This window comes from Equus quagga, chromosome 7 (assembly GCF_021613505.1).
Source record: "Equus quagga isolate Etosha38 chromosome 7, UCLA_HA_Equagga_1.0, whole genome shotgun sequence".
Taxonomy (NCBI): domain Eukaryota; kingdom Metazoa; phylum Chordata; class Mammalia; order Perissodactyla; family Equidae; genus Equus; species Equus quagga.
The window spans coordinates 21,931,474-22,052,585 of NC_060273.1; the positions used below are offsets into that span (position 1 = coordinate 21,931,474).

The following is a 121,112-nucleotide window of genomic DNA, read 5'->3' on the forward strand; positions in this document are numbered from 1 at the left end:
GTCTGGGTCCAGAGCCCGTGCTGTCAGCAGCTACTCTGCTAGCTCCTTCAGTTCTTTTTCTGGGTGAGGTACCCTGCTAAGTGCTTGAAAAACACAATTTCCTTGTGTAGGGGAGGAAGCACATTTCCTCTATACTCTAGGTCCTTCTGACCAGGCTATGAAATAAATTCACATGAGACAGAATAAGAGGAGAAAATCAAACAAAGCTTTATAACATGTGTACATGGGAGAGACCCAGGAAAACTTAACAACTCGCCAGAATGGCAGAGGTTCTCATCTTAAATACCACCTTCAGCTAAAGGCAAAGGAGGACGTTGGGGGTGGGGGTGGGAAGAGTCAATTACAGGAGATTACCAGAAAAGCACAGTAAACAAGAGTAAGGTTATCATGCAGATTTAAGTCCTGCCTTCCCATTGATAAGAGTTTCTAGAGATAAGGTCATCCCCCTCTTCCTGGTGCAGAGAGGAAGACACCTTCACAGATGGAGATTTCCCTACAGAGGTAAATGTCTCTTACAAAGGGTAAGTAAATTCTACTTTTCAGAGCTTCTCTCATGTCTGCAGTTTTTAAAAGTAACCAGCCCAAAATAATCCTCATGCCAAAGAGACACATTTTGGGTGGCCAATTCTGATCCCTTACACTTGCATTCTCAAAACCATTCCAGGAGGTGAGTATATGCTTCATCTCCTGTTTACAGATGTGGAAATTAAGACGCAAGGTAATTATAACGTGTTACAGCTCACAGCCAAGTTTGCAGACAGGGCCTGGACGTAGGCCTGGGGGGCTCTAACACTGTTCCAGTCACTTTTGCTGCATAACATGTATAAGAACACAACTGGCTTTTGACCTTGTTCCTGACACAGACGTGGATGAATCTTGACAATTTGCTACTGTCTTGTTTAATTTGAGGGATGACTCCGGTCTTGAGGATTTATGAGTTTGCTTTGCAGAAGAAAGATAATGCTTTCGGGGAGGTTGTGATCACCAGATGGTCGGCCCCCAGGGCCTTATTGGGAATGACTCCTTTCTTTCTCAGAAGCTCATCCTGATGCAGGCTCGGTGAGCCGAGGAGTTGAAAGAAAGATTTCTTAGGCTCTCAAGATCTGGTAGTAGTGCTCCTTTATTCAGAGACTAGCATGGAGTAGCATGGGGACAGGACCCAGGGGCAGTGAAGAGCTGCAATGGGTTGAGAGTTAGGGCTAAATTTATAAGGCATACGTATGTGAGTTATTTCTTTACAAGACAAAGGAAAGATCATGTAAAAAAGTTGTTGAAATGGTATCAGTGCAGGTGGGGCCTGGTTATTGGGAGGTCCTGTAACTTTGGATACGAATCAGGTAGAATCAGTTCAGGACGTTCTCTGCTTCCAGGAGGGTGGTATAGATTTTCAGGTAGGGCAGAATGCCTTGGGCTTCTCTCCCTGGGGCAGCCTTAATCCTCATCACTCCTGCCAAGCCCCTTAGCTCTCTAAAACCCATCTGCTTTCTGCTCCCGGGAAGGTGGATTTGCGCAAACCCACGCTCCCACCTTTTCATCTTGGCCAACTCGAATGGGACCTTTCTCCATCTCCAAGCACCAATGTCTCAGTGTTTGGCTTGCTGTGCACCGAGCACATGAACTTGAAATTAAGAGGTTCAGTATCAAAGCCATCCCCAAATGTAGTGCTGTGAAAAGACTATTTTATTATGCTTCTGGAGTCTATGGGTCAGGAATTGGAGATGGCTTCTCTCCGCTTCACAATGTCTCTGGCTTCATCTGGGAAGACTCAGTTGCTGGAGGTGACTTGACAGCTGGGGCTGGAGCCGTCTCCAGGCTCCCATCACTCACACATCTGTAGGTTGAGGATGGCTTTCAGCTGGGACTACATCTGGGCTAAAGGCCAGAGTGACAACAACACGTGGCCTTTCCATGTTGTCTCTCCGTGTGTGTGATTTTGGGCTTCCTCACAGCAGGGTGGGTATAGTCCAAGAACTCCAGAGAGTGAGGCGGAAGAGCATGGCATTTTATGAAAGCACCACTTCTGCCGTATTCTATCCAGTCAAAGCAATCATAAAGGTCCTCCCACGTGCAAAAGGAAGGGGAACAGTCCTGTGCCACCCATTTGGTGGGAGGGCGTCAAGGCCACACCATAAGGAGAACATATGAGATGGTAAATGCAATCGGAGATGACAGCCCACTGCATCAGTGGTCCTCAAACTTCACTGCACATTAGAAACCCTTTCCAAAGTCCCAATGCCCAGGGGACTCCCTTGGCTGATGAAATCAGAATCTCTGGGCATGGAAGCTAGGCATCAGCATGTTTAACCCCTGGGTGATTACAGTGAGAACTTTGCTCGTGTATGCAAAGCACCGGGCAGTGTCTGGCTCGTGAACAACTGCTGTTTCTCCAGGTGGGAGCACCTACGACTCTTCCTACACCGTCATCTGAGGTAGTGCGCAGGTAGACTTCAAGTTATGGAAAGGTGTTTCTTTTTACAGTTATCTTCTAGTTATGACAAATGATTGTGGTTTTTCATTTTGGTGGTTATGTAGTTTCCTTTTTAAATACATTTGAGTAAAAAAGGTAAGGAGGTAATTTTTAAGGTGCTAACTAAATAATGGTATAGTATTACGTGAAAGAGGAGGCTGGGAAACCCTGAGGCAAATAATTAATCATGGAGCTGTGACTATTACTATCATTAGCATTACCTTTAGGGAGTGCTAATTGAAAGTCAACTTTGGGTGATTCAGAAATTTTAAAAGACAAACATCTGAGAGCTGGCATTTGAGAAAGGAGTGAGCCGAAGAGGACCAGATGTTTGTGACGCAAATTAAGAACCCCACAGTGAGGGGCCAGCCCCGTGGCCATGGTGGAGTGGTTAAGTTCCAGGGCTCTGCCTCGGCGGCCCTGGGTTTCACTGGTTCGAATCCTGGGTGCGGACCTGGCACTGCTCATCAGGCCATGCTGAGGCGGCATCCCACATGCCACAACTAGAAGGACCCACAACTGAAATATACAACTATGTACTGAGGGGATTTGGGGAGAAGAAGGAAAAATTAAAAAAAGAAAATAAAATCTTTTTAAGAAAAAGAACCCCATAGTGAGTTTCCCCCATTCTCTGCAAGGAGCTGGGAATCCTTTGAATCCTGGCAACCTGATGGGGAAATTTCCCCAAGCCTCTAAGGGGAAAGAGAGGTTCGTCATCACTCCAGTTCTCGGGAGGACCCCGAGAAATTGAAGAAACAGATATTAAATGCAACCAGGGGATGAAAAAGAAAGAGGGTAGGAAAAGAGAGGGTGGAACAGAAGAGACAGGTTCTGGAAGGCTTGAGTCAAGAGGGAGTTCTTGTCCTGACTGGATCCCTAGGCCTCACGGGAGTTTAAGTCAGTCCCTGACCCCTGCTCACCCCACCGCCAGGCCTTGATATCCCCTTCTGCAAAGGAGAAAGAGTGGGGCTCTAATCCCCCAGGATCCTTTCAGGGCTGGACATTCTGTAATTCCAGGAATTGTCTGGTTCGTGGAACAGCCACTTAAAGGCCTCCCAGGCAGATGCTGTGCCAGGGAAGGGCGAGGCCAGGAAAGGCCAATCAGAGGCCAGGAGTGAGGGGTAGTGTGTGGGGCCTCCTGGCAAGTGTCAAAGGACCCAGCAGCCAGGGAGTGGCCACGTCCAACTAGGGACACAACACTCCCCAGCCTGTTTTCTCCTTTGAAGTTGACAAACAAGAGGGTAGTCTCACCATTTGACAGGTGAGGAAACTGAGGTTCAGAAGGAGCAATTGACCAGAAATTAACTACCATCTAGGATTCCTCAGTGTCAGTACATGGTTCTTCTCAGGCATGTAGTGAAAAAGAGAGAAACCCAGGCTTCGAACACCAGACCGACCTGAGTTCAAAATCCCAGCTCCTGCAGGTTGTGGCGGTGTGACTTTGGGCAAATTACTTAACTTCTCTGAACTGCAGTTTTCTGGTCTGTAAAATGGGATTAATAATAGTATGCCTATTGGGTTACTATAAGGATTAAATGGGACAATGCTTATAAAAACAACACCTGTCACAGAGTAGTAGCCCAATACATAGCAGCTATTGCTATGATTTTCTGAAGCTGACACACCAAATTTGTCCTGGGCTGAGAGCTCACTGCCCAGTGCTGCTCCTGCCATTTGCCTCCTGAGTTCAAGAGCTGGCAGTGGCCCTAAGATGTGGTTCTAATCATACCTAGTTCCCATTTGGCCCTCTTGCAGTCCATGCCTTCAACCAGGCTCTGCTAATATAGTAGGCATCCAATAAACATTAGCTGAATGAATAAATAATTTGGCATGGAAAGAGGGATTCAAAGGGAAATGTGAAGAAGCTGTATGCCAAGATGACTGAGATTCTGGGCACAGGCCTGCTGTGCATGCGATCCCAGAGGAGGTGTCTCTCTGGGGTGGAGGTGAGGAGACAGGTGGTGGAGGGCAAGACGGGGAAGACTTTGAAGAGAAGGAGGCATTTGAGCTGAGACTTACAGGATGGGTCAGATTAAAGACACCTTAGACAGAGACGACCAGAAAAACAAGTCTGTTCAAGGGGCAGGTGGGAGAGTCAGTTTTCAACCCCTGTTGATGAGTTGCCCTGAGAAGGAATCAGGCAACTCAAAGGCAGCAAGTTCGCTGTCCCTATGCAAGCAGGCAGACGTGATCCCAGCATGGAGTGGGGTGGGTTGGACTTTTAACGTTCTTCCCAGGCAGCGATTCTGTGACTGTTATCAGGCTGGACTCAGGGGAGGCCGATGCACAGGGGTGCCTTAAGGTTCAAGCTAGTCTTAGTCGGCCGTGCAGCTCTTACTGCTTCAACAGGTGCCTTATGCCTTCTGTCCATATTCCTGGGTCCCTAAGAACAATTGGCTCCATGTTCTCCAGCCTAGGACTTAAACGGAAGGGACAGAAGAGGAAAAAGGCTCTGCCTAGGGCTAGACCCAGGGGTTTCCCCCCCCCCCCCCCCCCCCGCCTCGCCCCGCCACTGATGTTGAGTCTGTGGAAAATATTTCTTGCTAGTTTTTTTGAGTGTTCATTCTCCCTGTTTAATAATAAAACCCTGCCCTTCCCCAAGTTTGGGCTAGCACATGGCTAAGCAGTGAAATACTACATTTCCCAATCTCTCCTGTAGTTGGGTGTGGCCACGTGACTAAATTTTGAGCAGATGTAGTATGTTCTACTTTTAGGTTATGGCCTTAGAAATGAATTGGTGTGGGCTCCCCTGGTTCCTGTCCCGCTCTCTTTCCACAGGCTGAGATACAGATGCGATGGCAGGTACTGGACCAGCTAGCTTGAACCTCAAAGTCGAAGCCATGTTCTGAGAGTGGCAGAACAATGAGCTAGAATGAGCTGGAATCCCTGACACAATGGAGTTGCCATTTTAGGCCCAGGAGTGCTTACCCTTGGAGCTGTTATGTGACAGAGAGAGGACTTTCTATCCTGTTTTGTCTGGCTCTTCATTACAGCAGCCCAAATCTGCATCTCAATCAATATATCCTCTTAGCTTCAATCTCACCTCTTATTTGCCCTGTGTTCTTCTCCAAGTGTGGCCCCAGACTGATAACGCTAGGTAAGAACTTCCTCCTCCTGCTGACCTCCCAGAATGCTGTCCTGGTAGCCCCCTGGGCAGAGGGACCCACCTCACACTTGAGGACACCAAGAATCCTTTAATTTGAGTCCTGAGTAACTTGGGGCAAGTCCCTTAACGTTTTAAATCTGAGTTTTCTCCATTTTGCAGATGGCACCAAGAAATAACCTTCACTTCAAAAGGTGACGTTATACGAATATGACATGATCAACAAGATTGTTATCCCGAAAATGAAGAGCAGCTGGGGAGGGGGCTTGTTTCATGGGCAGCATTACCAAGAAACAGGAAATCCCCCTGCACCCCAAAAGAGACCACAGAAATGTACGCACCAAAGCACATCCATACAAAAAAAATGCATACTTAGCTCTGCACACCCCTACAAAGTCAGGAGCACATCCTCCCAGGCACATAGCCAGACACAACACTAACAAGAAAGGCTCTCACTGGCTCATGCAAATATAGACACACGCAGGCAGCAACAGAGAGAGGACGAAAACTCACACGCAGGCTGCAGCTGCTGAATTTTGTTTATTGTCACTGCCACCCTGGGGAGCTCCCAGGTCTTCAGCATCTTTCTTTTGGGGAGTAACTTCATGACTCTGCCTTTCTATTCCCTGCCTCTTGCTCCCCATCGTGTCCTTTTTCTGGGGCTTGGGGCGCTTCCTTAGTGGCCCCTGGGAGCCTCAGTCAGGTGGGGTAAGTCCTGGGGGTGGGGCGGAGGGCAAGCAGGCCTAGATCCGGTCCAGGTGCTGATTCTTCCATGGTCCTGTCTCCATTGCTGTGTAGTGTCTGTGCTTTGGCCTCATCTGGAGGAAGGAAAGCACGTGACCAAAGGGACAGAGGCCTGGGTTCTGATTCTGCCTCTCCTACTCACTTGCTGTGTGACTCCAGAGAAGGATCCTACCCTCTCTGGGTCTCAGTTTTCCTCTCTGTAAACCAAATTTCCCTCCAACTGGAAAGCTTCTATGTTTCCCCCTTTGCTCTGGTCACTAAGAAGCTCAAAGTCAAACGTATGTCTCATTTTATTCTATGTTGAAACAAGTCCTTTGATCCCTCCTCCCCACCCAATCAGCACATTCAGGCCTGCCCTTTCAGGTAGAGGGACCTCCACTGGTGCTCTGGGCTCCCCCCCAACTCCTCACCTCCAGCTCTGTTTCAGGGCCGTGCCCCTCGCTTTTTCCGCTCGGTATTCTGGAGCTTGGTCACCAGCTTCCTCTCATGCCCACCAGGGCTGGGGTGGTTGGTGTTGGCAGCAGCTTCTCTCTTGGTGCGACCTTTCCGGCCTCCCACTCCTGGGAACCCAGGCAAGAGGCCAAGGTGAGGTGGGCAGAGGCATGATGCCTCAAAGGAGAGGCAGGAGTCGGGAGTGTAGGGGTCGGGGGAAGAGCTTGGGTTGGAGTAGGGAGACTGGGGGGATCGTCAGCACATAGCTTTGGGGCAGTCATAATCCCTGTTCCCCATCTGAGGAAGGAGGGACCTCCAGAATGATCTGTTGTTGCCTCCAGTATTCTAGGAGTGTGTGAGGCCCCAGGGCCAAGTAGGACAGCGCTCAGTGGAAGTGGGGTTAGAAGGGGGTGACTCGAGGGATAAAGAACACCTTGGCTGGATAAGGGTGAAGTGTGGGGAGAAGTCCAAGGAGGGAGCCTAGTTTGGAGGTAGGGGTGGGGATCGGAAGGGGAAGGACCAGGAGGGAGGCAGGGCCAGGTCTTACCCTGGTAAGAATGAGCCAGGCCGTAAAGGTCGTGCTCATCCAGACTCAGGTCCTCATCCTCTGGGTCCGAGGGCTGCTGGGACGGGTTGGCTGCTGGTGGGAAGGTGGCCATGATGTCTGGCTCACTCTCGCTGTCTCTCTCTCGTCTTCTAAAGCTTTGTTTGTGTCTAGTTTCCTGACACCTCTCAGTTCACTGGCCCCAATTTATAAGGCCACGTCTCCTCCTCAGCCCGCAGTCTGGCTCCAGCCCCTCAGGCCCTGTCTGATGCAATCAGGCCCTTTCCCAGAACCCAGCCCACTAAACACCAGTCACGAGAGGGGAAGAGTCCTCCGTGAGTCCCAGCCCCCCTTGCCTCCTCCCTCGCACTGGGGCTCGGGGCTCGCCCAGCTGGGTGTTTTTCCACAGAGGAGATCCCCGCCCCTCAGGGAGGAGGAGGAAAGAGGCAGGGTCTGGGCATAAACAGTCCCCGGGACCACGGCCAGCAGGGAACTGAAGGCCTCACCTGGCCAACTCCTTCCTGTCTATCTCCTGCCCTCTGCCACACGCCCCTCTTGGGCTTGGGGTGAGGGCCACACATCTCACGGCCCCCCACCCCAATTCTGGCTCAGATTCAGGACTGTGGTGGCAGAACACGGAGTGAAAAAGGAGGGGGGAGAGGATATCAACACACTGTGCTAGGTCAGTAGTTCTTAGCCCTGTCACACCCAATCCCCCTTTTTTATAAGAAACATCTGGAAAGCCCCTTAATATCCTGAACTGGGCTCCCTAGGTAATTTCCTCACCTGAGAGGAAGGCTAGCAGTGTGGTTAAGAGTGCAGATTCTGGAGCCAGATGCCCTAGGTTCAAACCCCCGATTTACTACTGCCTGTGTGACCCTGGGCAAGTCACTTTCCCTCTCTGGGCCTCAGTTTTCTCCTCTGTAAAAATGAGGATGATAATAATTGTATCCACTGCATAGAGTTGGTGAGAGGATCAAAGGAGGTAATCCATGCCTGGTCCAGCGTAAGCTGCACTATCTAAGAGTTAGTCACACAGTTCCCAAACACTCCGTATGATGCCCTCACTGTAATGTAAAGAAGACACAGAAGGAAATTAATTTATAATAAAATAATACATATTTCAAAACATGGACATACTGAGGTAGAAGACATGAAGTAAACAGGCGTTTGTACCTATTTAATGTGAATTAAAGGAAGAGGTTTAGATAAGAAACATGTGAAAGTGGAATTTTCCACTCTTGCCCAAGGATCTGACCATGTGGGTCGAGTTGACCCAGAGAGGCCACACCCTTGGGTGCCCACTCCTGCTTTAGCTCAGGCTTGTTGTGCACCAGCTCCCAGCCCTGCTGTCCAGGGCAGGCAAGGGGGCAGACACAACAGTCTACCTTTTTTTTTAAACTCTGGTTCCAGCGCTGCAGGACACGCTTGGTGTTATTCTCTGCTCACACTCCCACTTTGCTGTGAGACTAGTGAAACACGTTCCAACTCAATGTTACCTAAACTCCATCCTTCCCCAAACCCTAGAATAACCCAGTCTTGTCCTCTGTTGAACAAGAAGCAACACTTCTGCTTGTGTCCTTCCCTAGCCTGAGCCAGAATTCAATTTAGCTTTTGTTTTCTAGATTTGGTTGATTTGCGAGTTCTTTAATACCCAGGAAATGAAAGTGAAGACAGGAGGACACTTGAATAAAAACAGAATTGGGATAATAATGACAGACCAGATGAGAAGAGAAAGACGAAAGTCACCTTAACTTAAACAAAGATAACACACCACGGCACATTAAGGTGGAGACAATTAGGAAATAGGATGTTCTTGCAAAGTGGTGGGCTTTATCACTACCTGTAGTAGCAAAATAATTCCCTCTATCATGAGATGGGAGGGGGTAAGGAGTAGGCTCAGATCATCGTAAATAAGTTTTTTTAGCTTCATGAATGTCTAGCAGGACAGTCAAACGTCATGCAGGACATGGGACAATTCCGTGTGCAACTGTCTGGCTCCGCCTCCCTGTCATTGTGACCACCAAGAACGCCCTCACAGATTCCCGAGCTACCCCCTAGGGGGCGGACTTTCACTCATCACGTCTGCCACCAGGACCGCGGGTTACTCGCCGCGAGATCTTGGGCTCACTTCTGAGTTTCCATCTGTTCAACTGTAAAGGGAAGACAGAGACAGCACCCGATGTGTGAAAGGGTTTTGGCTACAGCCGGGCACATGGCGCACTATTTCCCCCATTCTTCCAACAAGGAAAACTGAGGCTCAGAGAGCCACTTGCTCAAGGTCACACAGATGGGGTGAGGAGGATTCCTCCCACAGTCTACCTGACCCCAGCTCCAGGGCTGGTGCTGAGTCTGCCCAGCTGGCCAAACACTGGCAAAGGCTGGGTAGCTGCGTGTGTGGAGGCACCTGCCAGAGATTCCTCCCTCTCTCCCTCACTCCCTGTCCCCTCCTCCCTGCCTCCCAGTGAGTGCCTGCGTCAGACCAGGCTAAGCACTGAGGACACACAGAACCACACCTGGTGGCACCTCTGGATGCTCTGTGCGATGCAGGAGGCGGGTCAGGAGCAGATTAGTGCACCTCCCGCCCCAAAACACACACGCACCCCAGTTACTCTTCACCCCATCACCCTCACTTTACTTTCTCCACAGCAGTTAGTTATTGCTAATCAAACTATCTTTTTTGTTTGCTTCTCCATGATTTGTCCCCACTAGAAGGCCATCGTTGGTTAAGTTCAGTTCATGGTTAAAGGAGTAGGCTCTGCCGCCGGACTGCCTGGGTCCGAAGCTTGCTTCTACTGCTTGTTAGCTGCGTGCCCTGAGACAAGTTATTTAATCTCGCTGCGTCTCAGTTTCCTCATTTGTAAAATTGGATTAATAATAGTACCTACCTAGTGGGATTGTTGTGAGGATTAAAAGGCCAATTCTTGTAAAGGCTCAGCACAGTGCCTAGAATGGAGTAAATTTCCATAAATGTTAGCTATTATTATTATCATTATTCATGAGGGCGGGAATCCTGTGTATCTGATCATTGTTGTAGCCCCGCTGCTGGCACACGATGGGCACTCAGTAAATGACTAGTTGAAAACATGAAGCTATGCTAAGATCATACTGCTTTCTCAGCTTCCAGATGCTCTGCTGTAAGGGAAGTGAGGGAGCCAATCTTAGTCCCACAAAGGACTGTGAAGACACTGTGACCATCCTCCATGGAGCTAGGGAAGGTCTCCTTGGCCTTGATTGTGTGGGTGCTGGAAGAACAAAGCCTAGACCTTTCAGGGAGGAGTGGGCAGAGGGAGGGTGGCCAAGAGAGAAGGGACTTTTGGGAGCCCACTGGCTTGGACCTGTAGGGCCCCAAAAATGACCCAATGGGAAAAGTCAAGGTGTGTTTTCCCATCCTCTAGCCTCCGGGTGCGTGTATAATCAGCTACAAGGAAGTTAATTTTCTTTCTTTCTTTCTTTTTTTTGAGGAAGATTAGCCCTGAGCTAACTACTGCCAATCCTCCTTTTGCTGAGGAAGACTGGCCCTGAACTAACATCCATGCCCATCTTCCTCCACCCTATACGTGGAACACCTACCACAGCATGGCTTTTGCCAAGCGGTGCCATGTCCACACCCGGGATCCGAACCAGCAAACCCCGGGCTGCCAAGAAGCAGAATGTGCGAACCTAAGCGCTGCGCCACCGGGCCTGCCCCAGGAAGTTAATTTTCTTGCTGCTTATGACTATACCTTCGTGACATTCTAGATTGCCAGGCACACCTATTACAACCCAGTGTGATCAGCCTGGAGTAAACACGGGCTGGAGGAGCTCTCAGGAGGGCGCCTAATCCAGCATGGGGCCAGTGGGGGTTGGGTCGGGCAGAGGACCAGGGCAGACTTCCTGGGGGTAGTAAAGCCTGAACAAGAATGACTGTGAGGAAGACAGCAAGACATGCCCAACTCCAGGACTTAAACCATCCAGCTCAGGGAAGCCTGGACAGACTGAGGGATGTGCAGGAGTCTTTGGCTGGAAGGATCAGGAGCTTCCCAGACCACAGGCAGGATATGTAATCAAGGTGGCTGGTGACATCGCTGCTTACCAAGGAGACTCAAGAAGCCTAAATGAGGTGAACCAAGACGTATGTGCATGACCTTCTACCCCAGGACAGAGAAACCCTCAAACCTGGCGTCTGTGCTTGCAGTTCTTGGCTGTGTGACATCATCCCCGTGAATATAAATGGATGCAATCTTTCCATGAGGGATTTGGGAAAATTGCTAAGAATGTTAAATGCACATCCCCCGATGTTGCGGTTCTACTTACAAGCATCTCCTCCAGAAATGCTCTCAGTTTTGTTTGTAGCAGTGAAAAACAGAAACGACCCAAGTGTCCTTCAGTAGATGAAGTAACACCCTTCTGTGAAATAGCCTGTGGCCATTAGAAAGAATAAGCTATGTCTCTAGCTCTGAAGAGAAAGTTGTCCATAACATATAGTTGAATGAAAAGCAGCTTGCAGAACACTAGGTATACTATAATCCTAATTTTTGCATTAAACTTATTGAAATAATATAGATAACTGTAGTATGTTTTTTTCAGCATAATATAGGTGTCACATATTTCTCCTGGTAACTAAAGAAGATAGATGGCCAGATAAAACAACAGTAGAAGGATCTAGAATAATAAATTCTATTACTGAAAGTCTCCCGAGAGATCAGCAAATCCAACCCCATTTAATAGATGAGGAAATAAGGATGAGAGAGAGTAGCATTCTCCCCTCTACGAATGTTGAGGGCACTAACCACATACCAGGCACTTGCTTGGTGCTGGATATGAAAGTAAGCAGAACGCAGTACCACACTCAAGGTGTGGGTCATCGAGAGGCTGTTGGATGATGACACCCAATATGTAGGATGTTTATCACACAGTGTAACATGTGAGAAAAGCACATTCAAGCTGCAAGGTGCACCTAATTCAGGCTTGTGAGCAACTCCCAGAGAAGGTCATGTGTGAGCTGCCCTGGGAAGGATGAGCAGAAGTCAGATAGACCAGGAGGTCATGGACAGTGTCCCAGAAAGGCCAAAGTAGGGGAAAGCAGAGCTCATTTAGTTAACCAAAGGAGCTGGAGTACAAGGCAATTCTAATCCTGGGTTTAGGAGACACTAGTCTCCTGTCTCCCAGTTCAGTGCTGTTTTTAAAATGACCTGTCTCTCTAGGTCTAATGACAAATATGTGATGATTCAGCACATGTATCAATCATGGCATAGAAAAAAAGCAGCATACAATGCAGGGCTCATGCTTACCCAGCTGTAGACATTAAGATTTTCCAAACCCTGTTGCTTAAAATGTCTCTTTAGAGGAATAATCACTTCATAGTATAGACTTCCATTTAAGCTAAAATTTTTCTATCCATTGGGTCATGCCATAGAGCTCTTAAATCTGGAAGGAATTTTAAGGGGTTATTTTGTCAGTGGCAGGAGAGGGACTGGGCGCAGTCTGATACTCCGGTGCAGGCAAGAAAGGGTCATTGTCTGTCAACTGACCGAAATCACCTGCTTTCTATTATCACCATCAATTCTCAATGTCAGCAACAAAATATGCTTTCCCTGCTCCTACAGACACCTCGCCCCTTAGTACAGTAAGACACTTAGTATACACCTGCACACAAATAAAGAATAGAACCAAACAGATTTTAGAAATACCTGAAGTACCCATATTAGCCATCTATTCCGCTATTACCATATATTCTCCATTCAACTTCATTTTGTAAACATAGCTTGAGTAGTCAAAAATACATAAAGACAAAAAACTCAGAACAATGTTTATCTTCCTAAAATTATGATAGTTAGCTCCAATGAAGAGTCTCATCTCTTTAAGTCTCAACTCCATTTCTAGCTGGGGCCACTGGCGTCTGATGTCCAATGCTGTCACTTCTGTGTTCACAGGCTCATCCAGAGCAGTCCTCACTCACCCTCTCTACTGGGCAGCCTGGCACGTGCTCAGTGGAGTAAACGCCAAGAGGTCTTTACTGTCCAGCTGTATGTTGAAAAACTGGGTGGACAATATCACAGTGTAATTTTTGGTGGTTTCCTGGACAGATTAACAATCCTTGACTGTGTAAATGCCAATCCAGGTTTCATACAGGCTAGCTGATGGACCACTCCTGGATGGGATGTGCCCCTGGGGCCCCGTGTGGAGTGAGGGTCTTCAAGGTGTTGTTCTGAGGAATGTCAAGGGGATCCTGCGGGTCGGTAAGGGTGATCTTTGAGTGTTGCTTGGTGGCTTGTTCCATCTGGAACATAACTCCATCCTTACAGAGTGTTGATGAAAATAATCCATAACCAATCTATAAATGAAAATTTGGGTGAGTTTATTCTGAGCCAAAATGTAAGGGCCATAGCCCAGGGCCTTCCTTCCCCAAGGAAGGAAGGACACCAAAAATGTGGGGTGTACAGAGTGGTTATATACCCTCAAAGAGCATGTTTTATGTAGGATTGAAATGTCCCTTTTACAACAGTCACGAGACTGCTCTGTCGGCACAGCAATTGATGGACACGGCAGGTAGTAGGTCTGCTGTCTCGGTGGACACAGTGGGGTGGCAGGTTTGTTGTCTCGAGCTGGGTGGTCACAGGGTGGGTGCAGGAATCAGTTCCTAGCCTAGGGAGAGATGCTTATCCTTAAGGAAATGCCAGTGTGAGGGGAAGCTGCACGTTTATTTAAGGCCATTTGTTCTTCCCATAGTAAATGTTTAAAGCAGATATACCATGCGTGCTCAATGGCCATGTCAGGCCCTTTTGGAAAAACAAAGTCAGGCCGAATTAGGTTTACACTAAATGGCTTCCTCATAGACTCTCATATATCCTATTGCTTGTCATTTCTATTTGTCAAGAGGAAAATCTGTTCAAATAATCTCTTGCTGGGGATGACCAGTGGCTTGCAAGTTGAGGGGGTGGTGGGAGAGCGGGACCAGGCTGTGGAGCCCCCTACTCTGTGGGGGCAGAACCTAGCGCCCTGCCCACCACTGTCCCGGGGAGTCCTCCGCCCGCCGCCTCCACCCCCACAAGGAGCCTGAGCCCAAGGGGTTGCTGCGCGGCTTCAATCCTATTTCTGTACAAAAAATTATTTTAATGATTGAAAAAAAAGTGGAGGGGCAACGGGATGTGTCCCAAACTCTCCAGAGTGGTTAAATCCTAGACCTGGTTACGGAGAACTTTTCCTTTCTCCATTATAGATTCTAGACCTCTGCGATGTTTGACTTTTCAGTGTATACCTATTTTACAAAGAGGAGAAAAAAATAACTTTTAAGAGTTAATTTGTCTCATCCTCTTCCTCCATTGAGCTCCCTGCATACTATGCCACCTTCTGGCAGTGAGGTGGCTTCTTCTGCATGTGTTGGGGACAAAACCCATCAAATGTGAATAGTTACAATTTCCCTCACCTGCCTGCCTCGGGAGGTGGGAGCCTCTTTTGTTTTGCTCAGGAGGGGGATGGGTGGGCATGAAGAGGGACAAGCCCAGGGACAGGCAACTGGCTCTACACAGCAGGTGCCTGAAATCCCCACGCAAAAAGCCTGTTCTGATGGGGGAGAAAGCAAAGAGGAGGGAGAGACATGAGCACTGTCCTCAGCCGTGGAACTCCGTGTGAAGGGGGGGACTGTAAAGGGATTGAGGGGGAGGCATACTATGTCACTCCCGCCTCATGGCCTCAAGAGACCTTCAGTAAAGATCCCTGTGATTTTTTTTTTCTTTTTGGAGGAAGATTAGCCCTGAGCTAACATCTGCTGCCAACCCTCCTCTTTTCACTGAGGAGGAACGGCCCTGAGCTAACATCCATGCCCATCTTCCTCTGCTTTATACGTGGGATGCCTAACACAGCATGGCTTTTGCCAAGTGGTGCCATGTCCGCACCCGGGATCCGAACCCACGAACCCTGGGCCACCATGAAGTGGAACGTGCGAACTTAACCACTGCGCCACCGGGCTAGCCACAGTCCCTGTGATTTTTGAAGGTTCTTTGGAAAGGATTTCAGATGTGATGCTCTGAAGCGATGAAACTAAATGATAGACCAGAAAGGCCTAGATTTCTTTGCCATGCTGTGGTTTTCTCACAGGAAGGGACCATGCTGCTCAGGCAAAGGGAGTGTTCTGGTCAGTTCCACCATTCTAAATCTCCCCACATGACTCAGTGAATGCCTGGTTTATACCTCAGTCTCTTGTGAGTTGTGTCAGAGTGAGTCTATCCTGAGAGGTTGCTGACAAAATGGACTTTCTGGTGCTGCAGAACTGAGGACCAAAATCTATCACAGTCATCCCACCAAAATGCTGCCCCCTCAATGGCTCTCCCTGGGCATTTCATTTTCTCTTTTATCTAAGAAATATTTATATTATGTGCCACGTACAAGGCTAAGTGCTAAAAATACAGTGATGAGCATAAATGGATATGAACCCAGACTTCATGGAGTCTATAATCTAAAGGGTAAGGAGTAGGACAGATAGGTTACAAACAAATAGAAAATTGTGACATTTGTGTTACTATCACAATTACATCAGGTCTACACTTGCTTTGAGAGATTATAAGAGAGGGATCTGGCTCAGTCAGGGAGATGTGAAGATGAGCAGGAGATAAGGAGGGAAAGAGGGGAGGGAATGTGCTCTAGGCAGCCTTTGCAGAGGTCCTGTGGGACAGGAGACAGGACAGGTCTGAAAGATCTGAAGACTGGGCAGGCTGAAGTGGAGAGGAAGGTAGAGTGGTTTGGGAGAAGAGGCAGTGGGGCAGGAGACCAGGGGTGCCAGGACATGAACACACTTGGATTTTTTTTTCCTTTTTTGAGGAAGATTAGCCCTGAGATAACATCTGCTGCCAATCTTCCTCTTTTTACTGAGGAAGCCTGGCCCTGAGCTAAAATCTATGCCTATCTTCCTCTACTTTATATGTGGGACGCCCACCACAGCATGGCTTGCCAAGTGGTGCCATGTCCGCATCCAAGATTCGAACTGGTGAACCCCGGGCCGCCGAAGCAGGACATGTGAACTTAACCGATGAGCCACCAGGCCGGACCCATACACACTTGGATTTTAAGAAGATCATTCTGGCCAGAGCAGGTTAGGGGAGACAATTTAAGAAGCTTTGTTTACTGCCACTAGTGGATATACATCCCAGAAAAATCTTCACATAGGCCACAAGGGGACATGCATGAGTCTGTTCACTGTGGCATTGTTTGTGGTAGCCAGTAGTTAGAGGCAATTTAGAGGCCCACCATGTGGGTCCGCATAACTAAAATTTGGGTGCCCACTATGAAATATTGCATGGTTATTCTAAGTAACAGGCTAGGCATACACACAACAAGGACGGGTCTTCAAAGCATGCTGCTGAGTGGAAACTGTAAGAAAGAGAATGAGGTTTATAGGACAATACCATTTAGCTGAATTAAAGATACAGGCACACTAAACAACGCAAATGTTTTACAAAGACTCCCACACACCATTGGGGAAGACGGGAGGAATGAAGAAGAGACACAGAACGCCATAAATACATAAAACAAGAGAGAGACCATGCAGAGCCCCATGAGGACAGTGTGCTGTAAAGTGAGAAATGAGTAACGCAACCTCTGCATCCAGGATTGAAAACAATAAAATGCTTTTGTAGCTGTTTAGGCAAGAGCAGAGGCAGCTTGGACTAGCATGGAGAGTGGAGATGAAGAGTAGATGGACTCTCTTATATGAAAGAACCCATGTAAAGCATTTCAACGGTGCCTAATACATACTAAGTGCCCACCAAATGTGAGCTGTTCTTATGTTTATACTGCAAATACTTAGTGATGGACTGAAAACGGGAGGGGAGGGAAAAGGTGATGTCAAGGATAACTCCCAGGGGCTCCCTTGTTGCAGACAGGGAGGTGAGAAAATGAAATGAGAGGACAGATGATTCTTTTGAGGAATTTAGATATGAAGGGGAAGAAAGAGCTATCGCTTACACATGGGCAACTCTTGAAAACACTTTTAAAAAATTAATCAAGCAGGGGGCTGGCCCCGTGGCCGAGTGGTTAAGTTTGCGTGCTCCGCTGCAGGCGGCCCAGTGTTTCGTTGGTTCGAATCCTGGGCACGGACATGGCACTGCTCATCAAACCACACTGAGGCAGCGTCCCACATGCCACAACTAGAAGGACCCACAACGAAGAACATACAACTATGTACTGGGGGGCTTTGGGGAGAAAAAGGAAAAAAATAAAATCTTTAAAAAAAAATTAATCAAGTAATACATGTTTATTGTAGAAACATCAGAAATTAAAGAAAATTCAAACAAACCATAGCGAGCTCCAGTTTTCTCTTGTGGAATAAGTAAGGTTGATATTAGACATTCATGAGAACTAGCTCCTAAGACCTTTGCAAATGCAAAATTTGTATCCTTGCTGGCATAAGCCTCCTAAAACGCAGGATAGAGCTGAGACTGGGTGGGTGGTCATGCTCTTCACTGAGGTAGAGACCACAGAAAGAAAAGCAAGTTTGATGGAAGAAAATGATGCGTTAAGTTTTGGACTGAAACAGTTTGTGTTGAAGTCTGAGATTCTTCTAAAGAATACAAAAATACTGAGGGCCTATTATGTGGCAGACACTGTGCTATGTACTGGGAATATACAGGTGAACAAAAAAGATGATCCTGACCTCATGGAGCTGGGAAATGTACCAAATAATCAGACAAATAAATATGTAATTATAAACTTTGGTAGGGGGTATGTAAGAAATAATAAGACACTAGGATGTAAACCATTGTAGCTAAATATTTGCTCACATCCTTAATACGTTCCTGGAAAGATTCCCTAAAAGCACGATTTCTGCGTCTACAAATCTGTTGTTTTTATTTATTTAAAAATTTTTAAAAACAGTTTATTTTTTGGAACGGTTTTAGGCTCACAGCAAAATTGGGGCAGAAAGTATAGACTGCTCATATACCCACTGCTCCCCCCTCGATCAACAAGCTACTCTTCTTTAGGTTTTAAAAAAATTATTATTATTTTATTATTATTTTGAAGCGCCTTTGGGTAATGGGAGAAGAGACTGAAAACACACAGGAACCCTAGTTTGTTAAAAAACAAGGTTCAGCTGAAGAACCCGAACAGTGTGTCAAAGGAAAGACTCCATTTCCCAAAGGGCAACGCGGCACGTCACAGAGGAAGGACCGCACATGCGCAGAGTGGTCCTCCAGGACGCGACTCATAAAAGGGAAAAAGCCTATGCGGTTCTCAACGTGCCACGAATCTTTGAACGCGAGCGCGGTATTGTCCGCGGACTTTGAAAAGCATTCGAGGGACGCACCTGCTCTCACCGCCGCAGTTTCCAGCGTGAGGTGCCTGTTCCGCCCGTGGCTCGGTGGGTAGGGATGGGTCGTGGTCTGGGATCCCCAGAGAATGGCGGGAGCGGAGGACCTGAGTCCCCCACTGCGTCCCCACTTCCCGGCCTCGCTGAGGCGGCTCTGGAGGGGCGGTGCGCACGCGCCCTTGGCCGGGCGAGGCGGGGCTCGGGGAGGGAAGGCCCGCGCCGGGCTTTGAGATCTGCGCCTGCGCCGCCGGCCCTGCTAGGGTGGGAAGCGGCGGCTGGCCGAGCTTGGCGCAGAGGCGGGCAGGGACGGGCTACCCAGCTGTAGCGCGAGAAGGTGAGGGCTGAGGGTGAGCCTCGAACACTGGCGTTTTTTATTATATGCTCGAGATGTGCCCATTTTAACAAAATAACCTCATTCTCCCTCCAGATTCCTGCAGGTGCCTTCTCGTCTCTCTCCCCCGGTTTGCAGCCAAAGCTTCAGGCTCTACTCACTGGCACCTTTTCTCCTCCGAGTCTGTTCTGAACCCACTCCAGTAAGGCATTGGTCCCCACCACGCTGCTGCAACAGCTCTTTGTCAAAGTCACCAATGATCTCTAGGTCGCCAGATTCGGTATTTAGTTCCTAGTCCCACAGCAGTGTCTGATGCAGTTTATCACTGCTCCTTCTTGAAACGTGTTCTTCACTGGGCTTGCAGAACATTCTCGTCTTTAGCGTCAGCTCTTCTCTGGCCTCTCTGCTGATTCTTGCTCCTCTTCCTTATCATTAATGGTGGCACTGCCCCAAGGCCTCATCCTGGATCCGTTCTCTGTGTTCACTTGCTGGGAGTTATCCATTTCAAGGCTTTAAATATTAATACCATGTATTGTGCTAACTCTCAAATTTCCATCTTCAACCAATGCTCTGCCTTGAACTCCACAGTCTTATATTCAGCTCTTCCCCCCCCCCCCCCCCCGCCGCCTTTTTCTCCCCAAAGCACCCCCGGTACATAGTTGTATATATTTTTTTAGTTGTGGGTCCTTCTAGTTGTGGCATGTGAGATGCCGCCTCAGCATGGCTTGATCAGTGGTGCCATGTCCGCACCCAGGATCCAAAACCGTCGAAACCCTGGGCCGCCGAAGCAGAGTGCACGAACTTAACCACTCGGCCAGGGGCAAGTCTCTTATATTCTGTTCTTGCGTGACATCTCCTCTTAATGTTTAATCAGCATCTCAAACATGTCCAAAACTGAAATTTTGAGTTTTACCCGCCACACACCTCACCTTCCCCAGTCCTCCCATTCTTTCAGTTGCTTAAGCCAGGCACTTGAGTTATTCTTGGCATCTTTTGCTTCCCCCCCTTCCTTCTCCATCCTTCTGTTAGCATGTATTTATGCTTGAGGCTTTGAAGTTTCACTGCTGGGTGTCTAATTGTAAGTATTCTCTCTGGCACTTGGTGGGTCCGTTCTGCCTGAAAATTTGTTTTCAGTTTTTGGTGTTCTCTGTCATTATTTCTTTAGATTTATCCATTTATCTATTCTGTGTCTCTATTAGAGTGTTATTTCACCCACAAAAAAGTGTATGGAACTATTTGTTTAATATCTTTGTTCCTTTCTGGACTATAGCAAGGCAGAGACTGTCTCATTCACTGCTGTATATCCATCATGCCTGTCACAGAGTAGGTACTTGATAAATATTATTGAATGAGTGAATTTATAAAGGGGAAGTACCTCTTCTCCATAGATGGGAGGTAGACAATCCCTCTTAGAACGTGTTGATAGCAGCCAATTTTTTTTTTCTGTGATCGGGGAGGAGAAGATATCGAATGGTCCAGCTTCAGAATTGTTGCAGTGTTTCTAAGACAAAAGACTGTTTTAAGAGGTTACCAGGATTCAGCTCAGTTCAGCAGTCTGTTTTGAGGACTTTAAGTAGGTGCCAGGCCCTGTGCTAGTTGCTGAGAATATAAAATGCATAAAACTGTATCCCTGTCTTCTGAGAAGTTGTGGTCTGGCAGGAGAGACAAATAAATGAAACAATTAGTGTCTCGGTGTATGTGTGACAAGTGCAAGAATGGAAGTTTGTGTACAGTGTTTTGGACTTTTTTTTTAAAGATTTTTTTATTTTTCCTTTTTCTCCCCAAAGCCCCCTAGTACGTAGTTGTGTATTTTTCTTTTATTTGTGGATGACTTCTAGCTGTGGCACGTGGGACGCCGCCTCAGCATGGCTTGATGAGCGGTGCCATGTCCGCGCCCAGGACTCGAACCGGTGAAACCCTGGGCCGCTGAAGCAGAGCACACGAACTTAACCATTCGGCCATGGGGCCGGCCCCCTGCTTTGGAAGTTTTGATTGCCCTTGGCATCAGGGCAGATGAGAGGAGCCTGGGGCAGCTGGATCACCCTGCCAGGCTTTTATGGCTGTGAGCAGCTTTTCCCTTTTACCCCAGCATGCCGTACAAATATTACCGTGTTCTCTGCGTGCCGTGGTGTGAGAAAGGTTGGCGAGTACTGCTGTAAAAGCATCAACTTTGCTGCCGTTTGGTTTGGACCCTGGATGATGAGTAAATTTGAGAGACTCTGGGGGGAAGTGGAGGAAGGATGAAAGGGCATTCCAGGCAGGCATAGCAGCTTGGGCAGGCACGACAGAAGGATGAAAGTTTACCTGTTTGAGTTGGGGGCACTGGAATTGTTCGCTGGTCTTATTGGAGGGTAGGGTCCGTAGGAGAGGGCTGTTTGAGAGGCGCTGTCCAGGATGTGAAGCAGTGCCTTGAAAGTGTTTCGTAAACCAGAGTGTCCATTTTAGAAATACCTGGCCCAAGCATGAGGCCCTCTGTTCTCATTTGGTAGATCCATTAGGGTCCATAGTTTTAGCCACCAACTTTGTGGAGCTGGAAGTTGGGACATGCGGTAAGTCGCAGGCCTTTTTTTCTGAATTCTAAATTTGTATATAAAGATTCTTACAAAGGTTTTAAAAATGAATCTCGTTTAGACTTTGGATGAATCATCTGCATTGGAAAAAAATACCCAATTTATGTCACTTCAGGATATGTGGTCACTATATCAGTGGTGTGGATGGTAGTTTGGTGGACACTGAACTAATGGGAGTTGGATGTTGATGATACTAAGGGCTTTCTGAGCCCTTAAAGCTTAGGTTGTGCAGTCAGATGTATCTGGATTTGAAGCCCACCTTTGCCGCTATTCCTTTTGTAACCTTGGTGAAGTTGTTTATTTCTCCAAGATTCAAGTTTCCACAGTGCTAAATGAATAGTACTTACTTTGCAGGATTGTTAGGACTGTTAAATAGGATAATCTACATAAAAGTGCTCAGCACGAGGTAGGTACTCTGTAAGGAATAGCTGTCATTATTACCTTTATTTTCCTGCTCTATTTTTCAGATGCCATAGTGAGACACCATCTTACTGGTGACACTTTCAGGGTAATCATAATAACCTAACAGTTGATTGGCAGTTTACAGTAGACAAAATGCTTCTACTTCCATGATCTCTTTTGCTATTGAATATGCCGCAGTTGTGACAAAATTTGGAAGTTGGAGGAAGACCGTAGATTTTAGAGTTTGCAGTCTTGCAGCCCCAGCTCAGCTACTTGTATTTCTTGGGTTCCCTGGTGTAACTTAACCTGTCTGAACTTCAGTTTCGCCAGCTGTGAGGAGGGTGTGCTTTTCGGATTGCTGTAAGGTTTCCACGAGAATCACTTGTGTAAGCTTCAGTACAGAAGCATGGTAGGTACTAGGAGAAAAAAAAGAAGTCGTCGCTTCTCCTTAATTTTTTTTTAAAACAGTTGACAATTGTAGATTCTTATTTATGGTGACTGCATTGAAGGTATGGGATCTGAGTGGAGAGTCTTAGATGCCTTGCTTCCCTTTGACTCAGAACAAAGCTCTTATTGTCTTAAGCCCTGAGGGATTAATCTTAGAGTGGCTTAAATATAGGATGTTTGAATTTGCTTGTATGAGGCCTCGGCTGCTAGTAGAGGGGCCAGAGAACAGTTTTAGGCTGAATGTTTAGCAATCAATATGTGCTTCCACCTTGCAACCTGGATCCCTAAGAATTACCTATTAGTCAGACTTCTCAGTTGCAGATAACAAAAAACTAACTCAAACTAACCTAAGCAGAAAAGGAGTGTCTACTGACTCTAACTGGAGTCCTGGGTATACCAGCTTCAGGCATGGTTGTATCCAGAATCCTAAATTACGTCACCAGTATTTTCTGTCTTTCAGCTGTGCTTTCCTCCATGTTGGTTTCTCTCTCTAGCAGGCAAAAGCCTCCATCAGTTCCAGGCTTCTATGCTACTCTCTTAACAACCAACTGAAAGAGGGTATCCTTTGCAGATAGCTCCAGCAAAAGATCTGAAATTGATTTTGGCCAGACCTGGGTCACATGTCTCTGCCTGAACCAGTCGTTGTGGTCAGGGAGAATGTAATATTTTCATGGGCCCAGGTCATAGACCCATCCTTAGAATGAAAGTGGGGGATCGTTTCCCAAAGGGAAGTTGGAGTACTGTTACCAAAATGGAGAAAAGGTGCTGGGCAGTGTATTCAGAGGTTGCTTCCGGTAATGGTGGAGTAGCTCATATCAGGCCAACCTTTATGTAAATAATGATTATAAACTCTGCACAAAATATAAAAGACTGCTTGCTATCTGAAGGTACTGGAGAGCAAGCGAAAGCAGGCAGTAACTAACTGCAGACACCCAGAAGAAGGGATTGGCACTGGCGAGTCTCTCATTTGTTTGTCGTTTTTTTTAATGCCTTGTCGCATGATAAAGGCCCATCTTGGAAAGAAGATAACCACAGAGAAGGAGTTCCAAATTCTTTATATAAAAGTTATTTTATTGGGCCGGCCCGTGGCCGAGTGGTTAAGTTTGCGCGCTCCGCTGCGGCAGCCCAGGGTTTCACCAGTTCGAATCCTGGGCATGGAAATGGCACCGCGCATCAGGCCATGCTGAGGCAGCGTCCCACATGCCACAGCTAGAAGGACCCACAACTAAAAATGCACAATTATGTACCGGGGGGCTTTGGGAGAAAAAGGAAAAATAAAATCTTTTAAAAAAAAAAATTATTTTACCCAAATGTCCATCAACTGATGAATGGAAAAACAGAATGTGATATTATCTATGCAGTGGGATATTATTCAGCCATAAAAGGAATGAAGTACTGATACGTGCTACCACATGGAGGAACCTTGAAAACATTATGCTAAGTGATAGAAGCCAGTCACAGAAGGCCACATATTGTATGTTTCTGTTTATATGACATGTTCAGAATAGGCAAATCCGTAGAAACAGGAAGTAGAATAATAGTTACCAGTGGCTGAGCCGAGGAGGGAATGGGGAGTGACTGCTGATGGGTACAAGGTTTCTTTTTGGGGTGATGAAAACATTCTAAAATTACATAGTGGTGATAGTTGCACAACTTTGTCAGTACACTAAAAAGCCACTGAATTGAAAATAAAGGAAGTCAAATAAGCACTTGAGAAGGTTCTCAATGTCATTAGTCACCAGAGAGGTATAAATTAAAACCGCCGTGAAATAGCACTTCACACTGGCTAGGATGACTAAAGTTTGTTTTTTTTTGTTTTTTTTTTGAGGAAGATTAACCCTGAGCTAACTGCTGCCAGTCCTCCTCTTTTTTTTTTGCCAAGGAAGCCTGGCCCTGAGCTAACATCCGTGCCCGTCTTCCTCCACTTTATATGTGGGACGCCGACCACAGCATGGCGTGCCAAGCAGTATCATGTCTGCACCCGGGATCCTAAGCGGCGAACCCCTGGCCACCGAGAAGCGGAACGTGCGCATTTAACCGCTGCGCCGCCGGGCCAGTCCCTAGCATGACTAAAATTTTTAAAGTAAAAATGACAACACTGTATGTTGGCAAGGATATAGAGCAACTGGAACGTCCATACATTATTGGTAGGAGTGGAAACTGGGACAGCTACTCAGGAAAAGGGTCTGGTCTGGCAGTTTCCTATAAAATATCCACCTCAGACCTGAGTATTTATTCAAAAGAAATGAACATATGTCTAAAAAAAGACATATGACTGCTCAGAGCAGTTTTATTCATAATGGCCAAAACCTGGAGATAGCCCACGTGCCATCACAATAGAACTGGTTTGTTCCTATAGCAGAATGCTATTCCGCAGTAGAAAGGAACAAACTCCTGCTACACAGCAACACTGGAGAATCTCAAAAACACGTTAAGGGAAAGAATGTAAACATTAAAGAATGTGGATGGCATGATTACATTTCTGTGGAGTTCTAGAACGGGCATAACTAATCTACAGTGGAAAATACCAGAACAGTAGTTCTCTCTGTGGGTAGAAATAGAGGGTGTGGCCTTCTGCGTCAGTGGAAGGAAGAGAGTGTTGGGACCCAAAAGAGTTTAGAGTCCTGGACCTTGCCTCAAAATTCATAAGAATGCCTGAAACTTTGCAGGAATTGCTTAATTCCTAACCTAATTCCGTGGTTTGAGAATAGTGCTGAGATCAGCTGGGACCCTTGGACTCTGCTGACGGGCAGCTTGGGCTGGAAGCTGTTTTCCCCAAGCTGGGAGCTGCCTGGCCTTTGGGTCAGATATGGCTCCAGTCCCCAGTGCCTTGCTGCCACTTGCTTTGCACCAGCAGGCGTGGCGTTCTCAGAGTGGAGAGCCGCAGAAACCTTTGCCTCTGTTGGGGGTGTTTTCTGAGTAAATTCCGGTTCATGACTGGATCCAGAGATAGCAGTAGTTTGTTATGAAATCATAAAAGGAGGGAGTTCTCCTAGGCAGGGTGCTACCCAGGAGGCAAAGCTCAAACAGGAGAGCCCCCTTAAATGGCGTGGTCTTGAGACAGTCCAGCATCTCAGGGTGCTCCCCTGGCTTGGGATGCATCAGTGTTTTCTTTTGCTTGTGCTTTTGACTGCTTTGCTCAACTCACTGCAGTCCCTGTCTTCTTTCCTGGCAGTCCCCTGATCCCCATCTCAGCAGCTTGTATTCACTAAGTGTGCGCTGTGCCAGGAACTGCCTGGGACCGACCTTACGTAGCTGATCTGCGGGTGAGAGCTCTGGTTTTTATTGAGACTCAGAAAGGTTAAAGAACTCCCGCAGGGTGAGCACATGGCTTTCTGAGAACCTTACAGCTGTTCCGTCCCCATTCCCCTCCTTGGAACACTCTTAAAATACACGTGAGTTCATTTCCCTGATGGCTTTAGTGTAGGTGGCATACGTCACTTCTTTAAGTGACTTTATGCCTCTGTCGCCGCTGGGCATGCGGTCTGCCTCTTTCCCTGTTCACCAGAGTAGGTTCTGACAAATGGTTCCCAAAACCTTCCTATGTTTCAGGCTCTATTTTGGGTGCTAAGATACAAAGATGATTAAGACGTGTACTTAAGGGGCTAGAAGTCTGAGAAGTGGACTCCAACACAATGAGAAAGCAGTCTTAACAGAGCGCATACACTGTGATTGCAATTATACTGCATATACAGAAGGTGGCATCCGAAATGAAAATCATTTTAGATTGCTGAGATTTGCTTTAAGATGTTCTTTAATGTTGTACTATTTTTTCCACCTAAATTAGGAAATATTAGAAAAAGCGGGGTGGCTAGAGTGCTCTGGGGAGCCGCTGACTGCCTGGGTGGGTGCCCCAGAGAAGAGAGGGCGTTTGAGTAGTGAGACTGTGCTGCCGTTTGTTGGTTAGGTCCCGGCAGAAGGGTCATCAGAGTAGTGGAAACAGCTTGCTGGTCACTTTGAGAGTTGACCGCTGACAGGATCTGGAGATGGCAGGAGTGTGTTGTCAAATCATAAAATGAGGTTGTTCTAGGCAGGGCATTACCCAGCAGGCACAGTGATCCTCCAGAATCCTGTCAGTCATCTCAGCACTTCAAAATTATTTCACACTAGATAAAAATGAAGTGAGACAAAAGCTTTTTAAAAATCACAAGTCACCGTTTGTATGTGTGGGGATTCTGATAAGTGGTGTAGGGGCCGAGTGTCGGAGGCCTTCAACAGGTCTCTCTTCAAAAACGGGGCCCTCCTCTCCGGTTGCTGCCTGCTGGTGGCAGGAGGAGGCCCTCCCTGTTTGGTATTTGACCTACTCCTTCCCCTCCAGACCACGTGGGTCAGCTTTTTCACTTGGGTTTGCTGAAAGTCTCAACCTCCATCTCGTGTGTGTGTGTCTGTCTGTCTCTGCATCTGCCATTCGCAAAAGTTTTTATGAGATACATAACTTTTTTTCTTGTATAATCATGGGATGTCTCTGGAGAAATACCCAAGAAACAATAGTGGCTGCTTCTGGGGGTGGGAGATTTCGTTGTACTTCTTTTTTCTTTAAAGATTTTATTTTTCCTTTTTCTCCCCAAAGCTTCCTGGTACATAGTTGTATATATTTTTAGTTGTGGGTCCTTCTAGTTGTGGCATGTGGGATGCCGCCTCAGCATGGCTTGATGAGTGGTGCCATGTCTGTGCCCAGGATCCGAACCAGCGAAACCCTGGGCCATTGAAGTGGAGCTCGAGAACTTAACCACTCGGCCACGGGGCCAGCCCCTCATTGTACTTCTTGAGTCATTTGAATTCTTTTACTGTATGCATATATTATCTACTCAAAGTTAGGTTTTTTTCTCCTCAATAGAAACAGGCTTTGTGTCTAACCATAATGAGACAGAGATGGGGTGATGTTGTGGAATGTGATGGGGGCCTAAGCTAAAACAGTAACAGGTGTGGTGGAAAAGAGGGGGGCGGATTTGAGAGAAATTTCTGAGGCAAAATCAATGGAATCTGACATGAAGGTTGATCCAGGAGGTGGGGGATTGGAGATGAGCAAAAAGGAGGAATTGATGACTATAGGATTTCCAGCTTGGGAAGCTGGCTGGACAGTGACAGACTCCATTAACCAACATCTGGAAGGCAGAGCCTTGCAGGACAGAAAATGTGAGGTGTCTCAGGGGCATCTTGTTTGAGTTATTCAAGTGGCAGCTAGAAGTCTGAGTTGGGAGTCTTGGAGAGAGGTCAGGGCTGATACCGATTTGGAAGTTTCAGAATATGGGGCCTTGCAGCCAATGAGAAGATGATCCTGAGGTGATCTTCCACTGGGGTGGAGGAGGAGGGCAGCAGAAAGACCATGCGAGGTGGTTAGAGAAATAGGGGAGATTGGAGGCCTGAAGCAGAGCCTTGAGAAGCAGCGTGTGGTCAGGTGTTCAGTACAGCAGAAAGGTCCAGGAGCTCACTGGGGACTCGGGGAGAGCCAGACTTCAGTGGGTTGAGGAGTGGATGGGAGTAGAAGTGAGGATGGTGAGTACTGTGTGCCAGCTCTGTGCTAGGTGCAGAGGATAAAGTGATGCCCACCCTCAAGAGATTGGACAAGCTAGGGGAGGAGACAAATGCAAAGAGAATTTGGATGTGATTGGTAGGCACAGTGGTAGAGAGATGCACAGGGTACAATGGGAACACAGAGAAAGGTAACTTAACTCGCCTAGGAGACTGGGGGTTTCTGTCTGTGATTAGTGGAGGAGCTGACTTGGTAGTAAGCCAGGTCTTAGAGAATAATCAGGCAGAGGATTGGGGGTGATCTGGTTACAGGGAGGACATCCCAGATAGAGGGAACAACATAAACATAGAGCATGGGGATAAGAAATTACCTGGTGTTTGGTCAAAAGTGGAACATTTCAGTATTGCTGGAACACAAAATGTGAGGCAGACAGTAATGAGTCAGGAGGAGGTGGAGATGGAAGCCTCTCTATGGAGTCCTGTGTCCTGTGTCAAGGGCTTGGCTTATCCTGGAGGCAGGGGGTTGAAAGCTTTGGTCGGGGAATATGACCACACTAGTCTTGTAGATGGATGGTTCTGGGGCTGTGTAGAGGGTGGATGTGATGGAGATGCGAATGCAGGAAGGAAGACCGGTTAGGACCACTGCTGCATAGGCTACAGGGAGACCAACCTAATATGGCCTGAAACAATGAGTGAAGGATAAAAAGCAGACAGATTGGGGCTGGTCTGGTGGCGCAGCAGTTAAGTTTGCATCTCTGCTTCGGCAGCCTGGGGTTCACCGGTTCGTATCCCTGGTGCGGACACACACACTGCTTGTCAAGCTATGCTCTGGCAGGCGTCTCCCATAAAATAGAGGAAGATGGACATGGATGTTAGCTCAGGGCCAGTCTTCCTCAGCAAAAAAGAGGAGGATTGGCAGCAGATGTTAGCTCAGGCTAATCTTCCTCCAAAACAAAAAAAAGTGGGCAGATTTATTGGGGCAATAAACTGACAGGAGTGGTGATGATTGGACATGGGGATTGAGGGAGAAGGGGGATTTGAAAATAACTCAGTTTCCAGCATAGGTGGCTGAATGGGTTATGGTAACATCAACAGAGAAGGAGCAGGCTCCACATAGGAGTTTTGAGGGTGGGGTGGGTAGGGAGATGATGAGTTTGGTTTTGGACATGCTGATTTTCAACATTTTTATTGAGATACAATTCACATACCATACAGTTCACCCATTCAAAGTGTATAATTCATTGGGGTGGCTTTTTTTTAGTACATTCACAGAATTGTACAACCATTGCCATAATCTAATTTTAGAATATTTTCTGGAGCATTAATTTAAAAACTTTTTTTATTATAGAAAATTTCTGGCATACGGAAGTAGAGAGACTCGTGTAAGGAATGTCTGTTGGCAGTAGTGATTTGGGGTCTTCTCTGGTCAAGATGTCCAGCTGGCATGAGAATGTAAGATTCTGAATCTTGGGGAAGCCGTCTGGATAGATTCAGGAGTCAGTACCATGTGGTTCATTGTTGATAATGTGGTAGCTTGCAGGAGCCAAGGAAAAAGCCTACACTGGAAAAAGAAGTTTGGATTAGGTGATATGGGAAATTCAGAATGGAGCTAACTTCCGGGCTGGTGGTCAGGGCAGGAGAGAGGTGGTGTGTGAAGTAGAAAAAATGACCAAGTTCTTGCCAAGTGCCTGACACTACTTATCAGTGGGTTTATTGAAGAAAGGGGATTGCTGATGAAAGCAGAGATGGCTGTTCTTGCCTGAGGAGCTTCCACTCTGGTTGGACAAGAAAAGATCTACCTACATCAACTGGCTAGAAAGCCAGTTTATAAAGGTAGGTTGGAAAGTTGAGGTACATTCCAGGAAGAGTCAAACGAGAGAAAAATTGGCTTAGTTAGGCTTACTCAGGCAAGACCAGTCTTAAACTGGTCCTTGAAAAAAGTGTAACGTTTGTATCCTTGGCAAGGAGGAGAAGGGGCATGCCATTCAGCCTCTTTGAAGAGTGGGATGGCGTGGGACAGGACATCTGTGTTTGTATGTAGGTAAGACAGGCCAGAAGGAATGTAGCAAATGAGAGATGACACTGGATGTGTCTCAGGGCTAGGTCCCATCCCTCAGCCTCCTCTCCCTTGGACTTGGCGTGCTCCCACCCCTCAGCCAACACACTCATATTTCCTCCACCTGTAAACTCCTCCAGCCACTGTGTCTCCGCCTCAAGCCTCCCCCACCTCTCTCTGGTGTCACAGCCCTGCTAACAGGAGGTAGCATCTACATTTACTCCTCGCACCACACCCCTCCTGCATGGTGGCTTCTGTCTCCCACTGAAAGTGTTTTCCCTGAGGTCCTCAGTAACGTCCTGTCAGGTTCAGGAGACAGCTCTGAGCCCTTTTCTGTGGCATTTGGTATTGCTAATCATCCCCTCGTGTACACTGTCCTGCTTTGGTGGAGATGTAATCACACAGATCGGGGGTGGGAAGGCGGTGGCTGGAGAGACCTAGGAGTGCGTGGGATGGTGGCCAACCCCGAGCCCTGAGGAGTGCCAGCATTTGGAGGACAGGCAGGAGAGAGGCCAGCCCAGGAGACTGAGGAGGAGCGCAGGGGAGGTGGGGGCAAACCCCGCAGGAGGAAGGCCCTGAAGTCCGAGGAGGAGGCAGTGGGCACCTGTGTCAAGATGCTAACAGGTCAGGTCAGATAAAGCGGGAAAGGATCTAATGCCTTGATGTGTAGGGGGTTATTTCTTCCCTTGAGAGAATTTTCACTGGACTGATGAGGACATAAGCTAAATTGAAGTGGGTTGAAAAGTAAAATGGGGGCGAGGATGTAGAGGCATATGCTTGGACAAGAAGTTTTGCCGTGAAGAAGAACAGAGATGGGTGGGGAGCTGGAGGTGAGCGTGGCTTCAGAAGTTCCTCTTCTTTTTGAAGATGGGCTCTCCTGAAGTATGCTTGTTTGTTCCTAAAGCTTAGGGAAGGAGTATCAGATGGTCCAAGAGCACAGAGGAGGGGCTGGTCTTCAGTAAGTACATAGACAGTTTTTCCCTCTGCAGGGCAAGGCACAGCTGACAGGTGCTGCTCCTTTTCATAGTAGCTCCTCATTTTGATAATGGGAATCAAGTCTCTTGGCTTCTCTTCTGAGTAAAGTAGGAACCTCAGACATCAGGTAAGGGGCCCCAGACCCAGATCCAAGGGCAGGAGCAAAGGTAGCGAGGAGAGAGAAGGTTTGAAATGTCAGACAGAATCATCAGGGAAGGGTAACTGGATCGCCCGCAGCACAGTGGGAGTGCCTGCTGTCTGTGTTGTGATGGTGCAGGATAAAGTAAAATCCAGCTGCCCAGTTGTGGGACCGCCCCCAATTTTAACATGCACAGGTGTGGGCATGGAGAAGGCAGGTGGTTCTGACCGGGATTCCTGCTTTATTTAGCGGAGAGAACAACCCTTTTCCATACTAATTCATTCCTTCCCAGGACCTTTCCCTGAGCTCTCATCTTCGGTCCCCGCCTTCACCTTTGTAGCTCAGTGGGGCTCTTTCCGCCTCCCTCTTTTCTCACTCAGCAGACAATCCCTAGCGTCATCAGTTCCCAAGACTTTAGTAATGACCTGTCTGCTGATCATTCTCAAATTTATCCACTTCCAATCTCTAAACTCCAGATCCATTATTTTGTGTGGTTCTAGTTAATGCAACTAGACTTTTTTTTTTTAGATTGGCCCTGAGCTAACATCTGTTGCCAATCTTCCTCTTTTTTTTTCTCCCCAAAGCCCCAGCACATAGTTGTATATTCATAGTTGTATATTCTAGTTCTTCTGTGGGGTTGCTGCCACAGCATGGCCTGACCAGTGGTGTGTAGCTTGGTGCCCAGGATCCAAACTGGCAAACCCCCAGCTGCCAAAGCAGAGTGCGAACTTAACCACTCAGCAACGGGGCCCCTAGACTTTTTTTTTTTTAAGGGACACATTCTTCTCTATATTAAAATGCCTTCTATAAAGCTGTGGTATAAAAATAGTGATGCACATGTGAGAAAAAAACATCAATTTCACAAGCAATCAAAAAATAGATAAATTTGGCTTCATAAAATTAGAAACATGCTTCATAAGACACAATTCAAAAAAGATAACCCAATAAAATGGGAAAAAGGGCAGTTCTCCAAAGAAGATACACAAATGGCCCATAAACACATGAAAAGATGTTCATTATCATTAACCATCAGGGAAATGGGAATCAAAACTACTGGTTACCATTTCACACCTACTAGGATGGCTGTAATCAAAAAGATAGACAATAATACATGTTGGTGCAGATGCAGAGATATCGGAACCCTCATATATTGCTGATGGGAATGTAAAAATGGCACACCCACCTTGGAAACAGTTTGACAGTTCCTCAAAAGATTAAACATAAAGTGACCATGTGATCCAGTAATTCCCATCCTAGGTATATACCCAGAGGATGAAAATATGTCCACAAAGACTTGTACACGAGTATTCGTAGCAGCATTATTCATAATAGCCAAAAAGTGAACACAACCCAAATGTCCATCAGTTGATTAATTGATGTACAAAATGTGGTCTATCCAAACAATGGAATATTATTCGGCAATAAAAAGAAATGAAGTGCAGAATAGGCAACTCTATAGAGGTAGGAAGTAGATTAGTGTTTGCCCAGGGCTGGGGGTGATGGGGATTTACATGTATTTAAAATGTACAATTCAGTGGTTTTTCGTATATTTACAGTTGTGCAGCCATCCATACAATCCAATTTCAGAACATTTTCATCACCTGGCCAGAAGGGCCCCTACTCATTAACAGTCACTCTCCTTTCTCCCTCAACGTCCTCCCTGTCCCATTTCTGTGATTTGCCTGTTGCGGCTATTTGGTATAGATGGGATCATACAGTGTGGTCCGTTGTGTCTGGCTTCTTTCACTGAGCGTAATGTTTTCAAGGTTCATCCGTGTTGTAGCATGTATCAGTACTTCATATCTTTTTATTGTCGAGTAATATACTCCATTGTATAGATAATACCATACTTTATCCATTCGTACAATTTTTCCACATCCTTGCCAAAACTAATTATGCCTCTTTGATTATAGCCGTCCTAGTGAGTGTGAAATAACTCCTCATAGTTTTGATTTGCATTTTGTTGATGGCTAATGATATTGAGCATCTTTTCATGTGCTTATTGGCCACTTGTATAACTTCTTTAGAGAAGTGTCTATTTAGATCATTTTTGCCTGGGGGCCAGCCCCGTGGCCAAGTGGTTAAGTTCACACGCTCCGCTTTAGCGGTCCAGGGTTTCGCCGGTTCGGATCCTGGGTGCAGGCATGGCACTGCTCATCAAGCCATGCTGAGGTAGCATCCCATGTGCCACAACTAGAAGGACCTACATCTAAAAATATACAACTATGTACCAGGGGGCTTTGGGGAGGAAAAAAAAAATCTTTAGATCATTTTTGTGTATGGTTTGAGGTAGGGGTCCAAATTCATTCTTTTACATGGGGATATGCAATTGTCTTAGCACTATTTATCAAAAAAACCTGTTCTTTCTCCATGAAGTTGTCTTGGCACTCTTGTTGAAAATCAATTGTCTGTAGATGTAAGGGTTTATTTCTGGTCTCTCAGTTCTGCTCCGTTGATCTTTATGTTCATCCTTATGCCAGTGCCACACCGTCTTGATTACTGTACCTTTGTAGTACACTTTGTAATTGGGAAAACTGTTTTTCATTTAAGATTGTTTTCACTGTTCTGGATCCCTTGAATTTCCATATGAATTTTCAGATGAGCTTATTAATTTCTGCGAAGAAGCCAGCTGGGATTTTGCTAGGGATTGCATTGAAACTATAGATCAGTTTGAGGAGTATTGGTATCTTAACATTGTTAAGTCTTCTGATCCATGAACGTGAGATAACTTTCCATTTATTTAGGTCTCGTTAATTTTTTTAACAGTGTTTTGTAGTTTTCAGAGTGAAAATTTTGCACCTCTCTGGTTAAATTTATTCCTGAGTATTTTATTTTTTGATGCTATTGTAAATGGAATTGTTTTCTTAATTTCTTTTTTTTTAAGATTTTTTTATTTTTCCTTTTTCTTCCCAAAGTCCCCCCGGTACACAGTTGTGTATTTTTAGTTGTGGGTCCTTCTAGTTGTGGCATGTGGGATGCCACCTCAGCATGGCTTTATGAGCGGTGCCATGTCCGCACCCAAGATGCAAACCGGCAAAAGCTGGGACACTGAAGCGGAGCGCACAAACTTAACCACTCGGCCACGGGGCTGGTCCCTAATTTCATTTGTGGATTGTTGTTCACAGCTGTATAGAAATACAGTTGACTTTTTTTTTAAAGATTGGCACCTGAGCTAACAGCTGTTGCCAATCTTCTTTTTTTTCCCCTGCTTTTTCTCCCCAAATCCCCCTAGCACATAGTTGTGTATTTTTTTAATTGTGGGTCCTTCTAGCTGTGGCATGTGGGATGCTGCTTCAGCGTGGCCTGACGAGTGGTGCCATGTCCGCGCCCAGGATCTGAACCAGTGATACCCTGGGCAGCCAAAGCAGAGCGCGCGAACTTAACTGCTTGGCCACGGGGTCAGCCCCACAATTGACTTTTGTCTGTTGATCTTGTGTCCTGTGACCTTGCAATTAGTTGTAACCTTTTTATTAGTTCTAATAGTTGTTTAGTGAATTCTTCAGGATTTTCTGTATACAGGTCATGTCAACTGCAAATAGAGATAGTTTTCCTTCTTTCTCTCCAATTTGGCTTCTTTTATTTCATTTTCATTGCCGACTTGCCCTCACTGGAACCTCCAGAACACTGTTGACTTGTTCCTGACCTTAGGAAGGAAAGCTTTCAGTCTTTAACCAGTAAGTATGATGTTAGCTGTGGATTTTCATAGATACCCTTTATCAGGTTGAGGAAGCTCCTCCACTATTCCTAGGTTGTATATTACTTTTTTGATAAACAGAAGCATAGAATTTAAGAAAATATGAATATTTAAATACATGGAGTTCACAATTTATTAGTGGGGGAAGAGTTTATTCTGTTCAGTGTGAATCTGATCTGTATAGGTATAGAGATATGTATTAATTGAACAAGCTTTCTAAAAAGGCAGGGTATCATGGAAAATTTCAGCACCCTAAAAAGTTTCCTCTTGTTTTTTTTCCAATCTACCTTTATCTTTAGGCATATGTCCATTTTTACCTAGTTAAAATAACTAGGCAAGGATAACTCCTCCTTTTATTACCTTTTATTGTCATTTATTCTTTTTCTAATTACTTTTTGTTGTATTTTATTTTCATCAGTATACATTCATCTTACCTGAAGTCAGATATTTTTTAGTAGTCAATAATTCTCCCATTTACGGTAAGAAAGTAACTGTTTTTGTCGGTGTCGCAGTCCAATGTACACATCAGGATAGATGTGGAGAGGGCTGATGGCCACTCTGAGTTTATTATAACCAGTGTTTCAATATATACATAGCTTACAGCTGTTAAACGTACACAGGTGTTCTGGATGAAGTAATTAGCGAATGCCAAGAATTCTTAGTGATTTCTCAAGGAGCCGTCCCTCGGCCTCTGTTTGATATTATCATGTTTTTGCTGTGCTCGTATATTTTTATCTCGGAGCAGGCAAGGCCTCCTAGGCAACAGCTCCTCCTGCTCCCGATATCGATATTGTGTCTCCACCTGTGCCCCCGGACGACCGATGCCTGGCTTAGGTTGCCTCCTCCTGGAGGTCTTACCCGTCATTGGCTAACCGGCCTTCTCACCTCCGGGTCACAGTTTGTTGGCAAGCCTTTTCCAGTGATTATTAACCCTTCCTGCGTCAGGGGTGGCTACAGTTTTATCACTAGGAAATTGTCTTTTGAGTCCCCATTTTGCTGGTTAAAAAAAATGGGGACCAGGGGCCGGCCTGGTGGCGCAGTGGGTAAGTTCACATGCTCTGCTTTGGTGGCCTGCGGTTCGCTATTTTGGATCCTGGATGTGGACCTACACACCGCTTGTCAAGCCATGCTGTGGCAGGCATCCCACATATAAAGTAGAGGAAGATGGGCACAGATGTTAGCTCAGGGCCAGTCTTCCTCAGCAAAAAGAGGAGGATTGGCAGTGGATGTTAGCTCAGGGTTAATTCTCAAGAAAAAAAAATGGAGACCAGAATGCTTGAATCATTGGTCAGGATAGTAGCAGCAGAGCTGGGGCCAGAGCATGCTGCTTTTTTTTTTTTTTTTTAATTGAGTTAATGATAGGTTACAATCTTGTGAAATTTCAGTTGTACATTAATGTTTGTCAGTCGTGTTGTAGGTGCACCACTTCACCCTTTGTGCCCACCCCACACCCCACCTTTCCCCTGGTATCCACTAAACTGTTCTTAGTCCATAATTTTAAATTCCTCACATGAGTGGAGTCATACACAGATTATCTTTCTCTCACTGGCTTATTTCACTTAACATAATTCTCTGAAGGTCCATCCATGTTATTGCAAATGGAATGATTTTGTTCTGTTTTGCAGCTGAGTAGTATTCCATTGTATATATGTACCACATCTTCTTTATCCATTCGTCTGTTGATGGGCACTTAGGTTTCTTCCACGTCTTGGCTATTGTAAACAGTGCTGCAATAAACATTGGGGTGCACAGGACTTTTGGAATTGCTGACTTCAGGCTCTTTGGATAAATACCCAGTAGTGGGATGGCTGGATCGTATGGTAGTTCTATTTTTAGTTTTTTGAGGACTCTCCATACTGTTTTCCATAGTGGCTGCACCAGTTTGCATTCCCACCAGCAGTATATGAGGGTTCCTTTTTCTCCACAACCTCTCCAACATTTGTTGCTGTTTTAGATATTTTTGTCATTCTAACGGGTGTAAGGTGATATCTTAGTGTAGTTTTGATTTGCATTTCCCTGATGATCAGCGATGATGAGCATCTTTTCATGTGCCTATTGGACATCAGTATATCTTCTTTGGAGAAATGTCTGTTCATGTCTCCAGCCCATTTTTTGATTGGGTTGTTTGATGTTTTGTGGTTGAGTTGCGAGAGTTCTTTATATATTATGGATATTAAGCCTTTGTCAGCTATATGACTTGCAAATATTTTTTCCCAGTTAGTGGGTTGTTTTTTTGTTTCAATCCTGTTTTCATTTGCCTTGAAGAAGCTCTTTAATCTGATGAAGTCCCATTTGTTTATTCTTTCTATTGTTTCCCTTCTCTGAGAAGGCATGGTATCCGAAAAGATCCTTTTAATACTGATGTCAAAGAGTGTACTGCCTACGTTTTCTTCCAGAAGCCTTATGGTTTCAGGTCTCACCTTTAGGTCTTTCATCCATTTTGAGTTTATTTTGGTGAATGGTGAAAAAGAATGGTCAATTTTCATTCTTTTACATATGGCTTTCCAGTTTTCCCAGCACCATTTGTTGAAAGGACTTTCTTTTCTCCATTGTATGCCCTCAGCTCCTTTGTCGAAGATTAGCTGTCCATAGATGTGTGGTTTTATTTCTGGGCTTTCAATTCTGTTCCATTGATCTGTGCACCTGTTTTTGTACCAGTACCATGCTGTTTTGATTACTGTAGCTTTGTAGTATGTTTTGAAGTCAGGGATTGTGATGCCTCCAGCTATGTTCTTTTTTCTCAGGATTGCTTTAGCAATTCGGGGTCTTTTGTTGCCCCATATGAATTTTAGGATTCTTTGTTCTAATTCTGTAAAGAATGTCATTGGGATTCTGATTGGGATGGGGTTGAATCTGTAGATTGCTTTAGGTAGAATGGACATTTTAACTATGTTTATTCTTCCAATCCATGTACATGGAATGTCTTTCCATCTCCTTATGTCGTCATCCAATTCTCTCAGCAAGGCCTTGTAATTTTCATTATATAGGTCCTTCACTTCCTTGGTTAAATTTACCCCAAGGTATTTTATTCTTTTTGTTGCGATTGTGAATGGTATTGTGTTCTTGAGTTCTTTTTCTGTTAGTTCATTATTGGAGTATAGAAATGCTACTGATTTATGCAAATTGATTTTATACCCTGCAACTTTGCTGTAGTTGTTGATTACTTCTAAAAGTTTTCCAATGGATTCTTTGGGGTTTTCTATATATAAGATCATGCTGTCTGCAAACAGCGAGAGTTTCACTTCTTCCCTCCCTATTTGGATTCCTTTTATTCCTTTTTCTTGCCTGATTGCTCTGGCCAGGACCTCCAGTACTATGTTGAATAAGAGTGGTTATAGAGGGCTTCCTTGTCTTGTTCCTGTTCTCAGGGGGATGGCGCTCAGTTTTTGCCCATTGAGTATGATGTTGCTATGGGTCTGTCATATATGGCCTTTATGATGTTGAGGTAGTTTCCTTCTATGCCCATTTTGTTCAGAGTTTTTATCATAAATGGCTGTTGGAGCTTATCAAATGCTTTCTCTGCATCTATTGAGATGATCATGTGGTTTTTATTCCTCAGTTTGTTGATGTGGTGTATCACGTTGATTGATTTGCAGATGTTGAACCATCCCTGTGTCCCTGGTGTGAATCCCACCTGATCATGATGTATGATCCTTTTGATGAATTGCTGAATTCTGGTTGCCAAAATTTTGTTGAGAATTTTTACATCTATGTTCATCAGTGATATTGGCCTTTAGTTCTCTTTTTTCGTGCTGTCCTTGTCTGGTTTTGGTATCAGCGTGATGTTGGCCTCATAGAATGTGTTAGGAAGTGTTCCATCTTCCCTAATTTTTTGGAATAGCTTGAAAAGGATAGGTCTTAAATCCTCTCTGAAAGTTTGGTAGAATTCCCCAGGAAAGCCATCTGGTCCTGGGGTTTTATTCTTTGGGATGCTTTTGATTGCTGTTTCAATCTCTTTCCTTGTGATTGGTCTGTTCAAATTGTCTGCCTCTTCTTGAGTGAGCTTTGGGAGATTGTAGCAGTCCAAGAATTTATCCATTTCCTCTAGATTATCCATTCTGTTGGCATATAGTTTTTTGTAGTATTCTCTCATAATGCCTTGTATTTCTGCAGAGTCTGTTGTTATTTCTCCTCTTTCATTTCTGATTTTGTTTATTTGAGCTTTCTCCCTTTATTTCTTTGTAAGTCTGGCTAGAGGTTTGTCAATTTTATTTATTTTCTCAAAAAAACCAGCTCTTTGTTTCATTGATCCTTTCAACTGCCTTTTTTGTTTCAATAGTATTTATTTCTGCTCTGATTTTTATTATTTCTCTCCTTCTGCTGGCTTTGGGCTTTATTTGTTCTTTTTTCTCTAGTTCAGTTAGGTGTACTTTAAGGTTGCTTATTTGGGATTTTTCTTGTTTGTTAAGATGTGCCTGTATTGCAATGAACTTTCCTCTTAATACAGCTTTTGCTGTATCCCATATGAGTTGGTATGGCATGCTATCATTTTCATTTGTTTCCAGGTATTTTTTGATCTCTTCTTTAATTTCTTCAATGATCCATTTCTTGTTCAGTAGTGTGTTGTTTAGTCTCCACATCTTTGTGCCTTTCTCAGCTTTTTTCTTGTAATTAATTTCTAGCCTTATGGCACTATGATGGGAGAAGATGCTTGTTATTATTTCAATTTTTTCAAATTTGTAGAGGCTTGCCTTGTTTCCCAACATATGGTCTATCCTTGAGAATGTTCCATGTGCACTTGAGAAGAATGTGTATTCAGCTCTTTTAGGGTGAAGTGATCTATATGTGTCTTTTAAGTCCATTTGTTTTAGTTTTTCATTTAGCTCCACTATTTCCTTGTTGATTTTCTGTCTAGATGATCTGTCCATTGATGTGAGTGGGGTGTTGAGGTCCCCTACTATTATTGTGTTGTTTTTAACATCTTCCTTTAGATCTGTTAATAGTTGCTTTATGAATCTTGGTGCTCCTGTGTTGGGTGCATAGATATTTATAAGCGTTATTTCTTCTTGATGAAGTGTCCCTTTGATCATTATATATTGTCCCTCTGTCTCTCTCATTACTTGTCTTATTTTGAAATCCACTTGGTCTGATATAAGAATTGCAACACCTGCCTTTTTTTCCTTGCTATTAGCTTGAAGTATTGTCCTCCACCCCTTCACTCTGAGCCTGTGTTTGTCCTTGGGGCTGAGGTGTGTTTCCTGGAGGCAACAAATTGTTGGATCTTGTTCTTTAATCCATTTTGCCACTCTGTGTCTTTTTATTGGAGAGTTCAATCCGTTCACATTGAGAGTGATTATTGATGCATGTGGACTTAATGCTGTCAATCTGTTGCTCATTATCTTGTTTTCCTGTGTTTCTTTTCCTGTGTGCTTTAGCCTACCCATTTAATACTGCAATTTCTTATGCTGGGTTTCTTAGATTTTTCCTTATTTTTGATTTGTGACTCTGTTCTCTACTTTATTTTAGTGTCTACCTTGAAGTTTCTATTTAGAATCTCGTGTATAATATAGTCTGTTCTCTGGTGGTCTCTTACTTACTTGACCAATACTGATTTAGACCCTTTGCTCTTCCCCTCCTAAATAATTATTTTCATTTCTTATTCCAACTCATGTTATGAATATGTAGTTAGAGTGATAAGATCGTCCTTGCTTTGGTAGTTTCCTTACCTTGACCCTAATGCTATAGTTGAATATTTGCTATCCTGTTCTGGTTCTATCCATCGGTCTCCCTAGTCTGTGGATTGTGTCCCCTTTCTCCCTTTTTTCTCTTTTCAGGTGTGAGAGCCTTCTTGAGGATTTCTTGTAGTGGAGGGCTTTTAGTTACAAATTCCCTTAACTTTTGTTTGTCTGGAAAAGATTTAATTTCTCCCTCATATCTGAAGGAAATTCTTGCTGGATAGAGTATTCTTGGCTGAAGATTTTTATCTTTTAAAGCTTTGAATATGTCACTCCATTCTCTCCTAGCCCATAAGGTTTCTGTAGACAAATCCGCTGACAGTCTGATAGGGGCTCCTTTATAGGTTATTCTCTTCTTTTTTCTTACTTCCCTGAGTATTCTTTCCTTATCTTTCCTTTTTGCCAATTTTACTACTATGTGCCTTGCAGTAGGTCTTTTTACATTGACAAATCTAGGATATCTGAAACCTTCCTCTACACACATTTCTCCGTCAATCCCTAGATTTGGGAAGTTCTCTTCAGTAATTTCGTTAAGCACACTTTCTACTCCATTTTCCTTTTCCACGTTCTCGGGAATTCCTATGATTCTTATGTTCTTACTCCTCATTGAATCCACTATGTCTCGGAGATTTTCCTCATTTTTTTAAATTCTTAGTTCTCTTTCTTCCTCTGTCTGGAGCCATTCAGCCTGTCTATCTTCAGTTATGTTAATTTGCTCTTCTATGGTGTCTACACGGGCATTCAGGGAGTCCGTATTCTCTTTTGTCTGGGCCATTGTGTTTTTCATCTCTAGTAATTCTGTTTGATTCTTCTTTATGATTTCTATCTCTTTTGTGAAATAACTCCAGAACTCGGCTTGTTTCTCTATCTTTCTACGTCATTGAGTTTTTTGATTATAGCTGCTCTGAACTCATTATCACTTAGTTTACCTAATTCCAAGTCCTCAGGACTTAATTCTGTGTTTTTATTGTTTTCCTTCTGGTCTGGGGCTTTTATAAATTGCTGGATGGTAGAGGAGCGGTTTTTTCTCACGGTGGTAGAATTCAGTTGCAGTTACAGCCTGTCACCACTAGATGGGGGTCGAGAGCGGCGTGTTAGTTCTCCGCCTTGGGGCAAGATGGCTGCGCCCACTGGCTTTGCCGGGGGGGAGGGGCTGTTACACGCGCAGGTCTGGGTTCAGATCAGTTCTGTTCTCTGGTCTCCCGAGGCCCTGGGTTTATGGGGTCCCCGTGGACGGAAGCTTTCCCCCCCGTCAGCGGGTCTCCACTGAACCAGCGGCAGGAGTCCTGGACATCCCCCGGTCGTGTGGCCCCTCCCCTGCTCCTTCCCAACCCGCACCGCAGCGATCACAGACTCTAGGGGAGGGAGCAACGTTCTCTCCTACCGTTCCAGCGCCTCCGAGGCCGTAAGTAGGGTTTATGATCTCCGCCTTCTTGGTATTGTAGGTCTCTAACATATTGGCATTACATTTAGTCTCTGAAATTCAGTTTTTCCAATCCTTTGTTGTATTTTGGAGGGGAGAGAATCCCGGGTCAGCTCACCCCGCCATTTTGCTCTGCCCCTTCTCCTAGGGCATGCTGCTTTTGAAAGGTACTGCATAAGTACTCCTTGACTTGGTTGAACACATTAAATACAGACATCCTTGGATTGGGGTAGAATTCCAGGACAACTTGCCACTGCGTTGGTTTTTCTAGGGCCGCTGTAACAAATTACCACCAACTGGGCAGCTTAAAACAACAGAAATATATTCTCTCTCAGTTCTGGAGACTGGATTCCAAAACCGAGGGGTCGACTTGGTTCCAAACCCAAGGAGGGGTTCCTTCTTGGGTGCTCAGAAGGAAAAAATGTTGCATGCCTCTCCTAGCCTCCAGCGGTTGCTTCCAACCCTTGGCATTCCTTGGCTTGCAGCTGCGTAACTCTGATTCTGCCTCTGTCACATGGCTGACCTCCCTCTGTGTGTGTCCGTCTCTCCACCTGGTGTTCTCTGTGTGTCTGTCTCTGTGTCTCTTCTCCTTTTCTCATAAGGAGCCCAGTCATATTGGATTAAGGGCCCACCCTACCCTAGTATGACCTCATCTTAACGTACATCTTTGTTACATCTGCAAAGACCCTCTTTTCAAATAAGGGCACATTCACAGGTACCAGGGGTTGGAACTTCAACGTATCTTTCTGGAGGGTACGATTTAACCTGCCAGAGTCACTAATGAAGTTCTCTTCTCTTCCTCCTCCACCCCAGGTGCCCCCATATGCCATGGCCCTTGTGTCTGCTGATTCCCGAATTGCAGAACTTCTCACAGAGCTCCATCAGCTGATCAAGCAAACCCAGGTAAAAAGCCACAGCCCTGGGGCTGGCCCTGTGGCCAAGTGTCTGGGTTCGCACCCTCTGCTTCCACAGCCCAGGGTTTCACCGGTCCAGATCCTGGGCACAGACATGGCACTGCTCATTAAGCCATGCTGAGGCGGCATCCCATATAGCACAACCAGAAGGACCTACAGCTGGAATATACAACTATGTACTGAGGGACTTTGGGGAGAAGGAACAAAAAAAAAAGCCACAGCCCTGCTCTCCTAGAGGGGAACATGGGCTGTGACCCGGAAGTGCAGAGGGGGTGGGGTGGGGGTGTTGTGTTCAGAGAGGTTAGACGTGCAGGAACCAAGATGATGTAATCTGAACTACCATTCCTGTTTGATTTTCTGTCCTGTGTAGGATTTCATGATTCTTTTTGTTTAATAACTATATTGAGGCATAATTCACATACCCACAATTCACCCATTTAAAACGTACAATTCAATGGTTTTTAGTATATTCGAAGAGTTATGCAACCATCACCATCATCAGTTTTGGAACATTTTCATCACCTCACAAAAATGCCTGGTATGCCATATCAGTCACTCCCCTTCTCCTCCCCTCCTCGGCCCAGATAAACAAAGATGCTCTTATCAGGCGAGCTATTCCAAGGGTTTAGAGCTTATCTCCCAGGAGCTGGTCAAGGGCCAAATCTTTTTTTGAAAGGTGCAGGGTTTGAAAACCCAAGCCTGCTGAGTTAATCTTTTATTGCACAGACCACGTCCCTGGCCCTCGACCTGGGCCCTCTTACAGCAAAACAATCATATTTGTCTGATTATCTACATTTAGTGTAGCATTTATATAACAGATACAGCAAGTGGATCAGTATGAAGATGCTTAACGTTTGGAGGAGCCAGTGTGGGGTAGGGGTGGATCTTCATATTTTTATACTCATTTGGTTCCTCCCTTCATCTTCTTCTATTTGTACTCTCTGGTAAATTTGTGGAGAATTGTTTAGCATAGAAATTAGTTGATGGTTAGCTAAATGCAGTTCTTCCTCAGGCTGGTCATTTTCCATCAGTATTACATTCTGAGAAGGCTTTGACTCAATCTCCTAATACATTTGGTCATCAATATCAGTATTATCATAGACTTATTTATATAAAGTAGTTGAATCTTACCAACAATGCCAGTGTTTTACACCTATGTGAAGTATAGTCATGGTAAAATTCAGTTTCATTACAAAACAAACCAGTAAGAATTATAGAGCTCTTTGTTATGCCTTCCCAACAGAATTGGCCCTAGCCACTTACCAGATGTTGTTATGGAGAGGCTTTGTTACATTGGCCATGATTCAGTTGTTTCTGGGTTCCAAGTCAGCTGGGGACACAGCCAGTCACCCTGTCTCAGCTCGCAGGCTTGTACTGAGATTGGTTTCCGTCATGTGCTGTTGTATAGCAGGACCTACCTCCCGCCTACAGGGTGAACACAGGTGGTATTCAGAGTAAAAGTCCTTTCTCTGCTAACTGTACTTCAGGATATGTCTTATTTTGGTCTATTCCTGGGTCAAGGGTGGTCATGGTGCATCAGTGTAAATTACAGGTGCCCCTAGAGGGCTTCCATAGGTTTGGAGGTCCATGAGATTCCCATAGGTGTGCCCCTTGGGGCTCAGCAACTAGGATGGAGGGCCATTGCCCCGTGGCTACTTCAGCCTCCGTCTGTATTAAAATAGTCAAGAGGCTCTGGTGGGTCAGGGTGTAAGCTGTTTCCCGACAACAGATGGGTCCTAGAATTATCAGCGTTAATTTATTGCATTGGCCTGACCCACGCTGACTCTCTTGCCTTCCTCCTGCAAGATAGCTCACTTCAGTCTATTTATTCTAATTAACAAATCCTCCCCTGGAATGCTGCTTCTCATTAAAAGTGAATTCAGCTCGTCCCACGTACATACACCAGCACCCGTCTCCCCTAAAGCCCTTTTCTCTCTGTGGGACAGTGTTGCTTACTCCGCCACACGTATTGTTGCCGTTGTGCACTCATGGCCTGGGTACAGTTCGGATACATATTTTGTACCCTAGAGTGTTCGGTGAGTGGTGGTCACACCTAGATCTAATTTAGCCTGAGTATATCATATTGCCTCTCAAAACCTTCCTCATCTTAGGGTGGAGCTATTCCCCAGGGGAATTTGGACCCACTATGTGGTACCTACCGCTTTAATCCTATTGGAGACTCATTTTTTTTCTTATTCTAAGAAATAGCTTTTTGTTCACAAAAACAAAGGTGATACGTACTTCTGCATGATTCGCCGTGGCATATTGGGCGTGTGCTGCTATATTCTGTCCATAGTAACTGGGGACCTGTCTAAGCATGCAGTTGTCCAGGTTGACAGTTCCACAGTGATCACTGGGCCGGGAGCCTTACACCACACAGCCCAATGGCCCAGGAGGGACCAGTTCTCAGAAATTCCTTCCCAAACGATATCCTTTTTAGTGGGATGTAACCTGCAAAGTAAGAGTCAAAAGATACTGGCACCCGTATTACTAAGCGAGAGACCCCAGCTGAAAGGTTATATACTGTCTGGTTCCAAGTGTATGACATTCTGGGAAAGACAAAACTGTAGAGAGAGTAAAAAGATTGTTGATGGCCGGGACTTGGGGGGCAGGGGCGGGATAAATAGGGGAGCACAGGAGAGTTTTAGGGAGGTGCGACTATTCTGTATGATGTTGTCGTGGTGGGTACGGGACATTATATATTTGTCAAAACTCATAGAATGTACAACACAAAAAGTGAACCTTAATGTAATCTGTGGACTTTAGCTAATAATAATTATCAATATTGGTTTATTAATTGTAACAAATGTACCACACTAATGCAAGATGTTAATAATAGGTGAAACTTGTGCAGGGGAAAGCAGGTGCAGTATATGGGAACTCTCTATTATCTGCTCAGTTTTTCTGTAAACTTAGAACTGCTCTAAAACTATTTTATTAATGAAATTTAAAAGATAAAGAAAAAAAGATACTGGCACATTATTCAGTCATCAACCATTAGTCTAGTTTATCAGTATACCATAACTAAAATGTCTCTCAGAGGGATGCCACTCAGGTTTGTAGGCATCTGTTTGACTTTGTCAGGTTCCAAAAGCAGGAGTGGTCTTGGCAAACGTGTGGCTTCACCCTTTTGGTCATCTGGTAGAACTGAGCCAAGAGCCAATATTATTCCCTTGCTCTGACCTCTCTTGAGATAGTAATTAATATTTAATTTCCCTCATCGCATAATCCATTTATTCATTCTTTTACCCTCAGCTACTATTTCTCCTCCTATTTGTCATTGATTTTTACCCCAACTTTTCTCCCTTTGGAAGGACGATAGGTTTGGCCATACCGTGCTGGTCCTGATGCTGGCGGCCACGCTGGTCTAGCACGTCCACTCCCAGTCAGGTAGGCTTGGGTCACACAGGTGCGGAACTGGTGGGCTCTTTTGACCACTAGGCAGTACCGCTGTGTTCACTCTTGACCCCATTTTTCCAGATGGAGTGAAGGCACAACCCGTCCCCTCAGGCACTTAGAAGTTCTGATATAAAGGTTAAAAGGTATAGTTACAATTTCTTCCTGAGGAATCATTCCTGCCTCCGGCATCTTTAGTTGCAGCCCTAGTCCCAGGACCTCTGCTGTGGGGGAACAATTGACCAGCATCCTTCCCCATTCCCTCTTCCCAAGATGGATTGATCATAGGTATGTGTGTTAAGTTCCAGACTCTCAGTTCTATTCCATTGATCTATATGCCAGTACCACACTATTTGATTACTGTAGCTTTGTAGTAAATTTTGAAATCGGGAAATGTGAGTCTTCCAACATTGCTTTTCTTTTTCAGGATTCTTTTAGCTATTCTGGGTCCCTTGGATTTCCATGTGAATTTTAGGATGCGCTTGTCAATTTCTGCAGAGAATTCAGCTGTAATTTAGGTAGAGACTGTAGATCAGTTTGCCTCTTTTTGATAAAGGAGAGTCATTAAATGTGTAACTTATGATTTAACTTTAATGCCTTCTGTAATGCTTTTGTATTACTCAGGGAACAAAATCCTTTTGAACTTATCCTGCATTTGGATTTAGAAAATGAGGGCCATATTTATGGGACCTCTGGCCTGGAATACAGGGTGTCACAGCAGGATGGAGGGCCTCCCTCATGTCCTCTTGACCTTGTCCTTGCAGGAAGAGCGTTCGCGGAGCGAACACAACTTAGTGAATATCCAGAAGACCCATGAGCGGATGCAGACAGAGAACAAGAGTGAGTAGCTGGGCTCAGGACAGAAGGGGCTAAAGGAGTGGGCCAGGCCTGGGAAGATGGCTGGCATTTCCAAAAGGGACTTTTGCATTTATCTGCGTAATCCAAAATGAACTGCTCCTTAGGCCAGAGGGACAGTTTTCTTTTAGGCTGGGTGACCTAAGGTGACCCAGGAGACAGATGACAGACTGCCTAGTACTAAGGGACCTTAGAATCCCCCAACTCAAGGGACTGGAAAGTCAATGAAATGTTATGAGGCATCCAGGAACTCTCTTGGGGTGCACGGGCGTCCCAGGTGGCTGGTGTTTTCTGGAGAGTGTTCCCTCCCGAGTGCCCTGCATGTGTCCCTAGGCCCTCAGACAGTCAGGCTCCTGGGCTGGTGCTTTCCAGCTGTGAGAAACTTTGAGAATTGTTTTCTGTTTTCTCCCATGCTGAGAAATATTTTCTGCATGTGTCATGCTGTGGCAAAGGTTAGAAAGTCCTCTCCTAGATGCAGCAAGAGCATTTGTACCCTATGTAAATATAAACTTGTTGAACTTGGAGTGTCGGCCTTGGGGAGCACTTCTGAGCCAGTAAATCTCATACCTTGGTCCATGGCCTCTCTGCGCCTCCCAAAGTCTGATTCCGGTGTCCTAGAAGCAGTGCCACATTACTGCCGGCTGCCCCTCACCCATGTCTTTCTCCCTGTCTTTACTCTGCAGTCTCTCCCTACTACCGGACAAAGCTGCGTGGTCTTTACACGACTGCCAAGGCTGATGCGGAGGCTGAGTGCAAGTGAGTACCGCCCACTGCCCTGCGGCACTTCCCCTTCCTTGCCCGGGCGCTGGGCTGCAGGAGCCTACAGACCAGAGCCCCAGCCTACCTTTCCTGCCGTGGATTAGCAGATTCCTAGCCCCCAGCCTCTCCCTTGGGGCCCACCTTCCCTAGAGCCCACTTCTAGGCCCCCTCATATCTCTAGCCCTACTATTGTATAGATGGCAGCAAGGTGGAGGTGAAATCCCAGCGCTGCCAGTTACTAGTCGTGTGGCCTTGGGCTGTCACTTCAGCTGTGACTCAGTTACTCTGTCATTAAAATAGGGATAATAATTACCTACAGAATTGTCAACATAAAATGGGATAATGCATATAAAGTGCCTAATACCAGTGTTTTTCAAATTCCTTTGACCATAACTCAATGTAGGAGCCTCATAACAATAATAATAAATAATAATAATAATAATAAAAACTCCTATGTGGCCTTACTGTGTGCCAGGTACTATTCCAAGTGCTTTATATATTTACCTCGTTGAATCCTCAGAGCAACCCTAAATGGGGGTTACCATCAAATGAGGACACTGAGACACAGAGAGGATACGTAATCTGCCAAAAGTCATGCAGCTAGTCAGTGGAGGAGCCCAATTTTAAACTCGAAGTCCATGTTCTTTTGCTTCCCACAGCATACACATTTATTTTATATGTTTATATATCACAGAATTGGAATAAGAATTACAGTTTTTACTGTTACTACGTATAGTCTATTTCCGTTGTACTTTTTAAATGACAGTTGTTACTCAAGAAATTAATTTCATGCCTCACTAATGAGTCTCAGCCTGCAGTTTAAATAATTGCCTTGCACACGTAGGTGATGGCACATGCAGAGCCCGGTGGCGGTGACAGCCATGTACCAGAGTGAACACCCTAAGCATTACTGGTGCCTCCAAGGCTCTTCTTTTCCTCGCATCTGGCTCTTCACAGCCTCTGTCCTGTGCTCATAGTCTCATATTTTCTTTGCCTGCTGTCAGCCATTGTGCAAACCTTTGCTGGTGCTTACCCTGCACCTGGCACTAGGCACTCTCCTTATAGAGCCACAAGGATAGTGAGGATCCTGCCTTTAAGGGCAAGCAGTCCAGAAAGGAGAGATACCCTAAAAAAAAAAAAACAGTTATAGGACAGTGTAGTTGGTGGGCTAGCAGAGATAGGGCTCACTGTGGCTAGGGATCTGGGACAGCCTCAGGGAGGAGGAGAGACTCAAGCTGGGGGTCAGTAAGCAAGACAGAGAGCCCAGGCAGAGGGGACAGAGTGTGCAAAAGTCATGGAGGAGTACCTGCAGGGCAGTGCATCTGGGGAGTGAGAAGTAGTCCTGTATGGCTGGGGAAGGAGAAGGCAGGACGTGGGGGCCTGGACTTTATCCTGGAGGCCCCAAGGAGCCAATGAAGGTGTAAAAGCAGGAGAGAAACCCCTGGCTGCACCATGGAGAGTACACTGGGTAAGATGCAAGGCTAGTCAGGAGACAAGAGATGGTGATGGAGTTGAGCTGAGACAGTGGCAGTGGGGATGGAGAAGCAAGGGTGCCTTCAAGGACAATTTCTGAGATCAAATTGGGGGACCAGTTGGGAATAGACAAGTTGAGGATTCCAACGTTTTTAGCTGGGACAAAGGGATCTGATGGGGCTCCCTTTGCCAGGTTGAAGAGCAGAACAAAGGGGTGGGGCTGACTCGGGGTGGGGAAAAGATGGTGAATTCCGATTGGACATGTTGCCTTCTTGGCTCTCCAGCCCACCCTTCCCCACCCCATGTTCTCCCTGATTTGCAGGTTTATCATCTGGCTATAGTTGGGCCCTTTCCCACTCAGCTGGCTGGAGTTTGGCTTGCATAAGTCAGAGTGACGCAGGCTCACTTGAGAGTAAAAAGCACTGTCCCTTCCCCGCTCATCTGCTGACAAAGCAAGGAGACTGCTTCTGAGACCAGTCTGGCCTGGGCTTTCTCTGGCATTGACGTAACCAGAGTTAAACATTTATGAGCTTGTTTCATAAGTGCAGCTCCCAGCTTCCTGCAATTCTGCTGCCATTTCACTTTTCAGACTCTTAAACATTCATTCACTAAACACTAAGTGAGGCCTCCTCACTTTCAAATGCCATGCTGGGAACAGGAGAGCAGGTGAGATGGCTAAGACGCCCCCTGCCCACAGCAAGCTCCGAGTCTAGGTGGGAAAAATACCTGTTACTGTATGTTCCTGTAGCACTGATCCAAGTGCTGTAACACGCATCAGCCCATTTTCTAAAGGGATTAATTAAAACTCTCAGGAAACTGAAGAAACGCCAAGAGCCCACTTCAGGAACTAGCCCGAGTCCTCTGAGGTGTTGCTGTGCTTTCTACTGTGTGCACCACAGCTGCCTCCCAGCTGGTTTTCCTCCTGTTTTGCAGGAACTGGAAAGTAGTCCCTGTGTCTTCATTTACCTAGAAAGTAGCCCCTGTGTCTTCATTTACCTAGAAAGTAGCCCCTATGTCTTCATTTAACTGGAAAGTAGTCCCTGTGTCTTCCTTTAACTGGAAAGTAGCCCCTGTGTCTTCATTTAACAATTGTCTCTCTTTTTTTTGTTGTTGAGGCAGATTAGCCCTGAGCTAACATCTGCTGCCAATCCTCCTCTTTTTGCTGAGGAAGATTGGCCCTGAGCTAACATCCATGCCCATTTTCTTCTACTTTATATATGGGATGCTGCCACAGCATGGCTTGCCAAGTGGTGCGTACGTCCGCAGCCAGGATCCAAACTGGCAAACCCAGGGCCACCAAAATGGAATGGGTGAACCTAACCGCTGCGCCACCGGGTTGGCCCCCAATCATCTCTTTTTTGAAAGATTTTATCTTTTTCCTTTTTCTCCCCAAAGCCTCCCAGTACCTAGTTGTATATTCTCAGTTGTGGGTCCTTCTAGTCGTGGCATGTGGGACGCTGCCTCAGCCTGGTTTGATGAGCAGTGCCATGTCCGTCCCCAGGATTCGAACCAGCGAAACACTGGGCTGCCTGCAGCGGAGCGCACCAACTTAACCACCCGGCCACGGAGCCAGCCCCTCATCTTTTTTTTTTAAAAGGCCTTGAGGTGGCACACTGGCAGCAGGGGTCAAAGGGAAACAAAGGCAAAGGTCTCCCTCTCCATATTGTAGTGGAGGATAGGCAGCCATTCGTGGGTGGGAACGAGTGATGCAGCTGTAAAAGGGCAGTGCACAGCGTAAGGGATGGTGTCCTCAGTGACACTTTGGCCACAGACAATGGGCGTCTCTCTTTGAACAGCCTCAGTCACTCAGAGTTCCAGCTAGGGAAGGTAGTTTTAGGAGTAGCTAAGCTAGTACCAGCAGAGGTACAGCTTCGCTTTCCAAGGGCCTGAATGACTCACAGGCCTGGAGGAGAGAATGAAGGCCATAGTGCCAGGACCGTCTTTCTGAGGCAGGCACTGGGGCCTGGAAGCAGACCGTCTGCTGGTGGGCACCTGCGGCATGGATATTGTTCCATGTTGCTGACCAGATGTCATGCTCTAGTCCAGACATGTCACAGGATGTGTCAGCTCGGAGGCCAGGGGAAGATATTTCTCCCTCCTCACCCGTGACACAGACCACACTCAAGCAGAGACCACTTAGAGGTGGGCAAAAAAGCCATGTGCCTGAGAAGCTACCACCTATTACCTTATCCCCCTATTGCAGCCACCTCCCCTACTGCAGTCTGGGGCCAAGGAGTGCTAAGAAGCCAGCAGTGTGGCCGCGGGTTCCTTCTGCTCTCAGTGGGAGGAAGGGAGGAGGGCTCCATCTGTCCAGCGCCCCTGTCATCAGCTGCTTTTCTTCTAAGACACTCTGCAAGCACACCTCCAACTATCTCAGCCAGGGAGAAGGCCCAAAAGGAAATATTTTTTACCTTTTTTCTTTTTTAAAAAAAATTTTAATTTTTTTTTAAAGATTTTACTTTTCCCTTTTCTCCCCCTAAAGCCCCCCGCTACATAGCTGTATATTTTTAGGTGTGGGTCCCTCTAGCTGTGGCATGTGGGATGCTGCCTCAGCATGGCCTGATGAGCAGTGCCATGTCCGCGCCCAGGATCCGAACTGGCGAAACCCTGGGCCACTGCAGCAGAGCGCGCGAACTCAACCACTCGGCCGCAGGGCCAGCCCCTACCTTTTTTCTTTTTAAAATGTTTCCCTAATCAAATGATTATGCTGTGCATTTGTATGCAGCAGTATTGGATTATTTTGAAGGGCCCACACTGTGTTAGCTGCTTGCTAATGGTCAGGGAGGAGGTGCTGGGGGTGGGGGAGAGAGGTTAGGGCTCTGGGCTCTTGGTTGCATTCGAAGGAATGTCAGCCAGAAAGAAGCCCTTCTCAGTTGTTCCAGGTGAAGTGGGACTCTTGGGGTAGCCTCATCCCCAAGGGTTGCTGCCAGGCTGGCTGGCTGCCTGTCAGAAGGTAGGGTCCCACACTTTGCCTGGGAGGTAATACTCAATGAACTGAAGCTTTTATGGTTCTGAGATGGAGAAGTTTCAGTTCCAGAAAATTGCTTTTTATGTAGTAAGTGATCTTAAAACATTGTTTCCTCGAATCTCTGCTGTGGAACGGCACTAACTTGACGAAATGGAGTATTGCATTCCTCTCCTAGAGACTCACAGCATAAATTAAGGCATTGAAGGCTCTGCCAAGCTCTGCAATAACAATTTCTTTCACTCAGTATTTCACCAAGTTGCTTGGCCCTGGAATACATTTACACACTGGCTCTCAAGTCTGGCAATGCCCCAAGCTTCTGATTTAATTGGGGTGGAGCTCAGACGTTGATACTGATTTAACCTTTTATTTTTGTGTAATTTCAGACTTACATAAATGTAATATTTTACCACATTTGCTTTATCATTCTCTATATATACACACGCTGTTTTTTTTTCCTGAATTGTTTATGTTGCAGACATGATGCCCCTTGACCTCCAAATACATCAGTCAGTATTTCCTAAAAACAATGACACTCGTATACAACCACGGTACATTTCTCAAAGTTAGGAAATTAACACTGATATAAAACTATTCACTTACAGATCTTATTCAGATTTTATCACTGTCCACTCATGTCCTTTATAGCAAAAGAAAAGAACATCTTTCTAGTACAGATCAACACAGCATTTATCATGTCTCTTTAGTTTCCTTCAATCTGGAACAGTTCCCAGGCTGTCTCTGCCTTTCATGACTTTGACATTTTGAAGATGATAGGCCAGTGATCTTGTACAATGCTCCTCAGTTGGGTTTGTCTGACGTTCCTCACGATTAGATTCAGGTTTTACACTCTCGGCAGTAATAGCACAGGAATGATGTTGTCCTTGGTGCCTCATATCAGAAGGCACAAGACACTGTCCCATGCAATAAGGCGTTCTCTTCCTGGTTTCTCCCATGTCCAGTTATTGCTCTTTTCCATCGTATACTTTGTAAGTGTCTTAAGGGAGGTACTTTGAGACTATGTAAATGTCCCATTTCACATCAGACCCACTAGATTTGGTATCTTTATGATTCTTGCTTAAAACATTTGGGATTTTTTAAAACTTTCCAGGGGATTCTGATGTCCAGCTAGAGCTGAGAACCACTGCATTAATATCTCACAGAATACAGCTTAGGACATGCTACATAAAACTGTCCTCCAAGCAGGCCCAGCAGCAATGACCAGACTTCCAAAGTCCCCTTTGGCCTCCTGGGTTTTACTCTGTCTCTGCTGTCCTGGATGCTGACAGCCCTGTGTCCCAGGGCTCACAAGCCTGTGGGCGCACTAGCTGAGCCCTCCATGCATCCTGCCCCAGCCATGGTGAACTACGACTACCTGAGCACATGGGGCAAAGTGTTCACCCTCCCTGCTTTGATTTGCCCAGTTCCCTCTGCCAAAGCTGCCCCTATTCTGGCCTCTGCCTGATGAGCTCCACACAAGTCATGCCCTCTAGGACGTGCACTGGGACACCTTCTGTGACACTGTATTGGGCTGTGTTCTTATGTGTCTCCCTCCTTATGAACAAAGGCCTCAGAACCATGGGGGCGTTTACTAAACGTTTGCTAGAGGAATGGACTGGAGAGTAAATGACACAAAGTGGAGTCTGTGCTGCTAACTGCTGTTGAACTATTCTTTGGGGGACATTCCCCGAGGTCTAGGATAAAGAAGCCTTCCTCTGGCAAGGATTTGTGTTCACATCTGCCAGGTTGCTTGGATCCCAGCCACTCTTGAGCCCCTGTAAACTAACTCCAGAGATTTTTCTGGGGATGCAGCCTTTCAGGGACACGTTCCCTCCACCTGGCCCTGCTCTGAGTCGAGACAACTCCCCATAGTCCTCTGGAGTGTCTCCTAGTACATGTCCCACCTTGGGCAGACCCCGAGTTTGAACTTCTGTCCTCCCTATCTCGGGAGCTTGTTCGAGGCTGCCAGCACTCAGCAACACTTCTTCAGGATTTGTCAAACTCAGGCAATGGCAGCTCTCTCTGCTTTGCTTATGTCTCTAGGATCCTTAGATGTTTTGGCCTGCTACTTTTTACTGTCTCATCAGTTCTTTTATACTTTTCAGATTAAAAAACAGATGTAGGGTTTCCAGTTTTTGGCAGTAGGGTTGGCCTGAGTTACCCAGCCTGCCGTAACCAGCAAAGGAAGTCTATGCTTCGTGCTTCATCCATCGCTCTTCTCTCCCTTCTCCCCAACCTCAGCATCCTCCGGAAAGCCCTAGATAAGATTGCGGAAATCAAGTCTCTGTTGGAAGAGAGGCGGATTGGTGAGTTAGAGACAAGTTTGGCGTTCCCTAACCAGGTGGAGTGCGGGTTCCTGAGAGCAGCAGTATGTCTCCCTGCAGGGGAGCCTGTAACCTCAGCCTGGTGTGATCATCCCATGGGCTTCTGACCGAGAGGCGCACCTGGGCCCTGGGGCTGGAAAGGGAATGGAGATCATGCCGAGTGCTCAGGCAGGGCCTCCCCAGTTCTCCCTCTGCAGACCAGGACGATTTGCCCCGCTCCCTCATGTTCCTCTCGCATCCTCTACTGCCGGGGGCAGTCAGCCTCCTCCTTCCCCGACTTCCATTCCTCGCAGTGGTGAGAACCTCACTGTTTTTTGAGAGCCACATCCTGGGTGTCTTGAAGCCGGCCTTTCAGGTGGAGTTTACCCAGGGTGTGGTCCAAATCCTTCCAGATGGTCGAGGCTTTCCCACTTCTCTTGCTGAAGCACGTGAGTGTATGTACAACTGAGTGACAGCGTCACTCACTGAACAAATGGACGTAACCAGCACCCAGATCAAGAGACAGAACATGACCAGCACCTCAGAAGCCCCCCTTTTACCCGCTTCTAGTTCCTTCCGCCCAAGCAAATCCACTAAGCTGACGTCTCACCATCTGTTAGTGTAGCCTGGCAGTCTCCCTCACCAGGGCATCTAGTGGAAGGGGCAGGGATCACATCTAAGCCCTCAGTGCTAACTCAGGAGGTGGGGCTCCAGGTTGAGCTCCTTTGACAGCTCAGTGCGGGCATGCTAGGGTGGGTCTGGGGACAGGCACCCTGTCCCTGTTGCCTCAGGGGCTCACTTCCTTCCCACAGCGGCCAAGATTGCGGGCCTGTATAATGACTCGGAGCCCCCTCGGAAGACCATGCGCAGGGGGGTGCTGATGACCCTGCTGCAGCAGTCAGCCATGACCCTGCCCCTGTGGATCGGGAAGCCTGGTGACAAGTGAGGGCGGGTCCATGGTGGGGGGAGCTGGCAAGGGAGGGGCTGGGACTAACACTTTATTCCACCCTCAGGCCTCCACCCCTCTGTGGGGCCATTCCGGCCTCTGGGGACTACGTGGCCAAACCTGGAGACAAGGTGGCTGCCCGAGTCAAGGCTGTGGATGGGGATGAGCAGTGGATCCTGGCCGAAGTGGTCAGTTACAGCCATGCCACCAACAAGTGAGTGGACACCCAGCCCTGTGGGCTGTTCTCCTGTCATCACACTTGCCCCTCTTTCACCCATCTGCAGGATGGGAGAATAGCTTCCCCGAGGGTGCCTGCAGGGACGGAGATGGCAGGGGAGGCAGCCGTGTCCTTGGGCTACTTCTCTTCCCCGCCCTCCTCCTTCCCCTCCTCACGGCTCCCCAACTTGGACTCTGCGTCTCCCTGCATCCACCATTTTCCTTTTGTTCACCCGTAGGTATGAGGTAGATGACATTGATGAAGAAGGCAAAGAGTGAGTGTGCTGGCCAGGGAGGGGCCGCGGAAGCCTTGGGGACAGCTGAGCTGCTGGGAAGGAGCCCCTCACCTGGCTATGGGTTGACCTAAGCTCCCCCTCCAGGAGACACACCCTGAGCCGGCGGCGTATCATCCCACTGCCCCAGTGGAAAGCCAACCCTGAGACGGACCCCGAAGCCTTATTCCAGAAGGAGCAGCTCGTGCTGGCCCTGTATCCCCAAACCACTTGCTTCTATCGTGCTCTGATCCACACACCCCCACAACGGGTAAGGCAGCCCCCATGGGAGAGACCCTGCTTGACACCAGGACGGGGCTGACCAGATGGGTCATGGGATCATCTTCTCACTGCCTTCCCCTGTTGTCCTCATCTTATGGCCTCTCTGGGCTGGGAGGGTCCTGCGAGTTGCCCTCCCTCTTCTGCTTACACTCTGCCCTGTAACTCCCCTCCTGCCCTGTCCTCCAGGGCAGCACCAGCTGACCTCTTTTGAACCTTCAGAGGCTTAGCCAGCCCTGAGTGGAGTGGACCTGGTGTGGCCTCTGAGCTAACCTCACTTTTGCACTGAGATGAGCAGCCTGAGCCCTGAAACAGGAAGCGCCATGCCCAGGGCCTGTCTTCCCACCCCTGACTCCTGCACCACTGCCCTTCCTTGGCCTGAGGCTCTCTTGTGCTCCTGTGACATTGCTGGCACCCTGGTCACCCATCACCCAATGGCAGTTCTCCCCTCTCTCCAGGATCCCTGGCTGCTACCCTCTGGGTTGTCCTTGATCCCCTTAAGCAGAGTCCCCAAAAAGCACCAGAGCCTCCAGTTATGACCCGCCCATGTAGGTAGTCTCCATTCTCCCCACTCTTTATCCCCTGCCCTTGGCCTTCTGTTGCTGAGAAAAGAGCTCTGTAGTGGCAGGGACTGGGTTCAAACATCTAGACTTCATGAGTGAAGATGAGGAAAGGCGGCTGGGAGCCCATGCACCAGAGGTTCCTGTTGGTCAAGGCCTGGGGGTGCCTCACCTGGTGGCCTCTGACCAGCCCCTCCTGTCTGCCCCCTGCCACAGCCCCAGGATGACTATTCGGTCCTGTTTGAAGACACCTCCTATGCAGATGGTTACTCCCCTCCCCTCAATGTGGCCCAGAGGTACGTGGTGGCTTGTAAGGAGCCCAAGAAAAAGTGAAGCAGGGTGGCAGATTCGCAATCTCCTGCCACCTTCAAGGGGGAATGCAACAAAAGATTTTGTGATCAAATAAATATTCTTCCCCCTTGCCCATGTCTCCTGGTTTTACTTTTCCAGACCCTTCTTCCCCTCCCCGTGTAGGGCAAGTTGGAGGCCATAGAGGAAATGGCTTCATTTGGTCCCAGTGGGCATTTACTGTTTTAGCTCAGGTTTGCTCTTAGCTTCCAACAGAGCCTCTCCGTGTGACACAAATTTATTTTATTCTTGAGGCTGTGATCGGGCTTGTTTCACACCACTCCCTTTGGAGAAGGCCTGATGAACAGCACTCACACCTCTGAGCGGAAGCTGAGTTTGCAGCCTGCCATCTTCTCAGCATAGTCGGTGTCAAAGCGCTCGTTCTGGGCCACGGTGAAGGTGTTTTTCCAGTCCCCCGCGATGCCTGTGGAAGGAAGGAAGGAGGGAAGCTGGAGGTCCCGGCCACAGAGGAGGCCCTGTGTGGTTCAGGGCTGGCTCTGGCTGCCGCCTCCACCCTCGCCTCCCCAAATGCCCATCCTGGGCGGGCATCCACCTTTCCTCATGAAGGCAGAAATGTTGTGGTCCATGATGTCACAGGAGATGGTGCTGTAGTTAGCCATGGGGTTCTTCTTCATCTCCCTGAAAGATGTGTGCTGGACAATGCGATCTAAGGTCTCCTCTGGCAGGGAACACCCCACAAACTCCAGGATCTTCTGAATCTCCCTTTTGGGGTTCTGGAGCAGCAGAAGAGCTCTTCAGTGGAGGTTTGGATTGCTCATTGAGCAAACAAAAGGGAGGCCCCTCTCTAACCTCTCTGGGATCTCCTGCTGCTGCTTAGAGACCTCTCAGACCCAGCACCTTGACTGTCTGCTCCTCTTTCCCTGGGGCAAATTTAATTGCCTTATGCCCTGTGATCTTGGAATGAGCTCTGATTCCTTAGGGGTGAGGGCAGGACAGTCCTCTTTTCCTGACTGGCCCCAGGGAGAAGCAATGGCAGTAAACGGCTGATGGAGAGTTGCACGTGTTGCTGACCCAGGCGCTAGGAGGTTAAGAGCTGTGCAAAGTGCTGCCACCAAGATGGCACTGCAGCTCTGAGTCCTGGGCAGGGAAGGCGGGGTGGGGACTGCCATAGGGAAGGGAATTTGGGGGGCTTTGGCCAGTGCCCGTGAGGTTCCTGCCTCCCCATGTGTGACATGGAGGGAAGTGGTAGCAAGTGGTCTCACCTCTTTCATGTCCTCATAGAAGAGATAGAGGACGGGGTGGGTGTGACTCAGCTCCCACCACTCCTGCACGTGCTTGTACCAAGACCCGTAGGACACTGGGGAAAAGGGCAGGGGACACAGACACAGAGGTTGGTATTAGTTTGAGCTGGCTGTCCCTCAGTTCCACCCCCTCCTTCCTCCAGAGTCAGGCCCACCTTCCCCAGCCATGAACTTCTCCAGGAAGCTGTCCCAGGTGCCAGGGTCAGGGTGCACTTTGGCCATGCGGTAGAAGTGGTAATAGGAGACGGCCACATCCTTTGCATTGCGGGCAAGGTACACCACCTGGAGGGAGTGGATGACCCCCCATCCCCCATGTCATTACCACACAGCACACCGGGCACTAGGTGTTCTACCCTTCATGGCATCCCTGTGAGGGAGGTTCTCTCCTGGTTTGGCCATGGGGGAAACAGGCTTAGAGGCTGACTTGCTCATGCTCCTGTGGTATGGGAGCAACTGAGCTGATACTTTGAACCCTGCTCTGATGCCAAAGTCCTAGCTGGTCCCTGGAACCATATTTTATACTAATCTAATCCCCTCAATGCCACCATACCCAGATTTGGAGCAAGGCGTGCCAGATGCCCACCAGCCCCCTCCTCTACGGGCCTGTGGGCACCCAGACTGCTTTTCTCAGCTCTGCACAGAGGGCGCTCACTTTCACTGGTTGTGACCCCACCAGAGTGTGAGGCAGATGGCCTCCCCTGCTTAAGGTGAGACCAGTGGAGGCAGTAAGGAGACCTTTCCAGAAGACAAGGGCAAAGCTAGAATGGCCCAAGCAGCCTCCTTCCCAGGCTTCCTTTGCCACTCACCTTGACCTTCTGATCCAGCAAGGTTTGGGGGAGCAGGGACAGGGGCAAGTGTGTCTTGAGGAGCCGTGGGGCTGGTGTATCTTTCAGAACCTCGACACCTAAGCCATGGGTAGGGAAAAGTCTGAGCTGGAGCCCTGATCTTACCTCCCTCTGCTCCACTTGCCCCCAGCACCCCACCACACACCTGAGGGAACCTCTGGGGCCTTAAACTCAAGGAAGGGCACTCGGATGAAGATAGGGGCCCTGCGACACTTTTCAAGGTCACCACCGTGGTAGATCATGTCCAGGATCTCGCTCACCCACGTGGTGCCTGGAGAGGGAGGGAAACAGGAAGTGAGCAGGGCTGAGGGCATGCCCTTGCTGGCCCAAGGTGGGGACTGCAGCCCAGGAGAGGGGTGGGTGGTAATGAGGATCACCTACCAGATTTGGGGTAGGTGCTGATGAGCAGGTCATCAGGCCGGGCTTGGAAGCTCTGCAGTGGCCCCAGTGCCTCTGCAAAGTACTTGATGAGAGGAACCCCTTTCACATACTTCAGTGGTGGGCGGGAGGTGTCCTGGATCAGCTCCATGCTGCCGTGTCAGGGACCAGAATGTGGCCTACTTCCCTCAACAATATTACAACACCACCGTCTGTTGAATTCTTGCTTTGTTTTAAGATGAGGAAATTGAGGCTGAGGCACCGTCTGTTGAATTCTTGCTTTAAGATGAGGAAATTGAGGCTGAGGGAGGCTGAGGCTGAGTGACTTGCCCATACCCACAAAGCTGGTGAGGGGCGAAGCTGGATTTAAAGCCAGCTCTAACGCTTGTGCAGTGGGTCAGCTGGCTGTACCTTTGACTTACCAGCAGAGTTTTGAAAAATCCCAGTGCCTGCCGGGACATACCCCAAGCCAATTAAATCACTCTCTGGGGATGAGACCCAGATATCAGTTTTTTTGGAATCTCTCCAGGAGATTCCAACGTGCACTAGAAAAAACTACTCCTCTAGGACCTACCAGTCCTAACTCCGTGCCAGCCAGTTTTCTTTCTTACTCCTTCCTGCCATGGCTCCTGGCCTACTCCCAAGAGGCTCCTCTCCCTGACATCCCCTCCTAGAGCCCCCGGGCCCCTCACGTATGGAAACCTCCCAAAGGCCAGCCTGGTCTGTGATCCCATGTGCACAGCCACACTCCATCTTGGCTTGGGGATAACACAGCCAGTTGAGCAGTTATACACAGTGAGGGTGTGGTATGTGAATGAGCAAAACTGTGGTAACTCAGCGGAAGAGGCCAGGTGGGGGCTGGAGCTGGCAGACTGAGATAGGCTATCCATGAGGAAACGACAGGGACGTTAGAGGCAGGGGCAGAGTGATCAAGCGATAGAATAGGAGCTAACAGTGCAGAGTGAGGGAGATCTGACCCAGCTGGTCCCCACCTTGGCACTCACCTGATCTCTCTGATCGTGGCCTTGTGACCACCTCGCTGTGCTGTGGCTTGGCGCGGGTGCAGTGTGGTGAATGCAGAACTTCTCACTGGGCTGAAGGTTTTATAGGGCCAAAGTGGGAGGGATCTGGAGTTAGCACTGGGACTTGGCTGTCCTCCAGGAAGCAAAGGGCAGAGTCTGGGATGGGAGGAACCCTCTGCGCTACCCTCCTTAACACCCCAGCTGGGGCCAAGCTTAGACTGGCTAGAAAACCCAAGATGTGGGTTTAGCATGTAGAAAACAAAAGACGGAAACTAGACAAAGGGCCCACTAGTTTTCTTTCTGGATTTTTGTGTAATCCTGGCTCCTGAGCTCCCCTCTAAACTCCACCCCTGCAGGGTAGGCCAACAGACAGCTTTTTCTTTTTTTCTTTTTTTTAAAGATTTTATTTTTTTTCCTTTTTCTCCCCAAAGCCCCTGGTACATAGTTGTATATTCTTAGTTGTGGGTCCTTCTAGTTGTGGCATGTGGGATGCTGCCTCAGCGTGGTTTGATGAGTGGTGCCATGTCCGCGCCCAGGATTCGAACTGATGAAACACTGGGCTGCCTGCACCGGAGCGTGAGAACTTAACCACTCGGCCACGGGGCCAGCCCCCAGACAGCTTTTTCTAATTGACCCGGTCTAGAGATGGCAGAGGAGTGGAGAGGAAAAGTGGACACTTCAAGGTAGGCATGAAGTGTCAAGGTAGGCTGCTGGTTCCAGGCCGGTCTTAAAGACGCCAAGGATTCAGGCCGGGGGTGGCCCACAGGCCCCCGGCAGCCCTGGTATTCCAGGAACTGCTGGCTCTGACCACAAGGCCAGTCCAGAGTGCTGTGGGTAGGCAGGGTGATGGGGCTAGGGGCAGAGCAAGGTAGGGCAAGCTGTTTCTGAGGCAGCATAGGATAGGAAAGAGCAAGAACGCTGGAATCTAACAACCCTCAGAGTGAGTCCAGCTCCACGGCTGCCATGGGACCTCCTGGAGCCTGATTCATGGTTGCTGGAAGAACAGTGGTCCCTAGAAGGTGCTTTTCTTTCCCTGGGTTTGAAGAGGGGTCCACAGACAGAGACAAGGAGCTGAGACTTAGAGAGCCACAGGTCCCCATCTGAGGGGAGCATCCCCCCTGCCCTCCTCAGCCTTTGTCCTTACTATTTGTTTTAAAGTCTAAAGTCAAGCTGGGTACTGTAAGTGGATGGGATCTGAGTCAAGGGTCCAAGTCTCCCAAGCCCTCAAAAAATGTGTGACCTCAGAAAAAGCTTGCTGGGGAAAGCTGAGGCAGGGGAACCTCCAGGCAGAGGAGAGGCTGGTCCACGCTGGGGCCAGCAGCCCCTCCCCCATCCTCTGTTCTCCTCAGACCCCAGTGACTGGCAGGGTGTCTGCTCCTAGCTCCACCCCCCAGCAAACACACTAGAAGGTACGCTTAACTCAGACTTTTTATTGTACTCAAGTAAAAACTGCCCAGACCTGCAGGGATGGCACAGAAAAGGAGTGGGTTGGGGATGCTGAGCTTCAGATCTCCAGCATGTCTGTCCAGTGCTCCTGTGGGGACAAAAGGGTTGGTCAAAGGAAGCCTAGGGGACGGAGTAGGGTAGGAGGCTGGGGCCAAAGGCACTTCTCACCTCTTCTAATTCCAAGTCGTCGTCTTCCTCCTCGGTGCCCATCCGACCCAGCCAGATCAGATCTCCCCACAGCAGTGAGTTCTTACAGCTACCAAGGCGGGCAGTTGGTAGAAGACACAGAGTCAGGCATCACAAGCTTCCAGGCTAGGCCCTGGGTGCCAAGATGAGGATTCAGCTGCCTCGGGCCTGGACCTGAACAACTGGGCACCATCTTCCTAGAGCTAAACCAGGGTAGGGTTTAGGGGAGGGGTGCTGGACTCACGCAGGGCACTGGCCCTCTAGGGGCAGAAGCTGCTCTGGCTCCTCCTGCAGGAACTCCTCTGCAAGGCAGATCACATGGGCCCTTAGGGGGCAGACAGGGTGGGGGCAACACAGAGGGTGCTCTTCATCCTGTCAGAAGTGGCAGCAGGTTAAGAGAAAAAACAAGGTAGAATGATGTCGCTAATAGTCATGAAAAGTTCTGTGGACCAGACCCTGTTCCAGGGGCTTTACATAAAACAACCATATGAGGCGCATAGTACTATTATTTGCATTTTATAGATAAGTAAACTGAGGCACGGAGAAAGAAGTTACAGTACTTGCCCACAGGGACTAAGTTGGCCAGTTTTCTCTGAGCATTAGCAGTGATTATACAACAGCATGGCCACTGCAGCCAGACCTACAGTTCCTTACAGGCTAAGTGATCTCAGGCAGGTTACTTAGTCTCTGAAGGACAAGTACTCAACTTCCTTACATTTACTGAGAGCTCAGCAGAAGTCAGGCCCATCATCTCAGTTACTTCATTAAATATTTATTGGCCACCTGCTCTGTGCCAGACCCTGTTTATGGTAGTGAACAAGAACTCCCCTTGTGGAGAGACTGATAAAGATAAATATATACTATGTCAGACAATAATAAGTGTTAAGGCTTAAAAAAAAAAAAAGGCAGGGAAGTGCACAAGAAAGAGTGGCAATTGTACATGAAGAGCCAAGGAAGACCTCACAGAGAAGGAGAGGTGACATTCTGTCCAGACTGAAGGTCTAGGGAAGAACTTTCCAGTCAAAGGTGAACGGCAAAGGCCCTTTGAGCAAGAGGGTACCGGTGTGAAGGAAGAGGGGCAGAGCGGACAAGGGGTGTCAGTAAGCTGCCTGGTCCCTCAATAAACAGTTCCATCCTCAGTCGTCTGAACCCTAGACCCGCCCATCCCTGGAGACCAGGTGAAGCGTCTCCCCTGGAGCGCCTCTCACCTGGAGTGCACGCGTGCACAGGGTGCAGCGGGCCTTGGCGTCCTGGTCCTGCGTGGGCTCGGAGTCAGCAAAGGGAACGGCGCGGTGCCTAGGGGCAGGGGCCCGCGGCGGCGGAGGCCCGAAGGCCAGCGGCACGTGCGGCGGCGGCGGCGGGCAGAGATCACGGCGGAAGTCGGCGCGCAGCCAGCGCACGGTGAGCGGGAGGCGCGCCCAGGGCGGCGCGCGCAGCATGTGCGCCAGCACGCGCAGGTGGAACGCGAAGGCCGCCTCGCCGCGCAGGCGCGGACCCACGTGTGCCAGGCGGCGCGAGGCGTGAGGGTGCTGCCAGGCCCACTCGAACTGCAGGCAGGGAGTACCCGGCTTCAGGGCCGCCCGGGGAAGGGCCCAAGCCCCAGCCCGTCCTCCCCGCATCCCCATCTCCTTCCTTACCCGAAGGGCGGCCACAGCGGAAGGGAAGCCGTGCACGATGAGCACCATCTCCCTGGGGAAGAGAACGAAGGCGCGACCTGTGAGCCCCCCACCTCACCTACCCCACCGCATCCCGAGTCAAGCTGAATCCCCTCGGCAGGCTTAGCCTCTAGTCCTACCCGAGAGTGGAATCCTCACACCTGTTTTCAAGCCCAGCCCACGAGGCCCAGCCGCCTTCGGGAAGGTACGTCCCCTCGCACCTGCCAACCTCAGGCCCTGCCTCCAGCACAGGCACTCAGTTGCTATCCTCAGTTTCTCTTCCCTCCAGGCTCTCTCTATTGCAGCCCCAGCCTTGTTCACCAGCCCCCCTGTCGCTGGACCAAGCCTGGATCATCAGTCCCCTTCTACCCAACCCCCGCCTCTGTGTCCCACTGCCCTGTTTCACAGGGCTCCGCCTCTCCACCAGGCTCCTCCCCTGTGGTAGGCCGGCCCTCGTCACTAGCCTCCCCACCGCGGTCCTGTTTCTCAGCCCCACAGGGGCCCCGCCCCTCTCAGCAGGCCTCTCCTCCGCCGGGCCCTCCTCCTCCTTGAAGCCCTCCCGTTGACCATGATCCGTCCCCTCTTACCAAGGCCCGCGCCCGCTAGTGCGCCAGGCCCCGCCTTTTTTGCGGCCCCCGTTGTGCTGCTGGACCCGACGAGCAGGGTTGACTGTGAACCCGACGTAGACGCGACCCGGGTGCCGAGGGTTGAGGCAGTAGAGCAGGTAGACGCCGAAGAAGCACCCGGGCCTCGCCGTGCCCCCCGCAGGGCCCATCTAGACTTCTGGGTTGATTGCTGTGGCCAATGACCTCGGGGAGGGCTGCGTGGCCTGGGCCGCAAGATGCTTGTCTGGGAAAAAGCGCTTGGGGGCGATCCCGAGCTACCTTAGAGACCACGGTAACGCAGGTTCGTGCCCCTACCCTAGCTGGAGCTAGGTTGTTTAAACCGGCCCACACAACCGGCTGCTATGCAGGCGGCGGGCACCAATTAGCGTCCGCTCGGGCCGAGGCCGTGCTTATGCAGAGTCTGATTGGCTTACTGATGGTAAGCGCGGACACCCACGACCGTTGGAAAGCTGGGCTTGCGAGAGGGCGGAAGTGCTTGGTTTACAGACGCCTTAGTAAGGGCGGAAGTAGAGGCCTCGGCGGAAGTGGCGTCAGGAAGGGCGGAAGCAGTGTGGCCGGGGTCTGAGCTGGTCGTGCGTCCCCGCCGGGCTGCTGCCCTCGCTGGGCTGCCGCGATGGAGCTCAGCGCCGAATACCTCCGGGAGAAGCTGCAGCGGGACCTGGAGGCAGAGCACGTGGTGAGTTGAGCGGCCTGGACTCGCCCGACGAGGGGAAAAGGGCTGCTGGGGGCAGGGTTTAGCACCATCCACACCATTCTGCCCCATAGGAAGTGGAGGACACGACTCCCAACCGTTGCGCGTCCAGTTTCCGAGTCCTGGTGGTGTCGGCCAAGTTTCAGGGGAAGCCGCTGCTTCAGAGACACCGGTGAGGCCCTGGGAGCACCTCGCTCAGCGCGGTCCCAGCTCCGGGACGATACCCCGGCCACTCCCTGCAGCTTAACTCCCTCACCCGGGCCAACTCGGCCCAGCACCGTGGACCACGACCCCAAGGATCCCGCCTTCGTGGCTCCTGCTTCAAGTATTGTGACTTTGGCCCTCTCCCAGCTTGTTCCCAGCTCCCGGGGACTACGACCTGGGAGACACCTCCAGCCTCCCTGGTCACCCTACCTTCAGGGACTGTGTCCCAGGTCCCAGCCTGCATTTTCCTAACGCCGTCTCTCTCTCCAGGCTGGTGAACACGTGCTTAGCAGAAGAACTCCCGCACATCCATGCCTTTGAGCAGAAAACCCTAACCCCAGAGCAGTGGGCCCGTGAGCGGCAGAAATAAGGGACCTGGACCAGCACAGCCATTAAATTATGAATCAGGGCCAGCTTCTGTGTCAGTGTGTTGTGTTTGGGAGGGTGAGAGGGGTGCTGAGTCTAGAGCCTAGCTTCTCCCTGCCCTGCCACAGTCCATGGTTTTACCTTGGGCAAGTCCCTCTCCACAGGTAGGCCTGTGTCCCCACTTATAACAAATTGTATCCTTAAGGTCCCTTCCAGGGCAGGCCTCACAGGCCTTCTCTGTAATTTCTGGTAGACCCTTAGGGGTACTGCCACTACCCACCCTACCCATCCATTCATTGACCATTGCTGGAGATTCTTGCTCTGCCTGCCTTCAAGATGCACAGATGAGAAGGTGCTTAGAGTTTCAGGACCCTGGCCAATTTAACAAATCTCTCCCTCTCCCCAGCATCATTGCAGTGTCAGAGGCATGATACTTCCACACTTCCCCCGCAAGTTCCCCCAGCCCCTCACAGCCTCAGGGACGTAGTACTCCAGCAGCAGCTCCCCAACACCTGGAATGCTGATGTTTTCTGGCCCGCTGGAGAGGGCCCAGTGACCCGTTAGCCCTGGGCTTGATGTGGCCACAGCTGCCCCTGGGGAGACCATGAGGTTTGCAAGAATGGAGGTGTGGGCAGGGAATAGGGTTAGAGAAGGAATATAAAGCTGACCTGAGACGCAGAATTGGGGCAGGTGATGCCCCTATGATCAGTCTTAAACACAGGTGCCAGGGTTGATAAGGCCTTGTACAGATGAAGTCCCTAAGACCCAGGAGGGATAGCAAGTGACCCAGTTGGGGGCAGGGCTCTTGCGGAGTGAGAAATGGCAGGTTTCAACCATCCCACCCACCCTGTTCCCCTGTTTTCAAGGCCAGTTTCTTGGCCCCTAAGTTACCTCCACCCCCTACCTCCCTCTCGCTCCTATCAGGGAGAATGGGCTGGTAAAGCTGGAAGTCATGGTGATGACAGGTTCCTTTTGGGTCCAGGAATCGTTTCTGAACTTTTTTTTTCAGTTTCCCTGGGCCAGGAGGAGTGACTGAATCTACTCAAAAGGGCCCATTATGCCCAGAGAGGCTCAGATAAGAAACCTCACCTCTTTAAGAGGCCCAGGCTCCAGATCTTCTGATTCTGTCTTTACCACGTCCCTCATTGGATCCACCCACTGTGTTCACAGAGCTGTGGTGGTATCCCTCCCCGTTTTGTAGATGGGCAGCTGAGGCCTGGAGAGAAGTGACTTGCCCAAGGTATGTCGCTTGAATAGAGGTTGAGACCAAAATGGGCAGACAGGGATGTTTGTATGGCTGCCTTGCGCAGCTCTCTACCCAGGTAGTTCCTATAGCACACTGAAGACGGGGGAGGGGGCTGCGAATGGGGCGTTTAGTCCTCGCTGTGGTCCCTGCGTGGATGAACCAACCCTGCTGTGGCCAGGACACCCATCCCTAATGTCTCCCAGCTCAGGGGGTCACCTGCTAAGTTGGGCATCAGAAAGCGACTTCAAGCCCCGTACTGATAGCGCCTGACAGATCTATTCAAGTCCCTGTCACAAAGGCCAGGCCAGGTGGAGGCCACAGTAAGGGCTCAAGAAGCAGCAGCACTGTGGGGAAGGTTCTGAACCAGAAGGGGAGACTCAAGTCACGGCTCAGGATCTGCCCTTTGGCAAGCCCCTCTCCTGCTCTGTGCCTCAGTTTCCTCACCTGTAAACTAGAGTTGAGCCATTGCTTTGGTTTTAAGCTTTTTCCTTACAAAAGGTCCCCTTACTTTGATCCCTTGGGCCTGTAGTTTGAAAGATGTCATGTAAGTGCTACTTGTTTCATTTCTGCATAAGCAACAGTGTCGGTACAGTTGCGTGCAACCTGCTGTTTTGGTTGACTAGGAAGGACAGGTTTGGGGTAAACATAGGAGTTACTGAGACTCCATGCTAGGGCCCTGAGTATCTCAGACCTGCTCTCTCTGAGAAGGAGCTGGGAAACAGAGCAGGCTTCCAACCCACATCAGCACGGAGTGGCTCCCACCCACCAAGGCCTTTTCCTGTGGTCTAGGGCATCCCCCAGCCCCTGCCATGGAACAGTCCCATCAAGGCTACCGAGAGGGAAGCTCAAGGGCAGGTCAGTTCAGCAGACCCAGCATCTAGGTGACCAGGCATCAGAGTCTGAGAGATATCAGAAAATAAAGCCATTTTATTATTATTTTTCTTTTATGTGCCATTGTGGCCTGAGGAGTAGGGAGTATGAATGGAAGGGAAGGTGGTGATGCCATGGGTCCCAGCTGAAGGCCCTGGGGTCCTCTACTTGGCCTGGACTGTCTCCTCCAGCCTATCCAAGCGCTTCTGTAGCTCCTGCACAGTGGCCTGGAGCTTCCTCATCTCTTCCTCCAGCCGGGATACAGCATCCTGGGGGTCCAGTGCTGCATTAGCTTCCCTGGGTTCCCCTTACCCTGCCATCCCCTCAGCCCCCTCCCAAGAGCCCCAGGGCTCAAGCCCTTCCCTCTCTCAGCCAGTTGCAGCCCAGAGAGCTGGAGGCCTATAAACCTGAAACCTGTTTTCTGAGGCCTCAGGATTACCCACTCCCGGCCCCCAAGGGATCCCCAACATTGTGAGTTTAGGATGCCCCAAATGCCAGCCTCTTTCCACTGGGTCAATGACCACATCAGTAGTGTAGCAGCCCCTGCCCTACCCTGTCTTCCCATCTTGATTCCCAGGTTCCCATCAACCTCTCACCGAGCTAGGAGTGCCACTGGCCTCTGGTGCTGTCTTCCTGCGCCCAGTATCCAGGCCCCGGTTGACCCTCAGCTCCCGGCTCTTTGGGGGCACGTAGCCATCCTTGAGGGAAATGAGGAGGGGCCCGGCATTCCGACCCCCCAGCCACTCCTCAGCTGTGAGGGCAGCATCCGGCCCTGCAGTGGGTGGGTACAGGTCCTCCTGGAACAGGTCCGACTGTGGGCAAGGCCAAGGCTGGTTAAGAGAGTGCTTCAGCCACAGCACCACCCTGCAACTCCATGAGGTCAGTGCCCCACCCAGAGCCCAGGGAGGGACATGGGAACATCACCTTTCTAGGCACTGTCATGGCAATGGGCTCACACCTCCGCTCGTGCAGCTTGTAGAATCTGTGGAAACAGGAAGGTGAGCAATGCCCACAGCATGGTTGGGCTGGGACTGAAGGTCAGCGTGGGGTCAGCACTGCCCAAGGAGCATGCTCAGGTCAGAGTCAGGGGGGAATCACCTGGCAATCTCACACTTGTTCACCTCCAGGCCACGTTTGGGCATGTAGCCCATGCCACGCTGGGACTCCTTAGAACTGAACATGGAGAGATAGTGCAGGAATGGGGCCTCAGAAGTGATCTCGAAGTACCGGATAGAGCTGTCACCCTGCAGGTGGTGGGTGCAAGGGACGATCAATACTGACAGATGCCTCCAGCTGTGGTCCTTTCGAAGCCCCACTGCCCACCTCCCTCCCCTGATGCCCTTCCCAACTGGGCCACCTTGCCACAGAGGTAGACAATGTTGGTGTCGGGGTCGAAGAAGGGCAGTAAGACGCCACTGCTAGTGTCCAGCTCCTGCAGGGACAGCGGCTCCTCCAGGTGCTTCTGTAAAGTCAGGTGGGAGGTAACAATGAGCTGGGCCATGTCAGGCCCCAGGGATGGTGCTCTTCACTGAGCAGTGACCCAGGAAAGACCAACCAGCAGAAACTCCATCTCATGGTGGGTAAACTGAGGCTCGTGGCCTTATAGCCAGGCAAGTGGCAGGGCAAGGCCTAGGCCTCCTATCTTCTGACTCTGCTCCCACCAAGCACTCACCATGTCCCACAGCGCCACCTGCCGCTCACTCATTCGGTTGAAGCCTGTGGTCAGGATCTTTCCATCTGATACAAACACAGCGCGCACAGGCCTGGTCCCCTCGTGGGGGCGGTCCTTCTCCTGGAAGGAAAGGGAGGTGGTCAGTCAGGCACATACACACACACTCTAAGGGCCAGACCCCTGCTGGAGGCGAGAGAGGGCAGCGTTTAGGGGCCTGGTTGGTGGTGGGTAGGAGGAGTAAAGGTCCCACGGTCAGGGGTCACGGTTCATAGCAACTCACAGCTACAACAGTGCCTTTGCGGGGCTCGATGATGCGCACACGCTTGTCACGGCAGGAGGTGCAGATGAGGGCACCGTCTCGGCTCCAGTCCACACTGTAGATTGTATCCGGGTGCACGTCCGTGCCCAGCATCAGCATGGTGGCCCCAGTGCCCACATCCCACACCAGGATCACGTTGTCACAACCTGGATGATGGCCCCAGTGTCAGAAGCCATGAGCCTCCCACTTTCATTGCCAGGTGACCAGCCGACCCCTCCTCTCTCCCCAGGTACCTGCACTGAGCAGCACATTCTGGGCTGTGGGGTGCCAGGCTACGATGCCCACGCGCTTGGTGTGGCCCTCCAGGGTGACGACAGCTTCCCTCAGGGGCAGCACCAGGCCCCCGTCAGGGATCTCCCACACCTGGAGAGAAGGAGTGAGTGAGTCTTAGGGATTCCACATGTCAGATCCAATGCTGGAACCCCCTCCTAGCCCGTGTCCCCCCACCACTCACCATGACTGTGCAATCCTCGGAGCCACTGGCAATGACGTTATCGTTGTGCGGGCACCAGGCGATGTCCAGCACAGGGGCTGTGTGGCCACAGACCGTGGGCGCATTCTTGTCCACACGTCCAGTCTAGAGGGCACAGCAGAGCCTCTGAGGGAGGCGCTTTTGCCCTCTGAACCCAATCTAACCTCCCCACACCCCTTCAGAGAGGCACAGAGAGGAAGGCTATGGGGTCCCTGGAAGGCAGAGCAGGCCTAGGGTGGGAGGGCTTGTCCTGTGCCCCAGTCCCAGAGTTGTCTGGGCAGCTCAGGAGGGCTGGGCACAAGTAGTGCAGGATGGGCTGCAGGGTTGAGCACCGGGGCCATGCTGAGCCCTGGTCCTGCTTACTGTCAGACCCTGGCCAAGTTCCTGTCTTTATCTCAGTTTCTCATCCACGCCCTGAGGGCTGGCACCCCAACCCCCACCCCAGCTTCCCTGAGTGAAGCTTCCATGGGATGATAAGCAAAGGCCCTGGGCCTGGGACAGGTAGCGGGGGGCTAGGTTGTATTGGGGTTGGGGTTCCCCAGGGAAGTGTGTGAATGGTGGGGCTGGGTCCTTCCAAAAGGGCAGGGACGTGGGGAAGTCTGCCATAGCTGGCCCCCAGGCAGGGGCAGAGGTTTGGAAATGGCCACTTCTGGGGACAGCTGCTGCAGCAGGGCTTCCTGTGTGAAGAGGAGTGCGGGGCGTGGGCCCAGCTCTCACCCCGACAACCACTTCCTCTTCTATTTGCTTCCATCGGCCCTTTTAAGGTAACAACTTAGGGGCCCGTCTCCCCTTCCTGTCTCACCCCCCAAGAGCACAGGAGTGTGCTGGGGGTGGAGTCAGCGGACAGTAGGGGGAAAAGGGAGCAGGACCAGAGGGAGGGCAGGCTGGGAAGGGGAGAGGGCCTCTTACATCATCCCTGCCTGTGAACTGGGGGCCGCTGCTTGCTGGGTTTCCAAGGGCTCAGACAAGCCTAGACCTGACGTCCCTCCCAACCCTGAGAGCACTGCTGGGCCTGCCCAGACCCCAACCCAGCCCTCTCTGTGCTCCCAGGGGGAGAAAGCCCCAGGCTGAGACTTGGAAGACCTGGCCCTGGGTCTGAAGAACTCACTGCACGACCCTTCTCGTGTCATCTCCCTCTGAGCTTCAGTTTCCATATGACTACTGCATGTAGGAACTGGAGGAAGCTTAAGGCCCATCTGGCCTAGCTCAGTTTTACAGATGACAGTGCTGCAGCCCAGGAAAGCTTGGTGACAATCACCTAATCAGGACCTCCAGGGGGCCATGGGACAGCCAGAGGCCCCCTTAGGTGGAGGACTGCTGATCCCAGGGCTCCTGGGGCTCACCTTGCCCAGGGGCAGCACCAGGAAGGCCCCTCCCCCGCTGGCCTCACATATGAGGGCCACGAACTTGGGGTTGACAGCACAGAAGCCACTGTCCCAGGTGGTCTGCGAGACGCGCACATCCTCATAGCACTGGTCGGCCTTGGCTGGCTGCCCAAACACATGGCGGAACTTGCTGGAGCGGACCACTTGTCGGCTCATCCTGGGGAGCACATGGGTTGAGAGCTTTTTCCCCTTCAGGTCAACTCTGACCTTACAGTGGTCCCCGTTTCTTCCAGGACACCCCTCAGCTTAGAGTTTAAGGTCTCAGCTAATTTCCCCAGCATCACCTCCCTGGGCTCCCTACCCCTGTCCTCTGTAACTGACATCCTGCTACCCTCATGCTTGCCTTCCGCCTGCCTCCCCACACCCATCTAACCTTCTCCACCCACCCCAGGCCCCACTTGTGTACCCTTGGCCTCTACAGCAGAGCCTCAGGTGGGGTAGCACCTAGTGCTGATCTGTCAACTGACTGGCTGATGGACACAGAGCCCTTCCCTTCTGATGATTCACACTCCGGGGGCTTCAGTACAGACAGCTTGGAGGGTGCGTTCTCTCAGTCTCAGCATCCAGACCTCACATCCCTCATACCCACATGGGGAGCTTCTATAGGCAGGGGCAGCACTGGCTTTGCCTCCTGGCACAGGGCTGGACACAGAAGGAAGTGGCCTGCCCAGGAGGCATGTCCTCAGAGGCAGGATGGCCTCCCTAGTAGGTCTCTGGGCATCAGAAATAGGCGGATGGCTCGGGTCCTAGTATCCTCCTCCCATTCCTCTGCATCTCGCCTCTGCTCAAGCAGGTGCCCTAAGTGCCATCTCCACCCACACTGGAACTATACACAGCAAGGGGGAAGCTGACACTGACTTCTCTGAGGTCCAGCTAGGATGGTTTTCCCCTGCGGTGGCTGGGCAGAGAGCAAGCAAAGCCAAGGGGACTGCCTCTGGTCCCCCAGGCTCCAGGCCCCATCTCAGTACCCAACAGCATCGCCTTCTGTCCAGTGTAGGGGCCTCTGCTTCCCTCTCGGAGGGCAACCTCCCCAGGGCCTCTACTCTACCTCCCCAGCTTCACCCATCTGCCCTGCCTTTGGGCCTGGCCCTTCTCACTGGGGGCTCCAGCCACCCTCACCCACCCTGTGACTCTCCAGGAGGCTCCTGGGTCTGCCCGCCCAGAAGCAAGCGAGGAGCATGCGTGAGAAACAGCAGTCTGGGGCAGGGCATCAGGCCCAGGTGAGAAGCCTGGGTCTGGGGAGAGGGGAGCCCCAAACTGGAGCTTGGGGGACAGGAAGTCATCGCCCCACCCTGCCTCCTCCCCCACCGCAGGTACTAGGTCCGGAAACCACGGAAAGGGGAACTTGGTCTTTTCTTGTTTTGCTCTCAACCCCTTCCTGTCTCCAAGCTCAGGGCAGCTGCTAGGCTCATCCCAGCCTGCCCCGAACCCCCATACCAAAGAGTCCCATTCTGGGGAGAGTCACCGCCGGCTCATGTCCTGACCCCCGGCTCCCCCACCTCCATCTTGGCTGCGCTGGTCCCTCCCCCGCGCCTCTTCACAGCGCTCTCCCACACACACATGGACCCTCCGACGCGCACCCACACCCTCAGGCGAGTCCTCTCCACGCGGGGCGTGGATGGGCTCTGTCCCTATCTCAGAGCCAGCTCGACCTGACAATCTGTCCGCCCCCAGAGCCAAGCTCACGCCTGCCTCACAGGTGGCCCAGGGCAGCCATGCCTAGACCCTTCTCCGGGCACCCCAGGCTTACCTGCTGCTGAGATGAGTGACCCCCAAATGGAGGAGGGAGAGCAGAAGGCTAAGGAAGGAGCTGGAGGAGCCAGAGACTGCCCGCTGAGGATGCTCTTGTCAAGACAATGAATGAGAAGCAGCAGCCGCCGGCCTCCTTAGGGGTGGCAGCGCCCCTTTGGGCGGAGCTCTTGAGAGGGATGGCCCTTCCCTCCGCGAAAGCGCCGCCTCTCTCCAAGCCGGCTGCCTGCCTTCCCCTTCCTCCGCGGAGGAGCTCAGCGCCTTACGCTGCCAATTCCGAATCAAAACAGATGCTGCTGGCCAGTCACTGACAATCTAATCTGCACCTTTTTTAATGTCAAAATGCAAAAATACCCTGTTCCTTCTTCCCTCCTTCAGTCCATCCCCAGCCCACTCACCATCCTTTCCCTGGCGTTCATAAAAGCGCCCATCAGGCCCGCTCTTCGGGCCCCACGCCCACCCCAGCTAAGGCTGTGTTCCCTTTCTCCCCCCACAGTCAGGGAATGGAGGTCAGGAAGGGGCTCCGCGAGAGAGCCCTGCGCCGACCTGCCCCCGGGAGACCTGGGGACTTGTCCAGGCTCCTACATCTACAGATGGGTGGCCTTGGGAGAGGCACTTCACCTCTTGGGTCTCATGTCTTCATCTAGGAGCAGCTCTGCCCTTCTTCCTCACAAGGAACAAATGAAATAATTTGGCCTTCCGGAGCGCCTCTTTGTGCCTGGTCTGTAGAGGTGAAGGAGTCAGGTTCCTGCCCCCAAGGAGCTCTCAGCCTAATGGAAGGAGGGGCGCGAATAACAGCTTTCAGGGAGCTAAGCAGAGGCAGCAGCCTACACTTCAGACTCAAGAGGAAGGAGGAGTTTGTTCTCATCCCTGGATTCATAGACCACGTCATGGACATAGCAACGCAGAGTGCGAGAAAGACCTATTCTAGAAACTGACTTCCTTCTGAGTTTGACTCCTAGCTGTTACACCTACTGAGTGACCTTGGGCAGGTTACTTAACCTCTCTCAGCCTCAGTTTCTCCGTCTATAACAAAGTCACACCTACCTCATGAGGTTATGGAGAAAGGATAGCCTTTTGTGCCTCATCTGGAATGTAGCAAGTGCTTACTAAATGTTAGTTCTTGTTATTGTTACTGTTACAGAGTATCTGAGCTGGACCTGAAAGGATGAGAAAGCACCTGCAGGCATGACTGGAGGAGGTCTTGTAGGCTGAGGGGCAGCCTGAACAAAGGCCGAGTAACGTGGGCCTTCAAGGGACTGGTTCAAATCCTAGCTCCACTACAGATTGGCTGGGTGACCTTGGGCAACAGGTCTAACTCCTCTGAGCTTCAGTTTCTTCATCTGTAAATGGGGAAATGTGGTTTGTCCTGCTCTCCTCACAAAGTTATGAGGCTCAAATGAGACAAGGTATGTCAAAATGTTCTACACATTATTCAATTGTAGAAACCTGTGGGTTGCACTGTAGCTGAGCGCCTGCTGCTGGCCTGGCCTGGCCAAGGATGAGCAGGGACTGTGATGTACGGTCTCCAGCTGAAGTGGTAAGAATGATGGGAGGCGTCTCCGGAGTGCCTACTATGTGCTGGGCACTGTTCTGAACACTATAAATATGCTACACTCGTTTAATCCTCACAACACTCCTGGGTGGCAGACACTACCTCCATTTTACACAGAAGAAACTGAGGCACACACTGCCTTCAGCCCTGGAGCATCTCATTCCAATCAAAAGACAGGCACATTGATGAGGGACCTGAAAACCATGCCCCCAAAGGCAAGAGGCTGACAGGCCTTGAGAGGGAGAGGTCGGGAAGCACAGACGCTGCTTCCACATTCCAGTTGGTCTGCAGTGCGGGATGGGAGCAGACAGGTCTGGGGCTGCTGCAGAGGACGGATGCAAGGCCAGTGGTGGAACACAAGAGTGAGAGGGGGCCGGCCCTGCGGCTGAGCCGTTAAGTTCGTGCGCTCTGCTTTAGCGCACTAGGTTTCCGCCAGTTTGGATCCTGAGCACGGACACGACCCTGCTGATCAGACCATGCTGAGGCAGCGTCCCACACAGCACAACCAGAAGGACCTACAACTAGGATATACAACTACAGAGAAGAAAAAGAAGAAGAAGAAAAAAAAGATTGGCAACAGATGTTAGCTCAGGGCCAATCTTTCAAAAAAAAAAGAAAAATAGTGAGAATTAGTTCAGTGGTGGGTGGTGAAGGCCCTGCCATGAGGCGCTTCATGTGTTTGAGAAGGGGCTGAGGCCTCCCTAGGAGGGGTGTTGGGAGGGGGTTCCTGCGGGGTGCTGCTGGCCCGGCATCTTACCATCTCCTCTTTACTGGTGGCCACATCTGGATTTTCCCTTGGGGAACCAACTTTTCTCACTGGCAGTCTCTGAGGTTCAAGAGGGGGGTCCAGGGTAGGCAAGTGGCCTACCCTTCCCCAGTCAAAGCAACGTTTTTTGATTGGTTCAGGCACAGGCACTTATTCAAGTCTATGATCAGAAGCACCAAGGAGCTGCTAGGAAAAAGAGCCCTCTTTCCACTGGGAGTTAGTAAACTGATAGGTTCTAAGCCCAGCACTAGTAATGACCACCTTGTCACTATGCAGGAAAAGCTGGCCAGAATGAGCGCACACACAGGACTGCAGAGGCAAGATATGAAGACAGATATATTCTTGACATCATTTGAGTATCTGGATCAAGCTGTGCCTGAACCCTTTAACCTCTCTGTCACATAAAGCATAAGTGCCTTTTTTCTACATAAGCCAGTAAGTTTGAGTTGAATTTCTGGCACTTAGAACTGAAAGAGTTCTGACTGCAACACCCACCATGAAGACAGACAGAACCAGAGGCCCTTCCAAGGTGCCAGATACATTCAGTAAAGAGGGACTGAACAGCTGAACAAGGGATTACGTCCAAACTCCTTAGAAGGCCAGCAAGACTTCACTGGTCTGTCCCACCCTAAGGAGTGGAGCTGTAGAGCATGCTGGAGTCAGACAGGCCCGGAGAACCGCGGGTTCACCATCTACTGCCCTGCTGTAGCGATGTTCCCTCACCTGTAAATGGTGCACAGCACTGCTCACTTTCTAGAGTGTGCACCCCCCACCCAGCCTCAACAATTATCAAGATGTGGCCAATATGGATTGATTTCTTCTTTCACATTATTTTCTTGGAATCTAGTAAAACAAATCCCAGACATCATAGCTTTCAACTTAAATACTTCATATTTACTTCTAACAGGTAAAAACTTTTTTAAAACCTCTTAGAGTTTCTAATACAATTGCATTCACTTTATAGATCAATTTGGGAAGGATATTAAGACTTCCATCCATGAATGCAGTGTATTTCTCCATATATTTTGTCTTCTTTTATGCCCTTTCATGTAATTTTCAATTTTCTCTGTAAATGTCTTGTATATCATTAGATTTTTTTTTCCCCAGGTATGTTATAGTTTTGTGGGTATTTTGAATGGATTCTTTTTATTCTAGTTGTAACATTATTTTATTTTAAAATCAACTTTATTTACATACAATAAAATACACCTTTATTTCCGTAAAGTAAAACACACTCATTTCAAGTGCATGGCTCAATTAGTTTTGACAAATGTATATCCCCATGTAATCACCACCATTACCAAGATATGAAATATTTCCATCCCCCCTAAAAGTTCCCTCATGCCCTTCTAGAATCAATCCCTACCCTCAGCCCCAGGCAACCACTGATCTGGGTTTTGTCAGCATAGATTAGTTTTGCCTGTTCTAGAATGTTCCATCCAAATGAAATCATACAGTATGGGTCTGAGTTTCTTCATTCAGCATAATTTTTTTTGGATTCATCCATGTTATTGTATTTCAGATAAGGATTTTTATTTTACCTAAGCACAATACCATTATATAAGACACAATTACATCTAAAAATTTCAGCAATAATTTCTTAACATCATCTAATACCCAAATTGTGACCAAATTTCCATGACTGCCTAAAAAAGAACCCAGCAGTCAGGACAACCAGACATTGTGTGCCTCCTAGAAGATGATGCAGTAAGTATGTAGCAGCACCTATGTAGTGTTCTTACCAAAATCATCATCATCATGATCATCATGATCACCATCATCATCATCCCCATCATCTTGACTCTAATCAAGCCTCCACATCTAACTACCAGTTCATAGGAAGTAAAGGTGTAGAAGAAGAGGGTAAATAACACCTTGAAGAAGCAATCATCTAAATTTAGAAGGTGGAAAATTCTGCAGGACAAATGACCTGGCTTCAATGAGTAAATGGCATTAAAAGAAAAGGAGGGGAAATATATTAAAACAGTCTTAAGAAAACTATCAACTGAGGGGCCAGCCCAGTGGCGCAACAGTTAAGTGCACACGTTCCGATTCAGCGGCCCAGGGTTCGCCGGTTCGGATCCCGGGTACGGACATGGCACCTCTTGGCACGCCATGCTGTCGTAGGCGTCCCACATATAAAGTAGAGGAAGATGGGCATGGATGTTAGCTCAGGGCCAGGCTTCCTCAGCAAAAAGAGGAGGATTGGCAGCAGATGTTAGCTCAGGGCTAATCTTCCTCAAAAAAAAAAAAAAATATATATATATATATATATCAACTGAGCCAGCCCTGATGGCCTAGTGGTTAAAGTTGAGCACTCACCCCTTTGGTGGCCTGGGTTCGCTTCCTGGTCTTGGAACCACACCACCTATCTGTCAGTTGCCATGCTGTGGCAGCAGCTCACACAGAAGAACTAGAATGACTTACAACTAAGACATACAACCATACACCGGGGCTTTGGGGAGAAAAAAAAAGAGGAAGGTTGGGAACAGATATTAGCTCAGGGCAAATCTTTCCCTGAAAAAAAAAAGAAAAAAAGAAATATATCAACCAACTGTAATATGTGGACTTTCTTTGGATCCTGATTCAAACAAATCAACTGTAAGAGGAGATGTTTAAAATTAGGTTCTGTCACTTACAACCAAAAGAGTCCTGACTGCTCCAAGCAGCACCAGGTCCTCAGCACTGAACTGCCATTCCATCACTGACGGATCTCAAGAGCCCTATGAGGTATGTTATTGTCCCTCTTTTACAGATGATGAAATCAAGGCTCAGAGGAGATAAACGACCTACCCAAGGTCACACAAACTGAGATCCAAATACAAATCTGCCTGACTCTAAAACCCATGAGTCCATTCAAACTGTCCAGGTGGCCTCTCAAAGCGGTGGTGAGCAGTGGAGTTGGGAGGGCACACCCGGAATGAAGCATGGCAGACACTCCATAGATATTGGTGGAATAGATGAATGACATTATGTTTGAACTGAGTCTTGAATAAGAGTTTGCCAAGCGGAGAAGGGAGCGGAGAGGGAGAAAAGCAATTCCGATAAAGGCAAGGAAAAGACAATGACATTTTGGGGAAGGGTGAGCTCTTCCCCATGACTGGAGCCTCAGGTGCTTGGGATGAAGAGGAAAGCGGTAAAGCTGGCAAGATCAGCAGGAGGCAGGTCATGAGGGTCCTCAACCTGTGTCTTCTCAAGGAATTTGCTTTTATAGGCAAGGAGAAGCCCACACAAGTCTCCGAGAAGTGACAGGGTCTCATTCCAGGTCTTCTCACAGCTGTGGTCTTCCACCCACCTGCAGGCTCAGCCCTGACCCACATTCAAGAACCAATCCTGGCCTTAAGTAGGAGGCATATAAGGATGCCATGTCCACAGGCTCAGGCCTAAGTCAAGCTTGCCAGCCACTTCTCACTAGCCATCTGCTCAGGCTGCCTTCCTCACCTTCATGAGATGACTAATGCTACTATTTTGTGGAGAAAAGAGAGAGAACTCTTTCAACTCCCCTGCTTCCACCAGCAACAGTATCCCAAGCTCCTATCAACAACCACAGACTGTTATGACAGAGCAGGTGTCCTCCTTGGGCCCAAGGCTGATTTCTCCCTCTTGGGACACATTTCTTCCCATTTCCTCAGTGACCTCACTCCATCATTGACTCTCTTTCTCCTGCTCTGCTAAGTTCTCCTCTCCACAGACCCTCTCTCTTAAGTACATAAAAACAAGCTTAAGTCCCCTGTGTCTTTGGGGGAACTGTTCTCAACTTGGTGACCTCAAAGCACTTCCCTATCTCTCTCTTACCATTCACGGTCAAGTTTCTTGAAAGAGCTGCTCACACTCGGTGTCTCCACTCCCTCGCTTCCTACTTACTTTCCACCCACATGAGTCTGGCTTCTGCTCCCACCATTCCACATGGACCTGCCCTCGCCAAGGCCATCAATAACCTTCTGATCTCTAGCTTAAACAAGCACAGCTTGGTGAGCATCTGATGCTATGGGCTCCTCCCTCCCTCTGGAATTCTTCCTGTCTTTGGCACTGGGGGACCTGCTCTCTCCTGCTTCTCTTCCTTCTCTGCAGCTTCCTCTTACAAGCCCCTGCAGAGTGCCTCTGCCTTTGCTTATCTGCAGGCTGCTGCCCAGGACTCCGCCTCATCTGTTGCACCCAAACTCCCCACACTATCTCACGCACATCTGCAGCTTAGCTACAAACTCTGACAACCCCCAATCTGTCTCTGCAGCCCAAACCTACTCCTGTGCGCGCTCCCCAGTTCTGACTGCCAACTGCAGACTTCTCTGACTTTGAATGGTTCGACTTAATGATTTTTCAACTTTACAGTGGTGCAAAAGCAATACACATTGAGTAGAAGCCATACTTTGAATTCTCAATTTTGATCTTTTTCCAGGCTAGCAATATGCCATACTCTCTCGTGATGCCGCAGCTCCCCATCAGCCCCACGATCACGAGGGTAAATACACTTACAACCATTCTGCACCCAGACAGCCATTCTGTTTTCACTTTCAGTACAGTATTCAATAAATTACATGAGATATTCAACACTTTATTATAAAATCGGCTTTGTGTTAGATGATTTTGCCCAACCGCAGGCTGATGGAAGTGTTTGAGCACATTTAAAGGACGCTAGGCTAAGCCATGATGTTCAGTAGGTTAGGTGTATTAAATGGATTTTTGACTTAACAATATTTTCAACTTACAATGGGTTTACCGGGCTGTAATCCCATCTTAAGTCAAGGAAGATCTGTATATGGCTTGACCTGTGTGTTCTCTTAGCACCTCAGGGAAAACCTCGCAGAGGAGGAAGTCTTGACCTTGAATCACCCCCTTTTGCTCCATGCCCACCAACACTGCCTGAGATGTGTTGCTTGGACCGTTGTGTTGGCTCCCGGACTAATCACCTTCCTCTGATTCATCTTTTACAGCATTGCTGGAGTCACCTTCCTGGTCATACTATGCCTACCTTACAAAACTCTGTCAGCTCCTCAGCACCTTTAGGGAAAAGCTGAAGGTCCCTCAGCATGACATACAAAGCCCTTCGTGATCTTCCCCCATCCACCTTTCTGGCCTTGCTGCTCATCGTTACCCAAGCTCAATGTGCTCCCTCCTTCCTCTGGTCCAGAGGCTGAGCCCTCAGATGCCTCTACGGGAAGGAGTGGAGGTGCGTGTTTTGGTTAGCTGTTACAGAGAAAATCACTCCAAAACTTTGTGACTCAAAATGACAACCACTTCTTTATCTCTCATAAGTTTCGGGTTTTGATAGGGAGTGTCGAGAGAGAGAGTGCTCCAAGATAATAGGCGTGTAATTGGCACAGGGTCACTTCTCCCACATTCTGTTGGTTAAGCAGTCACAGGACCAGCCCAGATTCCAGGGGAGGGGAAATTAACTCCCCCTTTTGATGTGAAGAGCTACAGGGAATTTGTAGCCATCTTTAGTCCACCGCAGAGGACTGGGCAGGTAACATGAATATTAATTGATGGGGGCCAGGTGAATTACAATAGGGAGTGGATGGACTGTGGCTGTGCCAGCCCTTTGTCACAGGCCATGTGTAGCTAAGCTTTCTGATTTTTCAAGATGAGTTAGAAATATGGATTTTTATGTGAAACCTCCAGATCTTTCAATGTTGGGACCTAATTCAAAAATTTCTAAAAATGTTATATGAGCAAAACTAAATATATCTTTGGTTTGGATGTGCTTTTTCTGGCCAACAATTTCTTGGACTCTGTCCTTTGCCTTTGGCACAGGCCTGAAATCTCTTACTCCTTGTTTGCTGCCAAACTTTTATGAACCCTACTTATCCTTTAAGACGCAGGTCAAAATTTCCTTCTCTGTGAAGCCTTCCCTGATACAGCCACTCCTCAAATGGTTTCTTTTCTCCCCTGTGCTAGTGTCCCCTGGTGCATCACTCTATCATGGTAATTGGACAGTACGTTGAACAGTAATTGTTTACAGGTCCAGATCCTACACGAGACTGAGTTTTATTTGCCCAGCACAGGGCCCAAAACGTGGTCGGCATTCAATAAATATAAATTCTTCTTCTTTCCTAACACTGCTAATCAACCACCAACTCTTGTATGTTCTATTTTCACTATTTTCTTTCCTGGCCAATCCATCCTCCATCCCTACTGCAATTACTCTAGTTCAACCCCTCCTCACTTTTCCCAGAATGATTCCAAGAACTGCCAATAAGCCTCCCTAACTCATCTGCTCCATTGCCCCCAATCCCTGTCCCTCAGCCAGACTCTTTCTCCCTAACACACAGATCTGACCATGTCAATCATGTACTCAGATTTTTAAGATTCCTCCTTTATTCCTCACAATAAAATCCAAACTCCATGAACCGGGTTAGCAGATGCAGGTTTTGTGCCTGTCCAGCACGGCTGGTACAGGGGTGGAAGCCGGACCAATCAATGTCAGCCTTGGGTCTTTTTCTGGAACTGCTGGTTGCCATTTCTGTCACTATGTGGGGAAAGCCTTCCTGAGAATGAAGCCAACAGGCAAAAACCAAGTAGGAGGGCCGGCCGGGTGGTGCAGAGGTTAAGTGTGCACGTTCAGCGAAAAGAGGAGAATTGGCAGCAGTTAGCTCAGGGCTAATCTTCCTCGGGGAAAAAAACCAAAACACCAAGTAGGAGTAAGGAGTGGGGAAGAAGAAAGAGAGAGAGAGAGGAGCGAGAGATTGATATGGTGACCTTATTGAGCCCCTTGATCTAGTTTTGTTTGAAGCTGGGCACTTCCCAGGCTTTTCCAGTTCTCAAAGTCAAGGTAAGATCAACAGCCCACCGGTTAGTCTCGGGGGCCTGGTTTGACTGATCTGAAAAGTAGAATTGATATGCACATAAAGCAAAGGACATTCAGCAAAGAAGGCCCCAGCTTGTACCATGCTGCATTTTCCAAGAACCAGACCCCCCACTGATCAACTTCCACTTTGGAATTGACAAACCAAGCTCACCACACTAGGGAGTGACCACTAGGGAGAATTTTGTCCTGAAGCCTTGTCAGCCCCAGCTGGGGTCTCTCCAAGTAGTACAAATCCCTCCTCTAGCCGCCCTTGGGATCTCTGCAATAGGATCTTGAGACATTAATACCAGAAGGGATCTTAGTATGGCTACCTCTTTTTACCGGTGGTGAAACCAAGACCCAGAGACCACAGTTAGTTACACAGAGTCTGAACAAAATCTGGGGTCTGAACTCCCATGGAACCACATTACCAAGTTTGAGACAAGATCCCTGTCTCTTCTTCACACCCAACTGCAGCTTAGACACAAAACAGACACCAAGACTTCAGGAGTGTTCAAAGATCCATAAGGTGTCCCGCTTCCTTACTTATGGTAAATAAAACCAAACAGGGAAAGAAAAGGGGATGCAGTAGCTTGAGTAAAATAAATACAAATATTTTTTCACTTTCTCCGTGGCTGTTCCTGAACCATCTTTCTTTTATCCATATCCAGCTTTTACTCTCATATTTACACAGCATCAGTGCATTTAATCCAAACTATAAGGAAAGAACTCATCTTTATTAGTCAGGTCTCTTTGAGTTGCAAATTTCAGAAACCCAGCTTAAATCAATTAAAGCAAAAAATAACAAAAGGAATTTAAGGGATCACATAACTGATAAGTCCAGAGACTGGAGCCAGTTGCTCAAATGATGATATCAAGATCATCAGGATTCTCTTTCTTCTTTCTTATGTGTTTAATTCTCAGGCAGGTTCTCTCTCTCGATTGGTGGCAAAGATGACCACCAGAAGCTCCAGCTTACAGCCTACCAGATGATCAACCCCGAGAAAAAGAGAGTTTCTCTTTCCCAGCAAAAGTCATAGGCTGACTCTCATAGGACCAGCTTGGGTCACTTGCCCATCTTCGAACCAAGCCTTGTGGCCAGAGGGATGGCATAGATAGAATGGCCAAGCCTCATTAAAGTGCCCACTCCTCAAGTCGGGAGGGTGGAGTCAACCACGTCCAAACCACTAGGACTAAGAATAGGGGCTTAGACCAGTCAGTTAAAATAGAATGAATTTTGGGAGGCAAATATCATGACCACTACAGTTCCACAAAGTAAAATCAGGGTGTAAGAAAGAATAGTGGTTGGCAGGCAAAAAACCCAACTAAATTGCATGATTTAGGCAGCTATTGTCACTGAATCATCTATGTTTCTGAAGATATAGGAGTCTTATGGTGCATAAATATTAGGGTGATAAGATTTTGATTGGTAGTTACAAAAGTTGTTTTATGTTCTTATCTGAGACACAGAAAAGCGTGTGAGCCATTTTCCATTGCTGGAAGGCAATATGTATAATCACAGTATTTCTAAGCTGGAAGGAACCATTTCATTTGAAGAAACTGAGGGCTAATGAGTGAAGCAACCTCCAGAATCAACCAGTAAGTTAGTGGCAGAGTCCAGTATCCAAGTTAATGATTTTTCTCACCACATTCCAGCTGTTTCTGATGCTGTAGTAGACATCTCTTGTCTTTGCCTGCTTGTCATCTAGTCTCTACTCTAGTAATAGGGACTAGAATTTACTTTGGAAGTCTGTACGGTAATATGATAGTTGCCTACCTAACCTCTATTTCACTCCAAATGACTAGTCTAACTCAATCATGGAAATCCTATCCCTGGTGCCAGTGATTGGTTCAGGAATGGTCGTTTGCCTCAAACTGGCCAATGAGGCCAAAAGAAGTCATTGGGGGTGCTTCATGTAAAGTTTTCCTTGCTCATAAAAAAGATACACTGTGTTGGGGCCTGCCCCGTGGCTGAGTGGTTAACTTCATGAGCTCTGCTTCGGCAGCCCGGGGTTTCGCTGGTTTGGATCCCGGGTGCGGACATGGCACTGCTCGTCAGGCCACAGTGAGGCAGCATCCCACATGCCACAACTAGAAGGGCCCACAACTAAAATATACAACTATGTACTGGGGGGATTTGGGGAGAAAAAGCAGAAAAAAAGAGATACACTGTGTACAACTGAAATTTTACGTTATAAACTATTATGACCTCAATAAAATAAAAAAGATACACTGGTGATCACTTCCTTCAAAAACTTATCTAACTCTTTTATTATAGCCACCCTAGTTGGTATGAAATGAAATCTCATTGTGCTTTTAATTTGCATTTCCCTAATGACTAATGATGTTGAGCATCTTTTCATGTGCTTATTGGCCATTGGTATATTTTCTTTGAAGGAACGTCTATTCAGATCTTTTGTCCACTTTCAGTTGGGTTGTCTTTTTTAATATTGAATTGTAAGAGCTCTTTATATATTTTGGATATAAGTCTTACATAAGATATACAATTTGCAAATATTTTCTCCTATTCTGTGGGTTGTTTTTTCACTTTCTTGATGGTGTCCTTTGAAGCAAAAAAGTTTTTAATTTTTATGAAGGCTTTTTTTTTTTTTTTAACACTAAGGGCCTACAGTTGTCCCTTACATTTACTTATTTATTTTAAAGATTTTATTTTTCCTTTTTTTCCCCAAAGCCCCCTGGTATACAGTTGTGTATTTGTAGATGTTGGTCCTTCTAGTTGTGGCATGTGGGATGCCACCTCAGCATGGCTTGATGAGTGGGGCCATGTCCGTGCCCAGGATCCAAACTGGAGAAACCCTGGGCCCCTGAAGCAGAATGCACGAACTTAACCACTCAGCCACCAGGCCAGCCCCAAGAATGATTTTTTAACTGTTTTCATAATTAAGAATTTTAATCTCAAAAGTAATACATGTTCATCATTTATTAAATCCTGAAAGATACATAAAGAAAGAGTTGATAATTTCACACTAACCCTCCATTCCCATTGCCCTGAGGTAACCAATGTCAACAACTTGTATATTCCTACACACCTGGTAAAGAATATCCTAAATGTGGGTATTTTCCAGAAAGCCAAAGAAAAGTTCTGGGTAACATAAGCATTAAAAGGAGACGAGGCTTTGAAGGAAATTCCATATGGTACAAATGAAAAAGAACCACAGACAGAAGCGGCGGCCAACTCGCTCAAGAACTCTGTAACAGTGGGCTCCTTAGCACCCTGGTAGCTGACTTACAGCTCATTGACTTTGAGGGCAAAAAAAGATGTGGCTCAAATTTTCAACAATATTCTCAGAAGACAAATTGGTACAAGAACTCCCACTGTTGAATACATCTGCACCCAACAGAATATTTTGTTCGTGTTATTGAAAGGGTATGAATCTCCAGAAATAGCTCTAAATTGTGGAATAATGTTGAGAGAATGCATCAGACACGAACCACTTGCAAAAATCATTTTTGGTCAGAACAATTGTATGATTTCTTCAGATGTGTCGAAATGTCAATATTTGACGTAGCTTCAGATGCATTCGCCACATTCAAGGATTTACTTACAAGACATAAATTGCTCAGTGCAGAATTTTTGGAACAGCATTATGATAGATTCTTCAGTGAACGTGAGAAGTTACTTCATTCAGAAAATTAGGTGACAAAATGACAGTCACCCAAGCTTCTCGGTGAGTTACTATTAGACAGACACAACTTCACGATTATGACAAAATCCATCAGTAAACCTGAGAACCTCAAATTAATGATGAACCTTCTGCGAGACAAAAGTTGTAACATCCAGTTTGAGGCCTTTCACATTTTTAAGGTGTTTGTAGCCAAGCCTAACAAGACACAGCCCATCCTCGACATCCTCCTCTAGAACCAGACCAAACTCAGAGTTCCCCAGCAAGTGTCAGAATGACAGAACTGAGGACGAACAATTTAATGATGAGAAGACCTATCTAGTTAAACAGATCAGGGATTTGAAGAGACCAGCTCAGCAGGAAGCCTAATTTCTAGTCAACATCTAAAATATTAAATCCAAATTCAGCACCTGCTGTTAGCTATTCAGCACCAGGCACTCTTATCGAGTCATGAGGAACATTACTGCTAACCTGCTGTTAAGTGAATGGTTTTTCATTTTACCTTTTTCGTTTTTTTTGGTCCAAGTTGGAGAACGTAGCTGCTGCTTTCTTGCACATGTGGACTTTCTCTTGATCTTAGCGTCATTCCAGAATTCAAAGACTCCGTCAGCTGTAGGAGTTCTGAACATGGCTGGGTTCATGAAGGCAAACGCACAGATGGCATCGGTTTAGGGAAGGAGGACCTCGGTATTACCAGAGACACTTACATATTTGCCTTTATCTTTGCTGAGGATCTAAGCGAAGTTCCTTGGTGAGATTGCTGCCTTCACTAAAGGAAGGTTTGAAATGGGAGGGGAACTGTATCCAAGACGTGAACTTTTGAGGCAGATAAAGTTGACACGCGAATGAATCAATACTGAAAATTTTTTTTTAAAAAAAGGGAAAAAGGAGATGAACCTTAAAAGGAGAATAAAAAGGAACAGCCAATGGACTGCAAACAGGCTAGAAAAATCTTTTTGGGGTGACGGAAATGTTCTAAAACCAGATTGCGGTCATGGTTGCGTAACTCCATAAAGTTACTAAAAGTCATTAAATTGTGCACATAAAATGAGTGAATGTAAGTTATACCTCAATAAAATCATTTAAAAGAGAAAAAAAAAAAACAGCCAGGGAGATAGGAGGAAAATCAGGTGCCAGGGGCACACTCGACTCTGTCGAAGCTTCCTAGACACCCGTGGTGGGCAGAACAGGCCCCCTTAGGGAGGTCCACACCCGATCTCTGGAACCTCTGAATATGTTACCTTACATAGATAAGAGGACTTTGCAGATTTAATTAAGTTTACGGACCTTAAAAGAGGGAGATTATCCTGGATTATTCAGGTGAGCCCAGTCTAATCACATAAGCCTTTAAAAGCAGAGAACTTTCTCCAGCTGGAAGCGAGAGAGACGTGGCAGAAGAAGTCAGAGATTCTCCCCACCCTTGCTAGCTCTGGGAGGTAGGGGCTGTGTGCACACACAGGAGTGAGGCCTCTGGGAGCTGAGCGTGGCCTCCAGCTGACAGCGGCAAGGAAGTGGGGCCTTGGTCTTACCTACAACCACAAGCAACTAGATTCCACCAACAACCTGAATAAGTGGATTCTTCACAGAGCCTCCGCGTCAGAGTGAGTCAGCTGACACCTTGATTTCAGCCTGGTGGCTCCCAGAGCAGAGAAACCAGTTGAGCCAAATTGGACTTCCGAACTACAGATCTGTGAGGCAGTAAATTTGCATTGTTTGAAGTCTCTAAGTTTGTAGTAACTTGTTAGGGCAGCAATAGAAAATTAATACAATACCTATACTAGGCATCTGATATCAGACCCCACCTCAAACCTTTCAACGACTTTTTATTACCTAAAACCAAACAGAGTGTAAACTCCTCTAAGCAGCAGTGTGGCATTCCATGACCCCATGCTTGACTCACTCATCAGCCAAAGGCTGTTTCCCCGCCTGCATGCGCTCCACTCTTACCTCCCTCCCTCTCCTAGGAAGCCTTTTTCATTCTTTTGGACTTAGTCAGGCAACAGGCTCTCCTGTCTGTGATCTATAGCACCCTCTGTATAGTTCCATCATTAAAACACAATATAATAATAATATAGTGTACAATTACACTTATAATGTATTACAATGAGCCATTATGTGCATGTATTCCCTGCTTAGGCTGTAATTGCCTTCAGGGCAGGATCAAATCTTATTCATTTTTGCTTCCCTAGTTCCCTATACACAGTGGATACTCAATAAATATTATTTACATGTCCCATTAGGAAGAAAAAGGTTTTGTAACTAATAAAGAAGCTCATTAGTCTACGAAGAGCTTAGATCCTGAGGAGCCATTCACATGTGCACTCATTAGTAAGGAAGGAGTAGTTTCCTGGATATATTTCCATGACACAGGACTGTGTGTCAGTCCTCAAACTCCACACTGCTCCTCTTACCCTCCTTGTAGATAATGTTTCACAGAACACTGCTGTTGACGCCTGTGGCAGAAAGAATCCTCCTTCCTGGATATCTCAGTGTCAATGGGAACTCCTCGCAGCTACCATGTGCACACTCGCCACCTGGTTACTCATTTGGATGTTGTCTATGTCGGAAGGGCCTAGACATGTGAAACTGCCAGAGCCGGGTGACTAAAGCTTCCACACAGTGCGTTCACCAGCTTAGCCTGGAAGTTTTCCTAACTAGTATCAAGCCAACAGGCATTGGAGGCATTTGCCAATCACTTTTCCTCTCCTCTTGATGATTAATGTCAATGACACAATTTTTGTAGGTTACATAATTAGATCTTTGTTCTTCAGAATGGATTTCCTTTTTTTTTTTAAGGAAGATCAGCCCTGAGCTAACATCTGCTGCCAATCCTGCTCTTTTTGCTGAGGAAGACTGGCCCTGAGCTAACATCTGTGCCCATCTTCCTCTATTTTATGTGGGACACCTACCACAGCATGGCTTGACAAGCGGTGCCATGTCTGCACCCAGGATTCCAACCAGTGAACCCCGGGCCGCCAAAGTGGACCATAGGGAACCTAACCACTGCGCAACCAGGTCAGCCCCTAGAATGGATTTCTACTTGGGAAAAATCATCCCATTATATGTATGACCATTCACCATTTTCTTATGACTTACAATCAGTGCTTTTAACACTGATGAGGTGTGGCAGGGTTAACAATGTTTGCAAAGCACCTCGAAGCCAAACACAAACCCAGGAAACATACCAAAGATGAAGGGATAATGCTGACACTGACTAATGCTAAAATGATCACACACAACCACTGATTCCATCTGTTGGTTCGAGCAGAGCTGGTACTTGCTTTTTCTCGGGTACAGCTTGACTTTTCCTATAAAGGTTTATAACTTGAAGAGTAGAGAAAATGTTGTGTTTTGACTTGAAATTAAAATTATGTTATAATATTATAACACACATATTTAGAGGCAAATGTTCACCGTCAGCTTCCATAAATTGTTGAGAATGATAAACCATGAACTAAGTATTTAGTTTTCTATTCTTTCTCTCACTGATCTCCTCCTTTCAATAAAGAGGATAAGCTCTGTCTCAAATCTAGCATGTAACCTAATGGTGGCTGCATGTGTCAGTAAATGAGTTCCATGGTCATGTCTCCGGCATTGCTGAGCCCTTGATAACGTTTTCCTTTTCCTTAAAATCCACTTACGATGCTCAAACATCAGCTACAATCCTGACGTGCTGACATTCTACTTTTTCACCCATACTCTAACTGGTTCAATCATATGACATCACTAACACCAACCTGAGATCTTCTCAGGAAACAGTACAAATTATCACACTTCATGTATATTTGTAAATGTCTTCAACATTCAAACGTGTGAATGTTTTCCAACAACACCCTGAAGCTGAGTAACATGATAAAATACTCTCTTCTAGCAGAAAATTCACATCCTACAGCATGGATAAACCTTGAAGACATTATGCAAAGTGAAATAAGCAGTCACAGAAAGACAAATGTAGTATGATTTCACCTCTATGAGTTAACCAGAATAGTCAAATTCATAGAAACAGAAAGTATAACGGTGGTTGCCAGGAACTCGGGGGACGAGGGAATGGAGAGTTCTTGTTTAATGTGTGCAGAGTTTCAGTTTGAGAAGATAAAGAGTTCTGGAGATGAGTCGCTCAACAATGTGATGCATTAATGCTGCTGAGCTGCACACTTAGAAATGGTTAAGTTGGTACATTTCATGTTATATGTAGTCCATTCTTACAAAGTCCTATACAGGCAGAACTAAACTGGATTGCTTAGAGATTTAGACATCGGAGGGAAAACTAAAAGGCAAGGCAAGGAGATGGTCATCACAACAGTCACAGTGGTCAATACGTCTCCAGGGTGGGGACCAGACTGGGATTGGGCTTGGGCTTCTGGGGATGCTGGCAATCTTTTGCTTCTTGACCTAGGTGATAGTTTTTTGTTTTGTTTTGTTTGCTTTGAAAGATTAGCCCTGAGCTAACATCTGTTGCCAATCTTCCTCCACTTTATATGTGGGTCACTGCCACAGCATGGCTGACAAGTGGTGTAGGTCCGCTCCTGGGATCCAAACCTGCAAACCTGGGCCACCAAAGCAGAGCACATCAAACTTAACTACCACACCATGGGGCCAGCCCTGGTGATGGTTTTTTTAAAAATACACACTTCTACAACAAAAGAAAAAAAAATACTCACGGAATGAATTTCTAGATTGATGGGGCCCAACACAGTGAATGGAAACAGATCTAGACCAAGATTTTTAGAACACTGGGGCCAGGGAATTTCCCCACATGCTTCCAGAGAGACAAAACAGTTTTCTTTTTTTATATATTTTTTTTTTTGAGGAAGATTAGCCCTGAGCTAACATCTGCTGCCGATCCTCCTCTTTTTGCTGAGGAAGACTGGCCCTGAACTAACGTCCATGCCCATCTTCCTCCACTTTATATGTGGGATGCCAGCCACAGCATGGCTTTTGCCAAGCGGTGCCATGTCTGCACCTGGGATCCAAACCAGCAAACCCTAGGCTGCCAAAGCGGAATGTGTGTACTTAAGTGCTGCGCCATCGGGCCAGCCCCCAAAACAGTTTTCTAATAGTCATGAACCAGAATGGAACTGGATTTCTCAGTGTCAACAATGGGAGCCAGAAGACAGAGCTGGCATTCAAAATACTGAGGACAAATGATTTCCAATCTTGAATTCTTTGCCCAAGCTATTAAGTGTGAAAGTAAAATAAAGATATTTTTAGACATCCAAAGTCTCAAAAATGTACCCTTACTTATCAAGGTACTAGAGAATGTAGCAACAACAACAAGGGCTAAAGCAAGAAAGAGGGAGACATGGAATCCAAGAAACTAGGGATCCAACTCAAGAAAGACATGACGAAGTCCCTGTAGATGGTGAAGGGAGTTCTCGAGGAGACAGCTCTGCAGCAGGCCTGGAGAAGCACCCTTCAGACGGAAGCAGGTCATTAGGCTGCAGAGGTGTCTTAAAGGAAATAAAACCAATAGAAATCTAATGTGTTTGAATGTAATGAGATATTTACACCTCGAGGCAGAGTTTAGGATTGAATTAGTGTTATACAAACAAAGTAAACAAATAATAAAAACAGGACACAATCATTAACTCAGTGGCAGGGCAAGGGGAAACAAAAAGTGCAAGAAAAGAGAAGTAGTCATAGTAACTCCATGGTTCAGCTGTGGGTAACTTTTACGTATAATTATAGGGATGTAAGCTGAATAACTATGTAACCAAAACTGTGATACAGTAACACGAGGCGGGCGGGGGGGGGGGGGGGGGGGAACGGACAAAAACAGAAAGTGAGAGATGAAAGAAAGCCTCAACTTCCAAAATGATAATAATACCTAAAGCCAAAAAAAACCCTACAGAGAATACATAAGAATCAGCTAAAGGGGTTGAGTGTAGTGCCTCTGGGGAACAGGAGATGAGCAACGGGGAAGCTCTGGTTTTTCATAATAAGCCTCATTGAATTCCTAAACATGTGCATATGTGACTTTGGAAAATAAATAAATAAACTTAATTGAGATGGAGAAGAATTTTCCCACTTTCTCTATGTCTGCGTTTTTCTAAGAAGCATATGCTTCTTTATTTTTCATTATTTATTTATTTATTTTTTGGGGGGGAGGAAGATTAGCCCTGAGCCATCATCCACCCCCAATCCTCTTTTTGCTGAGGAAGATTGGCCCTGAGCTAACATCTGTGCTCATCTTCCTCTATTTTATACGTGGGACGCCTGCCACAGCATGGCTTGATAAACAGTGGGTAGGTCCATGCCTGGGATCCGAATCAGCTAACCCACAGGCCACAGAAGTGGAATGCGTGAACTTAACCACTGCGCCACTGGGCAGGCCCCGCATTATGTTTATTTTTTAATGAGAAGATGTTTTAATTGATCAAAAGAAGATATTAGCTGAAAATAAATATTTCTGATCATTGATTTGGCAACCTTCCGGCTAGGGATATATACTTCACATTTGTAAATAATTATTTGTGAAGCTGAGGCAGTTTTAAAACATGGCCATAAATTCTTTTTTTTTAATAGCTTAAAGCAGTAGCCATTTTATTGAGTGTACAAGTCTACGGGTTGGCTAAGCAGTTCTTCTAAGCCATAAATTCCTTGACACTCCTCCCTCGAGAGGTGGGGTCTATGGTCCCTCCCCTTAATCTGGGCTGGCTGTGACTGCCTCACTAAAGAGTGTGCTGGAAGTGATGTTCCAAGGATGGGTCATTAAAGGCCATGCAGTTTTCACCTTGCTCACTGGAACACTCGTTCTTGGAGTCTCAAATGCCCAAGTAAGAAGTCCAACTACCCTGCCACAACCACGCTGCTAAGAACATTCGTTGACACTGTGGTTGACAGTCCCATCTGAGCCTGTCCTCACCCATCCCAGCCCAGGTGACAGTCATATGAGTGAAGAAGCCATCTTGGAAGTGGATGCCCCAGTCCCAGCTGTTCCAACCCCAGCTGTTAGCCTCACCCCAAGCTGTCGAGGTCATCTGAGCTGAGGCTCAGACATCATGGAACAGGGTATAGCTTTTCCTGATATGGCTTTTCCAAATTCCTGATCCACAGAATCAATGAACATTAAAAAAAAAAAAAAGTTATTTTATGCCATTAAATATTATGATGGTTTGTTACACTATGTAATAGATAAATGAAACAAAAGCTAAAGGAAAAAGCAGTATGTAATTAGGTACTAATGTACTCAGTGTGTAGAAGACAATGCCTCTGACTATTACAATGCTAAATTAATCATTCGATGCTAAATGAATGAACAATTATCTCATTGCCCGTACTAAATATTTTTCTCTTTACGTTGCAATAGTAAACTAATATGTGTAATTTTAATTATCATTTTAAGAAGATCCAACCAAAAAAAGCCCGTTACTCCTTCATTCCCTTTAGTTCCTGACAAAGAAGCAACGGGAGAAGCACTTAGGGAACTAAAGTGGCTGCACAGGATATTCGGTGATAGAGGATGGAAGAGCTACCTACTCAGGGATAAACACGGAAGACTGACATAACCCTAGAAGAATAGTAGCAGGATGGGTGTACCTCGGAATCGACTGAGATTGTGAAACATGCTATTGACAACAAAAAGGGCTTTTATAGCTATATTTGGAGCAAGAAGAAGGAAGAAATGGGCCCATTGCTTAGGGTAGATGGTGTAATATTAACAGATGATCAAGAGAAAGCAGAACCTCCCAACTTTCTCTTGGTTTGTCTTCTATAAGGAGAATGATGCTCAAGATTAAAATAGTTTCAGGCTGTGGCCCAGAGGAAATTGAAGCTCCCAGGAAGGGAAGAACGGTAAGAGAACACTAAGTCAATTGAAATGTTCAAGACCCCAGATTTACGCGCAGTCCATCCCCCGAGATGCTGAAAGAAACTGGAGATATGATTTTGGAACTATTGAGACAGACTTTGAGAATTTTAGAAAAAATGAAAAGTACTGGGGACCGGCAAATATCATTCTGAATTTCAAGAAATTTTAAAAAGTAATTTATAAAACTGCTCACCAATGACTTTGGCATTAGTCACTTGGACAAAGTTCCAGGTTCTATATTCTCTAGGTGATTTGTGAGCACCAAGTAGGGGAGCAGTGAGAACTACTCATGCTGGATTAACCTCGTTTCCCTTTTTCTCAGGGTCACAACACTCTTAGATGGGGAAACCTTAAGACTTTAATTGCTTTCTGCTTTGATTTCAAGGAAGAAACACAGTCTTTTAGGACATCCTTGCAGACCATATAAAGAAACCTGAGCACAAGTACAAGGAATTTGGTGAGTCTACAGTAGTTTGAACATTAATATTAATTAAATGTTGATTTTGGGGGCCGGCCCTGTGGCTGAGTGGTTAAGTTCCCACGCTCCACTTCAGCGGCCCAGGGTTTCATGGGTTCAGATCCTGGGCGCGGACATGGCACCACTCTTTGGGCCATGCTGAGGTGGCGTCCCACACGGCACAACCAGAGGCACTCACAACTAGAATATACAACTATGTACTGGGGGCCTTTGGGGAGAAGAAGAAGAAGGAAAGAAAAAAAGAAAAAGATTGGCAACAGATGTTAGTTCAGGTGCCAACCTTTAAAAAGAAAAAAAATGTTCATTTTGGTGGTGTCAGCAAAAGTGGCAGAGGAAAGGACTTATGAAAATTCACTCCTACATACAAGCAATGAAAACCCTGCAAAAATTGTCACAATCAGCTTTTTCAAAACTCCGTAAAGTGACCAAAGACTTGCAGCAACTTGGGGAACGCTTATACAAGGAAAATGGCTGAATTTTGGTAAGTACAGTGTTTTGTGACATCTTAACTTGCCTGAGTCCTGTCCCCTGCCTCCAGCCCTATTGCAACCTTGAAAATAACCCACATTCCCAGTGCAACCTGGCAGCCACTGGAGGGAACAGAATGGAGCTGGAGGGCTTTCCAAGTCTTATTCCCAAAGAACTGTCATTACTGGCACTGTGTGTTTGGTCCTTGGGAGATCCCACTTACAAGGCTGTCTGTATTTGACTTCACAGGGAGCTTGCCCATTGTGAAAATGCTTCTCCCTACGGGTCATTTGTCGAAAACATTTACAGGCAAGTGTTTTAACTTTGCAGCTGCCTGAGGTAGTGGACAGCTGTTAAGGCGAACAGTTGACTAATCAAAAAGCTTAAAAGGAAAGCTGAGGGAGATCAAAGCTCTGAGATGACAATGCGAGGAGCTCCACATACCCACACCCCAGAAAAACAAGCAAAGCTGGTGAAAATTATTTAAAAACAAGACAAAACAAAATAACCTTAAAGTCTCTGGAAATTGTCCTAATGGCATATAGCCAATGAAGAAAGATTTATTCAAGAAAATCCACTAAAACTTGGTAAGAATACGGAGAGTCTGCAGCATTTGAGCCACAACCAATTCCCTCCCAGACTCCTCCCTCCTTCCCCCCAGCTTAGCCTGAGGGAGACTCCACTCTGAGTAGGTGTGGCCAGGAAGGCAGAGCTCCCTCTCCCCTCAGCTCCCAATCAAAGAAAATACTACACATGAAAATATTTACTTAAAGCAAAAGAAAGCAGTAAAGGAAGAAGCAAGAAAAAAAGACAGGAGACATATGAAAACAAAAATTTAACTGGTGGATGAAAACTCAACCATATTAATAATATTACATGTGAACAGATTAAACAATCCCATCAAAAGGCAGAAATTGTCAGACTGGATAATCTTTAGGTGACACACTTTAGATCAGAAGATACACAGGTTGAAAGTAACAGGATGGAAAAAAGATACATCATCTAAAAAGCAATCCTAAGAAAGTTGGAGGAGCTATACTAATATCAGAGAAAATAGACTTTAAAACAAAAAAATGTTACTACAGATAAAGAGAGACATTTTATAATAAAAAGATCAACCCATCAGGAAGATATAACAATTATAATCATATATACACCAACAACAGAGCCTCAAAATATATGAAGTAAAGGCTGACAGAATTGAGGGGGAAAATAGAAAATTCAACAATAACAGTTGGAGATGTCAACACTCCACTTTCAGTAATGGACAAAATGATGAGGCAGTGGAACAACAAAGAAAGAGAAGACTTGAGCAACACTAAACACAAAGCAGACCTAACAGATATCTATAGAATGCCCCACCCAACAGCAGCAGATACACATTCTTCTCTCTCTCTCTCTGTTTTTTTGGTGAGGAAGATTGGCCCTGAGCTAACATCTATTGCCAAGCTTCCTCTTTTTGCTTGAGGAAGATTCTCGCTAACATCTGTGCCAATCTTCCTCTATTTTGTATGTGGGACGCCACCACAGCATAGCTTGATGAGCGGTGTGTAGGTCCACGCCCAAGATCCAAACCCGCAAGGTTTCTTTTTGGGGTGATGAAAATGTTCTGGAATTAGATAGTGGTGATGGTGACACAACCTTGAGTATACACTAAAAGTCACTGAATTGTACACTTTAAAATAGTGAATTTTATGAGATATGAATTATATCTCAATAAAAAACTTGATTTCAAGTAATGAAGTATTAGTATACACAAGAACATAGATTAATCTCAAAAGTATTATCTGAGTGTAAGAAGTCAAACACAAATGCCACCTGCTATATGATTCCATTTATATGATATCCTAGAAAAAGCAAAACTAGAGTGACAGAAGTAGATCAACCGTTGCCTGGAGGAGAGAATCACTGGAGAGGGGCTTTTTTTTTTTGCTTCCTGCTTTTTCTCCCCAAATCCCCCCAGTTCAGGGTTGTATATTTTAGTTGTGGGTCCTTCTAGTTGTGGCACATGGGACACCATCTCAGCATGGCCTGACGAGCGGTGCCATGTCCACGCCCAGGATCTGAACCCGTGAAACCCTGGGCCACCGAAGCGCATGAACTTAACCACTAGGCCACGGGGCCAGCCCCTGGAAAGGGGCTTTTTAGTTTAAAGAAACTGTGCTAGGGCTGGCCCGGTGGCGCAGTGGTGAAGTTCACACGTTCTGTTTCTCGGCAGCCCGGGGTTCACTGGTTCAGATCCCAGGTGCAGACATGGCACCACTGGTCAAGCCATGCTGTGGTAGGCGTCCCACATATAAAGTAGAGGAAGATGGGCATGGATGTTAGCTCAGGGCCAGTCTTCCTCAGCAAAAAGAGGAGGATTGGCAGTAGTTAGCTCAGGGCTAATCTTCCTCAAAAAAAAAAAAAAAAGAAAGAAAGAAAGAAAAGAAATTGTTCTATACCCTGACTAAGGTGATTGTATACAACTACCAAAATTCATCAAGTTGTATATGTACTTAAAATGGGTGGGTTTTATTGAATGTAATTAATATCTTAATTTTAAAAACAATAAAAATTTGTGTCCACTTAGGGAGGTGTCTCCAATGATAAGAGATGTCCAACATCTGTACATCCTTTGCAGTTTTAAGGCCTGCATGTTCAAAAACCTCCAAAAGTTTACCACACATACGAAGTTTGTGAAGTAGACAGAAACAGTTTTATTATCTCCAATTTATACTTGATAAAACTAAAGTTTAGAAAAGTTATGCTACCTACCCAGGTTCATAGATAAAAGCATTTAAATCTCAACATCCCTCTGAAGTGAGTACTACATTCTCTTTTTCAGAAAAGAAAACTGAGGAAGAAGTTAAACTGATAAGTGGGGACAGGATTCAAACTCAGGCAGTCTGATTCCAGAACCTGTATTTTTGTTTTACTTTGTTTTTTCATATTAAAGAGAAGCAAGATGACATAGGCCAAGCGATATACGTTTGCAGGCTGAATATGGCCTTGGAACACCCATTTACAGCCTCTACTCTAAAGTCATACAGGCGTAGGTTTGAGCCCCAGACTTGACACTTATCATGTGTGTTTCAAGCAAGCCACCCAACTTTTCCACTCCAGCTTCCCCGTGAGTGAAAAGAGGGTGGCGTCTGGACACTTCACAATGCTGGTGTGAAAATCACATAAGATCACGTACCCCAAAAAATCTAGCACTCAGTAGGCACTCAGTTTAGCTATCGCCTACCTAGCACAAAGGTACTCAATAAATGTATGTTGAAATAATATAATCAAGGCTTCTGCAGTTGATGGAAATACATCTCATCTCTCCACGGCTCTGGGAAGTAAATTCACAGAAGGAGAAAGAGAAGGGAGCTTGCAGCCCCCACTCCATCACCTCTCAATTAATCTATAATGACAAATGGTGATAATTTCCATGAAAGAAAAGAACACCATGAGAGAGGCAAACGAACAGCATATATTTTAGATTGGGGGTTAAGGGAAAGGCTTGTGTGGAAGTGAATAAAATATTGGGCCAATACTCCTACTGTACTCCCACTGCTCACACTACATATAGAAAATGGTATCTATTTTGGATACTGCATTTTAACAGGAACACAGTCAACTCTGAGCTCATCGAGAAAAGTGCATTCCAGCTGATGAAGGGTGTGGAGGCTATGGCATAAATATAAATACAAAAATTCATTCATTCAACAAATATGAAGTGTAAAACACTACTTGATACTTGGGGGGGTTAAAAGTAAAGATACCAGCATTATGGCCTTCGAGAAATTTTACAACCTAGTAGGGACAGCAAGGTGAGTACATAAATATAACACAAATTTGACATTAGCTCTAAGACATACGAGCTACAGATTTGGCACATGCAGCTGGAGAATACCAAGAAAGACCTCATAAAGGAGTGGTATTTGAGCTAATCTTGCAAATAGAAAGGATTCCTTTTATTAAAAAAACCATATAAAGAGCATCTCAAATAACAGAATAGCATAAGCAAAGGTGCAGAAGCAGGAATGTGTGTGGTATGCAAGCCACTGAGAAATTCAGTGTGGCTAGAGCAAAAGCTTCATCTAGATAAGGAGCCTGAAAAGATAGATTTGGATCCAAGTAAGTAAGGCCTAGGATGTTGGGAAGGAATTTGGACTTCATTTGGCAGTTAATGGGAGGGATTAAGAATTTCTAAACAAAAAAAAGAATTTCTAAACAGGGGCCGGCCCTGTGGCTGACTGGTTAAGTTCGCGTGCTCTGCTTTGGTGGCCCAGGGTTTCGTCAGTTTGAATCCTGGGTGCGGACATGGCACTGCTCATCAGGCCATGCTGAGGCGGTGTCCCACATGCCACAAGTAGAAGAATCCACAACTACAAATATACAACTATGTACTGGGGGGCTTTGGGGAGAAAAAGGAAAAATGAAATCTTAAAAAAAAAAAAAAGAATTTCTAAACAGAAACATTGTAATGGACACTGCTGTTTTGCCTGCTCAACACTTTCTGGGGATAGCATCCCAATTTTCCTTAGGAAAACCATCCCTCCCCCAGCCCTGTTCATGTCATGCAAGTAGAGATAACTAAACTCCAAATGCCACATTGACTGGTTCAGGGATTTGCACAGGCTCCAAACAGAACCAATAACCAATGGGAGTCGAGGATGGGGTTTTAGTTACAAGGAGACAAGAAAGAGAGAGAGAGAGAGGAAGAAACAGAGACAGAGATAGAGACAAAGAGACAGAAAGAGATGAGCTTTTCCTCCTGATGGAGTTACTGGAAAAAAAAATCAGACACGAATCTAGAACTGCTGGTAGCCATCTTGCCACCATGAGAGGAACCATCTGAGAATGGAACCAATTCAGAAGAAAGCAAAGCTCAGAGATGGGACCTAAGTCCTGATGACATTGTTTGAGTCCCCTGGAGCCAACTGTGCCTTAATATCTACCTCTAAACCTTTCAGTAAGAAAGCCAAGAAATTTCCTTTCTTGTTTAAGTTGGTTTGAGCTGGGTCTTTGACCACTTGTTACTGAAAGATTCCTGCTTAATACAAACCTCATGAGAGCTGTTTTAGGCATCTCTGAGGAGGAAGAAGCCTGAAGGAAAGGAGACTAGTCAGTACAATAGTTACAGCGGAGTACAACAACAGAGGCAGAGGGAAATGAGGAATCGCACGGAAACGCCAGCCAAACCCAAAGTGAAGCACATTCTACAAAATAACTGGCCTGGCTGGTAATCTTCAAAAGGGTCAAAGTCACGAAAGAAAGAAAAAAAAAAAGACTAAGTAACAGAGTAACTGTTCCAGATTAAAGGAAATGGAGTCATAACAACTAAATGCAACATGTGATCCTGAATTGGATCCTGAACCAGAAAATGGAGATTAGTGAGACAAAAAGCTGAAAAATATCTGTAGATTAACTCTATTACAGTTAACGTCTTGACTCTGCAGAAATACAACGGATTATAAGAGAATACTCCAAAAACTATATGCCAGCAAAACGGATAACCTAGAGGAAATGGATAAATTCTTGGACTCCTACAATCTCCCAAAGCTCACTCGAGAAGAAGCAGACAATTTGAACAGACCAATCACAAGGAAAGAGATTGAAACAGCAATCAAAAGCATCCCAAAGAATAAAACCCCAGGACCAGATGGCTTTCCTGGGGAATTCTACCAAACTTTCAGAGAGGATTTAAGACCTATCCTTTTTAAGCTATTCCAAAAAATTAGGGAAGATGGAACACTTCCTAACACATTCTACGAGGCCAGCATCACTCTGATACCAAAGCCTGACAAGGACAGCACGAAAAAAGAGAACTACAGGCCAATATCACTGATGAACATAGATGCAAAAATTCTCAACAAAATTTTGGCAACCCAAATTCAGCAATTCATCAAAAGGATCATACATCATGATCAAGTGGGATTCATACCAGGGACACAGGGATGATTCAACATCCGCAAATCAATCAACGTGATACACCACATCAACAAACTAAGGAATAAAAACCACATGATCATCTCAATAGATGCAGAGAAAGCATTTGATAAGATCCAACAGCCATTTATGATAAAAACTCTGAACAAAATGGGCATAGAAGGGAACTACCTCAACATAATAAAGGCCATATATGACAGACCCACAGCCAACATCATACTCAATGGGCAAAAACTGAGCACCATCCCCCTGAGAACAGGAACAAGACAAGGATGCCCTCTATCACCACTCTTATTCAACATAGTACTGGAGGTCCTGGCCAGAGCAATCAGACAAGAAAAAGGAATAAAAGGAATCCAAATAGGGAGGGAAGAAGTGAAACTCTCGCTGTTTGCAGACAGCATGATCTTATATATAGAAAACCCCAAAGAATCCATTGGAAAACTTTTAGAAGTAATCAACAACTACAGCAAAGTTGCAGGGTATAAAATCAATTTACATAAATCAGTGGCATTTCTATACTCTAATAACAAACTAACAGAAAAAGAACTCAAGAACACAATACCATTCACAATCGCAACAAAAAGAATAAAATACTTCAGGGTGAATTTAACTAAAGAAGTGAAAGACCTATATAATGAAAATTACAAGGGTTTTCTGAAAGAAATGGATGATGACATAAAGAGATGGAAAGACATTCTATGCACATGGACTGGAAGAATAAACATAGTTAAAATGTCCATTCTACCTAAAGCAATCTACAGATTCAACCCCATCCCAATCAGAATCCCAATGACATTCTTTATAGAAATATAACAAAGAATCCTAAAATTCATACGGGGCAACAAAAGACCCCGAATTGCTAAAGCAATCCTGAGAAAAAAGAACATAGCTGGAGGCATCACAATCCCTGACTTCAAAACATACTACAAAGCTACAGTAACCAAAACAGCATGGTACTGGTACAAAAACAGGTGCACAGATCAATGGAACAGAAGTGAAAGCCCAGAAATAAAACCACACAGCTATGGACAGCTAATCTTCGACAAATGAGCTGAGGGCCTACAATGGAGAAAAGAAAGTCTCTTCAACAAATGGGGCTGGGAAAACTGGAAAGCCACATGGGAAAGAATGAAAACTGACCATTCTTTTTCACCATTCACCAAAATAAACTAAAATGGATCAAAGACCTAAAGCTGAGACCTGAAACCATAAGACTTCTAGAAGAAAATGTAGGCAGTACACTCTTTGACATCAGTATTAAAAGGATCTTTTCGGACACCATGTCTTCTCAGACAAGGGAAACAATAGAAAGAATAAACAAATGGGACTGCATCAGACTAAAGAGCTTCTTCAAGGCAAATGAAAACAGGATTGAAACAAAAAAACAACCCACTAACTGGGAAAAAATATTTGCAAGTAATACATCCGACAAAGGCTTAATATCCATAATATATAAAGAACTCAACAAAAAAAAATTAAACAACCCAATCAAAAAATGGGCAGGAGACATGAACAGACATTTCTCCAAAGAAGATATACGGATGGCCAATAGGCACATGAAAGGATGTTCATCATTGCTGATCATCAGGGAAATGCAAATCAAAACTACAGTAAGATATCACCTTACACCCATTAGAATGACAAAAATAACTAAAACAAATAGTAACAAATGTTAGAGAGGTTGTGGAGAAAAAGGAACCCTCATACACTGCTGGTGGGAATGCAAGCTGGTGCAGCCACTATGGAAAACAGTATGGAGAGTCCTCAAAAAATTAAAAATAGAACTACCATATGATCCAGCCATCCCACTACTGGGTATCCATCCAAAGAGCTTGAAGTCAGCAATTCCAAAAGTCCTATGCACCCCAATGTTCACTGCAGCATTATTTACAATAGCCAAGACGTGGAAGCAACCTAAGTGCCCATCAACTGATGATTGGATAAAGATGTGGTATATATATACAATGGAATACTACTCAGCCGTAAAAAAGAACAAAATCGTCCCATTTGCAATAACATGGATGGAACTTGAGGGAATAACATTAAGTGAAATAAGCCAGATAGAGAAGGACAGTCTCTGCCTGACTCCACTCATATGAGAAATTTAAACATGTGGACAAAGAGAACAGATTAGTGGCTACCAGGGGAAAGGGGGGTTGGAGGGTGGGCACAAAGGGTGAAGGGGTGCACCTACAACATGACTGACAGACAATAATGTACAATTGAAATTTCACAAGATTGTAACCTACCATTAACTCAATAAAAAATTTTTAAAAAGTTAACGTCTTGATGTTAATAATGTACTGTGTTTATTTAAAATGTTAACATTCAGGTTGATGAGTGTTGATGAAGGGTATAGAGAAATTCTTTGAACTATTTTTGCAACTTTTCGATAAGTTTTGAAATTATTTAAAAAGTAAAAAAATATATACACAATTAGAGTTTGAACAATAGCAGAGGGGATGGCTTCAGGAAATATTATGGTCATAAAATGACAAGGAGTTGACTAGATATGGAGAAAAATTGAAAAATGAGAAAACAACAAGGTTCAACTCTGAGAGAATGGTGATGGTACTGAAGCAAATAGAGTCTGGAAGAGAAACAGGTTTGGGACTAAAAAGGAAGACTTTCATTGGACATGCTGAATTTTTTGTGTCAGCCAGCCTGCAAGGGAACCAAAGCTATCCAGCAAACACTGAAACTCTGGAACTGGAACTAGGAAGAAAGGCAATGGCTAGGAAAGAGATTTTACATAAAGGAAAAAGTTGACACCACAGGAATGTGATGAAGTGACTAAGGGAGACATTGTAGAGAAAGAAGTCTGGTGAGAAGGACAGCCCAGGGAAGGAGCCCAGCGCGGGCAGGCAGAGCTGACCACAAAGATTTCAGAGAAGGGATCAGCTGGAGAATGCTTACACCAGAGGAGAGATGCTTGGGCATAGCTGTTCTCTAACATATGAAGAAGTGTTACAAGAAAACTGTAACAGATGTTTTTTGATTTTCAAAAAAGGCCAGTAACTTAAATCTTGATAAATTACTACATGTGTTCTGACCCCTGTTCCTGCACATTTGCTGCCTTCTGTCTCTGCTGGCTAGCTGAGTTAGTTGAAATGGGAATGCTCATTTGTTCCCTTCAAATGTTACTCACTTGTGTTACCTTGGGCAAATTACCCACTGGCCTCTCTTGTGACCTTGACATCACAAACAGACAAGAACTGGCTTAAAACTTAGTCTAGGTAGACCCAGAGGATAGAGCTAAACCTAATAGGAGCCATTAAAAAAACTGTAATAATGCAGCGAGCTGTGAGGTAATGACCTACCTGATGGAGGAAATGATTCCCAGGGCTCCTTCCAACCCCGTAGTTTCACAAGCTTCTGATTTTTTTTTCTGTTAAGTGTTCATAGTATCTACTTCATATGTCTTCTGCGAGGATGATAGGAGATAAAGTACATAAAAGTGCCTGGCACAGAATAGCTCTTCAGTCTAAGTTGAATGTGAATCTATGAAAGGGACTAAGAAATCCCAGTCCAATCTCCTGGAAGTACCAATCTTAGCCACTAGAGGGGAATCTCAGCCACACTCCTCTAACAAGACTTGGCTACGGGTTGAGGCGGCACGCACCCCTCCGGATACACCAGCCTTTCCTATGCCGGGAAACTCACTCCCACTCAGGAAACCTGGCTCCATGCTGAACTCCAGGGTGTTTTCTCTGAGTCACTATACTCTCCCACAGTTGCAAAATGGTCTGGCAAAAGTCCCTCAAAGGCTTTTACTGCTTACTAATATCCAAACCCCTTGCCAGAATCCAAGGCCTTCCTCAATCTGGCTGCTCATGCTGCTCCTTCTCCTTGATGCTTTTCTTCTACCCCAAACTTCTGAAACCCCACTTCTTTTTCAATGACACAAATGCCATCTCCTCCTTTACTCCCTCCTCACTCTCTAGAAAGAATGATCTCATCCACTCTGAGTTCACACACCATTTATTACATCCACGTATCTTATATTAAATTGATTTATGTATGTGCATATTTCTCTTCAATAGATTAGAAACTCCATATGGAGAGAGGCCAGTGGGTAATCTGCCCAGGGTAACACAGCCAGTAAGTAGCAAAAAAGGGATTCTAACCCAGGTAATCTGGTTCCAGAGCGTTCTTGATGTTCACCACTATTTCATACTACATAGTAATCTTTCATCAGCCACAGTGCCTAGCTCAGAGCTTTGTACACAGTGCCATTCAATATCTTACCAAATGAATAACTAAAAAAACATTGACCTAATTAGCACCTCTTGAACCTTCACTGACTTGTGGGCTATTGGGAACCAGCAACTCAGCCTCATTAATCTGAATTAGAGTGCCTGGCCATAGATCTAATTATGAGCAATTTCAGAATCATAATTACTGGTCCATTTTGTCTCTTGATCTGTAATACATATAAGGACCAACTCCCAGCTTCTCAGGGAGAAAAAAACAACATGATTACTTACTGAAGCCTAGGAAACGTGCTTTTCTGAAGCTTCCACCTCACATCTTCACTGCGAACTGAGGGGGATGGACTTGATGCTCTCCGAGGGCCCTTTCTTCAGTTTTAACAGTCTATGATTCTGAGAGATGGCAATGGAATTAAAAAGAGCCTCTGCCTGTGTGTCAGAAGATATCATTTTGAGTCTCAGCTCTGTCTTTATTACAATGACCTTACCCAAGTTAGAGGCCCCAACTCTAATTTCCCTCCATAAAACTTGATTCACTCATTCAAAATTTTTGCGCGTCCAGGTGCCAGGCCTGGGGGAGGGGGGTTGGGGGGTGGTGTACAGTAATGAACAACACAGACATGAACCCTGCTCCTCCAGCTAAGAAAATCAGACGACACCTCTATTGTAGGGTTGTCCTAAGGAAGAAACTGAAGGTCAAAGTATGGTGTGAACTATGAAGTGCAGCACAGGATCAAAAGATGATCTTGACAGGATTCCAGTTTTGCCAAATACAAGGACAACAAAAATGTTACCTATTTTGCTGTTTTCGAGAAAAGCGTGATAGTGCAGTTTAACCAAACCCAGTCAACTTTGCATGCAGCTTTCTTGCCTCTCCCCTGCTTTCCATGTAAAGGTCAGCTGGGGTTATCTGTCCTGGGGGTACAGGCACTGCTCCGTTGCCGGCAGAGGCCAGATCCCTAGCCCACTCCCGCAGGCCTCTGTCCAAAACCCATCAGGCTGGGAGTCTGGACCCTGGGTTCTCCAGCTCTCCGTTGTCTGAGTGGCTCCAAGCCACCAGCCCCGGCTCGAGATTCAGCTTCCTCATCGGTGAAAGGCAGGCTACACCTGTGAAGAAGCCATCTCCTACAGCTACTGTGAAACACGGATAGGATCACTGAGCATCGGGCGGATCCTGGCTCAGGAAGTTCAGAGGGCTGGTGAGGGCTCCCTTAGGGTTCCATCTCGAGTTCTGGGCTGCTCCTCGGCAACCCGGCCCTGGTCCCAGCTCCAGCACTCACTTGCTGGATGGCTCGGGATGAGGTCACCCGGCGGCCCAACTGGCTGTTCTACATTCAGGGGGAGAGTCTGGACCGTCTCAAGACGGCCCTGGGGAGCTTCTAGCTTGACTGGAACAGACGGAGCCGGCAGGTGCGAGGGACCACGGCATTAGCGGCGAGAAAACCGGGCGCGCGCGGGTCACAAGACGGGCGCAGGGCGCGCGGGGGCGCGCGGGGGCGGGGCCTGGCGCGCGGCTCCGCGGGTGACAGGGCGGGCGGGAAGGGGCGGGGTCTCGGGCGGGGCCGCCGGCGGGAGGGGAGGAGTGGAGATGGCGGCGGCGGCGGCGGCGGCGGCGGCTCAGGGGGGCGGGGGCGGGGAGCCCCGGGGAGCTGATGGGGTTGGCCCGGGGGTCCCAGGGGAAGTGGAAGTAGTGAAGGGGCAGCCGTTCGACGTGGGGCCGCGGTACACGCAGCTGCAGTACATCGGCGAGGGCGCGTACGGCATGGTCAGGTGAGGGGGCGTTCCGGGGGGGGGGGCCCCGCGCGAGGGGGCAGGGAGGGGTGCTGAGTGCTCTCTGGGCCGTCGAGACTCCTAGCATCCCGAAGAGGCAGGGGCTCTTGGCGACTGGAGAGCGTCCCAGGGCGAGGGCCTTTGAGTGCTTCCTGGGGGAGGGGGCGCAGCGTATTCGAGGGAGAGAGGGCTTGGGGGCTTTGAACGACTATTCTAGAATGAAGGAGGGCCATCTGAGTACGTAGATGTGTGGGAGCTGTGGGGACCTTGGGCACTCTATAGACACGGGCTGAGGCGAAGAGAGTTAAGTATTCTTGGGGAGGAAATAGCCTGAAGTGGAGAATCAGCGAAGGACCCTTCTTTGGGGAGAGGATGCTTTGATTCCCCCCAGTGAGGCCTGCCAAGGAGTTTGGGAGAGAAGAGCTCAGGGCTGAGCAGGGTGGGGCAGGGCTTTGGGCCGGGGGCCAGGGGCCCAGTGAGCTATGAGGGGTCCGGCAGTGCCTCCCTGCAACTTCCAGGAGGGGTCTGTGAGTTCTCCCAGCCCCACTGTGTGGTCTGGGCCTTTGTTCATCCGGGAACAGCTCTGCTGCTTGGGTCTCTCACCCTGACACCAGTGCTTGCCTTATCCCTTTTCTCCAGTTCCTCCTATGACTCCCTCCTTCTCACTGTGTTTGCCTCACTGTACATCCTCCACTCATCTCCCACCTCCTAGACCTGTGTTGGGATGAGGGAGCCCATCCCATGGGGATGGAATGAGGGGTCAGGGCAACTATAATGGAAATGGTTGAGGAGAAGGGAAGCCAGTGGTCGGTCAGTCTCTTCCTCTGTTTGTGAAGTCACTGAAGGGCTGCCTGGCTAGTCCCCAGCTTTCTCCCTGGAGATCCCAGGCCTTCATAGCAGGAAGGAACCAGCATTGTTTATGACTTGGCCACAGCCCTCTCCTGCTCCCTTCTCTCCCTGCCAAGGCCTGGGTGGGGCCACCAGGCCTGGACTCCCCCTTTGTAAGGCCACACCGACACCACCTCTCTGTCCCTCTCAGCTCAGCTTACGACCATGTGCGCAAGACTCGAGTGGCCATCAAGAAAATCAGCCCCTTCGAGCATCAGACCTACTGCCAGCGCACGCTGCGGGAGATCCAGATCTTGCTGCGCTTCCACCATGAAAATGTCATTGGCATCCGAGACATTCTGCGGGCACCCACCCTGGAAGCCATGAGGGATGTGTATCCTTCACCTTGGCCAGATGGCTGGCCGGGCACAGCCTCAGAGCTGGGCTGGGAGAATGTTGGCTTTCTTTCTGTTTCCTTGTTCCCTACCACCCTCCAAAACAAACCCAGTACACGAAATTTTCCAGCAGAAAAGAGGCCACAGAATGTAAGAGGACCAGGAGGCCTCAGATGAATCCTGGCCTGCTGTAGCCATGCCGTGTGGCCTTGGGCAAGTCCATTCTCTCTGCTCTGCCTCAGTGAGGGCTGGGCAAGATGGTCTCTATGGGAGCTTTGTCTTCTGACCGCTACAATTCTGTGACGTAATCCAGCCTCTGCCCACAGTCAGTTCTTGTTTAACAGATGATGATTCTTTCCTCTCTGGGTCCTCAGACTGGAAGGAAGACAGCTGTCTTTTTTTGAGGACCTACTATGAGTCAGGTGCAGTGCATGCCAAGTGCTTTCACATTTCTTATTCTACCTCCCAACTGCCCTACGAGATGGGTCAATCAGCTTCATTTCAAAGATGAGCACCCTGAGGCTCAGAAGGCCTGAAATCAAGTGTTTCTGCCGCTGCCACCTCCCCTCCCCTAGATGAGAACCTGTCCTTCTTTCTCTGAGACTTTCTGCCCAGAGCCCCACCCCAGTTACCTGTGGACTTGAACCTTGCCCAGGGAGGGACAGCCTTGCCTTCGTAGCCCTCCCCCCAAATCGCTTTCCTGGCGTGTTGTCCACTTCCTGCCTGGCTCTGTTGTTAGCAGCTTGTAACACCCGCCACCTCCCCACCCCCACCTCCTCACTCCCAGTCCTCCACCCAAGAGTGGGGATTTGTACTGCAGTGTCTGCAGTCCCCACCACAAACTGTGGGCAGGAAATCTCCACGCTCACCCCCAGCTTGCTGTGTGACTGTAACCAAGTCACTGCATCTTGCTGGGCCTCTTCATCTGTAAAACACCAGGGTTGGTCCAGATGTTCTCAGAAGGCCCTTTTGAGGCTGATTCTAAACGACAATCCTGACTTATTCTTTCAGAAACAAGCCAAAAGACGTTTATTTATTTATGTTTAACCTTTGTTTTCTCCTAAAATATAAAAGGACATTTACTCCTCCATCTTCTGATGTGTGTCTAAGCACTCTTTGAGTAGGAGTGTGCTCTTGGGAGTTTCTCCTCATTTGTCTTGCACGAACTATTCCCATAAGGCAGGCATTTATTTTTAAGCAAACATTTATTGCATGCCAGATGATGTTCATACATTATCTCATTTAACCTTCTCAACAGCCATGTGGCTCAGGCATTTACAATAGCCATACCAGTTCATGTTTGCTGATCATTTACAATGTGGCAAGCACGGGGCTGGCTGCTTTACACAGGTCATTTCCTCTAATCTTCACAACTACTCTCTCAAGAACGGTTCTTCCCCCTGCTTTACAGATGAGGAAATGGAGGTGCAGACAGGTTGAGGTCCTGAAGCCCGTGAGCAGTGGAGTGGGGATCTCAGACACAGGCAGATTAACTCCAGAACTACTGCTCTTAACGGTGCAGTTCTCCTGCCTCCTGCAGTTTATTATCCCTCTTTTCCCAGTAGGGAAACTGAGGCCAGAGAGCTGAAGTGCTTTGCCCAGGGTCATCAGCTGAGGCCCTGAGCCACGCTGCTGAGCACTGGCCTTGCCCAGCCCCTCATGTGGGTGGGCTCATCTGGTGAGTCCCAGGGGTGCCAGCTGGAAGAGATGTGAAGCCTGCTCACCAGAACCTGTTCTTCTTAACCAAGTGCCTCCTGCTACCCCCACCCGGGGGGTCTCCGGTGCCATCCTCAGCTACATTGTGCAGGACCTGATGGAGACAGACCTGTACAAGTTGCTCAAAAGCCAGCAGCTGAGCAACGACCACATCTGCTATTTCCTTTACCAGATCCTTCGGGGCCTCAAGTATATCCACTCAGCCAATGTGCTCCACCGGGATTTAAAACCCTCCAACCTGCTCATCAACACCACCTGTGACCTTAAGGTCAGAGGGTTAGGTGCCTGTCCCCTCCTCCCCTGGCGTCTGGGGCTTGAAGGTGACCAGTAGCCCCCATGGGTAGGAGAGTATCACAAGCAAGGGGAACAGCATGGGCAGAGGCATGGCAATACGATTACATGGGCTGGGGCGGCCTTGAACACCAAGCTTAGCAGCCTGGGTTGGATTCTAGATCTGCGATTTTGGCCTTGCCCGGATCGCCGATCCTGAGCACGACCACACCGGCTTCCTGACAGAATACGTGGCCACTCGCTGGTACCGGGCCCCAGAAATCATGCTTAACTCCAAGGTATGGGGTTCACCACTTCTGAAGGGAAGGGGCCAGATCCCTTTTAGAAAGCGCTGGAGCCACCCCTGAGCCAGGCACTGAGTCCCATGATGCAGGAAGTCTACCCCCTGGGCCTGGTCACACTACTCTAGTCCTTGGGCTCTGGAAAGAAGCTGAGCATTAGCTCTTCTGGGCTTCTGCCCTCTGCCTTCCTGGCTGTCGTTGAATCTAGGTTGGGGGTGGTAGCTTGGCCCAAACAACAGGGCCCTTTTGAGGCTGGTCCAGGAGCCCACCACTTTCTCCTCCTCCCCAGGGCTATACCAAGTCCATCGACATCTGGTCTGTGGGTTGCATTTTGGCTGAGATGCTTTCCAACCGGCCCATATTCCCTGGCAAGCACTACCTGGACCAGCTCAACCACATTCTGGGTGAGAGGGGCCTGGCCAGTGGAGTGGGAGGGAGATTAGTTTATCAGAAGTGAGATTTCTTTAGGGTCAGGGTGAGTGAGTCTTCAGGAATTGAATCAGGGATACCATCACGTATGGAGCCTGTAAAGCATCTCACAGTATTTCAGTGAGGTATAGATACCATCCCGACTTGATAGATGGGAAAAGCAAGTCTACACCCCACACTTAGGAAGTGCTGGAGCTGGGGTTTAACCTAGGACTGCCCGAATCCAGACCCCTTGCTTTTCACCACCATAGTATTGGCTGGGCGGGAACTGTCAGGGCCTGGAGTTGATTGGTGGGGGCTCTTGTTCCTGGGTCCTTCTGTTCCCAGAAAGGAGAGGAGATTTCTCACCATCACCTGCCTTACCCACAGGTATCCTCGGTTCCCCATCCCAGGAGGACCTGAATTGTATCATCAACATGAAGGCTCGAAACTACCTACAGTCTCTGCCCTCTAAGACCAAGGTGGCCTGGGCCAAGCTTTTCCCCAAGTCAGACTCCAAAGGTGAGAGAAACATGGGGGCTGATGTGGGATAAAAACTAGGTGCACAGGAGGGTACGTGAGCCCAACAGCTGCCTGAGTAGACAAACCCCTGGGCATGGAGAAACAAAGTAATGCCTCTGGGAGCTCCTCTGGCCTTCCCTTTGACCCCTGACTCCTGCCCTTCACTAGCCCTTGACCTGCTGGACCGGATGTTGACCTTTAACCCCAACAAACGGATCACAGTGGAGGAAGCGCTGGCTCACCCCTACCTGGAGCAGTACTATGACCCAACGGATGAGGTGGGTCAGCCACCAGGAGCAGGGCTGGCAGATAGGTGGATGGGTAGGCACCCTCAGTACCTGGCCTGAGCCTTACTTCTTTGCCACCCCAGCCAGTGGCGGAAGAACCTTTCACCTTTGACATGGAGCTGGATGATCTACCAAAGGAGCGGCTGAAGGAGCTCATCTTCCAGGAAACAGCCCGCTTCCAGCCTGGGGTGCTGGAGGCCCCCTAACCTAGACAGATGCCTCTGCTCCCTGGGGCCTGGTGAGTGCTCCCCACCGCCCACGCACAGATTCACCCTGATACCAGGGTCCCCAACACGTCTCCATACAGTCACAAGCTTGCTCACGCCCACGATCCATGTGTATGGTGGCAACAGAAGGGCCCAGAGCCTGCCCAGGCCACAGACCTGAGGTCCGCCAGTTCTTCATGTCCTTTCTCCTCTATCTCAGCCCCAAATGTCTCCCGCCTGTTAACACCCTGCATCCTCCAGCCCCAATAGCCATTGCAGACCCTCGGAGGTCACTGAGGGCCCCTCTCACCTGTCTGAGGAACAGAGCCAGATTTTGGCTCTCCCAGTATGGGCAGAGAGGCAGGTGGGGCAGTCATTGTTGTGGGAGGAGCCAGCAGCACCCAGCCTGACCCAGATGCTTTTTCACACCTGGTGCCCAGGTCAGCAGTTCACATACCTTTGGGGGACCCTGCTGTGCCTGCACCCACCCACACTGCCCTCTTTTCCTCCTCTAGTCTCCTCTCTGTCTTTGGCCAGCTGTGGCCTGCTAGAAGGAAGGCAGACACACCTGGGTTCAAACCCTAGTTCTGACACTTGATAAGAGCTCCATGATATTGTACAAGACACCTCACCTCTCTCTGCCTCTGTTTCCTGGAGACAGTCTTGATAAGGAGAGCAAACACAGAGCACTAAGCATTGTTCTAAGAGGTTGACATGTATTAACTCATTTAATTCTTATAGCAGTACCTTGAGATAGGTACTAATGTCATCCCCATTTACAGATAAGGAAACCGAGACACATCCCACTTACCTGTGAGGATGAAATGAGAAATCTGAGGTCAGGGCTCTGGCAGGTCCTCCTGTGGGTGCTAATGTTCCTTTCCGGCCTGCCTTTTTGTTTAGGCCCTGCCTCCTGACTGTCCCTCCCCTGCCGGACTGTTAGAAAATGGACACTGCGCCCAGCCCAGACCCCGGCAGCCCAGGTCAGGGCAGAGGGTGGGCCTGGCCCCCTCCCCTTGCTTTGCTCAGGCCTCCCACTTCAGGCAGGCCAGGGTTCCCTCCATCCCCCCCACTCCCAGGACCTGAGAGGCTCAGGTGGCCCCAAAGCAATTCCCCTCTGCTGCTCTGCCTTCGTCTACCCCAGCTATCCCAGTCTCTGGTACTTCTGGAATCACACAGCTCTGGCTGCCCCGGGACCTACTGAGGGGCAGTGGGGGATGGGGAATGAGGGACACTGAGTAGGGATTCAGGGCAAACCCTGCCTGACTCACCTCATTAAAACCCCACCCCATTTTCCTTGAAGGAACATTCCTAAGACTCAAGGATTAGTATCCCTGAGGAGTAGGGCCTGGACCTGAACCCCTTTCCCGAAGCTGCCCCATCTAACACTCCCCGCTGCTTCTGTGTGTGGGTGAACAGAAGTGGAGATGGGGGCCCGTGGAGAGCCCAGTGCCCCTGCCCACCCCCTGTGCCTGTATCTAATATATAAATATAGAGATGTGGATGATGGCCTTGGCTCTTTCTGTGTTCGCCGATGCCCTGACCCTAACCATTGCTGCTTTGAGGACTGACTCTCTGGGCCAGCTGCTTCCCGTCTGTGGCTTCACCCAGCCCTAGTTACCTTTGGCTCCCCAGTTGGCTAGGGTTGAGGATGGCGGTGTAAGGAGCTCCAGACTCCTGGACAGAGTGGAGTCAATTTTCCCTTTAGTCACTGTTTTCTCCCCTCTCTGATGGCTTCCCGTCTAACAGGCTGAGGGTGATTTGGGGTTGACTCAGGGGCACCTTACACCCCCCCCCCCGCATTTTCTGGAAATGGCAAGGGGCAGTGTGTTGTATACTCTGGCCACACACACCAGTGGGAGGGGGAATGTTATGGCAGATCTGGTGTTGGGGGACTTGATTGCCCACTGTGGCCAAGGACAGAGGGGTGCTGGGATCTATGAAGGGTCTCGGGGTATGAGGGCCACAGCTGCCTGGCCTCTGCTCCTGCCTCTACCCCATCCCCAGCTGAGCCCTGCAGCCTGGCCCCAGGCCAGCAGCAGGCTCAGCAGGTCCCAGGGGCGTGGTAGCAGCCAGCGGTGGAGCCAGCCTATATCGGCAAGGCAGTCAGAGAGGCAGCATAGTCCATCGGGAACAGCTGAGCTCACTGCAGTCAGTGCCTGGAGAGGAAGCATGGCCATGAGCCCTCTGCTGTACTACGCCTTGCCTGCCCTGGGCAGCTATGTTGTGATCTCCATGTTCTTCCTGCGCCGGCCTCACCTGCTGCACACACCCTGGGTCCCAGCCTTCTTTCCCCGCCTAGGGGCCCACCGGGGAGGTAAGCTGGGCAGGGGTAGGATGAGAGGGTAGCGGCTACTGAAGGTGGAGTGATGATAGCAAGACAGGAGCCACGGTAGACAGCAGGTCCAGGGGGTGGGATGTTAGAGGGCAGAGACCAAGGTCGGAGTGGAGCAGGGTGGTGGAGCAGGATGTAGAATGGGAAAGAAGTTCAACTTGGGCTGACTAGGGGTGATGAGGCAGGGGTGGGGGAAGGAGGGAGGCCAGGCCCCAGGGACCCACCCCAGCTGCCCCACACAGGATCTGGAGAGCGGCTGGAGAACACCATGGAGGCCATGGAGAAGTGAGTGCACCTGCCTGGCCCAGCTGCCGGGTAAGGTTGTGCTAGTTGAACACTACATGACACCAAAGGGTGCCATTCACTTCCTAGTCTGAGTGACTGGAGCTCCCTGGAGGTGTGTGGTGTACAGCCTGCACATCCCACCTTGAACTCTGCCCCACGCTCCCCAAACCTCCCCACCACCCCACGGTCTGGCCCGTCCCCATCCCCCTCCCACCACTGACCTTCGCTCCCTTAGCTCCGTGGCCCAGCGAGCAGACCTCCTGGAGCTCGACTGCCAGCTGACACGGGATGGCGTAGTGGTGGTATCGCATGATGAGAACCTGTCCCGCCAGTCAGGTGTAAATAGGGATGTGGGCAGCCTGGACTTTGAGGTGAGCCCTGCCCTCACTGTACCCAGAGAGCCACCACGCCTCCATGCGTGCGTCCTGGTGACATGCTCCCTGCTTTCCCCAGGAGCTGCCCCTCTACAAGGAAGAGCTGGAAGTGTACTTCTCACCAGGTGAGACCATGGGCTGTGAGCCCAGGGCTGAGCCAGCCCCACTGGGGTCATGGCGTCAACCTCTTGCCCTCTCTTCTCTGGGACTTGCCCCCCTCCCTCTGGGTTCCCACCCTTATCCCACCAATCCTTTTCTGATCCCTATTTCTACAACCCCCCAGGCCACTTTGCACATGGGTCAGACCGGCATATGACACGTCTGGAGGACGTGTTCCAGAGGTTCCCTCGGATGCCCATGAGCTTGGAGGTCAAAGGGGAAAATGTAGAGCTCATTCACAAGGTGGTGCTGCAGACAGGAGCGGGCGGGGCTCAGGGCTGGAGAGAAGCCTGACTCTCCCCTTGGTTTCCTCCTCCTCCTCCCAGATAGCAGGCCTGGTGACGCGATTTGACCGCTGTGAAATCACCATCTGGGCCTCGGAGAAGAGTTCAATTATGAAGAAGTGCAGGGCTGCCGTGAGTCCCTGTTCCCTCCCTGCTCCCCACCTCCCCCCAGCCTCAGAGGCCTAGGCTGGGAGGGGCCTGGGCGTTCTGGAGGAACTGGCCCTGTGTAGGGTCTCCGAGAGTAGGATTGGGAGAAGTGGGGTGGTGGGGAAAGTGTGTGAGCAGAGGCCTGCTGGTGGGCACGGGCAAGTGCACTTAGGCCCAGAATACCCGGCCCAGACGGGGCTCTGATCCTGCACATGGTTGGGCTTCCTGAATGTCTAAAACTGTTTCCCCTGAAGGCCAAGCCTCTCCTCTGCTTCCTCAGGAGAGACTGATCCCCCTTCTTCCTTCCCCTTGCCTCCCAGAACCCCGAGATGCCGTTCTCCTTCACAATAAGCCGAGGATTCCGGTTGCTGCTGCTCTATTACCTGGGGCTGCTGCCCTTCATCCCAATCCCTGAGAGGTTCCTCATCTGCTTCTTGCCTACCATCATCAACAGGTACCCACAGGGCCCCGTCTCCCTTCTTCATCCCCTCCCAGACCTCTGGCTGTTTCTGGCTTCAGAAAAACACCCACCACCTCAAACCCCATTGGACAGGGTCCCTTTTGGAACGGGAGACCCAGTGTCCCCAGCTCCCTGGCTACCCTCAAGGATAACCCCCAGGGTACTTTGAAGACACTGGTTCTCACCCAGCATTCATGAATACTAAGGGGGCCATGAACCCCCTGTAATTCTATGAAAATGTGTGTTGATGTGGATGGAGTTTTGGGACAGAGTTATTATTCATCCATTCATCTGACAAATATTTATTGAATGCCTATTCTGTTCCAGGTGGAGTTACACTAGTAAATAAGACCAGTGTGGGTGGGGTAAGACGCTCTGTGAACTTACAGTCTGGCAGGGGAGACAGCTATTAATTAATTATAGCATCACTCGGATTCTCAAAAGGAAAAGCAAGCATTTTCTGCTGGAAGACAAGGATTAACAAAGTAACAGCTGGGTCAAGTATCAGGAATTTGGATACTTCGCCAGCTCTCAGGCCTGGCTCCTCCCTTTGCTTTCTGAGAACTCTATGGCCGCCCCCAGCGCTTTCTGCTCCCCTCTGTTGTCCTTGCTAGTCCCAACAATCCCTTGCTACCAAGACATCATTGTACTACAAAATTTTGTATACATAACTTTTTTTTTTTTGAGGAAGATTAGCCCTGAGCTAACATCTGCCGCCAATCCTCCTCTTTTTGCTGAGGAAGACTGGCCCTGAGCTCACATCCGTGCCCATCTTCCTCTACTTTATATGCGGGATGCCTACCACAGCATAGCTTGATGAGCGGTGCCATGTCCGCACCCAGGATCCAAACTGGCGAACCCCGGGCCACCAAAGTAGAGTATGCAAACTTAACCGCTGCGCCTCCAGGCCGGCCCCTACGTAACTTTTTATACATGGTTTACAAAGTGTTTTTACATCCTTTAGTTTATTGGAGTTTTACCTTGTAGCACCCCCAGGATACAGGAATCATGACCGCCATAGTACCATGGAGAATGGGAGGCTCAGAGAGGTTCTGTAATTTGTCCAAGGTCACACAGCAAAGCCTGCCCTTGGACATTGTAAAGGGCCTCTAAAGTCACCCCTGGAGTGGGACAGTTTGGGGCAAGTAGCCAATCCGTTAAACACTGTCTGGTCTCAGAAAGCTGGACCAGCCCAACCAGGAAGATTCCATGTCCAGCTTGGGAATCAAGCTGGGTGCTGGTGGTCCTGGCCCACTATGGATTTGGTGTGTGACCTTGGGCAAGTCACTTTAGCTCTCAAAGACTCAGTTTTCTCTTCTGTAAAATGGTGAGGCAAGGGGCACACCTTCAAAGCATGGAGTCAAGGGTATGGGAGTAGGATCTCACTGCACAATGGGTGAATTGTCCTCTGGGAAACTGTGAAGGCTCTTCTAGAGGGGGCAGGGTTATACTAGTCGGGGTCACTGCCACCCCACCCACCCCTGTGACCGAGAGACCCCCAAGGGGCTGACTACAACACCACCTCTCCACAGGACCTACTTCCCATTTTCCTCCCCTGGGCTGAACCAGCTGGCTGCCGTGCTTTCCAAATGGTGAGGTGGGCGAGAAGGTTGGGTGGAGTGTCCCCACAAGCCCTGCCACTGCCCTTCTCCTTGGTCCCCTCTCATCATGGTCTTTGCCACCCCTCTCCCCACCAGGTTCATCATGAGGAAAAGTCTGATCCAACACCTGGAGCAGCGAGGGGTGCAGGTAATGCTTGCCGCCCCCCGTAAGTGCGCGGTTCAGCACGGGCCTAGCACAGCATTCCAATCATAGCTCTGCCACTGACTAGCTGGGGCAGTTGGGGAGGTCACCTTCTGAGTCTTGGTTTCTTTGTCTGTAAAATAGAGATGATGGTATATTTAAGTGTTCTGGATATGTAACTGGTACGTAGTAAGGGCTTGATAAATGTCAGCCATGCTGCTGCTGCTGATGTATTGAAGTGTCCTGATCCCTGATGAGGGGGGCAGGGGAAAGAGCAGAGAAGTGAAAAACCAGCCCAGCCCACTGCCTCCCTCTCTCCTGGGCCTCATCAGCTTTGACCAGGTCATTTAATTAGCAAACCTTTGTTGAGAACGCACTGCATTCCAGGCCCTGTGATACCGGGGACAGAGCATGGAGCTTACCATCAAGGGCAGAGGAAGGAAATGAAGAAGGTCATCGCGGGGGTGATGAGTGGACAGAAAGGAAACAGTGCTGTGTGGGGTTAGAGAAGGCCTTCTGGAAGAAGTGAGGAGCTGGCTCATGGGGAGGGGAAAGGAAGAGCATGAGATGGTAGGAGGTAGGAGGCTCAGCGTGTGGGAAGGCCAGGAGGAATAAGAGGCCATGGCAGTCCGAGGAACTGAGACGGGTTCTGCCAGGCTGCAGTTGAGGAAGCAGCGCAAGGGGCGCTAGAGGAGGCAGCAGAGGCCGAGGCGGGCAGCTGGTGCACCTCAGTGAGGAGCCTCGACTTCAGCCCAAAGGGAGGGGAAGCTTTTGAGGGGCTTAAGCAGGGAGAGACCTGATCCAGTTGAGGTTTGTTGAGTGAGGGTCACTCCAGCCACCATGTGGAGATGGGATTGTGGGGCCAGTGTGGAAGTAGAGTCTCATTAGGAGGCTGAGGCTGCCAGTGACAGGACTTTGGCTTGGGTGGCAGCAGTGGGGATGGATGGGAGAGTTAGCCCACAGACAGGCCAGGACTCGACCACTGATTAGATGTGGGGCGAGGGAGGCCTGGGGATGACATAGGTCTTTCCGATCAGCCCTCTCACTCTGCGGGTCTTCACAGCTCTTGGAGGTTGGACCGTCACTCTCATTTGTCACATTAAGAAAGCAAGAGGTCCAGTGACTTGCCCAGGGTACAAATACTACGACTGCCTGCCTCACTACCCACAAGAGGGGACTCAGGAGGCAGGAAGATGCAGAGCCGCAGCAGATGCGGGCAGGCTGGGCGGCACTGATCACTGGTAAACCTTCCGCAACTGGCTCTCCGGAAAAAAACACAGCACCCTAATTTGAGCATTGGATAATTTTCCTGCTGTATATATTCCCACAGTGGCCAATTTCAGGCTGCCAACATGAAGTCACTGAACACAGAGTTGAGAAGCACACCATTATATAGTATTTCTATCTTATACATTCAACAGACATAACCTCCAGAGCACAGGTAATTGTAAAATGTAGTAAAATAATTAGGAAGTGATGAGTTTTGGGGATCTATTACCTTTGTTTTTAATATAATTTATTGACTTGTAGATTTATATAATTTAGTATTTAATAATGGCTGTTTTTAATAACCAGTTTACAAAATTCCTGAAAACTTAGCAATTTACTTCAGCATACCACTGCTGGGGGCTCTCCACAGAGGAGAACTCCCACCATCTGGATGTAAGGGGGAGTTCCAGGTAAAGTTGTGTGGAAACTACAAGCCTATCCCTCCCCACTCAGGTGATATTTTGGTGCCTTAATGAAGAGTCAGATTTTGAAGTGGCCTTCAGCTTGGGGGCCACTGGCGTCATGACCGATTACCCCACAGCCTTGAGGCGCTACCTGGACAACCAACGAGCAGCTGCCAGGGCCTCCTAAGCCTGGTGCCCTCTCCCTCTCTTCTATTTCTCTTCCCCAATAAATATTTTCTTTTCAGTCATGTCTTTGTGCTTGGGGGACAGAGTTGGGGAGATCCTAGACTGCAAAGATGGCAGTTTAGGGCAGACGAGGCCAGCCTAGGGCCAGAGTCTGGGCCCCTAACCAGCCTGACCCACTGGTTCCACCACATTCCAGACCTAGAGTAGAACCACACCCTGTGGCAGCCTGGCCTCCACTCTCCTCAGGAATGTCCCTTGCAGGAGCAAGGCCCCTTACCCCTTCAGAGCCACAGATAATGATTCCATTCTCCTGAGGCCACTAAGAGCCCCAGGCACACAGCAAGGGGCTTGACTTGCCCCTGTGGGCCTGTCAGCTGGCTGCAGAGGGTGGGGATGGCTGGGACAGCGCCCAGGTGCTTCCTCAGACATTCCAACCTTCCATTCCCGGGTCTCCTACTCCAGACCCCAAATTCCTCAGCCCTTTCCAGCCCGCGTACTTTATTCATTTAATGAATGACGTATTTCACAAAAAGTAGTCGTTTATTGACTACTCTAGGCCAGGCTGGGGAGTGGGGCCACTGCAGGGAACAAGACTAGTATGGCAGACGTGTTTAAACAGACATTTTCAACTGAGTTCAGAGGTGAGAAAGAGAAAGGAGGAAGACCACAACAGACATGTAACCCTGCCTGGAAGGCAGGGACAACAGAGAAGGCTGCCTGAAGGAGGTGATGCTCAACAGTAGGAGCTGGCTTGTTCTGAGGCTCTGGCTCCCAGGGGAATGACACAGATGGACACCTTTAGCTCTTCCATTCCAAGAGTCTGTGCCTGGTGCTATGGCAAAGTCCGTGGAATCAGACAAAAGTGAGAATCCTGACTTTGCCTCTTACTAGCTGGTTAACTTCCGGAGAGCCGCTACACCTCTCTGAACCTCAGTTCCCCGGTAAAAATGGGAACAATAGCAGAAGCTGCTTCATAGGATTGCTGCAGGGATTAAGAGAGAGGGGCACCGGCGGCGGGTAAACGCAGATAGTTGACTATTTCCCGGGGGCGTGCGTCCAAACGCCATCCTCCTCCTAAACCCACACGAGGTCAGGAACCTCAGATCCTTGCCCCCTCAAGGACCGCGGGACGCCAGGGCGGCCGGCCGCCCGGGTTACCGGCCGCAGCCGCATTTCCGGGCCGGCGGGAGCCGGGAGCAGGGGGAAGGGCAGCCCAGGCCCGCACCGGCCGCTGTGTGACGCGCCCCCTCATTTGCATGCTGCGCGCCGATTGGCCGCGGCGGCCGCCGGGACCAAAGGCCGGCCCCCTCCCCCTCCCGCCGCAGCCGCGGCAGCAGCTGGTCTCGGTGTAAACAAGTCGCGGCGGCTGCGATCCTGGGCCGGGGGGTGGGGGGGACGGCGCCCACCAGGAGCGCCCCCTACACCCAGGCCAGGCCACCTCGGCGGACCGGGCCCCCGCGCGCCCAGGCGAGGTGAGGCCCGCATCGTCAGCGCTGCGCGTCGCCCCGCGCCCGCGCCCAGCCAGCGAGGACTGTCCCCTTCCCCCGGCGCCCGCCCCCCACCCCTACGCTCCAGGTGAGCCCCGGGGTGTCAGGTAAGGTTCCTCGATGCAGGTAAGATCTCCTCGACATAGACGAGGCCTCAGCGTCCCCGGATAAGAGCCCCTCTTCTCATTGAGGCCTC

General features: G+C 48.2%; 8 protein-coding genes and 1 long non-coding RNA gene across 26 annotated transcripts; 4 read left to right on the forward strand and 5 right to left on the reverse strand.

Annotated features, from left to right (window-relative positions):
• Window positions 1–6,091: 6,091 nt before the first annotated feature.
• NUPR1 (nuclear protein 1, transcriptional regulator) lies at window positions 6,092–8,321 on the reverse strand. Its single transcript, XM_046665356.1, has 3 exons — window positions 7,294–8,321; window positions 6,725–6,874; window positions 6,092–6,388 (listed from the first exon to the last, which is right to left on the reverse strand). The coding sequence occupies exons 1-2, from the start codon at window positions 7,403–7,405 to the stop codon at window positions 6,738–6,740; spliced, it is 249 nt and encodes an 82-aa protein (XP_046521312.1). The 5' UTR covers window positions 7,406–8,321; the 3' UTR covers window positions 6,092–6,388; window positions 6,725–6,737.
• Window positions 8,322–8,363: 42 nt separating this feature from the next.
• Window positions 8,364–18,728, reverse strand: LOC124241533 (uncharacterized). Its single transcript, XR_006889238.1, has 3 exons — window positions 18,572–18,728; window positions 10,179–10,236; window positions 8,364–9,443 (listed from the first exon to the last, which is right to left on the reverse strand). It is a non-coding gene; the product is annotated as an uncharacterized LOC124241533 (long non-coding RNA).
• Window positions 18,347–57,118, forward strand: SGF29 (SAGA complex associated factor 29). 8 transcript variants are annotated; one of them, XM_046665344.1, is made up of 11 exons: window positions 18,347–18,602; window positions 19,002–19,107; window positions 42,572–42,661; window positions 46,833–46,908; window positions 47,607–47,679; window positions 54,362–54,426; window positions 55,236–55,365; window positions 55,437–55,583; window positions 55,825–55,860; window positions 55,966–56,128; window positions 56,913–57,118. In XM_046665344.1, the coding sequence occupies exons 1-11, from the start codon at window positions 18,490–18,492 to the stop codon at window positions 57,027–57,029; spliced, it is 1,116 nt and encodes a 371-aa protein (XP_046521300.1). In that variant the 5' UTR covers window positions 18,347–18,489; the 3' UTR covers window positions 57,030–57,118. The 8 variants fall into 8 exon arrangements, with proteins under 8 accessions (XP_046521300.1, XP_046521303.1, XP_046521301.1 ...); XM_046665347.1 differs by having other exon boundaries at window positions 18,467–18,625; XM_046665345.1 differs by lacking the exon at window positions 19,002–19,107 and having other exon boundaries at window positions 18,467–18,625.
• A 148-nt stretch (window positions 57,119–57,266) lies between these two features.
• On the reverse strand, window positions 57,267–60,623 carry LOC124241529 (sulfotransferase 1A1). 2 transcript variants are annotated; one of them, XM_046665353.1, is made up of 8 exons: window positions 60,534–60,623; window positions 59,533–59,804; window positions 59,297–59,422; window positions 59,113–59,210; window positions 58,462–58,588; window positions 58,268–58,362; window positions 57,598–57,778; window positions 57,267–57,468 (listed from the first exon to the last, which is right to left on the reverse strand). In XM_046665353.1, the coding sequence occupies exons 2-8, from the start codon at window positions 59,678–59,680 to the stop codon at window positions 57,356–57,358; spliced, it is 888 nt and encodes a 295-aa protein (XP_046521309.1). In that variant the 5' UTR covers window positions 59,681–59,804; window positions 60,534–60,623; the 3' UTR covers window positions 57,267–57,355. The 2 variants fall into 2 exon arrangements, with proteins under 2 accessions (XP_046521309.1, XP_046521308.1); XM_046665352.1 differs by having other exon boundaries at window positions 59,533–59,808.
• Window positions 60,624–61,961: 1,338 nt separating this feature from the next.
• SLX1A (SLX1 homolog A, structure-specific endonuclease subunit) lies at window positions 61,962–64,896 on the reverse strand. The gene is made up of 6 exons (XM_046665354.1): window positions 64,426–64,896; window positions 63,821–63,872; window positions 63,392–63,730; window positions 62,428–62,555; window positions 62,166–62,253; window positions 61,962–62,085 (listed from the first exon to the last, which is right to left on the reverse strand). Exons 1-6 carry the CDS (start codon window positions 64,611–64,613, stop codon window positions 62,056–62,058), a joined length of 825 nt encoding a protein of 274 aa, XP_046521310.1. The 5' UTR covers window positions 64,614–64,896; the 3' UTR covers window positions 61,962–62,055.
• An 83-nt stretch (window positions 64,897–64,979) lies between these two features.
• Window positions 64,980–65,772, forward strand: BOLA2B (bolA family member 2B). The gene is made up of 3 exons (XM_046665355.1): window positions 64,980–65,140; window positions 65,230–65,327; window positions 65,630–65,772. The coding sequence occupies exons 1-3, from the start codon at window positions 65,078–65,080 to the stop codon at window positions 65,727–65,729; spliced, it is 261 nt and encodes an 86-aa protein (XP_046521311.1). The 5' UTR covers window positions 64,980–65,077; the 3' UTR covers window positions 65,730–65,772.
• Window positions 65,773–67,878: 2,106 nt separating this feature from the next.
• Window positions 67,879–106,516, reverse strand: CORO1A (coronin 1A). Of its 4 annotated transcripts, none has more exons than XM_046668292.1 (11): window positions 105,356–106,516; window positions 71,648–71,846; window positions 70,287–70,409; window positions 70,066–70,195; window positions 69,794–69,978; window positions 69,514–69,633; window positions 69,199–69,303; window positions 68,940–69,085; window positions 68,766–68,823; window positions 68,438–68,653; window positions 67,879–68,110 (listed from the first exon to the last, which is right to left on the reverse strand). In XM_046668292.1, the coding sequence occupies exons 2-11, from the start codon at window positions 71,843–71,845 to the stop codon at window positions 68,006–68,008; spliced, it is 1,386 nt and encodes a 461-aa protein (XP_046524248.1). In that variant the 5' UTR covers window position 71,846; window positions 105,356–106,516; the 3' UTR covers window positions 67,879–68,005. The 4 variants fall into 4 exon arrangements, with proteins under 4 accessions (XP_046524248.1, XP_046524250.1, XP_046524246.1 ...); XM_046668294.1 differs by lacking the exon at window positions 105,356–106,516 and adding an exon at window positions 104,189–104,278; XM_046668290.1 differs by lacking the exon at window positions 105,356–106,516 and adding an exon at window positions 86,690–86,760.
• Window positions 106,517–106,652: 136 nt separating this feature from the next.
• Window positions 106,653–113,292, forward strand: MAPK3 (mitogen-activated protein kinase 3). Its single transcript, XM_046666623.1, has 9 exons — window positions 106,653–106,849; window positions 107,889–108,071; window positions 109,867–110,056; window positions 110,241–110,357; window positions 110,650–110,764; window positions 111,159–111,290; window positions 111,459–111,568; window positions 111,661–111,815; window positions 112,687–113,292. Exons 1-8 carry the CDS (start codon window positions 106,668–106,670, stop codon window positions 111,781–111,783), a joined length of 1,152 nt encoding a protein of 383 aa, XP_046522579.1. The 5' UTR covers window positions 106,653–106,667; the 3' UTR covers window positions 111,784–111,815; window positions 112,687–113,292.
• Window positions 113,293–113,428: 136 nt separating this feature from the next.
• GDPD3 (glycerophosphodiester phosphodiesterase domain containing 3) lies at window positions 113,429–119,487 on the forward strand. 7 transcript variants are annotated; one of them, XR_006889378.1, is made up of 12 exons: window positions 113,429–114,100; window positions 114,361–114,403; window positions 114,639–114,774; window positions 114,857–114,902; window positions 115,061–115,179; window positions 115,263–115,352; window positions 115,688–115,821; window positions 117,360–117,419; window positions 117,525–117,576; window positions 117,958–118,095; window positions 118,634–119,011; window positions 119,293–119,309. XR_006889378.1 is itself a non-coding variant. In XM_046666622.1 (11 exons), exons 1-10 carry the CDS (start codon window positions 113,596–113,598, stop codon window positions 118,964–118,966), a joined length of 1,251 nt encoding a protein of 416 aa, XP_046522578.1. In that variant the 5' UTR covers window positions 113,429–113,595; the 3' UTR covers window positions 118,967–119,011; window positions 119,293–119,487. The 7 variants fall into 7 exon arrangements, 3 of the variants coding, with proteins under 3 accessions (XP_046522578.1, XP_046522576.1, XP_046522577.1); XR_006889377.1 differs by having other exon boundaries at window positions 117,958–119,011; window positions 119,293–119,311; XR_006889375.1 differs by lacking the exon at window positions 117,958–118,095 and having other exon boundaries at window positions 119,293–119,308.
• Window positions 119,488–121,112: the final 1,625 nt, after the last annotated feature.

Excerpts from the sequence above, each read along its gene's own strand:
- LOC124241529 (XM_046665353.1), bottom strand. The coding sequence starts at position 59,680 with ATGGAGCTGATCCAGGACACCTCCCGCCCACCACTGAAGTATGTGAAA. Across the intron at positions 58,363-58,461 it reads GAAGTTCATGGCTGGGGAAG|TGTCCTACGGGTCTTGGTAC; the intron begins GTGGGCCTGACT and ends CCTTTTCCCCAG. Across the intron at positions 57,469-57,597 it reads TTCTGCCTTCATGAGGAAAG|GCATCGCGGGGGACTGGAAA; the intron begins GTGGATGCCCGC and ends TTCCTTCCACAG.
- MAPK3 (XM_046666623.1), top strand. The coding sequence starts at position 106,668 with ATGGCGGCGGCGGCGGCGGCGGCGGCGGCTCAGGGGGGCGGGGGCGGG. Across the intron at positions 111,291-111,458 it reads CCCCAAGTCAGACTCCAAAG|CCCTTGACCTGCTGGACCGG; the intron begins GTGAGAGAAACA and ends GCCCTTCACTAG. Across the intron at positions 111,569-111,660 it reads ACTATGACCCAACGGATGAG|CCAGTGGCGGAAGAACCTTT; the intron begins GTGGGTCAGCCA and ends TTGCCACCCCAG.
- NUPR1 (XM_046665356.1), bottom strand. The coding sequence starts at position 7,405 with ATGGCCACCTTCCCACCAGCAGCCAACCCGTCCCAGCAGCCCTCGGAC. Across the intron at positions 6,875-7,293 it reads CCTGGCTCATTCTTACCAGG|GAGTGGGAGGCCGGAAAGGT; the intron begins GTAAGACCTGGC and ends CTGGGTTCCCAG.
- GDPD3 (XM_046666620.1), top strand. The coding sequence starts at position 113,596 with ATGGCAAGGGGCAGTGTGTTGTATACTCTGGCCACACACACCAGTGGG. Across the intron at positions 114,903-115,060 it reads GGAAGTGTACTTCTCACCAG|GCCACTTTGCACATGGGTCA; the intron begins GTGAGACCATGG and ends ACAACCCCCCAG. Across the intron at positions 115,353-115,687 it reads TGAAGAAGTGCAGGGCTGCC|AACCCCGAGATGCCGTTCTC; the intron begins GTGAGTCCCTGT and ends CTTGCCTCCCAG.
- SLX1A (XM_046665354.1), bottom strand. The coding sequence starts at position 64,613 with ATGGGCCCTGCGGGGGGCACGGCGAGGCCCGGGTGCTTCTTCGGCGTC. Across the intron at positions 62,556-63,391 it reads TGTGCACGCGTGCACTCCAG|GATGAAGAGCACCCTCTGTG; the intron begins GTGAGAGGCGCT and ends CACTTCTGACAG. Across the intron at positions 62,086-62,165 it reads ACGACTTGGAATTAGAAGAG|GAGCACTGGACAGACATGCT; the intron begins GTGAGAAGTGCC and ends TTGTCCCCACAG.
- SGF29 (XM_046665344.1), top strand. The coding sequence starts at position 18,490 with ATGCGGTTCTCAACGTGCCACGAATCTTTGAACGCGAGCGCGGTATTG. Across the intron at positions 42,662-46,832 it reads AGCTGATCAAGCAAACCCAG|GAAGAGCGTTCGCGGAGCGA; the intron begins GTAAAAAGCCAC and ends TTGTCCTTGCAG. Across the intron at positions 56,129-56,912 it reads TCCACACACCCCCACAACGG|CCCCAGGATGACTATTCGGT; the intron begins GTAAGGCAGCCC and ends CCCCTGCCACAG.
- BOLA2B (XM_046665355.1), top strand. The coding sequence starts at position 65,078 with ATGGAGCTCAGCGCCGAATACCTCCGGGAGAAGCTGCAGCGGGACCTG. Across the intron at positions 65,141-65,229 it reads ACCTGGAGGCAGAGCACGTG|GAAGTGGAGGACACGACTCC; the intron begins GTGAGTTGAGCG and ends TCTGCCCCATAG. Across the intron at positions 65,328-65,629 it reads CCGCTGCTTCAGAGACACCG|GCTGGTGAACACGTGCTTAG; the intron begins GTGAGGCCCTGG and ends CTCTCTCTCCAG.
- CORO1A (XM_046668290.1), bottom strand. The coding sequence starts at position 86,745 with ATGTGCAAGAAAGCAGCAGCTACGTTCTCCAACTTGGACCAAAAAAAA. Across the intron at positions 71,847-86,689 it reads GACCAAAAAAAACGAAAAAG|GATGAGCCGACAAGTGGTCC; the intron begins GTAAAATGAAAA and ends TGTGCTCCCCAG. Across the intron at positions 69,304-69,513 it reads AGGTGGCGCTGTGGGACATG|AAGCACCTGGAGGAGCCGCT; the intron begins GTGAGTGCTTGG and ends CTGACTTTACAG.